The sequence below is a fragment of the Chlorocebus sabaeus genome, chromosome 23 (genome assembly GCF_047675955.1).
Source record: "Chlorocebus sabaeus isolate Y175 chromosome 23, mChlSab1.0.hap1, whole genome shotgun sequence".
NCBI lineage: Eukaryota > Metazoa > Chordata > Mammalia > Primates > Cercopithecidae > Chlorocebus > Chlorocebus sabaeus.
The window spans coordinates 59,871,876-60,016,054 of NC_132926.1; the positions used below are offsets into that span (position 1 = coordinate 59,871,876).

The 144,179-nt window shown below is 35.7% G+C and overlaps 2 protein-coding genes across 2 annotated transcripts in view; one reads left to right on the forward strand and one right to left on the reverse strand.

Moving 5' to 3' along the window:
* The window catches only part of LOX (lysyl oxidase), a 15,170-nt gene extending 12,479 nt beyond the window's left edge, over positions 1-2,691 (forward strand). Inside the window, exon 7 of the mRNA XM_073010743.1 lies at positions 1-2,691. This exon is cut by the window's left edge and continues 882 nt beyond it. The gene's annotated coding sequence lies outside the window, so the exon portion shown is untranslated.
* A 32,938-nt stretch (positions 2,692-35,629) lies between these two features.
* SRFBP1 (serum response factor binding protein 1) lies at positions 35,630-97,422 on the reverse strand. Its single transcript, XM_008014233.3, has 8 exons — positions 97,297-97,422; positions 84,444-84,532; positions 83,347-83,419; positions 63,846-63,917; positions 43,493-43,574; positions 42,039-42,750; positions 40,505-40,542; positions 35,630-36,625 (listed from the first exon to the last, which is right to left on the reverse strand). Exons 1-8 carry the CDS (start codon positions 97,330-97,332, stop codon positions 36,441-36,443), a joined length of 1,287 nt encoding a protein of 428 aa, XP_008012424.3. The 5' UTR covers positions 97,333-97,422; the 3' UTR covers positions 35,630-36,440.
* Positions 97,423-144,179: the final 46,757 nt, after the last annotated feature.

Sequence of the window (144,179 nt, forward strand, 5' to 3'; positions counted from 1 at the left end):
GCATTTAAACATATTAAAATATTTGCCAAAGATACAATTTTCTTGCTGACATAAAATCATACAAACAATTCCCCCCCAAACCACAACTGTCTCTCAAATAACTTAAAAAAATTGAAAAACATTTTAGGATTTTTCAACTTTTCTAGATTTTAAAAAGATGTTCAGCTATTAAAGAGAGGAATGCTAAAAATGTTATATTATCTAGAACACAGGAACATCATCCTGTGTTCTATTCAGGCTTATTCAGGAATCAGTCACACATGTGTGTGTGTCTGAGCTATAGTCTAAATTAGTAAAGCTCATAGTATTACATACTTGAGGGGTTGGTGAACAAAGGAAAAATATACTTTCTGCAAAACCGAGGATCATGCTGCGTAATGAGACAGGAGTGATTGCATTTTAAACTGTGAAACCATGTGCCATAATAGAATTTTGAGATTTTCGCTTTTTCCTAAATTCAAGAAAATGAAATTACACTGTTAAGTTAGTGGTGCTTAAGCAGAATTTTTCCTACATTAACCAGTATTAAAATCTCAAGTAAGACTTTCCAGTGCCAGAACACATTAGGTGGAATTTTAAAAGTGCATCGGCATCCTGTATTACATATCATGGAATTGTAAAGTCAACATCAATTACTAGTAATCATTCTGCACTCACTGGGTGCATAGCATGGTTAGAGGGGCTAGAGATGGACAGTCATCAGCTGGCGGATATAGCGGTACATATGATCCTTATCCACCAGGGCACACGCTTACCAGTAGACAATACAGACAGAGCTTTTGTTGAGCTAGTAACTGAGCTATGGAATAGCTTCTTTGATGTACCTCTTTGCCTTAAATTGCTTTTTAGTTCCAAGATTGTAGAATGATCCTTTCAAACTGTAATCTTTTCTAATAGAGATATTTTAATATACTTGCTTTCTTAAAAAAAAAAAAAAAAAACTACTGTCAGTATTAATACTGAGCCAGACTGGCATCTACAGATTTCAGATCTATCATTTTATTGATCCTTAAGCTTGTATTAAAAACTAGGCAATATCATCATGGATATATAGGAGAAGACATATTCACAATCATTCATTGGGCCTTTTATCTGTCTATCCATTCATCATCATTTGAAGGCCTAATATATGCCAGGTACTCACATGCTATGCATTGAGACATAAAAAAGACTGTCTATAACCTCAATAAGTATTAAATTCCCATTATTACCCAGAAGGTTCATCTTATTTTATTTTTAGGAAATAAAATTACATGTCTATAAAATTTCAATTTTAAGCACTATTGTTTTTCATGACCATAATTTATTTTTTAAAATAAATTAAAGGTTAACTATATGCATGTGTGTATTTCTAATAATTAAAAATGTGTTCAATCCCTGAAATGTCTGCCTTTGAAATATAACACCTACTATTTGGTTAATTTTGACAATATTTTTTTTCAATTAGGAAGCTAAAAATACTACTTTATTCCTTATGTGAACTTTCATTCCCCTCCTGGCACCTCTAAACACACCCAAGTAACTCACAAGTACTGATTTAACACTCAGTATTTTTTGAACTTCTTTGAATTATTTTGAATTTTGAATCTCTTCTCTGAATAACTGCCAAAACTCAAAGATAATGATTCGTTGATGAAGGTTATCAATTAATAAAATAAAGAACACAGTCCAGTCTTACCAAACTCTAAATACATTTAAAAAAATAGGAACTGGCAATGATAAAAAGAATGCTGAGTACTGACAGGAGATTGGCTTTTACACTTAAAAAAAAAACCAAAAAAACAGAAAACGGACTAAATAGGAACATAATTTCGGAGTTTATGAGTCAGTTTACAATATGCCATATTAGTAATCTCATAATGATTCAGACCACAGTCTGGGTTAAAGATGTATTGACCTCTGAGGCTAGCACTCAGTCTTCCAACAGTAGCATAACATATATGACTATACAACTTGCCTATTTCCAGAAAATCTGTATATTTTTATAGAATAACTTTATTTACAATTTCTATCATCCAATTACTCACTAGGCATTATCTGTAGTAACTTTTTTCGGAATATTCAGATGCTAGAAGAAATGCAATTCACTAAAATTTTCCTGGCACTGAGAGTTAATCTTTAGCAGATTGCATGAAAATACTGAATTCCTGGTAAGGAGATACTTTGTTTATAAAATAATGTGTTTTGATACCAGTCAGTGTATTAACTGCTAACTAAAAAGTACCCTTTTTTCTATATATATTTTTTCTTTTGAACTCATATTCACAATCAATATATTGAATCAGTGAGTTAAGTCTCATTCCTAGCTACCAAAATTCCTGGGCCACTTTTAAACACTAAACATGTCATTTATCCTCTAACCTGAGATGGTGCTGAATTATTTAAATCTGAATGTAAGATGCATTAAATCTTAGCTGATGGTATATAAACATTTAATTAATATAAAACTGCTTGCTATAAACTAAGTAACATGTCATTTGGTGTTATGTTTTTAATGAAGTTTTAGCTTCCCCCAAAGTTTTCAGGAATGTTATTTGTAAGACATTTGTAACTTTTTTGAAGAACTCTTATTTTAAATGCTCAGACATTGGCTTTATATTCTTCTTTGCATTCTCATATTCTTTTATTATACATCTATACTATGATTGCAAGATTTTATAAAAATGCCTTGAATAAATGATTTCAAGTATCTATAGTAGTCATTTGTTGTTATATAAATAAATCATCTGAAGTTCATTTTAGGTTAAAATGTTATAAGCCATGGATATGGTTGGTAGTTTTTCTTAATTGCGTTTTGTATTCACAAGTTGTTTAATAAGATCACATGACTGGAAATTTGTCTATGATGGATAAAAATTTAGCTGATGTTTTGAGTAGTCACTGTGGTCATACATAAACTTTTATCACCATTACCAGCTACTTATAAGGACACACAGCAGGCATTGCAAGAACAATCACACTGCTTTAATTAGGGTTTACAAGAAATATATCTGACTATAGATGTAAACACACACATATGTACATATTTGTTTAGGGAATACATCTAACTCTAGCTATAAACTATTTACGTAAAGAGATACGTTGCTGTCATAGTAATTCTTATTTAAACCTGCACCAGATTAGCCAGAAATCTCGCAACCTGAGAGGGCAAACAGGCCCAAACTTTGGGCGAGTGTTTTTGGGGAACAACTCACAAAATTAACCCACAAAAGCAATTCATCCTTAAGGAGTCTTGCAGGTAAAACAGATGTAGACTTGTGGCTGGCAATTTGCAGATTCGAGTTGCAGAATAACAGTGATACTTAAAACCACAAATTTCCTGTTTCTATCTCCTGCTCAAGGCAAAGCATCATCATTGCAAAGATGATTTCCTTTGTCTCATCAGTGCACAGTGTTTCAAGCAGTGTTGGTTAATTAGCTCAGTAACCAAAGATAGCAGTGTGTAGATCTTTCCTTTTTGTCTGAAAACTTGTCTGTCTTTATGTGACTCATTTGTTAATATTTCTACTCCTTACCACAGATGTTACTAGAGGATTAACACACAGGTTGAATAAATCACTAATCATAGCAATTTGTAGCTTAAAATCAGAGGCCTTTCCCCATACTTCTTTTTAATTTGAAGAGTAAATAATATTTACATAGAATTAGGAGAATATTGATTTCCTAAAACATGTACTAAAGAGTTCCAGTTTCACAAGATACTCAAAAAGGATCCAATATTAAGTAAGTATAGGAAATGTTATCTTTCCCATATTTTGGGAGATTCACAATACTTTTTAGCATATATAAGTATCTGAGAAATCCTGCGGCAAAGAAACCACTTCGTTATCTAGTATTTCTTAAATGTGTTTTGTCACAAGTCTTTTTTTAAAGTAGCTCTCACTATCCTAGTATACAATTTTTGTTGGAAAACTCTGGGATACACCAACTTAAGTAATTTTAAATTTGTAGAAATGAGATCATCTGCAAAGTATTTAAAATAAATGTGGCAGCATCTGAGCTATAGGACACAAGGATACTGGATATCCAAAACTCACTAATTTACTGCCTGCCTCACTTTCTAAAAACTACAGAACATGGTTAAATAAGACCTTTTCAGTAGAAAGAATTATTTAACTCTCTAAATCATGTTCTATTTTAGAAAAAAATAGAGGTTTTTCCTATTTGTTAGATAACTTGAATGCTTTTAGGTAGCGCTTATTAAAATCTCTTCCCTCACAAATCTTAGTTGTTTATAACACTAGAGTGAAACAATCATTTTCTTCATGGTTCATTCAGTTTGTATACTTAAAAGTATATTATGCGTAACTGCATAACTTAATTTTCAATTAAAGTTTTGTACTTCCCATTGTGGGCAGAGAAAAATGGGATTGGAAATAAATGGCTTGGAAGGATATATTCATATATTTATAATTTGCTACCAATAACTTGTTTGTTTCTTAATTATGGGAAGTAGCCACAAACTTTGGAGAGAGAAAAAAAATAGAGCTATACAACCAAAAAGAGAACCATTAAAACAATTACCAAGAATATGCCTGTGTCACTGTTAGAAACAATATCGCCAGTTCTCAATTTATATACCAAATCAAACCAGAGCTCCTGACACAATTGTATAAGTAGGGGCTAAAGACAAATTTAATGATAGAGCCTGATAAGAGATCATTCGTTTTTAAAAAATGAATCAAATAATATTGGGTCTTCATTATATATGTCTTTAGTGACTTAATGCATGAATCTTGAGTCTGACAATTTGGAGCCAATATTACCAGCTAGTCATTTGCAAACTGATGAGCTAAACCCTTGCCATACAGCTAATATTGGAGTCAAGAATTTTCAATTATTATTTTTGACATTATTTTTTAGAATGATGGTAGTAGAAAAAAACCTTTTAAACTGATTTATAGTTGGGTTAGTGCTGGGGCTAAGATTCTTGAATAAAAAACAACCTGGTAGCTGCGATCACTTCAGGTTTGTGTTAGGATTCTAGTTTCTGCTGACAGGCGTATATCTTAAGCTTGCCTGGTCAAAAGAGGAATTTTGGGTTCATGTAACCAAAGGACAACGGTGGAGTTTGCTGTAGGAGCAGATGGAACCAGGAAATCAAACACCAGCAAGATCACATTCTTGCTGCCCGTTCTCTGTTTCTTTGTGAATCAACTTTATTTTCTTGGTTTCATTGAGATTTCATGAAGATGCAACCCTGGTTGCCTGCAGACCGGGGTACATGTGTACACAGCTTATTGACCAGAAAAAAGTGGCGTGAACCTGTGCTCCAATTTGAAAAGCTCAGGGGAAGGAATTTCATAGGCTCAGTTTGTGTCATTTACCAATCCTTGATCCAGTTGTTGTAGATACTATAGCTGATATAAATCGAGTCAATTGCTCTTATTTTATTAATCACTGAAGTCAAAAAGGTGAGGCCAAGTAAGAGGATGCTTCAATCCAAATCACATGACTGCATTTTGGCATATGTGTGGGTATGATGGGAAGGTGGAGGAAAGGAAAATGATGCCCCAGATGGGGGTGAGTTATTATGGATATTGCCAATGAGAAAATTACCAGGACCATCAAGTCATCATGTTTATGTCCAGAAAAAAGATTAATAAAATCAACATCTACATCATCCAACTCAAACTCTTTTCTTCCAGGCTGCTCACCTACCTGATTTCTGTTGAGAATCCCCTTACTCATAGTATCTAAGGCCTGACTTTCTCTCCAGAAAGAACTAATGCCACCATTTTCTCCACTTCCATGTTACTTGCCTCCCCATTGGCAGGTCTAACTAGCCTGCTCATTCCCACCTCATCTTCTGTGTTTCATGAAGTCTTAGTAGGGCATTTTAGGAGGAAAACCCATTCTTACAAGTGAGAGAAGATCCAAGTTCCTTCTTATTCAACAAGTCACACTGGAGTTCCAAAAAGGAGGGTCAAGGCAAACAGAAAAAGAATAAGAGCAAGAAAGAACTATTTTTTCAAACTTTTGCTTCTACAACTGCTACTCTTTCCCACTGACCACCTTCACCATCCCTGTATCCTGTTCTTTGTCTTTGACCATTAGTGCGAGTCTCCCTCTGGAAGGAGCACATTAGTGTACATTGCACTCTTTACTTCTGTTGGTTATAGTGTACTCTTAACACATCTACAGACACTATAGAATGAGTACAGTCCAATGGCCGGGTAGAGGGGAAGGGAAAACTTCAGAGAATAGTGCAGCAAAATACCCATGTTCTTCAAGAACTGCAGGGGTCGTGGGAAGCTTGAATGAGAGTAACAAGTAGTCAGCTATATCCATCCCTCTCCCAATATTATCTCTTACTACTCTCACCATTCCTTTTAATTAGGGGTATAGAAAAATTTACATGTAGTTTTTTGCTGGGGTAAAGTGGGAGATGTGTGCAGGAGTGACAACTCATCCCAGACGTTCCTAAACCTGAGTCTGAGAATATCTGTGACTGCATTAAATTTGCATTGCAGATCAGAGATGTAAGGGGATGAGGTCAGAGGGATGGGATAAAAAACACATACATGGTACAGTTTCCTCACTAATTTAGGCAACCTGCTCTCTGGGAAATAACAGACCTCCAACCTCAAGAAAATAACTTTCTCCAAGGTCTAGACTGACCAGAGATGCCTTTTAGTCCACAGGGAGTTACCCTGTTATTCTTTCAGAGTTTGAGAAGGCTTGTCAGGAGTGAGTCTCACAAAGCCTTGTTGCCCCATCCCCTACCATTTTCTCTGGGGGAATACTTCTGAGTAAAAGAGACTTGGAAAAAAACTACATATTCTTCTTTTCTCTGTCCTCATGCATAGGGTTTCACAATTTAACTACAGGGGACCCTCTGGCATCCTTTCTATGTCAATGACCTGGCAACACGAGGCCAGTGGGAGTGCTTTAACCTCAATGTTGGTCTCATTTGAATTTTCCAGAAAAATCTAAGAATTGGATTTTGCCCATCAGTATGTTTTAGATCTTCATCCTGGTTTCACTGAAATAATTTTAGTTGGTTAGCATAAATAAATAATGCTCATTTCACTGAAGTACCATGCTACCAGTGTTTCACAAACACCATCAGTTCACAGAATCACAAATTTACCACTGTTTTGGGGCTTACCTAAAAAATATTAAATCAAATGCCCCTATAAACATGAAAGGCCTAGTTTTTACAATGTAGTCCCATATAAAATAACAATGGACAATATCTTTAGAAGCTAGTTAAGGGGAAGTGTGTTAGCTTTTGTGAGAGAGCCCAGATATATAACGATAGATATTAAATAATTAATGAATTGTTACTAGGTTCTAGACATAGGCCTTTATACACATACACACACACACACACACACACACACACACAGGCACTATCTCATTGTCTTCTCACAGCTATGAAGCAGGATCTATCATTTTCTTCATTCTACAGATGACTGGGAGGCTTCAAGAAGCTAAGCCATTGCCCAAGTTATGACAATTACAAAGAAAACCCAAGGAAATCAATCAAATATCTTAGAATATATATATATCCAAAAAACTAATTAGGTAAAAGACACAAAAATTGTCTTAAGCCAGTAATAGCCAATTAAAAAATGTACTTTTCAAAATATTTTGTTTATAACTATAAATAATCTTGACATGGTGCTCGTGAAGAAAACCCCAAATATTTGTTGAACAAATAGGGAAGTGTACTATGTCATTCTATAGGAAGACTGAACGTTGCAAATAAATCATGATTTAAATAATATTCCCCTATAATGCTATCAAGGAAGTGAGAGAATAACACTTTGATAAACTGCTTGAGGTTAAATGGACATCATTTGTTATGTAAATAATTTGACAATATATATCATGAACCTTAAAGAATTCCTCTTGGGCAATAACTACACTTCGAGGAACTTCTCTTAAGAATATAATCAAAGCCAGCAGACATGGTGGCTCATACCTGTAATCTTAGCACTTTGGGAGGCTGAGGAGGGAGAATTGCTTGAGTTGAGAGTTCGAGACCAGCCTGGGCAATTTTGTAAAGACTCTGTCTCTACAAAAAATTTAAAAACTAGCCAGGAGTAGTGGTGCATGCCTATAGTCCCAGTTGCTCAGGAGGCTGAGGTAGGAGGATTGCTTGAATCCAGGAGCTGGAGGCTGCAGTGAACTGTGATTGTACCACTGCACTCCAGCCTGGGTGACAAAGCAAGATCTTGTCTCAAAAAAAATTTTTTTATAGATATATAAAATTTTATAATATAATCAAATACACAGATAATCTTTATCTCTACACAGATAAAGATTTATGAAGCATAATCAAAACAGTTTAATCATTAGAAGTAACCCATGTAAATAACTGTTTACTTACAATCCTACCAAAAGAATTATGGTGCAGCCTCTATAGACTCTGTTTTAAATTTGGGGTAGGAGAAAATGCTTTGCTGTAATATAAAAATAGTAGTATTGGTTTATATTTTTCTATATGTGTGTTTTGAATGCATTATATAAAAAAAGAGACTCACAGACAATGCAACGAAAGTTTAGTAGTGGTTAAGTTTGAAACCTTGGATAATGAAAGATTTTATTATTTTCTTCCTTTTTTTTTTGCATATTATGAATTTTCTCTGGATAGCATGAATTATTTTCTAATGGAAATTATCAAACATATAAACATTATAATAATCTGTTGAAACTTCATGTACACATCACTCAGCATCAGCAGTTATTATCAGTATTATCAGTTATTATTCCTTTATCCACTACTTCTAAAGCCTCATGCTCATTCTGTTATTTTAAAGCAAATCCAAGATGTCATGTAATTTCATCTATATTCCTCAGTCAGTATTTCTAAAAGAATAGGAATCTTTCTAACAGAATCACTATATCCTTATCTCACCCAAAAAAAGTTATAGTTCCTTGATATCATCGAATTTCTGGTTAGTATTTAAATTTCACTAATTGTCTCAAAATTGTTTTCTTTTTTAGAAAAGTTGGTTTGCTTGAATCAGGCTCAAACAAGTTCTACACACTGAATTTGGTTTTTATGTATATTAAGTCTCTTTAAAACATATAAACGGATGTTTTCCTTTTATGATTTTTTCCTTGTCTTGCTAATAATGTGTGGGGAAAAAATAGGCATTATGTCTTATAGAATTCTCCACATTCTGGATTTGGCTGTTATATCCTGTGATGTCATTTAACACATTCTTCTATTCCCTGTGTTTACTAGTTTAAAAAGTCATGTTTAGAGGCTTAACCAGATGTAGGTTAGGTTTGATTTTAGGAAGCAATGAGACTTGGTGGTATGGTGTTGTGCCCTCATAATTATATCACATGAGGAAGCCCATGATGTCTCTGGCTATCTTTTTGTGATGTTAAGAATGATCAGTGGGTTCAATGTTGTCAGTCTGATCCATCTACTAAAAAATTCCCCATCAGAGTTTCACTTAATCATTTTAGCAGCCATTAGTGAACATCGCTAGATTCATTATCAAAATCAGTATTTTTTTTTTTTAAGAACTGAGAACAGGCCAGGAGTGGTGGCACATACCAGCAATCTCAACACTTTGGGAGACTGAGGAGGGAGGATCACTTGAGGACAGGAGTTTGAGACCAGCCTGGGCAAAATAGTGAGATCCTCATTTCTACACACACACACAAACACACACACACATACACACACACAAAGAACTGAGAGCAATTCAAATGACATATGTGTTTTTTTTTCATTTGAGCTGGACTATTTGTTTCTTTCATTAATGAGCTTCATTAAATAATAATCTGAAAACTTGATAATAAACCTTTCCTTTTCTTCTGATAGTAATTTGAGATAGTTTTGGAATCTCATGAAAGATATTCAAGGTGCTGTGCTCTTTCATGAGAAAAGCCAAAACATTGTTTTTGGAGCTGTTTTTGTCATGTGCATGTGTATTTTTCTCCCATTATGGTCAAGTGTAATTTTAACCTTATACAAATGATCTGTTGACTTGAAATATCATGGGAAAACTTTGACCTAGAACATTTTCAAAGAGGTTAGTTACTGGAAAGACAAGAAAGTTAAGGACATTTGGCAAGGTGGTTATATTACATGCTTTACATAACATTCTTCTTCCTCAGATTTTTCAATTTTAAATTTGGTTTCTCAATTTCCTGTAACTAAATTTCAAGCACCCTAACTGACATTAAAGGCCTTCCTTTATCTGGTCCCAATTGCCCTCGTCACTGGTTTCATATCCCATTGTTTTTCATGTATTCTTTCCTCTGGCCATTTTAGACAACTGACTATTTCCCTTAGACCTCTTATTTCCCCAGGAGTAAAGTACATGCCCTGTGGATACAGAGGGACTTTACCTTTCTGTCTGTGAAGGTGCTTGATTACTTTTTGTAGATTCACATAGATGCATCTTCTCTTATTCAACTTGTAAGGGACAGCTACAAGTCTAACAAGACAAAGTGTTTCTTGGCTAACAACTTGTCTTCTTACTTTTTAAACAAAATTGGCACCTTAATTTCCTTTTGGGAAGACACATCCCACACATGGAATTGTTAATCATGATGTTCCACACCAAGCAATAAATAGCTCCAGGTTCAAAGCTAGATAAATTGAATTAGTGCTTTCTCCCTAAAATTTTAATTCTATGTAAATGACTAAAAGATTGATAATGGTTAGGAATGTTTATTGGCAGCCAGATGAGTTTCTCAAGAATTAGTGGCTGATATTTACTGAGTGCTTGCCAAATTGCTCTAACCGTAAAATCCTACTTGCAAATGTAGCAGGGCTACGTTTTAGTATTTATTTGATTGATTTCTAGTTGTTTCCCATCCTCTTTTCTTCCTTATTTATATTCAGCTGGTCATTGTTCTACCCTAAGTTCATAACCACTCAAGAACAAAGATTCAAAGAAGATCAGCCCTAAATTGCCAGACAAGTTCTTATGACATACTTGTAGGGCTATTTTTTCTGCCTCTAAAACTAAAACTGGGACAAAGAGAGAGAGAAGATAGAATGGGCAGTCAAATGAGAGAGGAAGAATGGACAGAAAGAAAACGGACAAGAACTTTCAGAGGTTCGGGGAACAGAGTGAAAAGTTCTCTAATTTTTTCACCTATGAGAAACCTGTTATTCAACAATCTTGGGCAGTTTGAGTCCTGAAGAAAGTCGTTAGGGAATTCAGATACCTTAAATAAAAATGAAGGCATATACAAAACAAAACTCTTACTCCTTGGCCAATCAGGAAACAAGTAAGATTAGTGGAAAGTTCCCCTACAAATAAAGAGAGGTAGCTTCAATGTTAATTTTATTTCTTCCTTTCACTGGTTTCAACTTTCACAACACCATTAAATGAAAATGGTAATAGCAACCATCCTCCTTGTGTTTTTAATTTCCAACATGTCGCCATTAAATACAATATTCGCTATTTGTCTAAGACACAATATTCATGTTGAGAAATCATCCTTCTTTCCCTAGATTTGTAATGCTTTTCTTAGAAATAAACTGATTTTACTAAATATGTCTTGGTTTTTTATTGGGATGAAAAAATATCTTTTATTGGTTTTACTGGAATGATATATTTAATCAAATTTACTTTCTAAAATTTAACTAACACAATAATGCTGGACAACTTTTAAAATTGTATAGAATTTGGTTTGCTGTATTATTCATTTGTCATGTTCACATCTACATTTATAAATGATTGGGCTCCTCCCACCCCCACAATCTTTGTTAGGTTTTAGTATTGGGATTTTCCTAGCTTCAGAAAAGTGTGGCTGCAATACAGTCTGAATGTGTTTCTCTCCTCAAGCTTATACGCTGAAATCCTAACTCCCAAGCGGATGATATTAAGAGATCATTGGGAGGTGATTAGATGACAAGGGAGGAGTGCTCATCAGTGGGATAAGTGCTTTTAAAAATGAGGTCCAAGGGAGACTGTTTGCCCCTTTCACCGTGTGAGGACTCAGCAAGAAGGCATCATGAGTGAGGAACGGGCCCTTACCAGACACTAAATCTGCCAGAAACTTAATCTTGTACTTCCCAGCCTCCAGAACTGTGAAGAAGAAAGGTATGTCATTTACAAGCCACTCAATCTATGGTATTTTGTTACAGCAGCCTGAACAGGCTAAGACAATAACAGTTGTCAACAGCAAAGTTTACTCAAGTTCATATCCTAGCTTCATCACTTACTGGCTGTGTGATCTTCAATAAGCCACCTGACCCACAATGATGGGGGTGCTCTTACAGAATGTAAATGTCATAAGCCTTCATAAGGTAGAAATGACATAACTAAGAAATTTGAGGGGAAAAAAATGAAAAGGTGTGTTCCATTTCTTCATATTTTTATAGCTGGGGTCAAAATATGCAATTTAAAGCAAATAAATACATCCATTTTATAGTTTATAAAATAAAAATCTAAGAAAGATAATGCTGCCAACTAATAGTAGTGGAGGAAAGGAAGCTGAGAGAGAAATATATTAATTTAATCATTACTCAGAAAAGGCAGTAAAAGGTATCATCTACAGCAGGTGTCAATAAATAGGAACCATGGTCCAAATCTGGCATACCGCCTGATTTTGTAGATAAAGTTCATTGAAACACAGTTACAGTGTGTTTCAAGCCAAGATGGCAAACTAGAAACAGCTCATGTATGAAACACTCATGGACAGGAAAGGAAGGGCTAGTGAACATGGACCCTGCAGGCTGATGATCTGAGAAACCACACTGGGGACCCAGGAAGGCAGCAGGGGAACACAAACAGCAGAGAGGAGCGAAGCTGGGCACCAGACTGTCTGGACTTAGCTCAGAGTCAGGAGTACCTCTCCAACATGGAAAAGGTGAGAGAATGAGAGCCCCTAGGAGAATTTATGTTCTCCACAGGAACTGTGCAAGATAGAACAGGAGAATCCCCCTGGACCTCCCAGACACCCCTAACACACTTCTAGACTGACGCAGGGAGCCACTCAGATGTTTTGTGGGGGCAACAATCAAGTCCAAAGGGACCTCTACAAGCTTGGGCCCTGGAGCAGACCAGTATCAGTGCAACAGTCCCACCCAAAGGCTGCAGTTGTGCCTGAGAGCAGGAAGATTGCTCCATTTCACACTGCTGGATGGGGCTTGCTGGCAGCTTCTGGCCCAGCAGTTCTGATTCAGCCTGAACTTGGCTGGCCACTCCACCTATCCTGCCACTGGTAGTGAAGTGGGCAATGCTTGCTAGAGCTTCCAGCCTAGTGGCCACTGTTTTTCTGTGAACTCAGCTGGAGGGTACAGCTTCCCGATGTACCAGAAAACACTTGGGTGGCAGGGCATGTGACTCCACCTACTCCTGTCACCGATAGCCAGGAAGACAATGCTTGCTAGAGTTTCTGGCCCAGGGGTCCTGCTTCTTGTGTGAACTCATCTGGAGGGTATAGTATCCTGTTGTCCTGGAAACATTTGGACAGCAGGGTGCATGACACTCCACCCGTCCCCACCACTGGTAGTCAGGTGGGCAACACCTGCTAGAGCTTCCAGGCCAGCGGCCACACTTCTGTGTGAATTCAGCTGGTGGGTGCAACCTCCTGTTGTCCCAGGAAGTGCCCACATGGCAGGGCAGGCCAGCCCACCCAGCCCTACCACTGATAGCCAGGTAGGCAATACCTGCTAGAGCTTCTGGCCCAGTGGCCCCACTTATGCATGAAATCAGCTGGAGGGCACAGCTTCCTGTTGTCCTAGGAGACACCCCAATGGCAGGGCACAGGAACCCACTGACTCCCAGCACTGGAAGCCAGGCAGGCAACACCTGCTAAAGCTTCTGTCTCAGAAGTCCTACTTCTGCGTGAGTTTGCCAAGGGGTGAAGCCTCTTCTTACCCTGGAAACATCCAGAGGGCAAGGCAGACAACTCCATCCACCCCCGCCTCCTATAGCCAAACAGGACACACCTGCTAAAGCTTCCAACCCAATGGTCTGGCTTCCACCAGAACTCTGTGACCAGGTGCAACCCTGTGTTTTCCGAGGAAGCACATGGACAACAGATGAGGGCTGACTGGGCAAGGACATGGCTTGTCTGCCAATAGTGGCCCCTGCCTGAGGCAGCCCCATGGACAAGGACACCCAGCAAAAGAAACATGTGTATGGAGACAGTAATTACAGGGAGCTCCTCCAAGACCCAGGAGCTGACTAGAATCAAAGCGAGTCAGCCAAACCCACCTTATACTATAATCAAATCCCCAAGGGAATTGAAGAAAAAGGAAAAGCAAAAAATCCATCTAAAGGACAGTAACTTCAAAGACTAAAGAAATGAGCCCACACAAATGAGAAATAACCAGCACAAGACCTCTGGTCAGTCAAAAAGTCTCTTTCCTCCAAATGAGTGCACTATTTGCCCAGCAAGTTTCTTAACTGACACGAAATTACTGAAATGGCAGAAATTGAATTCAGAATATGGATAGTAATGAAGATCATCAAGATTGAGGAGAACATCGAAACTCAATCCAAGGAAGCTAAGAATCACAGTAAAATGATACAGGAGTGTCTGACAGATGAAATTCCACTGTAAAAAGAACTAAACTGACCTGATAGAGCTGAAAAACACACTATAAGAATTGCATAATGCAAACATAGTGTTAACAGCAGAATAGACCAAGCTAAGGGAGGAATCTCAGGGCTCGAAGACTGGCATTCTGAAATAATTCAGTCAGACAAAAATAAAGAAAAAAGAATAAAAAAGTAAAAAGCAAAACCTCCAAGAACTATAGGATTTTGTAAAGACACATTATTGACAACTCATTGGCATCCCTGAAAGAGATGGGGAGAATGCAAGCAACCTGAAAAACATATTTCAGAATATCATGCACGAAAACTTCCCCCACCTCACTAGAGAGGTAAACATTCAAATCCAGGAAATGCAGAGAACTTCTGTGAGAGATTACACAAGACCATCTCCAAGACACCATTATAATCTGATTCTACAAGGTCCAAATGAAAGAAAAAATGTTAAAGCCAACTAGAGAGAAGAGGCAGGTCATCTATAAAGGGAACCCCATCAAGCTAACAGTGGACCTTTCAGCAGAAACCCTACAAGTCAGAAGAGATTGGTAGTCTAATTCAGCATTCTTAAAGAAAAAAATTTCCCACCAAGAATTTCATATGTGGCCAAACTAGGTTTCACGAGTGGAGGAGAAATAAGATCCTTTTCAGACAACCAAATGCTGAGGGAATTCATTATCACCAGACCTGCCTTACAAGAGCTTATAAAAGGAGTGCGCCACATGGAAAGGACTGTTACCAGCTACTACAAAATCACACTTAAGTATACAGACCAGTGACACTAAAAAACAACCACACAAAAAGTCTGCATAATAACCAGCTAACAACATGATGACAGGATCAAATCCACACATATCAATATTCACCTTGAATGTAAATGTGCTAAATGCCCCAATTAAAAGGCACGGAGTGGCAAGCTAGATAATGAAGCAAGACCCAAGAAGGGTTTTCAAGAAACCAGTCTCACATGCAATGATGTCCATAGGCTCAAAACAAATGGACGGAAAAAAAATCTACCAAGTAAATGGAAAACAGAAAAAAGCAGGAGTTGCAATCCTAATTTCAGACAAAACAGACTTTAAATCAACAATGCTTAAAAAAAAAAAAAAAAAAAAGATAAAGAAGGTCATTGCATAATGATAAAGAGTTCAATTCAACAAGAAGACCTAACTATCCTAAATATACAGGGAGCCAAAACAGGACCACCTAGACTCATAAAGCAAGTTCTTAGAGACCTCTACAAAGACTTAGATTCCCACATAATAGCAGTGGGAGAGTTCAACACTCCACTGACAGTATTAGACAGATTATCGAGGCAGAAAAATAACAAAGATATTCCGGGCCTGAACTTAACACTTGACCAAACGGACCTAACAGAACAGAATATACATTCTTCTCATTGCCAAATGGCACATTCTTCTCATTCTGAAATCAACCATACAATCAAACATAAAACACAATACTCAGCAAATGTTTTTTAAAAAAACTAGAATCATAGTAAACGCACTCTTAGAATAACAGTGCAATAAAAATAGGAATCAATACTAAGAAAACCACTCAAAATCAAACAATTACCTGGAAATTAAATAACCTGCTCCTGAATAATGTTTGGGGAAACAATGAAATTAAGGCAGCAATCAAGAAATTCTTAGAAGCTGATTTGAACAAAGATACAACATACTAGAATCTCTAGGACACAGCTAAGACAGCATTAACAGGGAAGTTTATAGTTCTAAATGCCCACATCAAAAAGTAAGAAAGATCTCAAATTAACAACCTAACACTACAACTTGAAGAACTAGAGAAACAAGAGTATGTCAATTCCAAAGCTAACATAAGACAAGAAATAACCAAAATCAGAGGTGAGCTGAAGGAAATTGAGACATTAAAAAAATCATACAAAAAGATCAATGAATCCAGGTTTCGGTTCTTTGACAAAATTAATAAAAGAAATAGACCACTGGTTAGACTAATAAAGAAAAAAGAGAAGATTCAAATAAACACAATTAGAAACAACAAAGAGGACTTTACCACTGACCCCACAGAAATACAAACAAACAAAACCAACCAAACAAATAAAACCCAACAGAGACTACTATAAGCACCTCCATACACCCAAACTAGAAAACTTAGAAGGAATGGATAAATTCCTGGACACATACAACCTCCTGAAATTGTATCAGGAGAAGCTGAATCCCTGAATAGACTCATAATAATTTCTGAAATTAAATCAGTAATAAAAATCAACCAACCAAATAAATCCCAGGACCAGATGGATCCACAACCAAATTCTACCAGATGTATAAAGAAGAGCTGGTGCATTCCTGCTGAAACTGTTCCAAAAAATTGAGCGTGAGGAACTCCTCTCCAGCTCATTATATGAGGCCAAGATCATCCTGATATCAAAATATGGCAGAGAAACAACAAAGAAAGAAAACTTCAGGCCAATATCCTTGATGAACATAGATGGAAAAATCCTCAAGAAAATACTAGCAAACTGAATCCAGCAGCACAGCAAAAAGCTAATCCAGCACAGTGAAGTGGGTTTCATCCCTGGGATGCAAGATTGGTTCAACATATGCAAATCAATAAATGTGATTAATCACATAAGCAGAACTACAAATAATAACCACGTGAATATCTAAATAGATGCAGAAAAGACTTTCAACTAAATTCAACATTCCTTCATGTTAAAAACCCTCAATAAACTAGGCATCGAAGGAACATATTTTTAAATAATAAGAGCCATCTATGACAAACCCACAGCCAACATCATACTAAATGAGCAAAAGCTGGAAGCATTCCCCTTGAAAGCAGGCAAAGACAAGGATGTCCTCTTTCACCACTCCTATTCAACATAGTATTGGAAGCTGTAGCCAGTGCAATCAGGCAAGAATAAGAAATAAAAGTCCTCCAAATAGGAAGAGAGAAAGTTAAAATATTTCTATTTGCAGATGACATGATTCTATATCTAGAAAACCCTGTCATCTCTGCCCTAAAGCCCCTCAATATGATAAGGAAAGTTTCAATATACAAAATCAATGTATAAAAATCAGTAGCATTCCTATACACCAGTGACATACAAGCCAAGAGCCAAATCAGAAACACAATCCAAATCACAATTACCACAAAAAGAATAAAATACCAGGAATATAGTTAACTATTGAGGTGAAAGATCTCTACAATGAGAATTATAAAACATTGCTCAATGAAATCAGAGATGACACAAATGGAAAAACATTCCATGCTCATGGATAGGAAGAATCAATATTGTTAAAATGGCCATACAGCCTGAAGCAATTTACAGATTCAATGCTATTCTTACGAAACTACCAACGACATTTTTTGCAGGATTAGAAAAATCTATTTTAAAATTCATACGAAACCAAAAAAGAGCCCAAATAGCCAAGGTAATCTTAAAAAGAACAAAGCTGGAGGCATCACACTACCTGACTTCAAACTATACTACAGATCTACAGTAACCAAAACAGCATGGTACTGGTGCAAAAACAGACACAAAGACCAGAAAAGAATAGAGTTGAGAAATAGTGTCACACATGTACAACCACCTGGTCTTTGACAAAGTTGAAAGAAACAAGCAATCCGGATAGGACTCTCTGTTCAATAAATGGTGCTGGGATAACAGGCTAGCCATATGCAGAAGATTGAAATTGGACCCCTACCTTACACCAGATACAATAATCAGCTCAAGATGGATTAAAGACCTAAATGTAAAAACTAAAACTATAAAAACCCTGAAAGACAACCCAGGAAATACCACTCTGAACATAGGACTTGGCAAAGGTTTCATGACGAAGACACTGAAAGCAATTACAAGAAAAACAAAAATTAACAAGTGGGACCTATTTAAATTAAAGAGCTTTTGCACAGCAAAAGAAACTATCAACAGAATAAAGAGAAAACCTATGGAATGGGAGAAAATATTTACAAACTATGCATCCAACAAAGATCTAATATCCAGAATCCATAAGGAACTTAAACAAAGTTACAAGGAAAAAAAAAAAAAAAACCTCCATTAGAAAATGGGTAAGAGATGTGAATACTTTTCAAAAGAAGAAATAAATGCAGCCAACAAGTGTATGAAAAAATGCTCAACATCACTAATCATTTGAGAAATGTCAATCAAAACCACAATGTGATACCATCTCACACCAGTGAAAATGGCTATTATTAAAAACTAAAAAAAAAATAATAGATGCTGGCAAGGTTGTGGAGAAAAGGGAACACTTATACACTGCTGGTTGAAGTGTAAATTAGTTCAGCCATTGTGGAAAGTAGCTGTGACAATTCCTCAAAGAACTTGAAAGAGAATCATTATTCAACTCAGCAATCTCATTATTGGGTATATATCCCAAGGAATATTAATTGTTCTACCTTAAAGACTCATGCACATGTATGTTCGCTGCAGCCTTATTCACAATAGCAAAGACATAGAATCAATCTAAATGATCATCAATGTTAGACTGGATAAAGAAAATGTGGTACATATGCCCCATAGAATACTGTGATGCCATTAAAAAGAAAATGAGATCATGTCCTTTGCAGCAATGTGGATAGAGCTGGAGGCCATTATCCTAAGCAAACTAACACAGGAACAGAAAATCAAATACTGCACATTCTCACCTGCAAGTGGGAGCTAAACAATGAGAACACGTGGATACTAGGAGAGGAACAGCAGACACTGGGTCTTACTTAAGGGTAGAGGGTAGGTGGAGGGAGAAGATCAGAAAAACGACCTGTAAGGTACCATGCTCATTACCAGGGAGACAAAACTATCTGTACACCAACCTCCTGTGATAAGGAGATTACCTGTATAACAAACCTGCACATCCACCACTAAAACTTAAAAGTTAAAGAAAAAAATTAATGAATAATTTGTTTCTATATTATCCATAGCTGCTTTTGTGCTACAATACCAGAGTTGAGTAGCTGCCACAGAGACCTTATGGCCTGTAAAGTCTAGAATATTTACAACCTCATCTGTTAGAAAAAAAGTTTGCTGACCCTTGTTCTAAAGCCATAGAGTATTACTAGTATACAAAATTACAACTGTAAAGAGAGCCTCTGTAAAGAAATACAGTTGTTTCATATTGTAAAAGAATCAGTGACACACAAGAAAGTTGCTTATAAAATGACAATGTGACCAAGAGCTGACTTAACAGAAACAAAAGAAAGTCAGAAAACAGTGACAGACTGGGCCTGGTGGCTCACGCCTGTAATCCTAGCACTTTGGGAGGCTGAGGTGGGCGGATCACTTGAGGTCAGGAGTTTGAGACTAGTCTGGCCAACAGAGTGAAACCCCGTCTTTACTAAAAATACAAAACTTAGCCGGGTGTGGCAGTGCATGCTTGCGATCCCAAGCTACTCAGGAGGCTGAGGCAGGAGAATCGCTTGAACCCAGGAAGCAGAGGTTGCAGTGAGCCAAAATCGTGCCACTGCACTCTAGCTTGGGCTATAAAGGGAGACTCCACCTTGAAAAAAGAAAAGAAAAAAGAAAAGAAAACAGTAAGATATTTTCATAGTAATGGAAGAAAATAATTATTATTACCCTATTAGACTATTATTTAAGAATGAGACTATACAACGCTGAAAAATATGTACTTAAGAAAATAGAAAAATAATATTAGAAAGAAGGATAGAGACAAAGAAAAATTGATGAACACAGAAACTGGTAAACATGGGTAAATCTACATGAACATTGACTGTTTTAAGCAATAATATCTAGTAATTAAAATATTTGACACAAACGCATGCAAGATGAAAGAGCGGCAAAAGACTTCTGAGGCCTATATATTATTTAGTAGGCCTGTAGAGTAACTGAGATTCACTTAGATTTTAAGAAAATACATACTTTTAACTTTAAATGTTAATACCAAAAGAAATTCTAAAGTAACAGAGAAGCAAAATTGAGAAAACAGTTGAAATGAAATTTTGAAAAGGTAGAAAAGAGAAAAACAGTATCCTAAAAATCACGATGCATTGGAACCTATGGGATATGGCTAAAAGAGCACACAAAGAAAAACTGTATACCTTCCTTAGGAAAATTGTTAACTAACTAATCTAGAAAAGAAGTATAAAACACAAATATGCAAAATAAGAAAAAGGGCAAAGTAGTTCAAACTAGCAGAAGTTATTTTAAAAGTCAAGAGGTGGTTCATGCCTGTAATCCTAGCACTTCGGGAAGCCAAGGCAGGAGGACCACTTGAGGTCAGGAGTTTAAGACTAGCCTAGGCAACATAGCAAGACATTGTCTCTAGAAAGCCAGGTGTAGTGGCATGTATCTGTAGTCACAGCTACTTAGGAGGCTGAGGTAGGAGGATCGCTTGAGCCATGGAGCTCAAGGCTGCAGTGAGCCATGATCGTGCTATAGCACTTACCTCTGTGACACAGTGAGCCCCTGTCTCAAAAAATAAAAAATAAATTTAAAAAATCAAGAGGTTACATTGTTTAGCTCTGCAAATAACATATAAAACAGGGACAAAATTGTTACTTTTAAAGAAAAATTTAAATTGAGTTCAGATTAAAATAGAAACAGATAACTTAATATAGAAAAAATAGAGTTGTCAAAATGCACCAGGCATAAATGCTCTTTCAGAGTTATTCCAGGAAATGTTTAAAGAACAACAAAAAATCATATCTTCATTTTCATAAATGTTTAAAAGGTAGCTGATAAAGCTCAATGCCTATTCTTGAACTGAAAAAAAAAAATACATTTCAGTAAGAGGAATAGATCTTAACACCATATCTATCTAAATGTAAAAGTGAATTTCATGCTAAAAGCAAACACTAGAGTTATTCTCATTAAAGCCAGAAATAAACAAGGTGGGCCATTATCATTGCTATTGTTGTATGTTTTACTGGAGGTACTAGCAATTCTAATTAGGCAAGAGAAAGAGTTGTGAAAATTAGAAAGGGATAAGTAAAACTATTAATGTATTTAGATGATACAATTCTGAACCTGGAAAAATACAAGAGAAACAACAGAGAAACTACTAAAAATAGTGAGAGTTTTGTAAGGTGGTTGAGAAAATTATCAGTATATAGCAGTTCATAATCTTCACACATACCACCAACAGTCAATTAGAATGTAAAAGATCAGATCACATTTATAACATGAATAAAATAAAATATTCTGTTTGGAAAAAAATTAAAGCTAAAAGGCAAATGACAAAATGAAAATTCTTTGCAAGTCATGGTAGGCAAAGGGCTAATTCCTTTAACATATGACACGCTCCCACAAACCAATAATGAAAAAGATCAAGAGCCCAAAATAGATATGGTTTAAAAAACCCACATATCACAGAAATAAAAATACAAATGCCTATACTGATTGCTTTCACTGTAAATCAATGACGGTAAAGTTCAAATGGGCCCCATATACTGCCCAGTAATCATACTGTTTCTTATTTCAATTGCTCTACCATACTTTCCTTAGGGGATTGATTCATTACTTTATCTATAATCAAATAGCCATCACTCTCCCTCCCATTCTCATTCTCCACTGCTACTACTCAAGCCCAAGCCACCCTATCTCCCATTTAGATTATTCTAATAGCCTCCTAACTGGTGACTATAGCTATTCAACCATGTGAGTCACTGATAAACTGAAAAACTTATACATATTTTAGAAAAGCAAATATTTAACTGAGCACTTACTATGTATCAACCACTGTTCAAAACTGGGACATGGCGAAAAAGAAAATAAGTCCCTAAACCCACAAATCTTATATTCTAGATGGGGGAGGCTGAAAACTATATAAACATATATGTCAGGTGATGATTGCCATAGAAGAAAAAGCAAAGAGGGGGAAATAACCTGTTGATACTTTCTAAGTGAAGTCAGAGAAGTTCTAACAAGATGACCTTTGAACAGAGATCTGAAAAATTGAGGGAGGGAGGCTTGCAGGTATTAAAGTGCAGAACATAAATTCAAGCACTCAAGAACATTGACTTTAGGTATATTAATTGTGCAATTTTAGTGCTTGTAAATCTTTAAAAATTTTATAGGGCCTGACAACCTCTCCTTTATCACAGCTGGTATACCTATGATATCAACTAATCCACATCTATTTCGAATATGAGCTAAATTGCTTGCTTGTTGGTGTATGTGAAGGCTGTGAACTTCTGTCCAGATAGAGAGCAAAGCTAAGCATTGAGTATTCATTCCATGGTCAGTTGAAAAATAAACACAAATACCCTCCTCCCTTTATTGACCCTCTAAGCTTTGGCTGTCTTTACTGAAAAACACCCTTTTAATTTTATCCTGAAAACAACATGGAGAATGACTTTCTTTCAAAACAAGTTTTCCCTTGAAGAGAAACACATGTTCAAAGTACAAACAACATTCCAGTATTCAGCTTAAGGCTACTTAATTTTTGAAGGATGATATCATACTTAGGCTACTGAACATGTTCCTGTACATAAAATTTGTTCTACAATTCTATAGTATAGGCCCAATTCACAGAGGCAAATCCATGATTTTATGCAACTAATTAGAGAATAACAAAGAGAGATGTTTGAAATACAAATACTTCCCAGGTTACAAATAATTTCTAAAAGTAATAAAAGTAATGACCCAACATAATTTAAAAAATAAAATTTCACAAATTGATTAAAAAATTATTTGTAAAGAAAAGGTATAAGAATAGCTAAGAAAATTTGGAAGGAAAGATTTATGGATAAACCAAGCTACTGGTTATCTGGTAAATATAAAGTTATAATAGTTTAAAATGTAATACTGGATCAGATAAAGAGATAAGTAAAAAGAGTGTCCAGGAACATTCACATGATTATATGGTGACATTTCAAATAAGGATAACCCAATTACTCAAATATAGCATTAGAACATGATTCATTTTGGACAAAATAGAATAGTGAGATCCCAACCATATATCATATACATGTTAGGATAATCATAACTACAGTAACAGATAAACTCCCTAAATCTCAGTCACTTCAATACTCATTCATTTTCTGCTCCATGCAATTATTCAGAGAACCTGGCAAATAGAAACTTCACCATCTTGAAAATTCAAACTTGAAAATTGCCCAGTATGTCAACGCTTAGCTGGGAAGTAATGGAAGAAGTGTGAAAGATTACCTGGAAAGTTTTGTCAAAATCATGTAATCATTTTACTTATGTTCCACTGGCCAGAATTTGCCTAACTTTATGGAGGCCGGGAAATGTTATTTGCCCTGGTGCCTAAGGAAAGAAGAAATAGATTCAGTGAACACTTAGCCAGTTTTTAACCTACTATGTCCTTCTGGTTACCGAATATCCTACCACACCTAGAATACACTCCCTCCTTCCTCAATAGAGGCAATTCAAAGTTCCATCCAGTTATTGTAACTAGCTCAAAGTCCAAGATCTCTGAATGAAGCCATGGTTCTTTCCATCAATTCTGGATACATCTTCTTAAACACCAGTTATAGAAATTTCTCCCCTGTCACCAGGCCCAACATATTAGGGTGAACAAGGACAAATTTATAATAGAAGCTGCCATTCCCATTAGGGAATATGAGAGATGCAGAGGACACACAGTTCTGTTATAGTTATGATATCTCACTAGCAAACATTTTGAAGTCCTCTGATCCAGGAGTGAGGGCATTTCCTTGATTTTAATTTTGCTATCTGGAAGAAAGTACTTGTTCATTGTTTTTCAAAGCACTAGAGCCATCCTCTTGGAGATTTTCTTTTTTTTTCATGATTACCATATGCCACATTTGAAATAAATGATGGAGAGTGTACCCTCCTTGGGGGTTTTTATGGTTTTTGCATCCCACCTCTTCCCTGAACAAGTTTGGGAGTCCCAGAGTATGTTTAATGGTAGAACATTCAAAGGCTGATGGAGTCCAGTCTCACAATTACTTTGGGAACAAAATTAGGCAAATGACTCTAGTGTTTGAGAGGAGGGTGTTTATTCTATTACATACATTGGTAGTATGTCTTAAAGTTCTTTCCTAAATAAAGTTTTCAAGCCTGCCTTGCATTTTCTTTCCTTTGTCCTTATGCCTTAAAGGCTATCATGTTTGTAAGGAAATTGCATACCCCTTACTCAGGTCTGCGCTGGAGCCAGGAGTCTCAGCGGATGTTTGTACGCAATCTCTTATCACTTGGGACTGGAAGCAGTGATTTTCCGTCCTTTGCTTTTCATTTTTGTTTTGCTTGCAAACCAGCAAATGATTCCCACAACCCAACACTCACTAATAACCTTCCATTTTCCAGTCTTTTTTCCTAGAGCTACAGGGTTAGGAACCATGTGGCCCACCTTCCAAAAAAATTGCAGATGACCATTTTAATAACTGTTTTATCACTGCATGACATGAATCTCCAGTTTTTTGGCCCCGGGTTGTCATTTGCCTCCTGACCCTGTGCCAGACCCTGTAATTTGGACTTTTGGGCTTCTTCCCTATCCCCCACCCCCATAGGAATATCATTTTTCTAGCACCAATTTCTGTATCAGAATAGTGCTACTTGTACTGTAACAAAAAATTCCAAACTCTCATTGGTTTAACAAAACGGATGTTTATTTGATGATCACTTAAGTCCAAATGGCTTAAGTGGAGGAGGTTCTTAGTTATTTAGGTTGATGGTTGTGATAACTATCCCTTCATCTTAAAAAGGCAGGCCTCCATCTGAGACATAAAAAATGAGTGGGAAATATGAGATTGTATGGGCCACACCTGGAGATGGCTCACATAGTCTTCACTCATGTTCCACTTAAGGATTAAGCAATTCCTAAGTCACATGACCCAAACCTAACTTCAAGAGGGTTTGGAAAATGTAGATTAGCTGTATACTAATTGGTTTTATCAAGCAGTTTGCAAATCTCTGCCAGAACACATGGGGGTAAATCCAGATGGATTAAGAGCTACATTCAGGCCAAGCACTGTGGCTCATGCCTATAATCCCAGTACCTTGAGAAATCAAAAGTGGAAGGATCACTTGAGGTCAGGTGTTTGAGATCAGCCTGGGCAGCGTGGTGAGGCTCCATCTCTACCAAAAAAAAAAAAAAAAAAAAAGAATACAAAATAAAAACTGGATAGCCAGGTGTGTTAGCACGTGGCTGTAATCCTGGCTACTTAGGAGGATTCCTTGTGCCCAGGAGTCCAAGGCTGTGGTGAGCTATGATTACACCACTGCCCTTCAACGGAGCGACAAAGTGAGACTCTAAAAATAAAGAGAAGAGCTACATTTAAACATATACCTATAAAAATACTAGAGGAAAACACAGAATAAGTTGAAGATGGCAAGAATTCTATGGGGAATGGGAGTTTACCCTATCTGCAAGCTACTAAGTTAGCCTGCAACAATTTTAGGGATGCTGGCAGAAGACATGTGATTTCCTGGATTAGAGACAAATAATTTTATTAGTCATGGCAAAAACAATAGGCAGAGTGTGAGCATGATGCTTGTGTCAGTTTCCTCGTTGGGTTGGGGGTCCCTAAGACCCCCCCTGAGGCTCAATGATTCACTAGAAAGACTCACAGGAGGCTGGGCGCAGTGGTTCACACCTGTAATCCCAGCATTTTGGGAGGCCGAGGCGGGCAGATCACCTGAGGTCGGGAGTTTGAGATCAGCCTGACCAACACGGAGAAACCCCATTTCTACTAAAAATACAAAATTTGCCGGGTACGGTGGTGCATGCCTGTAATCCCAGCTACTCAGGAGGCTGAGGCAGGAGAATCGCCTGAACCTGGGAGGGAGGCAGAGGTTGCGGTGAGCTGAGATCACGCCATAGCCACTCCAGCCTAGGTAACACTAGTGAAACTCCATCTCTTAAAAAAAAAAAAAAAGAAGACTCATAGGAGTCAGAAAATGCTGCTATACTCATAGTCATAGTTGATCACAGATTAAACGGTATAAATTATAATCAGCAAACGGAAAAGGTACATGGGGCAAAATCTAGGACAAAACAGGGGCAAGCTTCCAGGTGTCCTCTCCTGGCTGGGTCATATGGACACACTCCTAGAAATGATGTGTGAAAACATGTACTAATGTGTCAACCAGGGAAGCTCACATGAGCCTTGGTCCTGAAGGTTTTCATAGAGGGTCAATCACATAGGCGTAAATCACTTACAGGACTGAACTCAGGTTCTCCGTCTCTACCCTCCCAGAGAAAGAAATGTTCACCATAAATCGCATTGTTAACATAAACTCTTTGATCAAATCGGTACCACGTTTGCAAAAGTCTCAGAGGTCATCTCCCAGGAGCTGTCCAAGAGCCAGTCACCAAAACAGGCATTCCTCAGGATGTACTTATTTCTCGCAGCACAATGTGTGACAACTTGTGCAAAGTGTTGCCAACTAGGATGCTCACCTGATCCTTGCTGTCTATGGTTTTTAAAGGGGGTGGTGGTGGTCAGTCACATAGATATAAATCACCTGAATGATTGACCTCAGTTACTCAGACTCCAGTCTCCCAGAGCACAGATCAGTACTCACCATCCATCACTTAGATAAACTAGATGATCAAACTGGTATTAGAAGGTCCAAGGCCTTATGCATACAAAAATGCTCGTATCAGGAAGAATTGTTAGTTCAAAGCTCATCTCCCAGGAGCTGACCAAGAAACAGTCTGGAAGACAAGCATACCTTGGGAATGTGCAGAGTTTGAGCAACCCTGGCCAGCTGAATTAACCCCTTCCTGTATACTTGTATTCTCCCAAGTCCTATGGAGGAAACACAAAGGAACACTGTTTGATACCTATAGATTCACTGTAGGAGAGGAGTATTGAACTTGACTGATTTTTGTCCTGTAGGAGATGTTACTCATTCCTCAAGCTTGCTCAGTGCAAATAAAATCCTGAAAAATTACCCAGGTAAAAGGTGAACAGGGCTTTGCCCTCTTGGTATACTTAGCGAGCACCTTCAGGGACGCTCAAGGCTTATGGCACATTGCATTGTCCAACAAGGGTAGGATCTCTTAAATAAGATAAAACACAGATGGCAAACTGAAGTGATTGATAAATTTGGTTACATAAAAACACTTATACAGCACAAAAGATACCATAAAAATGAAACTGGGGCATGGAATATAGTAAGCCAGAATGATCATTATTTCCACTCTAAAAAATTCTAACAGAAAAAAATTACAAAATCATAACTTTTCTTGAATCCAACAAAGAGATAAGGTGGTCAGAAAACCAAGCAGCCAGAGATCTAGGGAAGTACAAGCACCTCCTAGGAGCAAGATTTAAGAGCACTGGCTCACTTGTGACAGAGCACAGAAGGAAAATGGGGTTGCCATAAAGGTAAGAAGTATTTGATTAAAGTTTCTGATGAATTGCTTTAGCTGAACATGGGCTAACTTGAGACTATGAAGCTCTGAGAGCTGCTGACATAAGGGGAATTTGCATCTAATCTTAGGCTCATGGATATGAGCCTACACTGGACACTCAGGAGAAAGATGGGAGTCAGGGCAGATAAAACTGTTGAGGATGTAGGCCTGAAAGAGGAGGGGCTGCTGCTGTAGGAAAGATACAAATCTCCACTAGGACCCTTTTTCCCTACTGGAAACAAACAAACAAACAAAACTTAAGCCACTGTAAGGAAGGAAGGACATCAAACACTGTCACTCAAGACACAGGTGAAGACTCACTGTGACTTGTGAAAGGGTAAAAGAAACAACAACAACAACGACAACAACAACAAAAACCCTGTATCCCTGGAAAGGGGCAGAAAGCTATCCTGCGCCCAGACTAATAGATAGATCTCCTAATCGGGAAAGGGGCAAGAGACACTCCTGGAAAAGATTTATCAAAGATACATTGAAGAGTTTTGCTGTCACAAGGAAGAGTGGCAGGATCACTGAGAGTTACAATCCCAAGATTTAGCCATGGTTCATTAAGTATCAAAACGACAGAAAAACTTAAACATCAAGAGCTCAAAAAATTATTTCCATGAGTCTTTTTTTTTTTTTTTTAAGAAATCTGCTAGAAAATAAGCTTTATTTAAACAAAAAAATGACTAGAGGAACTTCAGCAATTTAGCATTAAAATATACTTAATTGCAAATCTAAGAAAAAAATTAAGGTGAGAACGGGGTAGAATAATAATAGGTTATATGATAATGCTATTTGTTACATGCTGTATGTTCTGATGAATAAAAAATGAGGCCGGGCGCGGTGGTTCAGGCCTGTAATCCCAGCACTTTGGGAGGCCGAGGCGGGCGGATCACGAGGTCAGGAGATAGAGACCATCCTGGCTAACACGGTGAAACCCCGTCTCTACTAAAAACGCAAAAAATTAGCCGGGCGTGGCGGCGGGCGCCTGTAGTCCCAGCTACTCGGGAGGCTGAGGCAGGAGAATGGCGTGAACCCGGGAGGCGGAGCTTGCAGTGAGCCGAGATCGCGCCACTGCAGTCCATCCTGGGCAACAGAGCGAGGATCCGTCTCAAAAAAAAAAAAAAAAAAAAAAAAAAAAAAAGGTGCAACTATAAATGGAAAGAGAATGTAGATGAAAAGAGGAAAGTAGGAGAAACTCAATAACTGGTATTTCAGCAATAAGTGAAAGTTAAAGAATGTTATTAAAGATGAACAATATAGATTCCAAATAAAAAATGGAGGGGGGAGGGGGCGCCGCTAAGGGCATTAAAAAAAGTATAAGCAAAAGTATAACAGAAACATAAACCTTCCTAAATACCAAATTTAAGATTTTGTTTTTAAAGGAGAGCACAGTAAACATATTATAATGAGAAACACACTAAATGTAATAAATGTAACAATTACAGCATAAAATAATCTGGCAGGGTTGATAGCAAACATATTCATTTTAACACATGTGAAAGGGCTTACTTCAATTATTAAATGGAAAAGATCTTCATTTTGGTTCATAAAGAACCAACTATACGCTCTATTCAAGAGAAACACCTAAAACAACTATTTAGAAAGGCTAAAAATAGGCTGGGCGCGGTGGTTCACACCTGTAATCCCAGCACCATGGGAGACTGAGGCGGGTGGATGACCTGAGGTCAGGAGTTCGAGACCAGCCTGGCCCACATGGTGAAATCCCGTCTCTAATAAAAATATAAAAATTAGCTGGGCATGGTGGCGTGTGCCTGTAATCCCAGCTACCCAGGAGGCTGAGGTAGGAGAATTGCTGGAACCCGGGAGACAGAGGCTGCAGTGAGCCAAGATCGTGCCACTGCACTCCAGCCTGGGCAATGAAGCAAGACTCAGTTTCAAAAAAAAAAAAAAAAAAAAAAGACTAAAAGAATATCTAAGGTCTTCCAGGCAAATGGAAACAAAAAAGCAGAAAAAGCAGAAGCACTGGCCGGGCGTGGGGGCTCACACCTGTAATCCCAGCGCTTTGGGAGGCTGAGGCGGGTGGATTACCTGAGATTTTGAGACCAGCCTGGCCAACATGGTGAAACACCATCTCTACTGAAACAATAAAAAAAACAGGCATGGTGACAGGCGCCTGTAATTCCAGCTAATGGGGAGGCTGAGGCAGGGAGAACTGCTTGAACCTGAGAGGTAGAGGTTACAGTGAGCCAAGATGGCACCACTGCACTCCAGTGAGACTTTAATCTCAAAAAAAAAAAAAAAAAAAAAAAAAAGCAGGAGCACAATACTGATACAATACTGATACTGGATGAAGCAGCAAGCAAAGCAAGCAAACCATTGTAAGGAAAGATTTTTGAACTATTTTTCTCAATCCATTTGTAAAAATGGAATAAAAGGATATAAAAAGAGAAATTCATGCATCTGATTACATGGCAGAAATAAATGGCAGAAAAAAAATAACATGATAGAAAAACAACATAAAATAAAGATAATTGACAAATTGGTAAAAATATTTGCAATACATAAAACAGGTAAAGGGCTACTATCCCTAATATATAATAAATAAATCTTAAAAATTAGGGGGAAAAAGAAAAAAAAAACCCTCACCAGTGGAAAAATGGGCAACAAAATATAAAAAATTCAAAAAATTGATACAAAAGTGGTCCTCAAACATTAAAAAGTATTCAACTATCCTGCTAAAGAGTGAGTAATACATAGCCAAATTACACAGAGGTAACATTTCTTACCCATCTTACCGTCACAAAGAGGTCATGGGAAAATAGGCCTCTGTCATACACTGACTGCAGTGGGCATACACATTGGTACAACCTTCATGGAGGGGGCCTTAGCAATTTTCAACAAAACCACATGTGCGTTTACATTCTGACACAACATTCCCACTTCCGGAAATTTACCCTGAAGATAGACCTGCAACAACATGAAATACATAGTTTTTTCATATATTTCCTTTGCAACATTATTTGTAATTGCAAAATATGAAAATAATCCATATACCCATAGATAGAAGAGTGGTTTAGTAAGTCCTTATACATTTACCCAGTGGAGTACTATAAGACAATTTTTTAAATGAGGAAGATCTCTATGAACAAATCTGCAATGATTGCCAGGATATATTTTAAATGAAAAAGGCAAAGTTCACGTAATCATCTAGAGACTGCTAATTTTTGCATAAGAAATAACATGAAGTAAGAAAATAGACATATATTTGTTCATCTGTGCAAACAGGAACACAGGAAGCATTTACCAGGGATTAATGAGACTTACTGTCTTCAGGGGATGGGCGGGAATGGGGTGGAAAGAACAAACAATGGGAAAGGGGAGAGTTTCCACTCCTCTGATTATAGTATTTTGTGTAGCTCTGACTTCAGGAACAGTGTTGCCGTTTCACATAAAGCAAACAACAACAACAAAAAACAAAACTAGCAAGGATGGAGGAAAAAATCAGTAAAATAAAATACTGTCAGAACCATATAAACTTCACTACATTTCAAATGAAGTACTACATATACTGAAGTGAGGAGGGAAACCAGTACTCACCCAGGGAACTTTATATTATTTTTTAAATTGAGATATAATTAACACAATATTCACCCTTTTAAAGTGCAGTTCAGTGGGTCTTGTATATTCACAAGGTTGTATAATCAGCGCTATCCAATTCCAGAATACATTCATCTTTCTAAAAATAAATGTCAGACTCATTAGCATGCACTCACTATTCTTCCCTCTCCCAGCTCCTAGCAATCACTAATCTATTTTCAGTCTCTATGGATTTACTTATTTTGGACATTGCATATAAGTGGAACCATACTGTGTGTTTGGCTTCTTTGTTAGCGTGATATTCTTAAGGCTCATCCGTTCACGTTGTAGTCTGTATCAATACTTCATTCCTTTTTACGCCCGAATCACAGTCCATTGTATATATAAACCACACTGTTTACTCATCATCAGATGATGGATGTTTGGGTTTCTTTTTTTAGCTATTATGCCACTATGAACATTCACATTCAAGTTTTTATGTGAACATGTTTTCAATTCTCTTGGGCATGTATGGCTATGGGTGAAAATTCTGGGTGACATGAGACTTTCATCATGCCTATGTTGGTACATCTGATAGTGTCCCACAGGTCTCTGAGAATCTGTTCATTCCTTTTTGGCTTTTCTTCATAATTTCTATCTCATTATTGATATTCTCTATTTGGCAAGATGTTGTTCTCAGACTTCCTTTTAGCTCTTTAGGCAGTTCACCTTGGCTCTTTGAACACATTTAAAATAGTGTCTTCAATGTCTTTTTTGAGTAAGTCTGAAGTCTGGGCTTCCTCAGGGAATTTCTATTGCTTTTTATCCCCTCATCAGTGCATGGACCGTTCTTGCTTGTTTTTGTGCATGTCTCATAATTTTTTGTTGAAAATTGGACATTTTAAATAACATAATATTACAACTCTATAAATCAGATTCCCTTCCCTCACCAGGTTTTGCTGCTGTTGTTGTATTTTGCTGTTTAGGGACCTTTCTGAACTATATATGTGTAAAGTCTATATTCTTTGTTGTGTATGAAATATCTGATTCACATGCTTAGTAGTGTGTTAATAATTGGACAGATTTCCTTCAATGCCTGAAATCAATACTTCTCTTTGTATTGGGGACTCTGTGTGTTGGGGCACACCTTTAATACTTAGCCACAGTTAACAGCTTCTCCTCAGTCTTCACCTACTTATGCAGTGCCTCAAGGTCAGCCACTGGTGGGAGTTTAGGGCCTTCTCAGCTTTTTTCTGAATACGTACACAGTTTTATGCATGTACATAATCTCCTTGATTTCAAAAAATAAGTCATAACTTATCAAAGTCCCTATCTTTTAGTTGTTTAACCTTTCTAACTATTTGTGTGTAAGGTCTATATTCTTTGTTGTGTATGGTCATTGAAATCTCTGATTCATTAAGCTTAGTAGTGTGGTTATTTTGGTTAAAAAGAGTAATAGAAAAAAAAAAAAAAATTCCCTGAGGAAGCCCAGACTTCAGACTTACTCAAAAAAAGACATTAAAGATGCTATTTTAACTTACTTTTTGGTTAAGTTACTGTTTACCCCAACTGTTACTCAATGCCTAAGGTAGTCTTGATGTTAAAAAAAAATAAAATGCCTCTAATTGTTTTTGAAAAACAATCTCTGGGAAAAAAGCTTATCTCATTGGGCAAGCTCTAACTCAGATGAAACAAATATGGCATTGCAAGTTAAGTCTTCCAGTGAACCATCGATCAGGTCAAATAATGACAGTTCTCAGGGAATGTGTCTGAAGAAACTCCAACCCTGTTCTGCACTCCCTCCAGTGGCTGCCAGGCTGCTGGTTTGCACTATGATCATGGGCTGTTGGTTTTCACAGCTACCATGAATCTCGGAAGCAGAGATTAGAATAGGGCAAAGCTTCACAGTGATCTCTGTTCTCATCAAGATTTGGATTCAAGGTTCAAGATGTAGATATTTTTTCTTTAGTTACTTCTTGGATTGCTGCAAGCCTTTGGTTAATTCTAGAGTTCTGAAAAGGTTGATTCTGATAGTTTGGACAGTTTTCTTATTGCTTTCACAGAGAGAAAAAAATTTGGATGTTCTTATTCCGCCATTTTAGCTGTTATTACCCCATGTAACTTTTAAAGAACTCTAAACAAATATTGAACTCTTTGGCTAGTAGGCTTCTGTTTTGCAGAGCTATGACTTAGCAATTCTGAAACTAACTTGTGTATGTATTTTAGGGTTGAACTTTCAAATATGTAAATATATCCTCGATAATGGTAATCAATTTTCTCACGATTATACAAAGAACTTAAATGTTAAAAGGACACAGGAGACAGCTTGTGGAGGCTCCCATTGGCCAAATTAAGTAGAATTTGAGCATTCAAATTAAGGAGGACTTCAATTTTTGAACGTTATAGAATAACAGGGACTGGATTTGCCCTTCTATATTAAACAACTAGGAAACTGCACAAAGTACACCAAACAGTTTTCAGACAATGGAGAAGAGGTGGCAAAGGATAACCATACTTGACAGAAGAAAAACAAATGAGTTTGAGTGCTACAAGTATACCAGCTTACTGCCTGAAGTTTCCAAACTACAGTGCAGAGAGAACCCCAAAAGAGCTAAGTGGCCTTACTGAAATTAGAGACAGACTTCAGAGTTCAGAAAAGTCAGTGTGGTTAGAATTTGTGAGGCAAAAATACTAGAGGAAGGAAATACACAGAAAGAGAAAAAGTGCTCCAAAGATCTGTAGAAGTGTTCTTTCAAGTCTTTAGTAGAAGATCAACCTGCGTGAGGTGTACAAAGAATATACTAAGGCCAGGAAAAAAACTAAACACTAGAAAGGAGTAAGTGGAACTGAGCCTTACACAAGCCCAGGTATAGTTTGTGTTCTGACCAGCCATTGCAGAAAGATTTCCTGATAGGCACAGTATCAGGTAGAGTTCCTAAAATGGTAATGTCTCATAGTGGAGTCAGATGAACCCTAAACTAGGGTTTGTCAACCTTAGCACTGTTAACATTTGGGGCTCTAAAATTCTTTGCGTGTGTGTGTATGTATTATGGACAACTTAGCAGTATCCCAGGCCTATATCTGCTAGATGTAGCCCCCTCCCACTCCCCACCCTTGACTATTCAAAATATCTCCAGATGATGTAGATAAATATTCCCTGGGGGGAAAATCACTCCAAGTTGAGAACCAATACCCTAGACTAATGGCTCTTGTAGATCCATTCTAACAAAGCACAAACCTCGAAATGACCAATCTGATTCTAAGTAACTTCACTGCATCCCAGAACAAAGTCCAACAGAACTTATAACAAAATCTAATAGCTAACAGCTAACAAAACTCTTCCCTCTTAACTTTTTACTTGGACTCTAACTAACTCCTTCCAGTTGAGGTAAAAATTCTTGGACAGACTTAATGTGGAGGATAGTGACCCCAACTTCACAGTCTGGCAAACTCTGGGTAGGTACAGAGACATTTTCCTTTTACTTTTTTGTCAGTCTGAAATTATGTCAAAATAAAATTTAAAAGAAAGAAGTACAAAAACAATGTTTGCATTTGACACAGCAAAAATAATTTTCTCTGCATAATCTCTTGAATTCCATTATTCTATTTATCTAAGTTTTTTTTTTTTTGTGAGACAGTCTTACTCTGTCACCCAGGCTGGAGTGCAGTGGTGTGATCTCAGCTCACTGCAACGTTCACCTCTCCCAGGTTCAAGCAATTCTCATGCCTCAGCCTTCTGAGTAGTTGGAATTACAGGCGCTGGCCACCACGCCTGAATAATTTTTTTGTATTTTTAGTAGAGACAGTGTTTCACCATGTTGGCCAGGCTGGTCTTCAACTCCTTGCCGCTAGCGATCTACCTGCCTCAGCCCCCCAAAGTGCTGGGATTATAGGCATAAGTCACTACGCTCAGCTTAGTTATCTAAATTCTTAAGTTCTTGAAATAAGTAGAAACTCTTGAGAGTTTGTGAATACAGGTTAACCAGATGGCCTTCCCTGCCATTAAAGGAACTAATGTACAGGAAACATGGATTAGCATTATTCAGTTTACCAAGAACTTCAAAATTTTTCCCAGCATAGCAAAAGTGAAACATTTGAAAGGATTTAAAAAATTCTGTTTTCCTTTTAAATAGCAGTACTGTAATGTATAAAGCAGTCCTTTCCTCAGTGAGTCATCTTACACCTTCTTTGCTTAGCTATCAGTGGAAATGCTCTTTTAATCCAATCACCTTCAGAATAAAAATTAGAATCTATGATACCTCAAAAATTTTAAAATCAGAATATATAGTCAAAACTAGATAATATACATTCTTGATTTAATGGAAATATTTATATGCAGTGAAACATAAAACCAATTATTGGTTGTATTGCTACATTTAAACAATTTTCTTAAGTAACTAAAATATAATTAAGAATCCCAAAATTGCCCTAGACAACTATTTTAGAATCAAAAAGTACATGATCATAAGTACGTAAAACAATAATAAAATCAGTATATATTTATCTGTACATCCATAAGTTACTATTTTAGTTTGCTAACAAGAATGATTTTTAACAAGGGTGATCTGGTTTAAATAGCTATGAATTCCTATGTTTCAATTATTATTTTAAATATACATTGACTTTTTAAGGAAACAACAGAGCTGAACCAGTGAAGCACATTACATGATAAACACTAAAGAGAAAATATGAGATTACTAAAATCCCCAAATTACTTCATAAGGGAAACAGTCTGAGGGATATTAAAAATCAATTTAAGTATATATTGGATTTGTGAAAGGCTTATGTAAACATAACTTGAATTTACTTAAAAAAAAAAAAAAAGAAATACAGAAACAAATATTCTATAATTCCCCCCAAGAGATTTATTCAAATACGAGTTTAAGTAATAGCTGCAGGGCCCGGGTGAGAAAGCAGGGCATGGTAGTGCATGCACCTGCAGTACCAGCCCTTTGGGAGGTAGATCACTTGAGCCCAGGAGTTCGAGGCTGCAGTGAGCTGTGATTGCACTACTGCACTCTAGCCTGGGCAACAGAGTGAGACCCTGTCTTAAAAAAAAAAATTTTTTTTTTTTTTAGATGGAAAAGTTCACAGAAAGAGGCACTAATCAATCATCAAATGTAATTTTTTTCCCTTGAAACACAGCAATATTAGATTGCTGTTCTTTTCGCCTTCTGCTTGCTTCCCATGAAGGATGAAGAGCCAGCTGCAATTGCTGTTTTGTATTTTCAAGTCTTCTTGGTAGCTTCTTATTAAACTGATTCTTGATCTGAGGCTCATTCTGTGGAAAATCTAGGAGGAGAAAGCAAAAATAATAATAACTAACTATATACCTAAAGAGCATATAGGAGAAGTAAATTTCATCTTTTTCAAACCAATATTAAAAAAAGAAATTTTGTTTTCTTAATGGAATATTTCACAATTTAAAACTGAAGTCCAACAGGGAATAGTTTGAAGTTGAAAATTTACATACGAGTAGTCAATTTTGACACACGTTTTCTAACCCTTATAAGTAGATGTTTATTGAGTGCCTCTTAATTTATGCTGTGCTGTCTTATTTATAATAACATTAAGAAAGGAATCACCCTGTTGCACTAGCATAGAAGGCAAAAAAGAAGGGCATCTTGTATTTTCAAAGGAACATCATTAGCTTATGATATCTGTGTACATGAAGCAGATGTAGCCAGAAAATTCACATCTTAGCTAAGACACTCCACTGGGACTGACAATACTGATAGTGTTTACCTATTTTTAAAGGGCTCTAAATTGATTCCACTTCCGTCTGTTATTGAACCAAAAATGGTTATTACAAGGTAAATTACTAAGTCTACTGAAGAATATAAGACAAAGTTCTTTTTTAGTTGTAACGTTAGTCTCCAGGTATGAAGGTGGCAACTTGTATTCTAGTCCATATAGTATCTTATCACTTTATATGATTTTGAATCAAGTCTTATTTGGGGAAGATATACTAGCATGAAAAGACAAGAATCAATGCACATTTTAGGTGCTTATAGAACTTAGAAGACAAAATCAGAAAGAAAAGAGAGACAAGAAACTTAATATAGACTTACTAATCAGTCCTATGACTATGTAATTTCTCCACTGCAAGTTAGAAATCATTGTCAGAAGCTTTTTTTTTTTTTTTTTTTTAAGATGGAGTCTTGCTCTGTTGCCCAGGCTGGAGTGCAGTGGTGTGATCTTGGCTCACTGCAACCTCCGCTTCCCAGGTTCAAGCAATTCTCCTGCCTCAGCCTCCTGAGTAGCTGGGATTACAGGCGTGTGCCACTATGCCTGGCTAATTTTTGTATTTTTAGTAGAGACATATTGGTCAGGCTGATCTCAAACTCCTGACCTCAGACGATCCACCCGCCTGAGCCTCCTGAAGTGCTGGGATTACAGGCATGAGCCACCGCGCCTGGCCTGTCAGAAGTCTTTTAAAGACTTCTTTAAGAAAACAAATGTAATAATGTTATATAAACCAGTGCACAGTTTGGGATAATATTTACAAAACATTATCTAGACAGAAATCAAAACAACCTTATCTTATACAAATCACATGTGCTCTAGAAATCTGTTATAATATTCAAAGAGTGGCTGTAGTGATGAAAAGTTTAAAAAGAACCTATTTCATAAAAACTGAGATTTGAATAAGGCAGTATTTCTAAATGAATGTATTATTTTATATATTATATACAGTTGTATATGTAAATAAACTGGTAAATATTTTAAGCATACAAGCTAAGCACAAAAAAACCCTTTATTTGGATATTCTCATTGTGAAAACGTAGGTATGTCTTATATTTACAGTTATCCTATGTTTGTGAATATATGGTACAAATGAGGCATAATGACATATTTCTGCCAAATCCTGTATTATCTTCCTTTAGGCATACAATCAGAATATTTTCCATTCCTGCTGCAGTTAGGTGAGGTCATATGGCTAATTGAGTGATGGCCAATAAAATGTGAGTAAAAGGCCTGGACCATAACAACCTCACATTCTATCTATCTCTATCGCTGATGAATGAAGAGAACTCCTAGGATCCACAGGCGGCAAGAGGCACAAGATAGAATAAAACTCCAAGTAGCAGACAGACTGACGGATGACAAACCACTGAGATTTAGTAGTTACTTGTTATAGCAAGTAGTCTACTACGAATAATACTAAAATTGGTACTCTGAAGTACCATTACAATAACATAAAAATTTGGCATTGGCTTAGCAGTTCAGTGGTGGGTAGCAAGGAAACAGATAACTGACAAGGAGAAGTAAGTAACCTATGTGCCAAAGAAATAGATAAACTGTTGTCTGTGATAACTTGGCAAGCAGGCCACAAGCCTATGGAGTTTGCTGTACAAAGGTAACCAGTCGGAAAGAATAAAAAGATCAGTGTGTTACTGGCTGTCCTTGACAATGCACTACACAAAAGAGAATAGAGAGAACAGAAAGAATCTAGATATTTGGGAACTTAAGGTTTAGAAAAGCTTTTGACTCCCAAACTGTAACCTGCAAGTCTAAGAAAAGTTTTAAGTAATAAAAGGCCCACAGCAACTCAGCCCTAGAGCAGAGGTAAGACTAAATGTATGGCTTTCCCATCCAAACCTGATAATTCTCAATGCAGTAGATGCTGAATGAGAGTGGGAAGTGGGAAAAACAAAACAAAACACAAACAAACAAACATAAATAAGACAAGTTTGAGAACTAGCTCTAACAAAGATTTTTCAGTATAGTAACTAGCCCACAGATGGACTGAAGGAAACACAGGTCAGAAATCCACCGAGTTTTTGAGGAAGTGTATAGTGAAAGAAATCACAAGCCTGGGATGGAAAAAACCTCTGTGGAACTTTGTACAATCTTCATCACTTTATATTTGTACCAGTGACTCGGGGCAAACTCCAAAGAGATGTTAAATACCCACCTCAGATGTGGCCATGAAACAAAGACCCTTCCTAGACAGGGACCATGAAAAACAATGGATAAGGAAGTTCCTCTCAGAGCCTTCATAATCTTTGCTCAGCAGAATTTCAGGTAGTAGACCTGTTGTGTGGCTTCCATTTTTCCCTTAAGCAATTAAGAGTTTTTATTTTCATTACTTGGTCCCTGTTCTGCTACTCGATACATGGTATATCATGGTATGAATTTCTTTTTAGTACAAAGGTCACCAAACTTTGAGGAATCTCATCCATGACATTTGATGGAAAGTACTGCATGACCAGTGATCCTGAACTTTGAGCTAGATGCAGTGACTGGATGTGACTTTGGGTTGGCTTCCTTGGGAAGGAGGTAAATGTGCTCTGTGTAGGAGGACAAATGAAATGGGCATCTGGTGATAGAAAGTATGGTCACTGGCAGAAAAAGTTATGTGTTCACAAAATTCCACTTCCTCTTTTCTCCTAGATATATAGTAAGACTGCATTTTTTAGCTCCTTTGTGGCTAGATGGGATCATGTGACTGAATTCTGGCTAATGATATGTGAGCGAAACTGGTTTCTGCTACTTTCAGGCCTGGCTCACAAAAATCTGCAAAATTCTCCATGTACTTCATTCCCTTCTATTGGAAAATGGAGAATATTTGGAACCTGGAGGAGGAAAACGCCAAAAGATGGAAGAAGCCTGATCCTTGAATGACTATGTGGAACACAGCCTCTCTGCTAATTCATCACAGTGGACTGTGATGTGAATGAGAAATGAATTTTTGCTATGTTAAGTTAGTGAAAGTCTAGGATTGTGTGAGAAGTCACTCTCCCCAAACACATTAAACTTAGATTTGTTATGAATTAATCTGAAAATATTCTGATTATACTCTTGCCTAAGAAAGTAATATACTTGTTATTCAATATTTAATGGCATGGCATTAGTGTTTAGGATCACTAATAATTAAGATATAACTTACATAATTTACTTAAAAATGTGTTGATTTAATTTGAGATAAGTTAAATAGACATAATATTTCCTGATAAATTTTATCTATATTTTTCCCTCTGGCAGGACATAGAAAAAAAGAAAACCAACAACAAAAAATTATATTGATAATTATAAGATGCTCTGTTAATATTTCTGTGGATACAAAATTCATTCAGACTATACTAAGCAACAACAATTTTTCATTCTTTTACTTTGATAAAACATAGCTTAACTGCATATGAAGGTTAGGCAAGTGTGAATACATACCTAGTGATCTTGTTTTTGGAGCCTGTTCTTTGTAATTTCTAAAAGAAGAAAAACACCATATGACTTTTTGAAGATAAATCCTCTGATCTTAAGAAAATAACATAACAAAATTGATGATAAAACTAATTCAAAGGGCTACTATACTCCTTAGTCACACCAGCAAACAATATTTATGAAAGTCCTAGGTTGTGTATCAAACAAAGGTTTGTTAGAATCCAATGTTACTACAGACACATGAGGACCTACTTCCCTCACCACCTTTAAAGAGAATTTTGTTTGTAATGGAAAATGTCTTGTCTTGGTTACCTTGCCTTTACTCTTGGGGATTATCTACATAAAGAATTTCTAAAGTCTTCTCACAGAAAGAATGACTCTCATACATCAAAAATTAAGATTTACATTTTGGCGGGACACAGTGGCTCACAAGGTCAGGAGTTCAACACTAGCCTGGCCAATATGGTGAAACTCATCTCGACTTAAAAAAAAAAAAAAATTAGCCAGGTGTGGCACCATGCTCCTATAATCCCAGCTACTCGGGAGGCTGTGGCAGGAGAATCACTTGAACCTGGGAGGTAGAGGTTACAGTTAGCCAAGATTGCTCCACTGCACTCCAGCCTGGGTGACAGAGTGAGACTCCGTCTCAAAAAAAAAGAAAAATAAAGAAAAAAGATTTATATTTTGTGGTAAAGGGATAGTGGTACGCCATTTTCAAATGAGGAAAAATATGTGGCTTTTTGAGGCAAGTTGGGAAAACAGAAGTAAATATTTTAATTATTTCAACACTCCACGTGTTTGTCTTTGCCATACATACTGCGACATTTTTGAAAAATTTTTATATAACATTTTTCTATTTCATTAAAAACTATCCCTGACTTGTAAATATATGCAAAAACAGTTTATAGCTGTTACTGAAGAAATCAGCTAAATATAACCTTTACTCTAAAATGTGAAGATATCCTTTATGAAATTGGAATTACAAATAAAGTTAAACTTACTGATTTATATCAGAACAACTATGAAAAGTGGTGAGCAACAGAGATGGAGATAGCAACATCACCACATAAAAAGCAGTCTGGAGAAACTCAGTTTAAGGGCAAGCAGCCTTACATACTGAAACGGTACTACACAGTAAAACGACTGATGTTTACAATAATGGTCCTAGGTCATCAAGAAAAAACACCATATTCTTTTCAGAAAGTTCTGTTTAAAAAGACACGTGAAACATTTTCAAAAGTTTTTCATCAAAAACGATTTCAAAGTTTCAAAGCTTTGATAAATGAAGGAATAAAATTTAAATCAGCTGGCATATTATTTGGCTATAACATCTCATTTTCTGATGAAACTGGACAAATGTGGCATTGCCATATGTGTATCTGTACCTAATATCCCACTATAACCTTGGAGAGGGCCATGTCTAAAAACAGGATGGGTTGTACAAACTAGAATTATAGTCTCTTCATGTATGGACATGTAGATATTTCTAGTTTTTTAAAAAAGAACTAATGATTATTTCAGAACAGAAAAAGAATCTTACCTTCTAGCGCTTTTAGATCCAGATAAAGAGTGGAAAAACACTGATTCTAACTTTCTGGTTTCTGTACTTGGCTTGGTTTTGTCATTTCTTGTATCCCCATGAGTGCCACCTATATCTTCTTTAAGAAACACTTTTTCAAGTGGTTTTTGTTCCTTAACTGAAGAATGACAACTACTTTCCTTCTTTCTTGTCTGTCTGACTTTCCCAATGAAGAAGTCGTCACCACTATCACTATCTTCAGACATGGAAGACTGTTTGTAAAACCTTTCTTCCGTGCTATCATCAAAATACTCCTTCTCCTCTTCACATACTTCTCTGCCATCACTGTCACTAGAGAGTGAGCTATCAGATCCTTTGTTTTTTTTAGTTTGATTTAGTGTTTTCAGCTTTGGGTCAGCAGGTGTCTTGTGGGACTCAAGGGAAACTACAGAATCCTTTTCTGAAGGCTTTGATGGAGAATTTGGAATAGTCACTGCTTTAGGTCCATGTTCCATCTTGGCTACTTTTTCCTTTGAATTGTGTGTTGGTTTCTTCGCCAGTATTTTGGTTTCTTTGACTTTTTGCTCACTGATAATAGTTCCTTCATGCTGTAAATTACTTCCATTATCATTTGAATACAAAGTATTCTCAGAATGATTGTCCTCTGAAGCATTCTTTGATGACTCAACTTCAGCAACATTTTGTCTTGCTTCTTTAAAGGCTTGGACAGCAGCTGCAAGAGAAACAGTGCATGACTCATTTTAGCACTGAAACATATAAAACATGACTGTTTTAGAACAATATTTTAAAAAATTATTTGAAAAGATTTAAGAGGGCAGTTGGAATTGATATTAAATACATATAATGGGTCTGAATTCACAAAGAAATCTTTTGACTTCTTAAAAACCAAACATATGATATGCTCAGATGTATTCATTTTAAATTGTGAAAATGAAAAGAAAATCTTTTCTTCATGTCTTGAAGTTATGAAGAACAGTAAAAACATCACATTATACAAATAAAAGGAAATGGCAACTTTAATTTATATAATAATAATGCACTGAGTATTATAAATTGTGCTTTCAGACATAAAAATCAGTATCATGTGATATTTCATTTTATAAATATATTTTATAATAAACATATAAAAAATTATGTTCCTAAGTTGGAAAACCAAAAGTAATGTTATGTAAATATTTTTAAAAAACTATTCAACTTTATCTTGTATATTTTATATATAGAAAGATATATATTACATATTATATGTTCATATATTAGAATTTATTAAACAATACAGATTTGGTTTTTCTTCAGAGATCACACTTTCTGTATTTTCAGACACCTTCCACATTGGTAAATATTTGAAAGAAACTTACATTTATAATAGAACCTCAAGAGTTAAAATAAGTGAATCACCATTATCCAAAGTCTACAAAGGCATTAAGTACATGGCTTAAAAGTCATTTAATTCATACCTTTTAGCACATCTGTCTTTTTCTTCAGAAGAGGATGTACTGCTAGTCTGGCAATTGCTCTTTCAGTTGCAGTAGAATCTGGCTGCAAATTTAAAAATATAATAAATGTATGGAAATAAAATAAAAATGACACCATTGAAAGTGAATAAAATGAAATCTATCATAGTCTTTAAAATTAGAGTTGGAGAATAGAACTAGTTAATATTCTCCTTAGATAAGTTATCTGTATAATTGAGCCATGCTAAAGACAAAGATCATCCTGATAAAAATATTACTGCCTTTGAATAATTAAAATTATCACTTAATCATTAATAAATATTCTTTGGATACTTAATGTTCCTAGAATTGTGATAAGCACCATGTGTAACATTAAAAAAAACCATAGTTTTTTATTATCAAAGAGCTTAAATGATCTAATTAAGAAGACTAAATTAATATCAAAGAATCAAATAACATATTAGTGCTAAACTGGGTGAGACTACTGTAATACTTGAAGTCCCATTTAACAGAGACCCAGAAATTATCTAATGTTCTATGTTTCTATTTCAAATGTCTACTATCACTGACATGTTCTCAGGGCCTAGAACAATAACCGGATCATAGAAACACGTTATAAATATTTGATGATGACTGAATGGGGACATTATATACAATATTCAATATATTTATAAATTTGGAAAAATCACAATGCCGGCTAATGACTTGAGATGCCATATGAAGGCTGACAACATCTAAATTTCGACCTCCAGCTCCAACTGAGCTCTAAGCTGATACATCAAACCACCTAACTTGACATCTATTTGACATCGTCAAAACAGAATTCTGTTTTTTCCTCACTAATCTGCTTCTCCTGTAGCTTTTCCATCTGATTGTATGTAATTTCCATTCTTCTGGTTTCTCAGGCCTAAAACTGTAAGGATTCTTTCCCAGTATTTCTCTTTCCCTCAAAACTCACAAGACACTCTGTGGTTCCAAAAGTAAAATATATCCAAAACCAGTCGCTTCTCATCATTTCTATTCTTACTACCTTTGACTAAATCACCAACACCTCTCACCTGGACCAACATAATTAAACTTATACCTGGGCACTCTCCTTTGCAATTTGCTCTCTAAACAGTCAGTTTTCCACATAGCAGCCACGGTGGTTTTTAAAAATGTAATCAAAACATGCTATTTCCATATCTGTTCTTCTTTAAGCTTTATTGCCTTCTGATGCTTAGGCCATACCATTGCAATCTCTTCTCTACCTGGAATACTCTACTCCCAAATATATACACGGGTGATCATCTCACTGTATTCAGGTCTCTGCTTAAATGTCATCTCAACTAGCACAACACTTCCCATCACTATTTACTTCACATCACTTCCCACTGCATTGCAGTGTAGATGTTTTCATATCTATGAGGCAGAGGACTTTGTTTGCCTCATTGCTAAAGATTCAATGCCTAGAATAGTGAGTGGTAGGCACGCAGTACACATTTAATAAAGCTAGTGAATAAATTTCACTAGTGTGTGAAAGTAAAACAACCAGTTTCAAATCTCTTTATCCTAAATTTACCCTTCATTGTGAATAGTCAAATATAAGGCGTTTCCAACCCAGAATTATAAATGTACGAATACTAAAATAAAAACAAGATGATGGCAGTATGCAAGCTATTCTGTTTGGAGGATTTATCTGAGTAATGTCACTCAAAGAATATTTAAATTACACCTGGTGCAAATCCTGTGCCAGGACCACCTGTTATTTAATTATCTTGTGTACGAGGTTGAATAGTGTCCCCTCAAAATTCACATCCACCAGGAAACTCAGAATGTGAACTTATTTGGAAACAAAGTCTTTGCAGATTAAATTATGATGGAATCACAGTGGCTCAGAGTGGTCCTAAGCCCAATATGTCTGGTTTCCTTATAAGGAGACGAATATTTAGATATAGGGGCACAGAGAGACACAGTAAAGACTACATGAACACTAAGGCAAAGATTGGTGTTATCCTGGCATCAGCTACCAGTAGCTGAAAGAAGCAGGAAGAATTTCCCCTCTGGAGCTTTCAGGGAAAGTGTGGCCTCACTGACACCTTAATTTCAAGGTTTCACCCTCATCAACTGTGATAAAATACATTTACCTTTTTTTGTTGTTGTTGAGATGGAGTCTCACTCTGTTGCCCAGGCTGGAGTTGTAGTAGCATGATCTCGGTTCACTGCAACCTCCGCCTCCCAGGTTCAAGCTATTCTCCTGTCTCAGCCTCCCAAGTAGCTGGGATTATAGGCACCCACCAACACGCTCAGCTAATTTTTGTATTTTTAGTAGAGATGGGGTTTCACTATGTTGGCCAGGCTGGTGTTGGACTCCTGACCTTGTGATCCGCCCACCTCAGCCTCCCAAAGTGCTGGGATTACAGGCGTGAGCCACCGCATCTGGCCAATTTCTGTAGTTTTAAACCACTCAATTTGTGATACTTTTTTATGGCAGCCTTAGGAAACCGATACACCTCTATTCCGACTATTAGACACAGCTTCTGTTCAACCTTTTCCAAGAAATGTCGTCTACTTATGGACCATTCATTTAAGTACAGCACAAAGTGAACCCGTTTCTTCAACCTGCTGCTGAGTTTCCTGATACAGGAAAGACAGACAGAAGAGAATTTAGGAAGGAAGCCTATTGCTAGTATCCTGAGTCACTTAGTGACAAGTTGGGCTGCTGAAGGCATAGGTCAAACATGCTTGCTTGAGCATTAAAAGCTAGAATATAGAAACCCCAATGGAAAACATGATTTTCAGGCTAAGAAGACTGAAAACAATATATGAAAATAGTCACATCAGTATATTGGGACCTAGAAGATTTCAGATAATAAAACAAGTCACCAAATAATAAACTAAAAAGAAAAGATGTACAGATCACAATGGTTTCAGACTTTAATTCTGGAACTCAAACTATAGAGCAGCTAATGCTTCTAAAATTATGAAGGAAAAGAATTTCCAACCTAGGGAAGAAGAAAAATACTTCCACACACGCAAAGTTTTTTCAAAAAAATTTATATCCCTTGTACACTTCTGCCCAAGAAGCTACTGGCTCCCCTAAAATAAGGAAGGATACAAGTAATAAGAATGGCATAGGAGACAAGAAGATCAGGCAAAAGGAATTTTCCAGTATGATGGTGACAAGAGACTTAGGTTAGGGATACTTGGTGTGTTGAATATCTGGAGAGGACATGTCAATAGCAGATGGAGAGACTGGTGTTACACTAGAGATAAGACAGAAAACTAACAAAATAAACCTATCACAAATGGTAGAAAACAGAAATATTACGCAGAAAAAGAAAAGTAATAATAACTCAGTACATGACTCACAGTAACAATAACATAATCACTAAATGTTCATCTAATCTGATTCAAGTATATAAGGAGGATGGAGGGGATAAGGAGGGATATCAGGAGATAAGTATATGAGGAGGATGGAGGGAATATATGACTTAGAGTCTGAAGGAGAAAAGAGATCTAAATCCTTACCTACCACAACATAAAGTTAACAGCTAGTGCTTAAAATGAAAAAGCTAATACAGTACATAAACATGTTGCTGTAGGGGTAAACTCTGTATGAACTAACTGCAATTGAAGCAGGAAAGGAATAACAGAGTACTGCCATTTTTATAAAAAAATTCTTGTAGAAGTATTAGATTTTCAAAGCCAGGAATTGGCAAACTGGCCCATGGGGGCTGTTACAGCCTGTGGCTGGAACTTCTTTTATTTAATAAAGTTTTATGGGAACAAAGTCAATCACATTCATTTGTATACTGTCTATGTCTCCACTCATGACACAATGGCAAAGCAAAGTAGTTGTGACAGAAGCTGTGTGTCTTACAAAGGCATTCATTTCAGGTTCTTTACAGAAAAAGTGTGACGCCTGCTCCAAATTACATGCAAATACAATCCTTGGTGGGGCAGAACTAAAAAATCAGGAAGAAAGAAAAAATTGTGTAGTATACTGCTGTTTCTAAATCCCTGCTTTGACAACTTGCTAAAATCTTTGCTGAACTGGGTATTTCTTTCCAGAGTTAGTTATACCTTCCCATCTTAATTATAACAAGTTTTAGAAGAGCAGTGGTAACACTTGCATATCTAGTGTTGACTCTGGGGGTAAATGCTATTTTGCTAAGAATCATTTTATCATTAATTTTATTTAGCAAAGCTGTTTCTCTGCCCTGGAAGATATCCCAGACTAACTCTGATTTAGTAATCTGATTTCAGTGAATTTCATTTTTTTCTGAAAGACTCTAGAAAAAGATTTACAATTCTATAATTATGTACAAATCTCATCAATGAAGATTTTTTTTAGATTTTTTTTTCTAATGTCTTCTTCTATAACTGTGTTTTTATGTTGCAATCTTTGTGGAGCACTTATTTGTGAAGAATATCAAGTTAATAAAAAATGAGACTGATTCGAAAAAGGCCACAGTGTTGCATAATCCCAGGAGAGTCACTCACATTGTAGTTGTCAGATTGCAGCTCTGCAGCCATATATAACAGCAGTGAGCCAAAGGAGAACATAAAAGTCTGGGTCTACAGGGTATGTAGGGATAGAAAATGAGTAGTTAAGTAGAATTATGTATACTACAGCTTTAGGTTCTGTAATTATATGCAATTTGTGTTTTTGAAGAATAACAGTTAATGCTATCAGCTGATAAAATGTCATAAATATATAAATATTGCTATAAAACTCTAGGATATGTTTTTTGTTTTAATTGACAATAATTTTATATACTTATGGGGTACAAAGTGATATCGACACATGTATACATTGTAGAATGATCACATCAGAGTAATTAGCATATCTATCACTTTAAACATTTATCATTTCTTTGTGATGAGGACATTTAAAATCCTCTCTTTTGGCTATTTTGAAATATATTCTTAAGTGTAGTCACCTTGCTGTGCTACAGAGCACCAGAACTTGGTTCTTCTTTCTAACTGTAACCTTCTATCTGTTAACTAATTCTCTCTTTTCCAGTTTGTACTACTCCTGCCCCCAGCCTCTGGTAACGACCATTCTACTCTCTATTTCCATGAGTTTGACATTTTTAGATTCCACATAGAAGTGAGCTCTACCAAATTTCACTTCCATTAGCAATTAAAGTATGTTTTTCTATGTGGTTTTCCCATGCAGAATGTTAGCAGACTTTCTGTTTTCTGTAATCTAAAAACTCTGTAATGTAAACTAAAAACAGTAAGTCATTATAACGTTATTTTTTATTCATTATGTTAGTAGACCAGTAGTATGTACTTTTCTACAAACATCTGTTCATAAATCTTGCTTTGTTCTTTTTGTGCTGGTTTGTTCATCATAAGTAATCTTCACAGATTTAGAAAATTAGCTGTGTCCTTTCACACGTATTTGCAATGTTAGTATTTTTTAAAATCTTTTTTATGGACAATTTTCTGGGTGAGAAATTTAAAATTTTCATGAGTCAAACTTTCATGACTTCTGAGTTTTAGATTGTGAAAATAACCTCTACACCAAATATATTTTTCTATTAATAAGTACTTTGTTGATAAGGGTAGTTATTTTTAAGGAAAATATAAAACATATTCTGATGCTTTATGCTTCGGCTAATATTTGATGAGAATGTGGCTTATTCATGAAAAGGATGACATGTGGGCATTTGATTTCCTATAATCGCACCATACCAGAGAATACACTTTTTGCTTCTGGGAAAGTTCTGAATAACCATAAATACAAAATCCAGTTTATACTATGTGGAAATATCCATGTCCTCAACAATGGCTAAGAGAAACATCCCTTCGCAGGTAGAAATACCATTCTGTTTAAGAACAATGGGTTGAAAATAAATGGTTTCTCAAGTTCTTGTTTATTTTATTGAGAATTTTTTAACGAAAATGTCTGTGAAGTATGTGCTGTACCTACTCTGTACCATAATCTTATGGTGTATATACATTTCAAAATGTACTCAGTGCTTCTAATTTTTATAAATGAAATTTTAATAAAGTTGCCTATCCAATACTACGGCCAAACATCTTAGAGAATGAACTACTTGTTATATTGAAATATGTAAAATGTTAGAGTTAATAATACTTAACAAAACATATTTAAAAATTATAATACAGACATAGTGAGTGCATGACACAGTGAAGTTTTGAGGCAAAAAAAATCTAAACACTGGGAAGATGAACTTTGTCATTTTTATCAGATGCCATAACAACTTTGAAGAGGGACTAAAATGCAACATTAGGACGTTTGATTTGGAAGAGCTCTTTATTACAGAAATGAGAAGCAACAAGAGTCAGAGGTGGTAAGCAACCTAAGGTCACAAAGCTAGGGAGAAGGCAACACTAGTTGAAATGCAGAAACTCCTAGAAACCTCTAACTTTTGCTAAACAAGAATCTTTGCAGAGTGTGAGTTCACAACTTATAATGAGGATATTACCAATCACTTCCTAGAAGTGTATCTGAATTGTCAGTCTCAAAGAAAAAGGCACAAGTTATGCTCAAGTACTAATTAGAATACTGTTATTATAACACTATAAGAAATCATAATAATTAGAATTGAGGCTTTCATTGAATTAAAAATTATTTAATCAAGGCATTCCTAAACATCAGAGTGTATTGTAGGAGAGATATATATCTCCTTAGTATATATCTGGTCCTTCAATATTCCTTATATTTAGCTGCCAGCTATTTTTAACTAATTTGTATTTCGTCTTGATGACATGTAATTTGCAAATCTCAGTTGCTTGCAATTATGGGAGTAGAAAAAATATTCTAATGTGCAAAAATGTGAAAAAACTGTGCAAATGAAAATCTTAATAACATACACATTAGTTATATGTTTTATAAATACTAAACTTAGTTTTCCATTCTTAAAAGACTAACAAAATTACACATGTACTTAAAAATGTTGGTTTTAAAGAAAGTCTTTGATATACCAATTTAGTAAATTATGGCAATTATTTAAGTATTTTTATTCTTCCTAAGAGAAAGTCAAATTTAATATTTTTAGCTTTTCATTTAAAATCTTTAATTTTATTCTTAAGAATTTTATTCTTAGAAAATCCCACATTTAACTTTTAAAATTCAAATTTCAACAAGATCTAAGGGAGAAATGGACCAAAGATTTTATCCATCAATGAGACTAACCTTCTAGGCTTGATTTCAAGATTATCTACCCAATTAGGAACAAGTTAGAACTCAAAATCTGTTTTTGGAATTCAGTCTAGTATTCTCAACAAATTTTCTTTTTCAACTCTGAGATAACTTTCACATTTCATGACCCAACTCCAGATGATTTTTACACTACAAATTGCGTAAAGCTCCCTTCATGTGTTTTTTGAAAAGAAATGAAATATAAGCATTAAAACAAAAAGTTGACGAAGCAGATGGGCTCGGGTTTATTACTTTGGCAGGGTTTTGGGTCTCTGTTGCACTGAGATAATATATGCATCTTGCTTATTGACTGGGATAATATTTGCATCTTGCTTATTGCACTGGGTTAAGTGCAGAAACTCACAAGAATGAGTAGAACAGACTCTTTCCCTCCTCATTTCTCTCTTGCCCATCTTCCTTCCTCACTTAACTTCTTCCCTCTTTGTATTTACTGAACTCTTACTATTATGTGAAGACACTGTCTTACACATGAGGACACAGAGATTGTCTTTTGAAGCTCACAATGTTGCTCTAATTTAAAAGGCTAAGACAAATGCACAAATAACTAATACAACCAGAATGTGATAGCCTTCATAGATGAGATAGAAAATGGAGATTTATAGAGGGAATAGAAATACACTGATATATCTTAAATAAATTTGAAGCTTAAAAGGCTACTAAGTAATCTCAATGAAAAAACAGTTTTTACACCTGCATGAAAAAGTCTTCCCAATATCGGGAGGTATGAAGGAAACCACAGCTTTCCTTATTTAAAGCTGACATAATGTTTGCCATGGAAAATTCTCCGGAAACTGTGGTTTTCAAAAACATACCACCAGTTTCTTCCATTTCAAATAAATTAAATAAAAAAGGGAAAACACCTTTCCTTTTAATGGAAATTTTTTATTTGGGTATATGGGTATTTATTGTAAACAGAAAAGCATTTGGATGTATCTCAGAATGTAAACAACCCCAAAATGAAAAAGATCTCTTCTTTGAAATACTACCTAAAATAAACTGACCATAAATAAACTGGTGGAGGTAGAATGCTAGTAGCAGTACTTTGAATATCAGATGGACTTAATTTTAATTATAGATTTTTATCTGATGATGTAAACCCACATATTAATATTTGTATTTATCAAAAACATTTAGAAAAATAATAGCAAACAGTCCATTTGGCTGGATCACGAGTAATGTGGCTACTAAACATGGATATTTAGGTGGTGATGAAAAAAATACTCTCCAATATTCTGTCTACTGTATGTTCCTGTGTTTGAAGACATTTAATAAAAACACTGAACACTGGTCATATATAAATAGATTTTTTGTGAAAATTAAATAAAGTTTTATGGGAATTTAATCTGATACACACACACAAACACAAAATGTTATATGTGAACATTACTGTGAGGGAAGGAACATAAGCGTAAGTGATAAAGCCAGTCATTTAATCATTCAAGCTAATCATATATTAATCAACTGGAGGAAGTAATAGCTTTGTAGTAGGGGTATCTGCAGCTATTATTTCTTTTCTGCATGAAAAGGGAGAGGACATAATCACTGTTCTACTTCCCCTAAGCCACCGGTCTGCTTTTTAAGTGATAGTGATGTTTACTTTCAGTTAAAACTTACATTAAATACCAATTACACCCTTCCTTGGTTCCTATTTCCAGGAGTGGACCAATTTCTACAGGTATTTGGTCCCAAAGCACCATACGTATATGTCCTATAGTCAACTAAAGAAGAACGAACACATAAAAATAGGGCAAAACAACAAGAACAAAAAGGAAAACTATGCAGAATTCCATGTAATTATAACAAATTCTAGGTAAGCAGAGGCCAAAAATGAACCTCTCTCTAATTTGCCCTTTTAACACTGGAAAGCCATAGGGAGTTAATAATATGACAGAAGGAAATGAATGCTTGAGAAAATTAAAAGTGTAGAAATTAATTTAAAAAATAAAACGAATTTTCAGTAGTGATGTGACACAACTGAATCAAACAGTGCTTATACTTATCACTATTTTATGGGTCTTTGAATCTTACAGTTTGGTACTGGTGGCAGAGTTACTGGGAAGGGAAGGTTAAAGGGAGGATGGAGTTGAGTGCCAGAAAAGAAGCATAGAACAACTGAACAGACCAGGATGGGATGTTCCACTATGGCACTAGTTTCTAAAAGAAAAATGGAAAAGATTGAGGACATATAGAAAGCAAAAATTCCAAAGACAAACCTGGCCCAGAATATTTTCCCTTGAGAGATTATGGGAATTATCCTTGCCATTATCACAGAACATGAACCACTTTCCTCAACTCGACTTGCTCGCAAGAATAGTAGATAGGCAAGAAATAGGTAAGGTAATCCTTTCAGGACCATGCTCATCTACATACTACAAAAAGATGTGCATACACAGGACAGTCATTTTAACCATTTCTGGCCACCTTACTCAGAAAACTTACCAAGAACTATGCATGAATCTATCCTTCCACCCATCTGAAGAATGGAATACTTCCTGTGAGTTTTAAAATATCACAACCTCATCTGTTTATTTTCCACCTCCCAGTTTCAAAAAGAACTTAAAAGATCATAGATATAAAATATAGTAAGAAAATGCCAAATAAAAGTAGGCAGAAAACATAAAAAGGGGGGAAAGAGAAAATATTATTATAATGGAAGAGACTAATTAAAATAAGGAAATTGTATCCATCAAAAGACACTACTAACAAAGTAAAAGGAAGCCAAATAATAAATGCAGCTATTTCCGACCCGACAAACAGTTCACTCAAAATATCTAAAGAACTCGTATAAATTAAGAAAACCAATTAAATATTAAAAAAAAGATAAAACCAGGCACTATACAAAAGTGGATATGCATATGACCAAACAAAATGATGACATGTCAATGGAAAAATGCAAATTAAATTTAGGTATTATACATGCACAAGGATGTCTAAAATGAAAAAGACTAGCAATACAATCTTAACTAGAACTCTCACATACTGAAGGTGGGAGTATACATTAGTACATTTACTTTGGAAAACCAGTGTATCTCCTAAATTGAACATACGTGTGATACTGTTATAGAATAAGAAATATATATTTGGTGTTTATCTTGGTTCCTGGCCAGAGCTCCCAAAACTCATGTCATTTCATAAGCAATAAGAAAATAAAGGTGAAAGGAGCGTATTTTGTTATAATATTTTATTTTTGGTCCTAGTTTCTGAAATATGCCATGTTCCATAACCAAGTAACTCCACTTTCCGGTATATGCTCCAAAAGAAATATGTAACAATGTTCATAGGGATGGATGTCAGCAAGATGGCAGAATAGGACTTTCTAGGGCTCATACCTGCACAGAAACATCAATTTGAATGACTATCTACACAAAAAAATACCTTTATAAGAGCTAATGAAAACAGATGAGAGATTACAGCACCTAGGTATAGCACAGAAATAAGAAAAAAAGAAAAACAACAACAACAACAAAAACACATTGGGAAGAGTAGGAAGAACAGTTTTACACTACTCAAATCACCCCTTCCCCAACCCCAGGCAGAAATACTTTGGTGAGAAATACTTTCCATGTGGTGATGGGAGGGAGAGGTGAGCACTATACTTTGCCTGGGAACCCAAAACACAACCCGCTCCAGTAAAACCAGCACCAGGAAGGCCGTCACGGGCCCAGACTCCACGCTGGTAACCAACGACTGAGACTCCAGGCTCACCTCAGTGCTAGGTTGAATGCCGCAGTCCCAGGCTCCAGGCCTACACAGCAAATTGTGTCTCTCGGTTGTCCCAAGACAGGCCAATATCAGCGGCCCCAGGTTCAGAACTGCCCTCAGCAGAGGATGATCCCCACAGTCCCAGGCTTTGGGCCAGCCCTAGGTTTCAGGGCAACCCAGTATCAGGTCAGCACTTATGGTCTCAGCATTTAGGTCAGCCTCTGTCAGACCTGTCAGATCCCAGGCTCCAGACTGGTACATTCAGACAAAGCCTACACGCCTGCCTTGGCACCAGGCAGGATCCTACAAACCCCAGGGTCCAGGTCTGCCTCAGTCGCTTCAGGATATATACTGACCTCAGTACTGAGGTGGTTTTTATAACTCCAGGCTTCAAGCCCATCCAAGCACCAGGCCAGGCCCTGTGACTGAGGATACAGACCTACACAGCACTAAGTCTGCCCCTGTGGCCCCAGGTTACAGACCTGCCCCATGACCAGGTTGGCACCCTTGGACACAAACACCAAGCAGGCACGTGCAGACAGAGGCTCCAGACCCGCCCAGTGCCAGGCTGAATCCCAAGGCCCCACTCTCCAGGTTGGCCTCTGATGCCCCATTCTCCAGCAGACCCAGGGTCCAGGTCTGTCCCAGAAGACTCCCACTGGACCAGCCAACACAGACCCAGGGTGCAGGACCACTCCTGTCTACACAGGTCCCAGGCCTGCCCCTGAGGCTGTAGGATACATGCCAGCTTTTGTCGACCTAGACTCTAAACCAGCACTTGCACATCAGCTTCTAAGGCTGGCACCAAAAGACAGAGGATCCAGGCTGGTCCCCATGGCCCCAGGATCCAGACCAGTCCCAGTAGTTCCAGGCACCATGCCAGCACCAGCAACATTAAGTTTAGACTAGCACTGTGGACCTATGCTCCATGCTGGCCTTGATACCCAGCCAGCCCCCATGGTTCCAGGCTCTAGAGGATCCAGAGTCCAGGCCTACTCCGGTAGACCCAGGGTCCAGGTCCACCTCAGCATTCACAGTTCCAGGCTGAATGCCAAGGACTGAGGCCCCAAGACCACCCGTGTAGACTGTGTCGCCAGCCCAGCCCTTATTGATCCAGTCTTCAGGCCCTATCACATGAACCCAGATGCCAGGCCAGCCCATATGGTGACCTGGTCACCAGGTCGGCTTGCCCAAGGATGCCAGCAGCAAACCTGCCCTCAAATCACACCAGACACCCTGCCCAAAATCTCTGGATGTGCTGACTGGAGAAGGGTTCTCCCAGACAAAGCGAGTATGCAAACACTAGAATAAGTCCCTACTTCTGTAAATATGCAAAAATCAACATAAGGCAACAAGAGACAGAAAAAACCTAAGAGATACAACACTACAAAAATAACAGGATAATATACTAGTAGCTGACCCCAAATAAATGAAGATCTATAACAGAATGACAAAGAATTCAAATAATTATTTTCAGAAAGCTTACAGAACTTCAAAATATATACAGAAACAAATTAATAATATAAAGAAAACAATAAAATACCAAAATCAGAAAATTCACAGAATGACTAAAATTACTATTTGAAAAATTTAAATTCTGGAGGTGAAAAATACACTGAAATAAAAATTTAATGGAGAACATCAACAGCAGAACTGATCAAACAGAAGAATCTGTGAACCTGAAGATAGGTTATGTGAAAATATATAGTCAGAGGAAAAATTAGAAAAAAAGAATGAAAATGAATGAATTAAATTTATGAGGTTTATGGAACAGCATCAAAAGAATAAATGTTTGAATTACAGGAGTTTGTGAAGGGGAAGAGAAAAACAAAGGGGTAGAATGCTTGCATAAAGAAATAATATCAGAAAAAATTTCAAATGTGAGGAAAGACATAAATATCCAGGTACAGGAAGGTCAAAGGTCTCCAATCAGATTCAATCCAAAGAAGACTACACTCAGGCACATAATCAAACTGTCAAAAATCAAGGACAAAGAAAGCATCTTGAAAGTAGCAAGAGAAAAGAAGCAAATAACACGTAAGAGAGTTCGAATAAGACTAGCAGCAAATTTCTCAGTAAAGGCCTACCTGATGAGCCAGGAGAGAGTGGAATTTATTCAAAGTGTTGATGGAAAAACAAACAAACAAACAAACAAACACAACTGCCAAAGAAGAATACTGTACTTGGCAAAGTTGTCTTTCAGAAAAGAAGAGAAATAAAAACTTTCCCAGACGAAAGCTGAGAGAGCTCATTACCACCAGACCTGTCTTACAAGAAGAAATGATAAAGGGAGTTTTTTGAGTTGAAAGAAAAGAACACTACTTTTAACACTAAAATATATGATAAAACTCACTGCTAAAATAAGTACATAGTCAAATTTAGAATCTACTAATATTCTAAATGGGGGTGTGCAAATCACTTGTATCTTTAATATAAAGATGAGAGGACAAAACTATTAAAATATTGTTAGCTACAACAGTTTGTTAAAGAATACACATGTAAATTATAACACCAAAATGCAGGAGAAGGAGGAATAAAAGTATAGAGTTTTAAAATATGATCAAAGTAGCCACTAGTGAAAATCATTTAATGAGAAACACAGCAAGAGAGAAAGAAAGGAACAAAGGAGCTACAAAACAGCCAGAAAACAATTAGCAAAATGGCAGTAGTAAATCCATATGCAGAAATAATTACTTTGAATGTCAACAGATTAAATTCTCCAATCATAACACATAGTGGCTGAATGAATTTAAAAAACAAAAACCAAACAAACAAAAAATAAGACCCAATTATATGCTGCCTATAAGAGACTTATTTTATCTGTAAGGACACATAGACTAAAAGTGAAGAAACGAAGCAAGGATATTCCATGCAAAGAGTAGGAGTAATTATACTTAGTTAAAAAAGACAAAATCAAAAACTGTATGATGAGACAAGGGTCATTATATAAACAAAGGGGTCAATTCATCAGACAGATATAACAGTTGAAAATATATAAGCACCCCGTATCAGGACCCAAATATATAAAGAAAATATTAACAGAGCTGAAGGGAGAGACAGATTATAACACAATAATAACAGAGGATTTCAATACTCCACTTTCAGCAATGGACAGGTCATCGAGGCAGAAAATCAATAAGGAAACATCAGGCTAATTGTATACCTTAGACTGTATAGACCTAATAGACATCTACAGAACATTTCATCCAACAGCAACAGAAAACTTCTTCTCAAGAACACAAGGAACATTCTCCCAAACAGATGATATGCTGGGCCACAAAATTAGGCCCAACACATTTAAGAAAACAGAAAACATATCAGGTATCTTTTCTGACCACAATGATATAAAACTAAAAATCAGTAACAGAAGGAATTTTTGAAAAATTCACTCGTACATGAAAATTAAACAACATGTTCCTGTACAACTAATGAGTCAAAGAAGAAACTGAAGGGAAAATTAAAAAATATCTTGAGACAAATGAAAATGCAAACACAACATACCAAAACTTATGGGACACAGCAAAAACAGTTCTAAGAGAGAAGTTCATAATAATAAATGCCTACATCAAAAAAGATCTCAAATAAATAAAGTCACACCTCAAAGAATTAGAAAAATAAGAACAAACTAAACCCAAAGTGAGCAGAAGAAAATAAATAATAAAGATTAGAGTAGAAACAGATGAAAGAGACATGAGAAAAACAAGAGAGATCAACAAAACGAAGAGTTGGTTTTTTGAAGATATAAAACTACAAACCTACATAGCTAGACTAAAAAAATGAGAAGACTCAAATAAATAAAATGAGAAATGAAAGAGGAAATATTACAACTGATAACCACAGAAACACCAATGATACCAACCAAAAGAACAGAATAGGGACACCAGAAATAAATCCATGCATTTACGGCCAACTGATTTTCGTCAAGCTTCCAAGAACACACAATAAGGAAAAGACAGTCTCTTCAATAAACAGTATTGGGACAACTGGATATCCACATGAAAAAAAAAAAAAAATTAGACCACTATGTCACACCATACACAAACCTTAACTCAAAATGGATTAAAGGCTAAAACGTAAGGCTGGAAATTATAAAACTGCTAGGTGAAAACATAAAATATACACAAACTATATATCTGGTAAGAGTCTAATATCCACAATACTAAAGGAACCCAAGAAACTCACTAGCAAATTAGCCGGGCGTGGTGGCGCATGACTGTAGTCCCAGCTACACTTGCTACACCAGCACTAGAACACCAGCCTCTAGGCTGGCACCTCCCACCTTGGGAGGCTGAGGTGGGAGGATCGCTTGAATTCGAGAGGTGGAGGTGGCAGTGAGCTGAGATCCTGCCACTGCACTCCAGTGTGGGTGACACAGCGAGACCCTGTCTCAAATAAAACATAAAAATAAAAATAAACAAACAAAAAGAAACTCACTAGCAAGTAAATAACCCAATTAAAAATGGGCAAAGGACCTAAACAAACATTTCCCAAAAGGACACATTCAAATGGCCAATGGATACATAAAAAATGTTCAATATCACTAATCATTAAGGAAATGCAAATTAAAACCATAATGAGATATCACCTCTAACCCATAAGAATGGCTATTACAAAAAAGCCTGAAGATAACAAGTGATGGAGAGGATGTGGAGAAAAGGGAACCCTTGTACATTGTTGGATGGCAATGTAAATTAATACCACCACTATGAGGAACAGTATGGAGGTTCTAAAACAAAATAAAAAATAGAACTACCATAAGATTCAGTAATCCCATTACTGGGTATGAGTATATATCCAAAGGAAAGGAAATCAGTACGCTAAAGACATATATGGCAAAAAAACAATTATTATATATTTTGACATCTCAACAAAATTAAAAACAAATATATTGTGCCATATTTTTATTTAATTAGCACTATTCTGTTCAACATGTCATTATTTTGCCTCAGTAAGACCTGAGCACAAATTTAAAACCATTTTAGGGCTAACATTTTTCTTCTCTCTCTCTCTCTCTTTTTTTTTTCTGAGACACAGTCTCACTCTTTCACCCATGCTGGAGTACAGTGGCATGACCACAGCTCACTACAGCCTCGACCTCCCAGGCTCATGTGATTCTCCCAATGTAGCCTCCTGAGTAGTTAAGACTACAGCTGTGTGTCACCACGCCCAGCTTATTTTTTTGGATTTTTTTTTTTTGTAGAGATGGGGTTTCACCAAGTTGCCCAGGCTAGTCCTGAACTCCTGGGCTTAAGTGATCCACCTGTTTTGGCCTCCTTTGGGAGCAAAGCACTGGGACTACAGGCTGAGCCGCCATGCTAAGCCTTTCTTCTCTTTATGAATGAATTACATGGAATAAAAATACTTACTGCAAAATTGCACTCATAACTTTTGTGTTGCTTTTCTGACAAGGACAGCTTTTCTTGCCATAAAATGCCTTAAAATTTAAAATGACTAATATCAATTAATTGTAGAGAAATGATGCTACATAAATGTAGCATCAGTGCTTTTTTTCTTAAGGCTGGGAAAAAACCTTAACATCATCCAGTTCAAATAACTTTTTAATCTTTGGATTTTCCCTGAAAAATATTCTCAACACTTTGAGACTCTAATATGCAACAATTTCTCACATCTCTATGAGTACTATTAATAATTACTGCCACAAACTATTAATGATGCCAGTGGATTGATGATTCTTCCTTAGGTATGATGAAGAGGAAGAAAAGTAAAAACTACGCAGTATCTGTTTCAAATATCCTTTCACAATACATAATGCTAAATCTAAATCTAATCAGGACCTCAAATAAAAGTCTTTGGTAAGAATTTAGTTTCTGAAGTTGTACTGTATTTAAAAATTCAAAGAGTAAGCCCATTACATGGATTCCACAGCAATCCTGAAGAAAAGTAAACATAGCAAAATCCAGTATTTGTCAAAATTAATGATGAAACATCAGATTATACAAAAGAATGAATTAGAATGAAATCCAGATCAAAAGCTTGTTATGTTAATGAAACCTTCAGAAGACACAGATTTACATTCTTGATCAGTTAACTTGCTGATTGTACTGATCTGGACAAACTAATCTCCATGAGCTCTAGTTTCTACTTTACACAATGGGGTTGTAATTCTCTCCCAATCAAAACTCCTCCACTAGAGTTGCGAATATTAAAAATTAAATGTGATTGTATCTAACATACTTTAGTGAAAACTATAGCACTGAATATATGTTGTATTTAATAAATAATTCAAATTTAAAGACAAATCACTATGTAATATAAGAATGAGTATTTTCAAATCTTTTTCTTACACACATCTTATAGTTAGTTACAAGTAAAAACTCTCTTTTAGAAATAAACTCTGTGGTTAAGATTATCTCTTATCTTTTCTTATAGTGTCCTTAGCAATGTTTTTAAGATACCAAAGGATGACTTGGCTTCTTAACTGCCAGCCCCAATCCCTACAGCAGCTGTTTTCATGTATTTAATATACAACACTTAGTGTGGGGTAAAATTTTTAACAAAAGGTTCTGAGAGAAAGAAAAGTTTTGAGATCATGGCCCTAAATCATCTAGCATGCTGATTTGCACATAAACATCTACTGAATGAGTATTTAGATACCAACCTGTTATAGCAAAATTTCCAACAGTTTGAGAGACCTTAACATTACACAAACTTTTATTCATTTTACTCAAGTAGTTATGATTGGAAACTTTTATATAATTATCATAGTATATTATAAAGTATGCTCTGATCTATTACATTTGAATTATCCCATCACTTTTTGAGAATAGTGATTCTCAAAAGCAAAACTTTATGGAGGTTTAGAAATAAGAGAAAAACCTAAGAGCTTGGAGGAGGGACCTTTAATGGTGATCTCACTGAAGTATTTTATTGATGAAAAACATGACATCCAGAGTCAGTGTATGTCAATTTTTTCTATTCAAGTCCCCTGAAGGTAGAAAGAATGATAATGTATCCTCTGGGAACATACAGCTCAAGGTTACACTCTAGACAACCCAAAATTTGGTAGTCTTATAATTTATCATAAAAATTAATGCAAAATTTAGATTTCTGGTTTCTTTCCTTCCAAAATTCAGATGTTGAGACTTGTGAATTTCTGGTTCCTATCTGGAGAGTTAGAGAACCAGAAAGAGCCAAAAGGATGGACAAATAGCAAATTCACACTGAACTAGTTAGAGTGAACATCTTATACTCAGTTTGGAGTGAGATGAGGTGGGTCATTATATACAGAGGATCAAAGATAAGAATTATGGCAGACTTTTACAAAAGTAAAGAAGCTAGATGACAAAGTGAGAAAGACAAGAACTATCAACACAGAATTCTACACTTAGTAAAAATATTTTTTAAAATAAAGAACAAACAGAAACTTCCTTGCCAAAAAATTGTAGAAACTACTGCCAGCAGACCTACTCTTCAAGATATTTTAAGAGTCTTCAGGAAAAACAAATACACCAGCAGAAAACTTGGATTTAAACAAGGAAATAAAGAGCAATCAAAACTGAATAAATGAAAGTAAAAAAATGATTTATTCTCATGTTTAATTATTTCTAAACTGAATGGTTCAAATGTTCAAAGCAAAAATAGGAAAATCTATTATATGCTTACAGCATATGTAAAATGTTTAACAACAACGGCACAATAGAAGGCATAAAGTAATTGGCATTTACTGTTCTTAGATCATTATACTGCATATAAAGCAGCATAAAATTATGTGAAAGCAGATTTTGGTTAATTAAAGGTGTATATTATAAACTGTAGAGTGAACACTAAAAAACAATAATAAAACATGTACATGTAATAAATAGGTCAGCAGAAGAGATAAGATGCTCAATTAACTCACAGGAGACCAAAAAAAGAAGAAAAACAAAGCAAAAGATATGAAGCAAATAGAAAACAACTGCTAACTGGTAGATTTTAATCCAACCACATCAATAATCACACTGAAGAGAAATGGCCTAAACATACCACTTAAAAGAGAGATTATCAGACTGGATAAAAAGCATGATCCAAACATATGCTATTGATATTTTTAAAAATCACCTTAAGTACACAGACATATGCAGTTTAAAAGTAAAATAATGGAGAAAGATACTGAATGTAAACAATAACCAAAAGAAAGCTAAAGCAGTGATATAAACTTTGGACAAGATGGACTTTAGCACAATAAACATTATCGGGGTTAAGGAGGGCCATTACATAATGATAAAGGATCAGTGCCTCAAGAGCATAAATCCTAAAAGTTTACATACCTAACATACACGTTTTAAAATGCTTAAGGCAAAAAGTGACAAGATTGAAAGATCAAATAGGCAAACTGACATTCATAGTTGGAGGTTCCAACATACCTCTTAACAAAGTAGGCAGAAAGAAACAGCAAAAATATGGATAATCTGAATACCATCAGCCAATTTGACTTAACATTTACAGATACCCCAACAGAATATATGCTGTCTTCAAGTGCACATGAAATATTTACCAAGATATGCTATACTCTGGACTATAACAAAAGTACAACATTCAAAGGAATAGAAATCACAAAATGTATGTTCATGGATCATAAAAGAATTAAATAAACAAAAAATAGCAAAAAGATACCGGAAAACCCATTTGGAAATTAGGCAACACATTTTGAATTAAACCATGGGTCAAAGAGGGTTCAAGGGAAATTTAAAACATTTTAAACTAAGCCAAAAAAACATAGCATATCAAAATTTATGAGATGCAGCTAAAGTATTGCTTACAGATAAATGAACAGTATTTAATGCTTTTATTAGAAAAGGTCTAAAACCAGTAATTTAAGCTTCCACATTAAGAAACCAGGAAAAAAAACCCCATAAATCAAGAAAATGGAAAGAATGTAGAGTGGAACAAAAATCAATGAAAGTAAAAACAAACACAATACAGAAAAATCAATTAATACAAAATCTGTTCTCAAGTGGAACAACGTGGGCACCAATTATAAAAGCGGGAGTGGATAATCCAAAGAGCGGAAGATGTAGAAAAATGTAATGATGATATCACCTAAGGGTGGTGTGTTCTTAATCACCTCTAATTCTTTTTAGGTTCCAGTTTCCTCATTTGTAAAAAGAGAGTGAAAAAACATCTTTCAAAGGGCAAATGTACAGATTAAATGAGATATTCATAAAAAATACTTGGAAAAATAATAAAGAATGTTAGTTCTAAGTAGTATGATCAACAGACTAATTTTTATATAATGCATGAAATGTCATATTAAGTTCAACATACCTTTAAGGACCTCGAAGGTATGATATTACAGCAAAACAAAATTTATAAATAAGCATAAAAATTTTTTTTTGGTGGCAGTAATGGAGTTCATTTAGGAAAAGTAATTACAAACTAATAGCATGGCTTCTTGGTAAGTTTTCTCTTCAAGAACAAAATAAGAAATATAAATGAGAAACTTCATAAGACAAATATAATCCACTGCAGATATACCTTTTTGCAGATTTTTTCAAAGTTGATATCATCACCAAGAGCAGATTTAGTTACTATATCAGGTTTCAATTCCTGCGAAAAAATAAAACAAATTTTAGTTACGTGTCTATCTTTAAATTATCACTATTATTAAGTTCCTTTCCATGTCTTAAGAAACTTAATATTAAATAACATCTTAATTCTGAGAAAGGAATTAACTCCCACCACAGTAAGATATTATCGTGCTACTAAAACAGCCACAGCAAAATGACTTTAAGAGCAAATCCTTGTGAGAACAACATACAAGACAAGTAAGAAGCAGTATTTTCAAGGAACTCCATACAAACAACTCTAACCTTAGGATTTTATACCCAGTCAAGCAGCGCTCCAAATATCTAATGTATAGAAAAACAGTTTTGAACTGCAAGAATTCAGGAAATATTATATAATGTGCCTCTCCTGAGGAATCTTCTAGAAGCCAGCAAAAGATAACTTTGATAAAATAATTGATGTTGAGTATTGTATCTATTTGTAGAGCTATGACTACAATAAGTGTGGGGGTATAGGAGAAAGAACAGTAGGTAGGCTTTATATGTTTTGATTAAGCAAGAAAAACTACAACTAGAAAAAGTAGAGGAGATGGGGAAAGAGTAAGATTACTGACTACCGTCTAGGTCAGGTAAACAGGAGTTGAAGGATACTGTTCAAAATGAACAGAGTGGAAAATAAAAGATACATAAGAAAATGGAAAAGTATAGGCAATATGAGATATAAATACAACGTCATCCATGGAAAGAAAATACAGACTTTTCTAAATACCAAAATAATTTTTTAAAAATCTTTGACAAAGAAGACACATTAAGTAGAGAAATAAACAGTAAATACAACATAGAATATTCAGTAATTAGAATATAAAATATGACAGAGTTGAAAGGAAACATCAGGAATATAACGGAATGTGAATTAGTGTAATGTACCTATTAGAAGAAAAATATTTTCAAACTGAATCACAAAGCAAAACCTAACTCTATACTGTATATAATAAAGACAAAGAACACAGTTATTTAAAAAGGCTCAAAGATATAGCCGGCAAACAGGAAAAATTAGAAAGCAGGTGCTGAGACTGTGTTTCAGACAAAGCTGAGGCAAAGAAAACAAAATTAAGACAAAAAAGATAACATTTATGACTATGCATCAAATAAAACACAACTATTACATAAAGCAGAAACCTCACGAAATAAAGGAAATAGAAATACTATTTATTAGCTCAAGACTCTGACACACAACTTCCAGTCAAGAAAGAACAAAATAGGGAAAGAAAATTACAAGATCTTAAAAACAATTGTATCTTCTTCTCAAGTACACATAGAATATTGATAAAAATTATCATTAAGTCAAAGAAAGTATAGCAACAGTAAGCTCCATCAAGTAAAATACTATAAGCAACATTCTCTGATCAAAATGAAAAAGTAGAAATGAAAGAAAATCAACTAATTAACAAAGGAAAAATTTTAAAAGTCCTTTCCATCTGGAATTAAAACAATAAATAAATAAAACCACCTCAACTAAACAAGTCTTGAGAAAGGGGAAATATAAACAGATACGTCAGAATTTGTAACAAAAAGAAAATACTACGTACCAAAATTTATGAAAAGCATTTAAAGTGGTTATTAGCCTTAAAACAACTGCATTGGTAAATAAAAATAATGAAAGTAAGTGAATGAAATTACTCAAGTAAAAGTAACCGAAATTACCTCTGTCAATTCCTCATTTAACAAGTGAAAAGTAAGACTCAAATCATGTGATTTGTCCAAGGTCCTATAACTAGGTGGTAGAAAGACTGATCTTAACTAGTATCTTTATTAGATCATCATCTTTCTGGCCTACTGCCTCTATGATAAATTTAAAAAATCTCTACCATGTTTAAAAGCATTCACGAAAAACTAACAAAAAACGAGTTTATATTTCATGGTTTGTGGTGATGTCATATGATCCTTTAACCAAGACCATCAGAATCTTCTAGGTATGAGAAACACCGGTTTTAAAATGAAGCATGATTTATATGAGCTAAGTGTTATTATAACCCTTTCAGCAGAAGGGAATATATACATATGTTTTTTAATAAATGTGAGGCTCTGAGCAACCCAAGCAAGTAATTTTGGCAGCTTTTGTGGTCTTTCAGAAATATTTCAGGGAGAATGATTTGAAGGTTCAAAATAAACAAAATATATTTAAAAGACATACAGAAAGTGAAGTTGATATGAATTTACTCAGGTTGGGTATATTTAAAGAAATACGTTTGCCACTAAGGCTGTTAATTTGTTGGAGTAATTATTAGCAATACCCAATGTCAAGATTTGAAAGCTAACAAGTTGGCCAAACAGATACTGTATGACAGATGTTGGCAGAAGACACAAGGCTCCTGGGTCAGAGACAAATGGCAGTTTATTACTCATAGCAATAGCAGGAGCCAGAGTATCAATTTTTAAAAAGCTCATTCACTGTTTTACTTTTTTTCCCCCAGAAACCCAAAGCCCCAGATACATGGTAGATATTAAACTTAAGACATTAAAAAATCCATGTAATAAAAACTACAGGGAGTAGTTTAGGAATACAATACCCCTAAAATGGGCTAATAAGTGGAAAACGTATTATTTGATTGAGAAAGGGAAAACCATTTGTAGCTCTAGTAGCATGATACGCAAACACAAAGCATGATTATAATAACCTCTACTTTTAGAACCTAAGTAGTGATTAATTACACACTGTGTGCTAGGCTGAATAGCTCCTGGAAGACGTCCATGTATGTCCTAATCCCCAGAGCCTATGAATACATTATTTCACATGGCAGAAAGGACTTTCCTGATGTAATTAAGAATTTTTAAGATGGGGTTATTATCCTGGATTATCCAGGTAAGCCAAATGTAATCACAATCTTCCTTACAAGAGGGTAGCAGAAAGGTCAAAGAGAAGGAGATGCAGAGAAAACAAACAAACAAACAAAAACGTAAGTGTGGGAAATGGGGGAGGTGGAGGGGGGAGAAGGGAGAGAGGGAAGAGAAGATGCTATGCTGCTCGCCTTGAAGATGGAGAAAGACATCATGAGTCAAGGAATGCAGGTGGCCTATAGAAGCTGAAAAGGCAGGAAAATTTCTCCCCTAGAGACTAGAGAGAATATAGCCCCACTGAAAGCCTACAGAAATAATACAGTCCTGTTACCGTTAGGACTTCTAACCTTCAGCACTGTAAGACAATACATTTGTGTTGTTTTATGCCACTAAATTTGTCGTAATTTGATACAGAGGCACTAGGAAATTAAGGTATTTTCTATCTCCTACCAATCTTTGTATTATAAAATAATTCATTATACCGTATTATTTGGACAAACACTATATGCCATAAATAGTAATTAAATATTTACCTTAAAACTAAGCAAAATATAGATGTATTTGGATGGCTTAAACTTTTTGTCTTATACCATTTATACTTCAGTATTTTGGATCAACTCGTTTATTACCCTAGTTTTATTTTATTTTATTTTATTTTATTTTATTTTATTTTATTATTTTTTTTTTTTGAGACGGAGTCTCGCTCTGTCGCCCAGGCTGGAGTGCAGTGGCCGGATCTCTGCTCACTGCAAGCTCCGCCTCCCGGGTTCACGCCATTCTCCTGCCTCAGCCTCCCGAGTAGCTGGGACTACAGGCGCCCGCCACCTCGCCCGGCTAGTTTTTTGTATTTTTTTAGTAGAGACGGGGTTTCACCGGGTTAGCCAGGATGGTCTCGATCTCCTGACCTCGTGATCCGCCCGTCTCGGCCTCCCAAAGTGCTGGGATTACAGGCTTGAGCCACCGCGCCCGGCCTTATTACCCTAGTTTTAAATACAGCTCTTTGTGTCATAAAAGGGAATACTATCTCCTAAAACATGGTTCACATAAAATGTAAAAATTGTGTTTAGCAAATATGGATGGATAGGAAAGCTGTGCTATAACTGGAATTGTCAGGTACTCTTTTAAGTAAACAATGAGAAACTAAGACTTTTTTTAGACACACAAAAACTGCAATAAATGATATATTATGAAGTTATTCTTATTCAGAAGAAATCAGGTACTGACTTTCAGAGTAAGGCTCCTTTTGATGTACTATTACAATTGTACAGATAGCACCTTAAATATTAGTGTTCCTATTAAAAGATTAGAGAAAACTTCACACACAGTTTTTCTGAATCCTCCTAAGAGTCTGCTGTGAAGTCTGCTTGGGAAGTTCATACTAAATTGTGAGGACTAGCAAATTATTTACCTAACTGCTCTGAAACCTAGATTTACATATATTTTAACTCAGAATATCCATTTTTTAAGGGAGAATTTTAAAAAACTTTTTTTTTTATCACTGTAGGACTGAATTTAACAGTGTCAATAATACATTATATTTTGGTCACAAAATACTTACGTTTTAAGAACATATAAATTACTTATCAAATTGATTATGGAAGCCAGTCACAGCAAAACTCAGTAGAATCTAGAAGATCAGTAATTAAAACTGGAGGAAACATGAAGAATTGAGTTTTCAAGATCTGAAGTAATTAATCATTTACAAAGAATGCCTGGGAAGATAGACAACATCCCTGGATTTGAGGCTGGGGTCCCTTACCTGACAATACATCAACTCTCTTCATTATAAATTGTTTTCTACACGTGCACTGGAAAGCAAGTAAGCCCTAATTTGGCAAAAAAGTAGCAAACTCTGAAAGACAAATGGTATGTAGAGGCTTAGGCACTAAAGAATCACTACAGCTTTCTGGCTAACTATTCAGAAGTGTACATATATTCTAACCAGCTTGCTGGGAACAATTCTGCTTCAAGTGAGAACATGGTCGGGCAATAAGACATGTAGTCAAAAAAAAAAAAAAATGCATGAGGACATACATAAAACAAACAACTTATGCTTATAATAACCTTTGTTCTCCATATTCTTGACATAAAAATGGAACGAAGGGTCTAGAGTGTAAGTTCTTCAAGGGTAAGAATGGTGTCTTATTCGCTTTGACTGTCAGACTCAAGCACAATGACACATGTTGAACAGAACTGGACCAGTGTAGAAACATTTTAAATGTCTATTTCCTTTTTTCCCCAACTTTTATTTTAGATATAAGGTACATGTACAGATTTGTTACATGGGAATATTGTGTGATGCTGAGGTTTGGAGTGCAGATCCCGTTCGTGCTGGTAGTGAGGACAGTACCCCATTGGTAGTTTTTAAACCCCGCTTTCTCCCCACTGTGTAGTCCACAGTGTCTATTGTTCCCATATTTAAGCCAATGGGTACTCAATGATTAGCTCCCACTTATAACTGAGAACATGCAGTATTTGCTTTTCTCTTCCTCTGTTAATTTGCTTAAGAATACAGCCTGCAGCTCCATTCATGTTGCTGCAAAGGACACAATTTCCCTTTTTTTTTTTTTTTTTTTTTATGGCTGCACAGTATTCCATAGTATATATGGACCATTTTCTTTATTCAATCTACCACTGATGGGCACCTGCACTGATTCCATGTCTTTGCTATTGTAAGTAGTGCAGCTGTGAACATAGATGTCCATGTGTCTTTGGTAGAATGACTTACTTTTTTTGGGTATACACCCAGTAGTGGTATTCCTGGGTTGAATGGCAGCTCCGTTTTAAGTCTATTTTTTAGTGAGAAAAAAAAAAATCAGTTAAGTCTCTTATTAGCAAAAAAGTCAAATCCAAGATTTGCCAAAAAATTTTGAGTTGCCAATCTAGGCTTTTTCTTTAGAGAAACAAAGTTGAAAGAGAGCAACTACTAGGGAAAAAAAAAATCAGCCAAGAGGACTACTAGAGTGTTGCAAAGAAGAGTACTTAATGCTCATTTCTACATTACTCTGTTTTACTTATAATGGGAGAAGGTAAAGCACTACTTAAAGACTCACTGAAATATACAGATTTATAATTGTGAATGGTTGAGAAACTACATTAGGTAACAAGCCAGGCAGATGCCAGATACAACCTTGTTCTTTCATGCCAAATGGAAAACTAAGATCCATTTCCAGACCCAGTAATAGACATTTTAGACAGAAGTTATATACCTATTCCAAGGACATTTTATATGTACTCAGCGTTTAAAGATCACCTAGTCCCTCACGCACCACACTTAATCCTGGTTAATAGCACTTAAAATTGTGAAAGAAACTAGTTTGTGCTTATATGATACTGTTACACCATGTTCTTCCTAGTGCATATTGTTAATGCTAAGTAAGATGATTAACCAGACAGCATCAGTTAGCTTTCCTTCATCTAAAACTAATTCCAGGCAGGGCGCGGTGGCTCACACCTGTAACCCCAGCACTTTGGGAGGCCGAGGTGGGCGGATCATGAGGTCAGGAGATCGAGACCATCCTGGACAACATGGTGAAACCCTGTCTTTACCAAAAAAAAATACAAAAATTAGCTGGGTGTGGCAGCGGGTGACTGTAATCCCAGCTACTCAGGAGACTGAGGCAGGAGAATCACTTGAACCCGGGAGGCGGAGGTTGCAGTGAGCCGAGATCATGCCACTGAAACCCAGCCTGGCGACACAGCTATACTCCGTCTCAAACAAACAAACAAGCAAACAAACAAATTCCAATGTCTTTTTTTTTTTTCAGATATAGTTCTCTTGAATTTAGATTTTTCTCTAAATTGAATATAACTGCAAATACTCTTCTGCTTTTTGGCTATATTCTGTTGTCAGTGATGATCAATTAAAAATTGTTTTAATTCCTTCCTAATTATGTTAAACTAATATTATTCATGTTTTCAACATTAAAGACATCATCCCCTAATAACCAGATCCATCAGAATTATTCCAGTTCTCTTATTCCACACAGTGCTAGATGCCACTTTTTGCTTTTACATAAAATATCAAACTAAGAAAAAATTAGGTAATCCCAATTTTGGTTATTTGGCTACAACCTTGTCTTTCTTCTTTCCAGGGACTTTGTTTGAACAATCTAATACAGTGACTCATAACCATATAAGCAGTGTAGTGTTGCCTCTGGTTAAGCATGGAAAGTAAACATTTGTAACCAAACTATTCTGTATTGTGTGTGGGAAGGAAGATTGGGTAAATACAAAAAGCAACTTGGAGGCAATAGCCATGTTGACATTTTTAATTTCAAGAGAATCTTATCAGAGTCAGGCTTTTAACTTAATAAAATACAAAACACATTTGTATTTTCCAAAGTGTGATCAAAATTGGAATAGTATATTTAGGTTATAAGGGATTAATCCCCAATACAAAAAATTAGAAGGTGCCAAGAAAAGTCTGGGTTCTAGATTTTTGGTCCATTTGAAAATGAGTCATTTCTCTGAAATAAAGAATCTGAAATAACTTATGAGAGAGTGAGAGACATCAAAATCTTCATACTTTTCTATAGTTGAGAATTTCATTATGATTACCTTTCAGTGACAACAGAAACTTTATTTCCTAAATACTGTTCTGCTTTTTACATACAGTTCTAGATGAAACTTCAATAAAGTTATACTCTATCATCATATTGCCAATAGATTTTTTTTCCAAATAAAATATCACTATCTTCTTCTTACACCTATTCCTTTGTTCTCTATGGAAACAAATTGCATCTCAATCTTCTGCCGCTAGGATTAGACAGTTCAGTGTCATGAGATATTGGGAGTCCCTTTACTATGCTTCTGTTATGCTCCTATCACCGTTTCTGCTTTCTCTTTGGTACTGTCAGTTGTATCTGTTCCCTCCATTGTATTACCATTATCCCACTCCTAGGTTCAAGACTTCTTTATGGATTGTGTGGATTATAATAGCCTAATTGTTCTTCCAGACTCCAGGATGAGTAACTCCAAGGGCCATTACATCACCATCCGGAATACAGAATGAAGTCAAACTTTCAGTTTGGTATTTAAATCCTTTCAGTACTTGGTCTCAATGTATCTTTCTGATCTAACTGCTCTAATTTTATAACACACTTCCATGTTTAACATTCAATTCTACATAGAATCACCTGAATAAATTTTCTACCTCAATATCTTTGTAATATTTTTGCTTTTTAAAATTTTGTCTTTAGAATGCCTTCTAACTGGCTACCTAACTTTCTCACTCCCTTTCCTTCCAATCAAAAACTATCCATGTTTTGGGTTTTGGTTTTTAAATACCACTAACAATGAAGCAGGACTTCTTAGAGAAATGGCTTATTACAGATATGAGGCAGAAAAAGTATAAATCCTGTGATAATTTCTTATGCCGGAAAAGGACAAAAGGAGTTCAAATTAAGGTCTCAAACAAGTTATGTAGGCTGGCTTAAAGGGGCTACTACTGGCTAAATTTGGGTGTCAAAAAGCATACTGACAGCAATGAATCACAACCACATTGATCATATATTTGTTGTTCAGACTACAGCCCATTTGAGAATAAAATAAGGCACCATTAATAAACATGCTGGGCCACATGGTGAATGAACACCAAGACAATCCCAGGGAAATCTGTTTATATGATCACCCTAATTATAACACTTGTCAACACTTGCCATGTCCAAATGCTCTTTATTTTCTCTCCAACTCACTTCATTGGCTTTTGTCCCAGTTACATCAATCCCATTATTTTAAGCCCGTGATGATCTCCACGCCACTAAATCTAATGAATAAGTCTCAGTACTCCTCTTACTCAACGTATCAGCAGCACTGTCCCCTTCTTGGCCTATCAATTTTTGTTAATTCTTCCTTTTTTCTTGATACTCTATCTTCATTTGACTTACGTCAGACCCATATTCTTGGTTAATTTTTCTTTGTCTCCTTTGCTAGTTCTTTCTCTTCTCTCTAACTTAAGAAAGGACCAGGACTCTGTCCTTGGTACTCTTCCTTTTACTATTATCTAATAATACCTCAGTGATTTCATCCAGTTTCATTACTTTAAATATCATATATATGTGAACATCTCCCCAAAATCTCCATCTGTAGCCAAGATAATTTCTCTGAACTCCATACTTACATAACCAAGTATCTACTTCAGGATTACTTCCTAATCCTTCCCACTCTGCTCTATTTCTTCCACAGTATTTAATCTACTAACATGCTACACAATTAACTTATTTATTGTGTTGTCTACCCTAATCCCCCAACTCCCCACAAAAATAAATTACAAAAGATCAGAAACCTTTGTCTACTCTTCTCAGGTATACCTGAGTGTCTAGAAAAGCATACCGCATTTGGTAAAAGCTCAATAAGTGCTTGTTGAAAGAATGGATACTGAAGTTATTTTTACTTGTTAGGTATTATAAATTGTTACACTAAATATCTCAGTTATCACAGTATTAGATATAACATAAACCAGACAGGTCAGTAAACACTGCCACTGTGCAGGAACCATGGCAGAGTGTATTTAATAACTATGTCCTTCATTCAGGTTTATTATTTTCTATTACCTAGATTAAAAAAATACAGCAGTTAATCTTTACTCTTGATCATGTTGAGATGAGTTTAAATCACTATCTTCCCTTACACAGACTTCATGAATAGAAACTAATAATCTAAAAGCTTTGTATTTCTTGGTTCTACAGATACTTCCTTTACAATGTAAAAAAGAAAAACAAAACCCAATACCAAAACAAAATAATGAAGCAATACAAATTTAAGTTTTTCACCCCACAATTTCTAAAGTTTCACTCAAGTTTTAAGACTCAGCTTCCTGTTACAGAAAGACTTCCTTGAATCTTCAAGCAGTGCTAAGTGTCCCTCCTCAAATACGTCTATCAGCATCTTTCAACACATCACAGTGAAGCTCTCTCCATTTTTCTAATTAGACTTTAAGCTTCTCAAACGCAGGCACCATATTAATTTCTATATTTTTGTAAACTAGCCAAACATTTCGCACACAAAGTATAGACATAATATATTTTTGTTGAGCCAAAGTAAAATGTTTTGGTCATGAGGATGGTTCTGAGATGAGATTATAAGTAAGTATTTGAACTTTTCTGGCAAAGTACCAGACTAAAAAATACCAAGTAAAACTTTTGTCTTTTGAATCCTACAGTGCTAACTGAAATAAAGAGAGCCACTTTAGCTTCTGGTCTAAAGTCACAATGCAATCTGTACAATGATAACGGATTGTGTGGTATAGCTGGTCTGGAAAATATCTCTGTTCTGGATCCCTCTGTCATTATGAAAAGTTTTAGTGTAACTTTTCATAATCGTGTTGAAGGCAATGGTCACCTTAAATAACATTTCATTTATGCCATTTATATGGATTAAGACTATAGAAATTCAAATTCTTAAAAATTAAAGTGTACCATGGCTAGGAATGTTGATGTTGTATATTTTATTTACTCACCACAGCAAATAAGTGAAACAAAAATTATATACTGCTATAACCTCTTACACATCTTTTTATAGATGTGCCCATTTATATTTGAAACATATCACAGAAACTTCACAGAAAGTCTTCTATGTGCAGAACACTGTGTAAAAAGGCAATCCAAACAGAGTTTCATGTTTGAAATAACATGCCAATAACCTGTCATAGTAACAAAAAGAAAGATGTGTTAATAATAGATTTCTAAAAACTGATTACCTAAGCACTGTGTGTATGAGGATGAAGTAAGCAGGGTAATTTTAAGTAAGTGGGGTAATTTCTGTTTAGCGCAGTTGGTGGGAACAATAAAAATATAATCAAATTACTAGAGGAGCTTTCTCCAATCACACAAAACCCCCATCCATTATGACATATGCCCTAAGGCATGATGAAGCCTTATGCATACATCCTCCATCTTTCCCAATAAAATCACTACTTTAGAGGTTGGTGAAAGCTGTGAAAATGATAGTCTGATTTTGCAGAAGTATGTGTGATGTGGTGGAAAATCCTGCCTTATTATCAGGCAAAACTGTAGAAACTTAAAAAACAAGAATGCGTAATGTATAGGGAATATAATGTTGACTATAGTATGTACATAGAAATGAGGTTAATACAGTTGTGCATGATGACAGGGGTCAACTGATGAAAATGCTTTTAATCATGAAAAATTAGATCCCATCTGGCAGACAATAGGAAGCTAATTTAGGGTCTTGAACAGGAGAACAATATAATAAAACAAAGTAAGTTTACTACTAAGAAATTTTACTAGTGTCAGGTTTTTGCTGGCAGCCAGTTAAAGAATTACTAAATGTCTACAAATAGTACTGTCTCACTTTAATTCCAAGTTGAATTTCATGTCAAAAGTTGAATCTTCATATTCTAAAAACTAAGCTTAATGCATTTTTCACCTATAAATTATTTTCATCAATATATAAAAATAATTGTTTCAGTCAACAAAAGCTTAAAAAACTTGTATAATTCAATTGTAGAATGATCTGCATCTTATCAGAAAATATTAATTAAACATAAACATTAGCAAATAATGCAGTCAAATGAAGCTCCCAAAACTTCTGTTTTACCATACAGTCCTATCTCTCACAGTAAAATACTTTTTAGAAAATCAGGCAAAACAGCTTGTTTAATGTAAGTGATTAAACATGATCACATTTTTTATACCAAATAAAAACATCAAAATTGTTCTTGGCATATAAAATGACTCACTTCTATCAGGTTCAAAGAGGCAGACAGAGAAAATGACACCCAGCAATTACATCAGGCTGAAGATTCTATATAGAACACTTCTGTAATCTAAGAAATAAGTTGAACAACCTTTTTCATTCTGGACATTCCCTTCTAACAAAATGGATGGCCTTGTGAAGAAAAGCTTACTGTTTGCATATAATTTGTCTCCATTTAACCCCAAATTGACGTGATATCCAGTTAAAAAAACAAAAAGAACATCCCATTTTGTAAGACCAGTTACTTACTGATCCTATTGCTGCTTTTCTCTAGGGCCCTTTGTCTCCTATTATGTGTTTCCAACAAAATATGTTGTAATATTTAACTCTTTTCTCAAGCACCATATTATTTCAGACTGGAATCATGATAGTAGTATTGGTTGTCCAAAATTTTTGAATTAAGAATTTTAAAATGCTTTGGATACTTTCACAGTTATTAGGAAATGTCTGGCTAAGGTTTAGGTTCAAATTTCCAGAATTACAAAACAAAAAATCAAATCAAAACAAAACAAAAATAAATGGGAAACTTTTTTTAAAAAGCCATATTATACTGCTTTCTTCCTTCATACTGCTGAATCTTGTTTATACACTCAGTAGCCTCTGACGTAGGCTTATCTAGGTGAAGAATTCCAGAATCAGTTCCTTATTTAAAACTTAGGTGTATACTATGACTCAGTAAATAGTAATAGCATTGTCATCTCTTTTGCCAACAAAGGCCTGCAACTTGTTGTTTGTGTTCAAACAGAAGCAAGCAAGTTCAAAAACAGACGATATATACTACTGACATATGTTCTTATTTAGAAGACAAGAATATTTTAAGGCAATCACAGACTTTACATAAACATGGTCTACAATGAAAATCATGACCCCTATATATTAAAAATGCAACAGTAAGAATTTCAGGAATATGACCTATACAAAATAGTAACTTAAAGCTGTAGAAACCACATGTCAGCAAGCAAACTGGGATTTCAGTATGATGATCTGTTACTGAATGCTGTTTCATGAGTGTGAGGAGAGCATTATATACTGATCTTCTAAAATAGTGCTATGATTTCCTGTTTATAATTTCAAAGGTCACAGTTAAGTACAGAAGGCTAACAAACCAGGACATCTTTCTTGCTCTCCTTTTAGAAACAAAAGTTCTACCTTTTAAAAAATTAAATTGGAAGTTATATGGTCTTAGGGTATTGGTTAAGGTGACCGTATAAAATGAAGAACCTTTTTCCTCCTGTTTCTGATACTTAACAAGCAAAAAGAAAAGCTTCTGATTACAGATTCTTCTTAACAACAGTTCCATAGTATTCCATTTATCTTTAGAGACTCAGAACAACCTCAACATTGTAAACGTGCCAACATGTAAAAAAAAAAAAAATTTGCAGTAGAAATCACTCCGTCAGCTAGTCAGGCAGCATTCACTATATATCACACATTACTAGGTGTTAGGAACAATTAATTGAGTAAAATAACCCATTTTCTTAAGAAGTTCTCTCTAAGCAGCAGGAATGGCATGAAAGCAGACTGTTATACCATATGATAGCACAAATACACGAAGTAAAAGGGCCTGTATAGAGTAGGTAAGTAATTCTTCTGGGGTTAGAGTTCCAGAAGTGCCAGGGAAAGTTTCCTAGAGCTAATAACATAAGAATTTGGTGTTGAAGGAAGAGGAAGTGTTTGTTCAGGTGGCAGAGATGTGCTATGTTTAAAAACTCTGATGTAGGCAATGGGGCATGAAACTGCTAAGTTTGGGATTCAGTTTAGCTGGTAAAAAAAAAAAGGTACAGGGTAAGTGGAAGATAGAGAAGCAACAGAGGGGTAGCTAGAGTACAGACCACAAAGGGTCTTGTATATCATGCAGGGAAGAAGTTCAATTAGATACGCATTTTAGAAAGATCACTGGTTAGAGTGCAGAACATGATCTGAAGGTGAGACCAGAGGCAGGAAGTCTATTATGATTTGAACGTGTTTTTAAATGTGCTCATTTCAAAACACCTAATTCATCATTCCCTTCTTGAAAGAGTTTCTTCAATACTCTTGGTTCTTTTTCTCCTTCACTGGCTGCATTTTTTCAGTCTCTTTTACTTATTCTTCTTCATCTTCCTAAAATCAAAATTGTAGTGTGTCTTGAGGCCCTCAGAATAAGATAACATGATTAATCATCCCCATACCCCCAATCCTGAAAACAACCATAACACCTGGACATGCTACCCAAAAGCCCTAACTGCCTATCTGAAGATATTAGAAAGTAAATGGAAACAGACAGACTCTAATGGAGGGTCCACCAAGCTTACTTGGAGGAAAGAAGATGGAAAGCTGTACAGCACACGTAGTTACCATTTCTTCAAGGTTTAGCCTAAGGCCAACTGCAATCAGCAGGATTTAGAAACAGTGGCAGAGCTACTCCTGAAAAAATGAATCCAGGATACTTTATCTGCTGAGAGAGCAGGGTAAGCCCAGAAGGGAGAGAGAGAAAAAAATCTCTAAATATCTTAAGCGTTCAGATAAGTAGTAGATTTAAAGCATCTTGCTGAAAGACAAAAGATCTAAACTGAGACTGGAACTGCTGTCTAAGAAACATAGTTTAAAGTTAAAATCTAGCCAAGAAAATTCATTAAAACAGCCACTTATTCGAGAAAAATAACGAAATCCAGAATCTCTGCAACTTCATAATGGCCAGGGTACAGTCCAAAATTACCCAGCATATGAACAGGAAAGGAAAAAGAACATTTTTCTTCTCCATAAACAAAAATAGCTATTATCATTATCCTTGATGGTGTTAAAAAAAATTCCTCTCAAAGAATGAAAATATTCTCAGAGAAATACATTAATGCAGCAGAGAAATAGAAACAATAAAAATATTTTAACAGATGTTGCCATAGAACATTAATCCCTGGGTGAAAGACTACAGGATATTCACACAGTCTCACAGTATCATTTCACAGATTACTTAGTAACAGCAAACCGAAAAGATACCTTTACGATGGAGAAATCTGGCATATGGCACTTAAATCAAGTGCCAGAAAACTCAGCACTGATAGTAAAGGTACAAACATGCATGTGATACAATGCACTATTATCATATTGCAGTATTACAATTTTCTATAGGTTTGAAGTATTTTCCAAAAAGTTGGAAGTTAAAGTATAAATACAGTATTATACATCATGAAACACAAAAGAAAAGCTAAAAGGAAGATTATTACATATCAGGGAGGGGAGAATTAAAGTAGCTATCTTGGGATCTATTCATTTCCTTTAACAGGAGGAAACTCTAGGAAAGGGAAGTGATGCAGTTTAGTCTTCGTGTTAACGTGATAGTAAGCAGTCCCTCTGGTAGACAGGATAATGAGTTTTTGTTAGGAGGGTCCTTATCTGAAGAATGATCTTAGTAGGCTGTCCCTTGTTAAGGATGCTTAAAATAAACAAACCCAGAATTTACGGGTTTATGAAACCTGGCACACTGGAGAATATCATGTAAGCTATATAACCTGAGGATATTACATGGAGAAGTTTCAAAATGTAAATGCTCTCTGATATGAGGTAATAACCAGACTTCCTCATTTGGAGACTCTGCGCTGGAAAGTACACGTCTGATGTGGAAAGGAAGGGCCTGTGGAATTACATAGAGTCCCAGATCTCTCTCCTTGCTTCACCTGTCCCCTTTGACTATTTGCATCTTTACAATTATTAGTAAAGCTGATTCTAGGTAAGAGCTCTAACACATTGAGTCTGATTTGATAACATAGTAGCTCACAAATAAAATTGTCAGAAATAATTATAGTGTAAGATTAATGATACTTTTAATATGATTACTTTGATAGAATAAACGAACAAAATGTCAAGTTGACATAGCTAATTAGCACAGTACAGTGTACTTACAGGCTTCAATAAGGTATCTTTTACCCTATGAAGGAACTTGTTTAGGCATTCATAGGAAAAAAATTTACCAAAACCACAGTATGTGAAACTATAGAAAAAAACTCAATAACTTTTTAAAAAGCATATATAACCAGAAATATCACAAAATTCTAAAGAGTATATGAATACATATAACGATAAACCTCCAATCTAAGGGGTATATGCAGCCTAGAATACTTCTGAACATGTCCTCTGAAATGGGATTCTCCCTAGAGTTGTGGTGAGGTTCAAATGATATGATAATTATATTATTTTGATGATATATCATTTTACTTAACTTTTATGCCTTTACAGATTATAACCTATACTATTTTTTTCGATTTGTGATCTCCTAATGACAACCACTTAGGATCAAGCTGTGCAGAAGCCTGAGACAAAGTGATCCTAACTAGTGATTACAAGCTCAAAGGTTGGTTTTAATAACAGATTTCAGAATATAAAACTAGGGGAAGAATAAAACAAAAGGAGAGAGTTTTAAACTAGAGGAGAAGTAAGAGGTAGCAGGCAGAACAAGGTCTCAAAGAAGAACACATAAATTCTCATCTTAAGAATATTCAGGATAGGAAGAAGTAACAGCCTTAGAGAGGAAGAGGTTAAAAAAGAATACAAATAGGCCAGGAGTGGTTGCTCACGCCTGTAATCCCAGCACTTTGGGAGGCCGAAGCAGGCGGATCACCCGAAGTCAGGCGTTTGAGACAAGCCTGGTTAACACGGCAAAACCTCGTCTCTACTAAAAATACAAGTTAGCCAGGCGTGGTGGCAGGCACCTGTAGTCCCAGCTACTCAGGAGGCTGTAGCAGGAGAATCATTTGAACCCAGAAGGCGGAGGTTGCAGTGAGCAGAGATGGGGACACCGCACTCCAGCCTGGGCAACAGAGAGAGACTCCGTCTCAAATTAAAAAAAAAAAAAAGAAATACAGATACAGGCTACTGCGTATATTTACCTGTGAGGAATTAAAGGATCTGAAGATATGTTGCACATCTTTGGGTCTTTTTTTTCCTAGATGGCAAGTTTCATGTTTATTAAATTATCTCCTCCAATATCTAGAAAGTGTCTAGCTATATCAAAGGATGTTCTCATCTTACTGAAGCAGTATACTACAGTGGATAACATAATTAGCTTTATAATCAGTTATAAGTTGCTTAACGTCTCTAAGCTTGAGTTTCCTATTCTGCAAGACAGGGATAAAAATGGTATCTACCTAGTGAGACAGTAAATATAAAACACATCATATACTGCCTGGCGCATAGTAAATGCTCAGTAAAAGCTAGTTGTTACTTTCATTATCGAGTAAGAGATTTGTTGCACATTTTGAGTAATTTCAGTATATGTTTGAATTTTACCATCTCCTTTTCCAGCTAAGTAACTTACTGATCTTTAAATGTTGATAGCTAATTTAACTGACTTTCAAAGAAAAAGAAACTGTTTTAGAAGCCAATATATCTACTAATATCAAAGTTAAAAGTATAGACACTATTAGAAAAGGCAGCAAAGACTTGGGTTTCATACACCATAGTCTCTAAAATTAGAACCTATGATTTTAAAGGATAAAGATCAAGTCATTTTTTTTCTTGGTTGGGCAGAAAAAGCAAACTCTCATTTCTAAAAATACTCAGGATTTCTTCATAAAGAAGTCGTCCTGCAACAAAATACCCTATTATTATAGAAAGCAGGCACAGGACAGCATGTCATCAATAAGACTACAAAAATGAAGCAGTGTCTGAGCCAAGGAAAACATTTCTCCGGAAAAATACATAAGCAGAGGTCTTTTCTCCAAATTTAATTAAGACTGAGAGTTTGTTTTGTCACCATTTATTTGATACTCTCAAGTAGGTAATAACCACTTCCTAAGAAAATTACAAATGATCTATTAATTAAGAAAAATGCTGTATGTATTTGCTTTGTTTAGAAAAGACAAAAAAATTCGTAAAAGAACCATAAATAAGGAATAAAATTTGACATCTAAGAACAGCAAATATATAGTCTTTCTAGTATTCACTTTATATTTAAATTTATTCCAGTTTTTAAAAAGCATTACAAAAGAAGTTGAAGTCACAGTAGCCAACCCAGTATGCCCTAATTCCTGCTACAAATTCAAGACATATACATACTATGAATTTTATGAGTTCAAGGAATACATAGGCTATGAATTTGGCTTTCTATGATGCAACCATTCCATTGCATAATCACAGTGAAAAATAGAACACAAACCAAACCAAACCAAACCAAACCACGGTAGTGATGTGGTAATCTTGTAAACTACAAACTTTATCACTGAATCAGATTTCCCTTTGCTGATGAGATTCAAAACAAAAAAAAAGAAAACAGGCTTTACATTTAGATCAAAAAGGACAACTTTTCTTTCTAATTAACTTTACCATATGTATCACTGAAATTTACAACAGGGAAGTATTCTAAAGATTGAGTATCTTTTGTTCTCAAACTCTTCGTACACTGCATACAAGTTATTATACATAATAAACCATGGAAAGAATGTAGTGTGTGCATATATATATTTTACACATATATATAAATATTTAAATTCCAGTTTATTTCAGTTTTTAAACAGCATTACAAAAGAAGTTAAAGTCAGAGTAGCCAACTATACATTGTGTGTGTATGTGTATATATATACATGCATACACACACACACACACACACACACTACATTCTTTCCATGGTAAAATAAAATCAGCAATTATATAGTAGCTCAAAGCCTCTGAATAATTTAAGACTACAAAAATGACTATTCAGAAGAAATTACAGGGAAAAATTTAGGTAGGCAATGTAATTTAGTAAGAACCTTGGTTAAGAGAAAGTGAAAGAGATAAATTGTAACTTCCTATTTTATTGCTATTCTCAAGGCAAAATCTCTAAAGATTTTATTTCTCATAGGACTATCATTAAAAAAAGGTATATGAAAAAGACTAAATAATCTGCAAACCACAGAGACACAAATCATCACTGACAGTCAAATACAGAATACTTTTTCTTCTTGAATGACTGGATACAAAGGGGATTATAACTTTGAGAAAGAAAAGTTTTATCAGATAGATTCCATGAATTTTACAAGAGTGTGCAGTGAGGGGAGGGAAGAACACAAGAAACAAATATACTTCATATCAAAGAGTCGTTTCCTAGATGTTTTTATTCAGATTAACTGGGATAACTTTGTCCTATTAAACACTTTAGTATCCCTTTAAAAGGAAGAAAGGGTGAGAAGCTTTGATAACCTAACTCAATTAAAATATTGTTAGAGAGTTTTCTTTCTCTTTTACCTAATTCAAAACTTGAAAGTTATACCAAAATATAATAGGCAAACATGCATGCAAAATGACCCTGCAATTAAGAAAATTGCTGGGACCAAATGTTGTTTTTAAGTTCTACAGTAAAACAGTCTCCCAGACATTTAATGTCATGTCATTTGGTAAATGAAAGTTTCCTCAAAGTAAGAGCAGCGAGAAGACCTAAAAATTATGCTAGTGAAGAGTCTGACTGAAAAAAAACAAAAATATGGGATCATGTTGGCCTAACGCTAATTTTACTTGAAGTTACTACAGAACTGAATAAAATGCTGATACCAATACATAAAATTTATTGAGTTGGCAACAAGGAAAGCATGATGTCAGCCACCAGTATCACCATCCACATTCCCAAATAGCGTGAAGACTTTAATTCTCGAACTGACTTCATGTTAAAGTTACAGTAAAAATTAAAAACCTGAGGCATGAGGCATTATTAAACATAGATGAATTTAGTTTGGCACAATTTTGACTCAAATTAGCCTAGCACTTTAACAAATTCAGTCAAAAACATAGAAAAATGCAAGCTTAAACATTACAATTTTCTAAATGTACTACATTTTCACCAAATAGACTGATACAAGATACCTTAGGCAACTCTCAAGCATATTCAAGTAAGCAATACCACACACAAACAAAATGCAGGATAACAGGATACTCAGAAACATACGCACATTCACACCCACTGAAGTCCTTACCTTCATGGCATGGATCTCTTCAAGCAATCGTTGCACCCGTCTTTGGTTTTTTAACAGTGCATCTTCAGTACCCCTGCAAAAAATACATTACAATATGTAGCCAGGCAAAGCATTAATTTTTAGACTCATACTGTAATGGATAATCACTTCATTTCTTTTTAGAAAAGTGTAATAAATCTCTAAATAACAAACACGGCACTATCCTACACTGCCCATTTTCCCCACTCCCAAAGGAAACCTCAATTTACTAAACAAACCCATATGTCAGTAACTGGCAAAAATAAGTACTGTCTTGGCATTGTATTAATGACTATCATTGCTGACAGTTTGCCTTCTCTAGTTCCTTAACAACACTTTTTTAATCAATCAATAGTATATTTAAAGTAATATAAATTTTGTAAGTTACAATTAGAATTTGGCTACAATTTTATCTAATGAAAATTTGCTCTCTGGAATTTAAGAAAAAAATAAAGAAGGGCTATATTCTGACATATTTATGAAAGCGCAGGAAATTAATCAGGAACAAAACATATTTGAATGCTAAGTATTCATGCTTACATTATAAGAAGAACTATAAATAAAATACTTTTTCACTAACACTAGTGATATTGAAAATACAAAATATTGTATTTTTCCAAAAAATTACATGGAACACAATGTTCTAATAAACACTTTCACAAGGTACTGAAGATTTCAAATTGCTTAGCAATTCAAGAAAAAATGTGATATAAAATCTTCAAAACTGATTGTTAAGGTATTACTAGATTTGTTAAGCTGTATCAGTATCTTAAAATAACTTCTAATAACATAAAACAGATAAGCCCAAGGGAATTTTATTCTGAAGAGACCAAAAGAGAATTTTGCAAAAGCAGCAGAAAAATTCATCCTGTATCTTGAGCAATGATGTCCAAACCATAGAAGGGCATGCTGACACAGCACATTCTATCTCACATCATCTCCACATACGAAACAAAAATGCTGTATGAGTAAGATATTTGATTACTTCTCTATATCCCACCCTAAACATTTTAAAGCATCAAATAAAAACAACTTTTGACATTTTATTAGTCACAAGTTCATGACTTTAAATGACTAACTTTTTTGACTTCAGTCTGCCAACACTCCTGACAAGTTTTCGGATAACCAAAACTCGAATTCTCTTCACTTCTTTTCTCATCTTCACAACCTTTGAAGAATAAAGTCATAATTAGAAGAAACACACTTACTTCAGGAACAAACACACTTTATTTTGAGTCTTAATATTGTAGACTTAGTCTACCGCTTTACCTTTTTTGTCTAACTATACTCATAGCTTGATGTAATCAAACCTCTTCCATAAATAGTGAAGGAATAAATCAGCAGTCTAAGAATGTGTCTAAGGGCTTAAGAAAAACAAGTTATAATTTTTAAAAAAGTCATGGTATTACCCGAGATAAGTATTTTAATGTTATACTTATATCTTGCTGGGCTTGGAACACAATAAACAGTGAGTTCCCTGAAATCAGAACCTGTCATATTCATCTTTGTATTCTCACCATTTAAAACAAAGCCTCACTCATAATGGTAGGAATTTAATTTGTTGAATGACTATTTTAATTAGCAATTTATTTTATTTATTTATAAAACAAACCTTTCATTATTTTTAGTAATAAATTATTTCAAGTATAATTTTAAAAGCAGCTCCACAAACACAAGGGCATTGTGTGCAAGCATATGTGCATGTCAACATAAATGCTCCCCCCCACCACACATATACAAATACACACTTTAAATCATCCTACTAGAGAACAATGTCTAAGACCAAAAAACAGAGCTATAGGCCAAGAAATGGAAATTCTAGTTATTAAAAAAAATACACATCATAATAGCTTTCAGTGCAATGGCATGTAATCACGGAGTTTATGTTTTGTCTATCACAGTTAGGAGGCATACATCTTAAAAATTACTCCTGGAATGTCCTTCTTCCCCTTCTTCACTTTAGGGACTACATAAAATTCAGTTCCGATATAGTCCTTCCAGTGAAACCTTCAATGACTTCCTCAGTTAGAGATAACCACTCCATCCCTGCGGCCCCCACTATACAGATTCTGTCATTAAAGCATCTACCTCACTGCATTGTTACTAATGGCTCACGTGGCTGTCTTTTTCTATAGACAGCAAGTCTGTGTCCTTTGTAGGGACATGGATGCAGCTGGAAACCATCATTCTTAGCAAACTATCACAAGAACAGAAAACCAAACACCGCATGTTCTCACTCGTAGGTGGGAACTGAACAATGAGATCACTTGGACTCGGGAAGGGGAACATCACACACCGGGGCCTATCATGGTGAGGGGGGAGGGGGGAGGGATTGCATTGGGAGTTATACCTGATGTAAATGACGAGTTGATGGGTGCAGCACACCAACATGGCACAAGTATACATATGTAGCAAACCTGCACGTTGTGCACATGTACCCTACAACTTGAAGTTTAATAATAATAAATAAATTAAAAAAAAAAAAAAAAAAAAAAAAGAATGATGCTATTCAGATCCTCATCAAACCCCTAGTTAAACGAAATTAAGGTGTAAACCCCTTCTAGGAGTATCCTCTCTGGCTAACCAACTGTAGAAAACAAGAATGTGGAATCCCCTTCCCACTCACTGTAAAATGAGCCCGGTCAGTTTATGAAGCCTACCAGTCAACTTAGAGCATTAGGTCTTAGCAGCAGTAGGCTGGCCTCTTGCAGGTTACAGAGCCAGATATTGAGTCTACTCCCTGAAAACATGCTTTGTAGTGAGGCTACATCACCATGAAAATGGCAGAAAAGTCCCTAATCATGTAGACGAGTCACACTGAGTAAAACATTCTGAGATACCACAGTTGTTTGTACTGTTTATGTTCCTTTGATAATCAGAAAACATCACTTTGTCAAGCACAGATTGGTACCATATTAAAACATGCAGAAATTGGAAAAAAAAAAAAAAAAAAAAAGAAAATAGGAGTCTTGTAATATTTATATAGTGTTTTCTTTGTCCTGCAAGAGTGCCTGGCACACAAAATTCCTCAAATTCTTCTTGCCAAAATAACATTATCAACATCATCCTGTGTCTTTTAAGGCTCTTCCATTTAATTAATAATATCTTCTCTTACCCTTCACATCATTCACTCCCTTATTCACTGAAGATATTAGCAACCAACTTACAACTTCTTTATACCCTAAGTTCTGCCATCATTCTGTGTAACTTACATGTCCAGTTGAATAGTCCATTTGATAATTATATCTTCACTTCTTTACTTATTTTCTAAAGACCTAATCTATTCTATCTCAGCCATCCACTTCCATGGCTACACTGTCAACCTTGTCTTCATTCATAATATTCAATTTCTAAAACCATTAATTCAAATATTCCACACTGTGATCACAACCTCTATCAGTTTGCTTGCTCAACTCCGCCCACCACAACCATCTTTGACTTCATTAGGACCACCAATCCTTTACATGTTCCTCTTTTTACGCAGTTTAGATACATGATAGACACTTGCCAATTTCTTAAACTCCTATCCCTCTGGTTAAGAAATCATAGTCTTGAATGAAAAAAACACTCTGAGTTCTTCATTGTTGTATGCCAATAGCAAATACTTGTAACATTCTGTCTACTATAAATTCATCATAATTAACCTCAAGTGGACCCCCATTCTTTCTAGCCATCCTATATTTTTCTGTTCAATTCACTCTACAATGCCTGTTTTAAACTTTTGCCTACTGTCCTGAATCCTCTAGTCTCCATCCTCCCTTCTTTCTTTCAATCGCATGGAGAAAATAATTATCAGTTGGGGACCATCATTTTTCTACTACCATGAATGCAAATGTACTTCCATGACCCATCTTCCTTTACGAATAAAGTTACAATACAAGATATACCACTACACATATCTGAAGTTAATCTTTTAACTGTCTTTTAGAGCCCATTCTCTTCTGCCTTCCTAGAACCTCTACAATGGATTATCCCTTTACCATAGCACTGTCATTCTCTTCCTTTTAACACATTTGTTTCTCACTGATTTTTAAACATGCTTGAGTCATTTTCATTAGAGACTAAATAAACATCCTCATTACATAGTTCACTAGGACCACCCCCTCTTTAGTTATGTGGAGAATTAAGCTTTTAGAAAGAGACATCCAAACTCAGTATCTCTATTTCTGCATGCCACACAAATCCAGTTTGATTTTCATCCTCATGAAGTCTACTAAAAGATGTCACTAAGGACATCAATGATTTCCAAAAAAGCCCCTGAAATCCAATGGAAATTCAACATTTTTGACCACTTTCTCTTTCTTCAAACATTCTTCCCTTGGTTTTCCAAGACAGTTTTCTTCTTTCCTTTCTACTCACTCTATTTTGATCTTCTTTGAAAATTCATCCACCTCTACCCACTCATAAAATGTTAAGAGTTGAAGGGGCAGTCCCAAGCTAGTGTTTCTTTTCACAATACATTGTTTAGCTCTGGGAGATCTTATGTGTGCATATTTGTCACCTAAACAAAGAGGAGTCAAAAATTTTACCTTCAGCTGAGATCACTCCTTTTAGCTTCAAGCCTAAATGTGCAACTTTCTGCTTGACATTTCTTTCTGAGTGTGCTCAAAATCACCTCAAATTCACACTTAAACTCATGTTCTTCACCTCCAATAAGACCCTTCCCTTCCTTTGTTGGGGAGGGGAGTTTCATTTTTCAGGGAATGGAACAATTATTTTAGTTATAAACCTAAGGGTCATTAGAGGTAGCTCTCTTAATCCTTCACAATGAATCTCCAAGTCCTATTAATCTTGAATCCTAACTATCTTTCAAATTGTACCACTTTTTCCCCTACCTTGACCTTTTCACAATCGTGGCTGAGATACTGTTAACTGGTTTCTCCGCACCTATTCTTGCCTCTCTCCAATCAGTTATCCACAATGCCATCAGAATAAAATTTTTTAAAGTATATATCCAATGTCACACCTTTACGTAACTCTTTTTAACGGTCTCCAATTGTTCTCAGAAGAACCACATTGGCCTTTCAGTCCCCTGTCCTCACCATGCTCACTTCTACTACAAAGCCTTTACACCTACCATTTCCACTGGTCAGAATGTTCTTTCTTCCCATGTCAGCTTGTTAACATCTATTCATCTTGATTTTGGACCAACTGTCATTGCTATGAAGAGTCTCTTCTGGCCTCCCTGAGAGGGTCACAAGTACCTTTACTTGGTAACTTAATACTTTACCTTTAATCTGATTATTTTTAATGTGTCTTTCCCCAGTAGGTTATAAATTCTGTGAAGGTCAAGTATCTGGTTTTATCCAACACTGCATCTTAACACCTAACATAGTGCATGGCACACAGTATATGTCCAATAAATATTGGTTAAATAAATGAACAGAAATGTAACAATACACAGTCTATTCGCTGTTTCAAATGCATATTTTAAAAATGCACAGTAATCAGGCTTCTTTCCCCCTAGATAAGTTAACCTCTTAGGAATTTGTTTCAAAATTAGACCCATTTAGAAAAAAAACATACTTTGCATAAATGAAAAGGCACACAGACAAGGTTTAAGGAAAAAAAAAAAAAGAACTGTCACGTTGCATAAACAGAATTATATGGTGCCATGATACATTTTTAAAAGTTATCCATAAAATAAACTAATAGCAAGTGGTGAACTATACATTAAAATATATTAACAAATGTTTCTAACTGCTTAACTTTGCAGGTACATGAGATGATAATATACCATTTGCTAACCACTGTTAACCAAACTTAACTAATAAACTGCAGAGGGCAGAGTTGGTCCTTGGTTGCAGTCCAATCATAAGAAAGCTTGTCTCCAATTTTAAAATTCCAATTTAAGAAATACTATGTTTGTATTAATGGATAAGGGAACTCTAAAACCAAAAAGAATACCTCATATATTTAAGACTTAGGTTTCCCCAAACACTTAGATTTTTGCAAAACTGATGACAAATATAGCCTTTAAGTTAGGATTTAAAAGGCTGCCAATTCATTTGTCACCCAGGAGTTATAAAGTTGGTTGACAGACAACTCAGAAGGCAATGAACAGACCTAATACACCAATACTGCCAGAAGTCCAAGAGCACTGCTTAATGGCAGTACACTCTGGCAAAATTCTAACCAAAAGCAAGAACTATCATTGTTAGAATTGTAAAAACAGTATGATTATTGTTTAGGAGGGAAAGAACAGAGCAATAGTGTGAGCACAGAGAAAACAGAGGCTTAGAAATGTAAATAAAATATGCTGACACAGAAGAAAGCAAATGAAAGAGAAGTAGAAGGGGTCTGAAGACAGAAATTGAAGTGAAGCTCTGAAGCCATCACCAACAAGACTGACGAAGCCAAGCTGAGGGGCTTCCAAACAGCAAGAGAACACATTTAAGACAATCTATAAGATCTAAAGAAAAAGAGTTAAGACTTACATACACAGTGAATATATATGTACTGACAGTGAAGTACCACCTATAAATTAGGCATACAGAGGCCTTTAAAGGTAACCTGGCAAAATCTAAACATAGGGCATCTCTTGCATAGACAATATAAAAATACTATAAATACAATGGAAGTCTAATATAGCTATTTGGGAAAAGACCATGTGAGATGACTCAGAAGAGTCAACATAAACACAGGAAAGGAAACCACAGAGAGGCAAAAGTTGGCAGTGTCCAACTCAAGGAAATTCCAAAGAAAGGGTTCCCCAGCTCAGAGACTTGAGAAATCTAATCTGTTCTGGAATAACTCAATTATGGGAACAGATGCATCATAGCTCAACATGAATCATGCAACTAAAACCCCTTTCTGCATTTCTACATACCAAGCAGCTGATGGTCAGTGTATACAGGAAAAGAATGTGTTTTACAATGTGAGCATTACTATGTATATTAGATTTTTAAAAATAAGCTACCTTTCTCATTCACACAATCTCTTATACACTTATGTTTAATATGAATTTGCTTTTTAGAGAATGAGCTCTATTTCTGTGGTGACAATGATAGGAAGTTTCTGATATACAAAGCAGACAGCAGACTTTGGTCCAAAGACAAAATTAAATGCTACTTGAATTGACTTTTGGCTGGCTATGTGTTAGCTGGCCAACTGTTAGCCTCTGATAATTCACCAACTTTACCATGTTTTTGAGTTAGCCTGTAATAAAAATCTACAGTTATTAGAAAATAGTTATTCCAAGAGCTAGTATTCTACCAGGGGAACTTGCAGTGTTCAGAAAAATCTAACTATATCTGTGTTTCTAAGAACACGTTAAAACTTCTGTTATTCATTAATTACTTATCAGGTTAGTAAATACAAAAGTACTATGACAACACATTCTGTGTATGAGGTTGTGAGGAAACAGACAAATACACTGCTGGTAGAAATGTAAACTGGTTTACTCCTTTGGAGGAAACCTTGCTGTACTTTAACAAAAGTCCTACTTCTAGGAATCTATTCTGAAGACACCTTCTCAACAACAGGAAAAGGCTACACACAAGATTATTCATTGCAGCACTTTAACAAAATGTAGCATGAGAGAGAAGATAATGTATATAAATAAAGCATATAGCAATGTAGTATTCTAAATCAATGCAAAAGATCTGTAGGTATTACATGGATAAAACTTGAAAAGTAACATTTGGTGAATAAAATACAGAAGTCACCCCTTACCAACAATTTTGTTGTCAGCAGTTTCAATTACCTGCGGTTAGCTAAAATTCCAAATATAAATAACTCATAAATTTTAAATTGTGTACCACTCTGAGCAGCATCATGAAATCTCTCACTGTACTACTCCATTCCACACCGGATGTAAATCATACATCCAGTGTATTCCTGCTGTATCTGTTACCTGCCCATTACAGTACAGAAAATAATAATAATAATGAAGACAGTTTGGTACTATCTGAGGTTTTAAGCATACACTGGGGGTCTTTGAACATAACCCCCATGGATAAGGGGAGACTACTATAATTTATAATTTGTAGAACAAAATGCAGTTTAAAAGTACACAACACAATATTATACACTGGGTATAGATACTTATGTTACAAAAATTGTGAAAAATATAAAGAGAAAAACACACACCAAGAGGAATAATTACAGCTGAGGTAGAAAAGAAGATTGGTGGAATTAAACATTAAGATATAGCAAAACATTGACATTTCCTAAACAGAGGAAGCAGATTATAAGATTCATTACATTATTTTCCATACGTTTGAAGTAATTCATAGTTAACAAAACTATTGGGTTTCTTGTCTTTTTTCGAGACAAGGTCTGGCTCTATTGCCCAGGCTGGAGAACAGTTGTGTGATCTCGGCTCATCGCAACCTCCGCCCCATCCCGAGCTCAAGCCATCTTCCCACATCAGCCTCCCAAGTAGCTGGGACGACAAGTATGTACTACGATGTTTGGTTAATTTTTCTGCATTTTTTGTAGAGACGAGGTTTCACCATGTCGCCCAGGCTGGTCTCAAACTCGTGAGCTCAAGTGATCTGCCAGCCTCAGCCTCCCAAAGTGCTGGGATTACAGAGTGAGGCACGGCACCTGGCCAAAATTATTGTTTTATAAAAAGGATCCTAATTATGTCATATAGATGATAACTTATTGTTGATTTTACTTTTTATTTCTGATGAGCAACAATTTTTAAAAATATCTAGAGTGCTTAGTGATTATCTACAATCTAACTATTATTGGACGCATGCTGCCACCTAGCAAAACTTCCCAGAATAGTTTAATAACTAAACACAAATTGGTTCTTTTCTTACAGATAGGCCCTAATTTAATATTTCAGAAAAAAATTGTTAAAAAATACTCTGCACCTAATCATGACATTGGACTTTTATAACTTCATAAGCACATACAAACATGGTTCCTGACATTCGTATGTTTTACAATATGTGGAGGAAACTCATTTTGTTCTTTGGCACTTTAGTTTCTACCTTTACTGTCTTACAAGAAATGAAAAGCAATTTTCTAATGGGCTTACTGGTAATTTGCTATCAATGAATAAAACAGGCCAGGTGCAGTGGCTCATGCCTGTAATCCCAGCACTTTGCGAGGTCAAGGTCAGAAGATTGAGGCCATCTTGGCTAACACGGTGAAATCCCGTCTCTACTAAAAACACACACACACAAAAAATATATTAGCCAGGAGTGATGGCAGGCACTTGTAGTCCCATCTATTCGGGAGGCTGAGGCAGGAGAATGGTGTGAACCTGGGAGGCGGAACTTGCAGTGAGCTGAGATTGCGCCACTGCACTCCACCCAGGGGGACAGAGGGAGACTCCAACTCAAAAAAAAAAAAAAAAACAAAACAAAAAAAAGAATAAAATAATATCAGTTGTATACATAGGATTTGGCCTTCCTATAAAATTAAAACACTCCATCAGATTGCTACACCTCCTAATTCTGATTTTTACATATCACTGCTGCCTAAATTTTAGAAAACAGATGACTTGAGAAAATCTAGCACTAGTTTTGCAAATTATCTACTCACTATATTCTATGGCACTCGTTTTCAATTGTGCATTTCTCCTCTAGTTCTAATGGAAAGGGAGAAAAAAGTCAGCATTTAGGAGATTTTCCCTCTCATTTGAACATTAGTTGACAGTTATGCTATCCATGCTTTCATCTGCCCAATATATATTTACTTCTTATATTTACCTGTAGACAAGGTACTGTGCTGGAGATTAGGGAAGCTGCTATAAAAAGCAATTAAAAATTCTCTCTTCTAAGTACCAAGAATATGCAACAAATAATCATCAAGATAGAGTAAAAAGTGATGGTTTATTTTTTAGAAGACTAAAGATAAATTTTTACTTTACTTTGCAAGAATAACAACAAACTTTATTCTTAATCTCTTTACAACATAGTATTGGAAGTTCTGGCCAGGGCAATCAGGCAACAGAAAGAAATAAAGGGTATTCACATAGGAAGAAAGTAAGTCAAATTGTCCCTGTTTGCAGATGACATGATTGTATATTTAGAAAACCCCATCATCTCAGCCCAAATTCTCCTTACGCTTATAAGCAACTTCAGCAAAGTCTCAGGATACAAAATCAATGTGCAAAAATCACAAGCATTCCCATACACCAATAACAAATGGGGAGCCATTATCATGAGTGAACTCCCATTCATAATTGCTACAAAGAGAAAAAAATACCTAGATACAACTTAAAGGGATGCGAAGGACCTCTTCAAGAACTACAAACCACTGCTCAGGGAAATAAGAGAGGACACACACAAATGGAAAAACATTCTATGCTCATAGGAAGAATCAATATTGTGAAAACGGCCATACTGCCCAAAGTAATTATAGATTCAATGCTATTCCCATCAAGCTACCATTGACTTTCTTCACAGAATTGGAAAAAACTAATTTAAATTTCATATGGAATCAAAAAAGAGCCTGCATAGCCAAGGCAATCCTAAGCAAAAGGGACAAAGCTGGAGGCATCACGCTACCTGACATCAAACTATAATACAAAGCTACAGTAATCAAAACAGCGTGGTACTGGTACCAAAACAGATATATACACCAATAGAACAGAACAGAGGCCTCAGAAACAACACCACACATCTACAAACATCTGATCTTTGACAAACCTGACAAAAACAAGCAATGGGGAAAGGATTCCCTATTTAATAAATGGTGCTGGGAAAACTGGCTAGCCATATGCAGAAAACTGAAACTGGACCCCTTCCTTACACCTTCTACAAAAATTAACTCAAAATGGATTAAAGATTTAAATGTCAGACCTAAAACCATAAAAACCCTAGAAGAAAACCTAGGCAATACTATTCAGGACACGGGCATGGACAAAGACTTCATGACTAAAACACCAAAAGCAATGGCAACAAAAGCCAAAAATGACAAATGGGATCTAATTAAACTAAAGAGCTTCTGTACAGCAAAAGAAACTACCATCAGAGTGAACAGGCAACCTACAGAATGGGAGAAAATTCTTGCAATCTACTCCTTTGACAAAGGGCTAATATCCAGAATCTACCAAGAACTTAAACAAATTTACAAGAAAAAAACAACCCCATCAAAAAATGGACAAAGGATATGAACAGACATTTCTAAAAAGAAGTCATTTACGCAGCCAACGAATATATGAAAAAATGCTCATCATCACTGGTCATTAGAGAAATGCAAATCCAAACCACAATGAGATACCATCTCATGCCAGTTAGAATGGCAATCATTGAAAAGTCAGGAAACAACAGATGCTGGAGAGGATGTGAAGAAACAGGAACACTTTTACACTGTTGGTGGAAGTGTAAATTAGTTCAACCATAGTGGAAGGCAGTGTGGTGATTCCTCAAGGATCTAGCAATAGAAATACCATTTGACCCAGCATCCCATTACTGGCTATACACCCAAAGGATTATAAATCATTCTGCTATAAAGGCACGTGTGCACATATGTTTTTTGTGGCACTGTTTACAATAGCAAAGACTTTGAACCAACCCAAATGGCTATCAATGATAGACTGGATAATGAAAATGTGGCACATACACACCATGGAATACAATGCAGCCATAAAAAAGTATGAGTTCATGTCCTTTGTAGGGACATGGATGAAGCTGGAAACCATCATTCTCTGCAAAGCAACACAAGAAAAGAAAACCAAACACCGCATGTTCTCACTTATAAGTTGGAGTTGAACAATGAGAACACATGGACACAGGGAAGGGAACATCACACAACAGGGCCTGTGGCAGTGGGCGGGGGGGAAGGGGGAGGGATAGCATTAGGATAAATACCTAATGTAGATGACAGGTTGATGGGTGCAGTAAACCACCATGGCGCATGTATACCTATGTAACAAACCTGCACGTTCTGCACATGTACCCCAGAACCTAAAGTATATATATATATAAAAGATTAAAGTTTGAGAAGAGTCCATGTAAGTAGCTGGGAAGCTAGTACAGCAGCTCTACTAGGATTCTAGTGGTGACGGAAAAGAAGTGAAAAGATTGAAAGCAAATTCAAATTATATTTCAGATACATTTCCTCCTTAAGAAGTTGTTAATTCACTTCTGCCTATTTTCTGAGATGGTTTCTTTTAATTTCTATGAGGTATTTCCTACTAAAGGCATTAGTCCTTTGTCATATTTATTGCATATTTTTTTTTCTAGTTGGTTGTCCTTTTTCTTTTCTTTGGTATGTTATTCAATTTTTTAATGTAGATAAATCTGTAACTATCTTTCCTTTTGTGGTTTTTTCCCCCACTAATTTTAAATTATAATATCCTCCATCATCTCCACTTTTTTCTGACCTTTTTATCCCCTTCACATTAGAACACACTAGACTTCAGTGATGGATGTGTACAGTTCCTGCTTTCATAAATTCATTTAATTACCTAGTAAACACGTGTTACACGTGACAGACACATAAACACAGGAAGACAGAAACAGTTACATAAGTGTTTCCAGAGGAGAAAGCAATCTGGCTGCACAAAGAATAGACACCTAACCCAGACCGAGGTGAGTTAATGAAGGTTTCCTAAAGGTCAAATTTTAACTGTTTTGAAGAAGAACAGAAGTTAGTTAAGTGGAAAAACAGTCTTAAATGGCTTATCCCCTGTCATTTCCATCATCAAAGTCATTACAAAATTTGATATGAAGCTCCCTGGGGTTGAAATCCTAAGGACATTACTCCGATCTTTCATACATCACAGGTAACCTAATGGAAAATAGCCCACCAAATGCTTTCTGGCAGAAAGCATAAGCTTAATGTATGTTTATGAGTAAATAGTAACTGCTTGCAGCGTCCCTCTTCAGCATATCTTGCACTCCACTGTCAACTGAAATCCAGACTCGTTAATCTGGCAGTAGGGAATATATTTCAGTTTTATTTCCTTCTTCATCTCACAAGTTCCCGTCAGTGAAGAGTTACCTATCCCTATATTACCCACGGTTTATTCTGCTACTAACCCTTTCCTGCTTATACCAGTTCCTCTGCCTGGAATGACTTCTTCCCCTTTCCTGAATCACTGACTAAGTGATTCCTGGGGAAGATCCTTAAAGACCAAGTACAAATATTACCCACTTCGTTTTCCTGCCTTGTTACTAGAAAATATGAAGTATCTCTTACATTACTATGTGTACTCCAAACAGTGACCTGCTCATACACGGAATAAAGAATTTCCTTTCTGTATGTCACTGTGAGTTCCTTACTCGATCCTTACGTTTCCAGCTTACTTTAAGACTTCGGATGACATTACTTTGTTGACTAGAAGCAGAAACCAGAGGCGGGTAAGTGGTAGGAATAGTATTTTGTTGACCTTAGCACATTATGGAAGAGACGGTGGTGAGAACAAATGTCTGATGAGAATGGACTGAAGAAGCAGAAAAAAGAATTGGGGATAGCAAGTATGAACAGTTCTTTATTGAACTTCCGCTGTAAATGGAAGCAAAGGAATAAGACACTAACTGGAAGAGGAAACGAAGTACTGAGCATACAGTCTCATTCAAGATCAGCAATTTCTTAGAAGCTACAGCTCTTAATTTCTCTCTTTCATTTTCGACAGGCAATAAGGAGCAGGTAATGTGTACTGAAAGTTTAAGGGTCAGGCACTTGCAAATACTTCACATATCTCAGTTAATCTCACAACAACCCTGGGACGAACTATCTTGAGTTCCGCTTTACAGACGAAAATATTGAATATCCAGGCTAAAGGGTCTTCCCAAAGTCCCACACACATAAATTCGTGGGGCCTGACACATCTCTCACTTTAGTCACCTAGAGACCGAAAAGGGAAATTACGGGTTGCCAAACTCCAAGTTGTGGGAAACTCCCCTGCGCCCACCACGAAAGTTCCTCCAGCCGCACCCTCTTTGCCCGCCTCCGACCACGCGTCTCAAAAGACCTAGTTTTGAGGACCCTCAAAGTCAGCCCCATAGGTTCCTCGGCGCTCACCTCGTTGTTGAGGTTCAGAGTTCCCGGCTGAGCCATGGTAGATTAAGGAATATGATCCGCCGCTGCCTGCACGTGAACTGAGTCTCTCAGACTGCGGCTGCGTCGCCACGCCCCTCAACGGAAGCCTCTTCTGTCCACAATTCATCCGCCGTCTGCTCTAGCTGCCGCCTGGGAAAAGGAAACGTTGACGCTTGGAGGGGAAAACCGGAACTGTTATAGAGCAACTTCCGGCGCAAAGGGCGACGCAACGGAATTGCGCGTTCCTATGGAAACCAGAGGGGGCTGGTAGTGGTGGAACGTACAGGTTTTCAAGATGTGGGGGGGTGTGTGTGTATGTGTGTGTGTGTATCCCCTTAGTACACTGTATGTGTGTGTCCCCTTAGTACACTGCGCCCGCATTGTACTGGCCTTGGTTTTTCTCTCGTAATGGCGAGGGGGGCGCTGAACGGCTGTGAAAGAGCTCTTGGGAAATGGTCAAGCACTTGAATGAACGATTTTTTGCTTCCATTTTTTTAAATCTAGTGTTTGTGAAGATTTTTCGCTTTTCTAACAAACACGCCTTTTTAAATCCTCACAGCTTTTTGTTCCAACCTCACATTATAGCTGAGGTGCGAACATTTTTTCCTGCACACTATAGAAGGGTTTAAATTTAAGGAATGAACATTTGAAGCAAAACCAGGATACACATTTGGTACTGCCTGTGGGAATGGCTGTTTAGAAATATTAGCCTGCGGGCATAGGAGACGTAAGGGAATGTGTTTGAATTAGGTAATGTATAATTGTCAACACTTTCTAGTATTGACCATTAAAATGTGTCAAACGCTGGTCCAAGAGCTTTACATAAATTAGCTCAAAATCTCCACAGAAATCCAACAAGATAGATATTATTATTCTATTATAATTATTATTATTTTGTTAGAGACCTGGTCTGTCTGTCATCCAGGCTGGTGTGCAGTGGCACATTTATAGCTCACTGCAGCCTCAAACTCCTGGACGCAAGCCATCCTCTCACCTCAGCCTTCCAAATAGCTAGTACTACAGGAGTGAGCCACCCAACTCTGCTCTGAACTATTATTTTACAGATGTGAAAGTGACTTCAGGGGCACCCAGTGCCTTGCCCAGAGTCACTTGCCTGGTACTGTCCACTGCTATAGGACTTCAAGTCCAGCTACATAATATGTGGGGTGCAGTGCAAAATGAAAATCCAGGCCCCTTCATTCAAAATACAGGAAAAACGTTTCTTCCAGCAGGGGACAGTGGCTCATGCCTGTAATCGCAGCACTTTGGGAGGCCGAGGCGGGCGGATCACCTGAGGTCGGGAATTGGAGACCAGCCTGACTAACATGGAGAAACTGAGAGGTGAAGCTAGCTGAGCTTCTAGGTCGGTTGAGGACTTGGAGAACTTTTATGTCTAGCTAAAGGATTGTAAATGCACCAATCAGTGCTCTGGGTCTAGCCAAAGGTTTGTGAACACACCAGTCAGCACTCTGTCTAGCTAAAGGTTTGTAAACACACCAATCAGTGCTCTGTGTCTAGCTAATTGGGTGGGGACTTGGAGAACTTTTGTGTCTAGCTAAAGGATTGTAAACACACCAATCAGCACTCTGTGTCTAGCTAAAGGTTTGTAAACACACCAATCAGCCCTCTGTGTCTAGCTAATTGGGTGGGGACTTGGAGAACTTTTGTGTCTAGCTAAAGGATTGTAAATGCACCAGTCAGCACTCTGTGTCTAGCTAACGGATTGTAAACACCAATCAGCACTCTGTAAAATGGACCAGTCAGCAGGATGTGGGTGGGGCCAAATAAGGGAATAAAAGCAGGCCACCGGAGCCATCAGTGGGGTAACCTGTTCTGGTGAAGCTTTGTTGTTTTGCTCTTCACAATAAATCTTGCTGCTGGTCACTCTTTGGGTCCGCACTGCTTTTATGAGCTGTTAACACTCACAGGGAAGGTCTGCAGCTTCACTGGTGAAAGCCAGCGAGACCACGAACCCACCGGGAGGAATGAACAACTCTGGATGTTTCATCTTTAAGAGCTGTAACACTCACTGCAAAGGTCTGTGGCTTCACTCCTGAAGTCAGCAAGACCACCAACCCACCAGAAGGAAGAAACTCCGGACACATCTGAACATCTGAAGAAACAAACTCCGGACACACCATCTTTAAGAACTGTAACACTCACTGCGAGTGTCTGCGGCTTCATTCTTGAAGTTGGTGAGACCAAGAACCCACCGGAAGGAACCAATTCCAGAAACAAAACCCTGTCTCTACTAAAAATGCAAAATTAACTGAGCATGGTGACGCATGCTTGTGATCCCAGCTACCTGGGAGGCTGAGGTAGGATAATCACTTGAACTCGGGAGGCAGAGGTCCCAGTGAGCCAAGACCATTCCAGACTGGGCAACAAGAGTGAAACTTCGTCTCAAAACAAAACAAATAAAATAACCAGTTTCTTCTATAGTGTCTCTTGACTCTTCATGGTGTATTTAAATTTATTATTTAATGAGATGCTCCCTAAAGCACAGAGACATTAGGTTGTCAGGGCAGACCCTTAAAGGTGCCTGAGACCCCTGCCCCAAGACTCAGGTAGGAGTGTATGCACTGGAACAAAGTGGCAGCAGTTGCTGCGTGGAGACAAGGGAGCAGGAAATCAGAGAGTCCACCTGGGGAGGCTGTGGGAGACAGGACCACACATGACCTGAGACAACAAGGCCTTGGCACATTTTCCATTATCCCGCTGGACTTCACTTACAAAACTCAAATTCCAAAATGAAATTACTAATAGTTTCAAGATGTTCCCAAAGCACAGTTAACCAAGGCCCACTTCTAAGCCTTTGCCCAAGAAACCAGCCTTGTCCAGAACCCATGCTGTTAACTCATAAAACTGAACTCCACTTAGAATAGCTCTGACTTGGTAAACGAAATAGGTATTCTTTTAGTATGGTGCATTATTTGGACACAAATGGATTTAACAGCTGACTTCTTGTTTGATCAGTGTTACATGAAGGTAGTTTTGCCATTACTAAATCGTACACTGAATTGTAATTGTTTCCTTTGTCTACTTTCTGTCATTAAAGCTGAACTCCTGCAGCGTAGGAGCTTTTTCATTTCCAGGTGGGTAGTGTACTTTGCATATAAATACATAGGAAGGAATGTCAAATAATCAAGAAAAATAGAGAGCTTTATGGAAAATCTGTCTTTAAATTTGGGAGAAAGGAGTTACGATCCCATAATGCTTCAGAAAATGTATTATTAATACAAAATTTTCCTGTAACTCTAAAAAGCTTTGCAACCTTTTCTCTTGACCACTTCTTTTGATCCCTAAAATCTCAGTTCTTAAACCACCAGTCTCCTCAGGATCAGCACTTGCTTAGTTGTTTTCCTCCTTAGCCCATGCTGTCTCCATTAGCTATGAGGCTTCCTCTGCTACATCTGCTTTCTCAAGTGCTACTTCTCAAGACCAGGTCAAATTCCATCCATCTCTTTTAATAATTATTTCCACAGCCCCAGAGATAAGTTTAATTTTGCTCACCAGTGGGTCATATTTATAGTATTTATGACAGTCTACCAGTGGGGCATACTATACTATTTATGACAGTCTACTTTAATTTGAAATAATTTGTGTACTGGTTATTCTTTTATATTAAAAGCTCTCAACAAGCTTAGATACTCTTGTTTTTAAAGAGACTAGTATTGTTCCATTTTCACAATATTAATGTGAAATCATTTGTTCCAGGTATATCACCTCCAACTCAATCTTCCTACCTCTTTTTTGAGACTTCCTACAGTCTCAAAAATTATTTCGTTTGATAACAAAGGTAGTTCTACTAACTGGCTTTCATTAAGCAATGCCCAGTTTCTCCAGTAATAATAATGTGTTTGTTAATTAGGTTGAAAGTTTCTCTAGAAAGCAAACTGTCTCACTGTTTTATTCATGGAGGGCTGACCTGGATCAATTCAATGCTGTCAGATGTATGAAATGACAAAGCTATTATAATTAAAAGTAACTAGTTTGAGACCTTTTTTTCTTTTTATTACAGTGTTCCAATTAGTGGAACTAAGGGTCCATAAACACATTCCATAGAGACTCAAGTTCCTCAAGAGTTTCTTAGATCCCACTGTGTTAGTCAGTTTGCGGTGCCAAAATAAAATACCACAATCTGGATAGCTTACGCAACACAGATTTATTTAGGATGCTTGAAGTCCAAGATCAAGGTACCATCAGGATTAGTTTCTGGTACAAGCTCTCTTCTTTGCTTGCAAATAGCCACCTTTTTGTGGCCACAACCCCATGTGACCTTTCTGCTGTGCACATGTGGAGAGAGAGCTCTCTGGTGTTTTCCTCTTCTTATAGTGGCACCAGTCCTATTGGAGTCCTAGCATTATGGCCATATTTAAACTTATTACATCCCTAAAGATTTTATCTCTGAATAGCATCATACTCAGGGTTAGGTCTTCAACATATGAATTTGAAGGGCGGGGGAAACAATTCAGTTCACAACACCCACTTTCCTTGAGAATTCTTCCATGACTACATCAAAGTAATCTCTTTCTTATCTAACAAGCTGGATTACTACCATTATTCTCATTTTGCACTTTTCTTAAGTTTTAGTCATACTATTATAGTTTACAACTAAACATGGATGTTTAGCAAACAGAATAAAATTGAAAAGCTTACTCACACATATATGAACACATGATTTTTGAGAGTTTCAAAGGCAATTCTGTGAGGAAAAGTTAGTTTTCTTTTTCTTCTTCTTCTTCTTCTTCTTCTTCTTCTTCTTCTTCTTCTTCTTCTTCTTCTTCTTCTTCTGCTTTAAGTTCTAGGGTACATGTGCATAACGTGCAGGTTTGTTACATATGTATACTTGTGCCATGTTGGTGTGCTGCACCCATCAACTCGTCAGCACCCATCAACTCGTCATTTACATCAGGTGTAACTCCCAATGCCATTCCTTCTCCCTCCCCCCTCCCCATGATAGGCCCCGGTGTGTGATGTCCCCCTTCCCGAGTCCAAGTGATCTCATTGTTCAGTTCCCACCTATGAGTGAGAACATGCAGTGTTTGGTTTTCTGTTCTTGTGATAGTTTGCTAAGAATGATGGTTTCCAGCTGCATCCATGTCCCTACAAAGGACACAAACTCATCCTTTTTTATGGCTGCATAGTATTTCATGGTGTATATGTGCCACATTTTCCTAATCCAGTCTGTAACTGATGGACATTTGGGTTGATTCCAAGTCTTTGCTATTGTGAATAGTGCTGCAATAAACATACGTGTGCATGTGTCTTTATAGCAGCATGATTTATAATCCTTTGGGTATATACTCAGTAATGGGATGGCTGGGTCATATGGTACATCTAGTTCTAGATCCTTGAGGAATCGCCATACTGTTTTCCATAATGGTTGAATTAGTTTACAGTCCCACCAACAGTGTAAAAGTGTTCCTATTTCTCCACATCCTCTCCAGCACCTGTTGTTTCCTGACTTTTTAATGATCGCCATTCTAACTGGTGTGAGATGGTATCTCATTGTGGTTTTGATTTGCATTTCTCTGATGGCCAGTGATGATGAGCATTTTTTCATGTGTCTGTTGGCTGTATGAATGTCTTCTTTTGAGAAATGTCTGTTCATATCCTTTGCCCACTTTTTGATGGCGTTGTTTGTTTTTTTCTTGTAAATTTGTTTGAGTTCTTTGTAGGTTCTGGATATTAGCCCTTTGTCAGATGAGTAGATTGCAAAAATTTTCTCCCTTTCTGTAGGTTGCCTGTTCACTCTGATGGTAGTTTCTTTTGCTGTGCAGAAGCTCTTTAGTTTAATGAGATCCCATTTGTCAATTTTGGCTTTTGCTGCCGTTGCTTTTGGTGTTTTAGACATGAAGTCTTTGCCCATGCCTATGTCCTGAATGGTACTACCTAGGTTTTCCTTTAGGATTTTTATGGTATTAAGTCTAACATTTAAGTCTCTAATCCATCTTGAATTAATTTTTGTATAAGGAGTAAGGAAAGGATCCAGTTTCAGCTTTCTACTTATGGCTAGCCAATTTTCCCAGCACCATTTATTAAATAGGGAATCCTTTCCCCATTTCTTGTTTTTGTCAGGTTTGTCAAAGATCAGATGGCTGTAGATGTGTGGTATTATTTCTGAGGACTCTGTTCTATTCCATTGGTCTATATCTCTGTTTTGGTACCAGTACCATGCTGTTTTGGTTACTGTAGCCTTGTAGTATAGTTTGAAGTCAGGTAGCGTGATGCCTCCAGCTTTGTTCTTTTGACTTAGGATTGTCTTGGAGATGCAGGCTCTTTTTTGGTTCCATATGAACTTTAAAGCAGTTTTTCCGATTCTGTGAAGAAACTCGTTGGTAGCTTGATGGGGATGGCATTGAATCTATAAATAACCTTGGGCAGTATGGCCATTTTCATGATATTGATTCTTCCTATCCATGAGCATGGTATGTTCTTCCATTTGTTTGTGTCCTCTTTTATTTCACTGAGCAGTGGTTTGTAGTTCTCCTTGAAGAGGTCCTTTACATCCCTTGTAAGTTGGATTCCTAGGTATTTTATTCTCTTTGAAGCAATTGTGAATGGAAGTTCATTCATGATTTGGCTCTCTGTTTGTCTGTTACTGGTGTATACGAATGCTTGTGATTTTTGCACATTGATTTTGTATCCTGAGACTTTGCTGAAGTTGCTTATCAGCTTAAGGAGATTTTGGGCTGAGACAATGGGATTTTCTAAATATACAATCATGTCATCTGCAAAGAGGGACAATTTGACTTTTTCTTTTCCTAACTGAATCCCCTTGATTTCTTTCTCTTGCCTGATTGCCCTAGCCAGAACTTCCAACACTATGTTGAATAGGAGTGGTGAGAGAGGGCATCCCTGTCTTGTGCCAGTTTTCAAAGGGAATTTTTCCAGTTTTTGCCCATTCAGTATGATATTGGCTGTGGGTTCGTCATAAATAGCTCTTATTATTTTGAGGTACGTTCCATCAATACCGAATTTATTGAGCGTTTTTAGCATGAAGGGCTGTTGTAACCATGAAGAAATCCAAAACCTGAATAAACCAATAACAAGTGATAAGATAGAAGCCTTAATAAAAAGTTTTCCTGCAAAGAAAAGCCTCGGGCTTGATGGCTTCACTGCTGAATTTTACTGTGCACTTAAAGAAGAACTAAAAACAGCCCTACTCAAACTATCCTGAAAAACAAAGAAGAGAATACTTCCAAAATCATTCTATGAAGCCAGTATTACCCTAATACCAAAGCTAAAGACAAATCTAGAAAAGCAAACTACAGAATATCTCTATGAACATTGATGCAAAAATTCTCAACAAAATACTAGCAAACTGAATTCAACAACACATTAGAAAATCATTCATCATGACAAAGTGAGATTTATCCCAGGGATGCAAGGATGGTTCATCATATGCAAATCAATTGATATGACACATCATATCAACAGAATAAATGACAAAAATATGATAATTTTAACCGATGCTGAGAAAACATTTGATAAGTTTAGCATTCCTTCACAATAAAAACTTAACGGAGTATACAAAGAACATATCTGAACATAATAAAAGCCACGTGACAGAAACAGCCAATATCATAATGATTGGTGAAAACCTGAAAGATTTTCTGCTAAGATCTAGAACAAGACAAGGATGCTCACTTTAACCACTGTTATTAAACATAGTACTGAAAGTCTTAGCCAGAGCAATCAGACAAGAGAAGGAAATAAAGAGCATCTAAATTGGAAAGAAAGTAAAATTATCCTAGTTTTGCAGATTATATGATCTTATAGTTGGAAAAACAACATCTCCACCAAAAAGTTATTACAGCTGATAAATCGATTAAAGTTGCAGGATACAAAATCAGCATACAAAAATCAGTAGCATTTCTGTGTTCAGTGAACCATGTGAAAAATCAAGAAAGTAATCCCATGTATAATAGGTACAAATAAAATTAAATACCTAGGCATAAACTTAAAGAAGTGAAAGATCTCAGATCTCTACAATGAAAACTACAATGCAAGAAAACTATGATGCAATAACTTGAAGAGGACGCACACAAAAATGGAAAGATATTCCATGTTTATGAATTGGAAGTATCAATATTTTTTAAATGTCCGTACTACCCAAAGCAACCTACAGATCCAATGCAATCCTACCAAAATATCAATGACATTTTTCACAGATATAGACAAAATATCCTAAAATTTATACGGAACCACAAAAGACCCAGAATAGCCATAGCTAGCCTAAGCAAAAAGACTAAAACTGGAGGAATCATATTATCTGGCTTCAAATTATTCTACAGAGTGATAGAAACCAAAATAACATGGTACTGGCACAGAAACAGACACACAGACCAATGGAAGAGAGTAGAGAACCTGGAAGTAAATCCACACATTTACAGTGAACTCAATTTTTACAAAGGTGCCAAGCACATGCATTGGGAAAAGGACATTTTCTTGAATAAGTGCTGCTAGGAAACTGGATATTCACATGCAGAAGAATGAAACTAGACCCCCATCTCTCACCATATATAAAAATCAAATAAAAATGGATTACAGACTTAAATATAAGACCTGAATCTATTAAGCTATTAAAAGAAAACTTTGGGGAAGCTCTCCAGGACATTGGTCTGAACGAAGATTTATTGAGTAATAGTCTACAAGCACAGTCAACCAAAGCAAAAGTGGACAAATGGGATCACATCAAGTTAAAATGCTTCCACACAACAAAGGAAATAATCAACACAGTGAAGAGAAAACTCACAGAATGGGAGAAAATATTTGGGAACTATTCATCTGACAAAGCGTTAATAACCAGACTATATAAGGGGTACCGACAACTTATTAGAACAAAATCTAATAATCTGATTTAAAAATGAACAAAATATCTAACAGATATTTCTCAAAGACATAAAAATGGCAAACAGGTATAAGAAGATGCTCAATATCTTGATCGTCAGAGAAAAGCAAATGAAAACTACAATGAGATGTCTTCTCATTCCAGTTACAATGACTTTTATCCAGAAGACAGACAATAACAAATGCTAGTGAGAATGTGAAGAAAAGGAAACCCCTGTTACACTATTGGTGGGAATGTAAATTAGTACATCCACTATGGAGAACAATGTGGAGATTCCTCAAAAAACTAACAATAGAACTACTATATGTTACAGCAATTCCACTGCTAGGTATATACCCAAAATGAAGGAAATCAGACTATCAGAGAGATGCCTGCACTTCCATATTTATTGCAGCAGTATTCACAATAGCCAAGATTTGGAATCAACCTAATGTTCATCAACAGATAAATGGATAAAGAAATTGTGATGCATACATGCAATGAAATACATTCAGTCATAAAAATGAGATCCTGTTATTTGCAGTAATATGGAAGGAACTGTAGGACATGATGTTAAGTGAAATAAGCCAGGCATAGAAAAAACAAACTTCACATGTCCTCACTTATTTGTGGGAGCAAAAAATTAAAACAATTGAACTCAGCAAGATAGAGAATAGAATGATGGTTACCAGAGGCTGAGAAGTGTAGTGGATGGGGGAAGTGGGGTGGTTAATGGGTACAAAAATATAGGTATATAGAATGAATATGATCTAGTATATGACTACAGTCAAGAATAATTTATTGTGCATTTAAAAATAACTAAAAGAGTATAATTGGAACATTCATAAAACAGAGAAATAATAAATGCTGGAGGTGATGAATACCCCATTTACCCTGATGTGATTATTACACATTGTATACCTGCATCAAGATATCTCATGTACCCCATAAATATATACACCTACTATGTATCCATAAAAATTAACAATACAAAAAATTAAGAAAAAAATATTTTCAATTGAAAAAAATATTGTGACCTTGGGTTAGGTAAAAATTTCCAGGATATTAGACAAAAAGCAGAATCCATATGAAAATACATTTAAAAATTGGACTGAATCAACAACAGAATTTCTACTCTTCAAAAGACACTGGGAGGATAGTCAAAAGAGAAACCACACATGGAGAGAAAAGTTTTGAAAATTACATATTTTATAAAGGACTTTAACCTTGACTATGTAAAGAGCTCTCCAAAAACAAAAGTTAAGAAAACAGGCAGAAGATTTGAACAGATATTTCACTCTTAAAATATATGTTATTAGGAGTTATTAAAAGGCCATTATTAAGAAAGTAGATGTAACTCTATATTTTTCTCTTTTATTTAAATGAATAGAAAAAAGAGAAGTTATTATTTAGAACCTTATCTTTTTTATACCATGTTGTTTACAATCTTTGGTATTTGAACTATTGTTAGTAATTCACCTCACAACAGATTGCAACACAACTGAGTGTTTCATCCACAATCCAGTACCACTGCTCTCAAATTTTATTTTGACTTTGCACTTTCAATCCTCTATCCCCTGGGTGGCAGTGTTGTTCTCCAAATTGCACATTGTAATCCAAATTGCAGATGTTGAGGAAAGCAATCTAAATATGGTATGCATAGCATTTTCTGAATTAGAAAGAAAATAGATGGATATACCAGGTCTTATATTTATTTAATGCTTAGGATTAACACCTTAAGATTTCAAATTTTGATTTTAAGTCACTAAACAATAAAGTGTCTAAGTGAAACACTAATGGATTCATTTAAGATTCTGTTTTTAAAAAATATATAACAAACTAAAGAGTGTAACCAGCTACTGTATAAGAGGCAGATAATTGACAAGTCACTAAGTTAATAGCTTTACTAAATCAACCTTCTAATATATTTCTGGCATGCATTGCATTTTAATTTTTATGGAGCATTTTGATTAGATTTGTTACTTTATGTCTCTAGGAAATCTAAGAGAGTTTTATTCTAGAAATTTTATATCTTAAAAATTTTCAGTAGGTAGTTAATGTCATGAAGTCAAGTTTTATAAAATTCAAAGTGATAGAGCTAATACTTACTTAGCAATTTAACATTTGGGCTAAGAACTTTGGCTCTGGAATCAGACTATCTGATATTAAATTCTAATTCTACCTCTTAATAACTATATGATCTTGGGGAAACTATGTAAGCTCTCTGTGCCAAGGCTTCTTTGTTTGTGAAAATAGGAGTGAAAATCTATCTCACAGGATTGTTGTGATATTTAAATGAAAGCACAGTATAGAGTTCTTGATGAATATTTACCTCTAAATAACTTACTGTTACTTTTATTATTTCATTTGATCTTAACAGTAACTTTGTGAGATAGGCATGGTACATGTGAGGGATTCATATTTTATGAATAAAAATATACCTAAGGTCATAGAGGTAACAAGGAGACAGTCCAAGTCTTTTGACATAAAATCACTGGTAGCGGTTTTATAACAGCTCTATGATATGAATGTATAAATTACATTAATAGTTGGTAGCCACCATGTCATTAATTCCCATTCATCTAATTACTTATTAATATCAATAATTAATGAGGTAATACAATTTATAAACTATACTTTCCTTCACATATACAATTTACTTCTTTTAATTATTTGCCAGTTAGCCCAAGATAGGCTCAAGATTATTGTAACAAAGCCTGTAATAATTTAAAGTTCAGAAAACCTTATTAAAACCCAGTTCAGATTCTTTTCAACATAGTGATTGGCTTTGATTCATTTTAATAAACATTTTTGAGTATCTGTTTTACAAAGCATTGTACTAGGTTCAGTAGGAGATACAAAAATGATAAATACATCGTCCATGTCCACCGTAGACTTAGAGTAGTAACTCAATTGATTCTAATACCAAGATAGACTACATTAAGTACTGTAGTAAGAATGTGAGGCACTATTGGAGTATAATAGGGCAGTGAGTAAGCAGTTTGACGAGAATGCTTCCTACAAGAGGTGGAATTTGAGTTTCATTTTCAAGGAAGGAAGGCACTTTAATAGGAAGCTGAAGAATAGGAAGAAAAAGTTTCCACTGGAGGAAATCAGTTAGATAAAAGTAAGATAGTAGAAGATACACTATTTCACAAATAGAATAAAGCTTCCAAATGATCTTTCATAAACCCCTAAAGTCTCCAAAAACATTGTTATGCCTAGAAATGAAAACCTTTTTAATTTCTTAAATATATTTTCTACACACATCCCTCCTAAAAAATGATAGTTTTCTTAAGTTATTAAACATTTGAAAAACTGAAGTAAGGTGTTTTAAGGCAAAACACAAAATACATGAATCTTAGTAGACTGATAGAAGTAGGTTTCAGAATACCTGGAAATTTATGGATCTGTAAATTATTGAATAATCTCTAAAGGAAATTTTGCTGCATTATACTTAAACATAAAGATAGAAGTTTGAACGAGAGTAAAGTGAATGATATTGTGAAAGTTGTTTATTCAAAATGGAGACATCCATGTCATACCCAACTAAAATGGAATTGGGAAGGCATGAGGAAGGACACCCAAGTCCCTGTTCCAGGAAGTATTTTTGCAATTCAACAGAAAAAAACATCACTTGAAGATTACATCTTATGTAGTAACTGCTGCCACTTACTACTCAGAGCTCAGAAGATCCTGTGCTCATTCAGCTCAACACTGCCAGTGCCAATGAACTTTCTTTCAAAACAATGTACATAAGTTTTCTCTTTTTCTCAATAAAATTCCAGCCTTTCTTTTCGTTTTTCAGACACATCTAAGAGCTACTCTGGATTGTGTGCGTTGAATTGCAATTTTAATCCTGTATATTATTCCCAAATAACTTGTTTATTTGGAAATTCAACTATAAATAGTTTTACTTAAGGTTTACAATATAAGCCTGTTCAGAGAAAACATTTTTAATCTGTCCATCAAGGAATAAAGGATTTGTAGCAAATTTGTTGGGCCACTTCTCCATAAAGACCAAGAGAGAGGCAAGATACATAGCCTGGAGAGGTAAAATTAGCAGGTCACCTAGCCTCTGCTTGAAGAAATCAAATGCTGTTTCTCTAGTAAGAAGAAGAGTAAGAGAGAGAAGCTCTGTTATTTTGCCCAATTCATAGTCAAGCATGATATCTCTGCTTCATTATTTTACAGAGATTCCTCAGTGTGCTCACTGAACTTTGGTAACTACTTGTTACCACTCTACTGAAAGTCTACTTGTTAATGTCACCAGTGACCTCTTAGGCACTAAGCTGGGTTTCAGAGCACTTTAGTATGAGATCATCATCCCAGTCCTTTGCCATTGATTGACAAAACTTGACTGTGTTGGCTGAGTCAGTTACTGCTTCCTCTCTTGCCTCTCAACATGTATCACTGTCTAAGCTATAAGCCTCATCAGGTAGTGGTTGCTTCACATCAGACTTTTTCATACCTGACCTAGCCACATGGACACTATTAATTCGACAAAAAATTATCCAGCCCAAATGTCAATAGTGCTAAGGTTGAAAACCCCTGATTTATGTTTATGTCTATAACAACCAACTGTATAGTGCAATGAAGTACTAAGGGCTGGGCTGTGGGACAGGATAATATCTGCAGAAGTCTGGGCTTAAAAACAAAGACAATAATGTTATTAGGGAATGCTGTGACACACCAATATGTAGGAATGTCTCTACTTTTTGCATTTGATTAATACTTTATTAAATATACTTGACAATATAATCTGTAGGGAGCCTTTAAAATGATGTTTTCATAGTTTTTTTCTTTTTTACAGTCATGGAAAGCAGATGGTTCTCTAAAACTTACAGGTAATTAAAGGCTTCTTAAACTCACAGCATACAAATATTTCAACATTTAAATAGAAGCTCATTTTCTTCAAAAGTAATTTCCTTGTACGTTTTTATAAAAATATAAAAAGGACATTAATAGTTTTAAAAACCTACACTTAAACTAAATCAAGATTTTTCTACAAATAATACCTGGTCCCAAAAAGTTTAAAAGGTATCAGAGAGTAATATGATATTAAACCAAATAATCTCATCACAATGGAGCATTTTACTTGTAAGCAATATTGGGCAATATTTCCTATTTAACCTTTCATGCTGGGTTTTAACTGTATATATGCTACAAAACATACCGGATTAATCCAAGTCATTCTATTTATGCAGTAGATTGTTACGTATGACCAGTTACCATATAATGTCATACTGTAATTGCATAAATGGCAATATTTATGACAAACCTTAGAAAATCTTTTTAACAAAAAGCAGACCTCACTGCTCCATTTTTTTAATAAAAATTACCTCTTCTCCTCCTATTTATTTTTTGCCTTGAATGGTACCTTTTATAGCATGTTAATACACAAAGACATTTACATTACTTTTATCTAAGTTAACCTTTTACATAGTTGCTTGCTTCTTGGATACACAGAATTTATCAAAAGACACTGATGGTAGATTCTTAAGCAATTATGAATTTTTTGGTCCCTTTTTAGGTTCCTCCAGAATGATTTTCCTCAGAAAAGTGTATCTCTAAGAACTTAATGAACCAAAAGAAAATGAATGACACAACATAGCAACTGTATTTCCAGTAGTACCTTATATCCCAAGAAACACTTCAAGATGACATTGTCTAATATTAGGCCTATTGCCATGCAATGACCTTCAGCCAAAGACCACCAGAAGCACAGCTGTAGTTAAATGAGTTAGATTTATTACTTGTTTCAATGAGGGAGAATGCACACTATAGGGAAACACAGGGTCTCAGTAAGAAGGTGTTTGAAAGCATTTATAGAATTATGGGTTTGCTTGAGTAATTTTGGAGAGGATCTGATGAAGCAGGAGTTAGATCTAAATTGGGTGCTTTCAGAAAGCAGAAGGAAAATCCATGAATATCTCAATAAGTCTTATGTATAGAGGAGGGCTGACTACAGTGAAGATAAAGTTGAAATTGGATTATAAAAATAGTCACTCATTTTATTCGGGGAAAGGAATATTTGGTATTTTGTGGTTGAACAATGACCATTTTTTTAGTTTCACTTAGTCATGGTCTCAGAGTAACCTCATTTGATTTTGATATTCTGTGAGACTGTTTATGTTCAAGAGCAGAACACTATGGCCTAGTTTTGAGCATCAAACCAACTTGTAACAACACTGAAGCCTGGCTGTGAGTTGTAGATCAGTTCTCCAATATCAGGAGTGGCTGTTTTTCTTCCTCAGCTTTATTTACAAAACTTATTCTTTGTTCTGTCTTATTTACTGATGTAATCTTAGTCATTTAAACCAGAAACATTGGATGAATTTTAATATCTCATTTATCTTATCCCTGACACCTTAAAGGATTGTCACCAGTTTCTGTCATAAGTATCCATGAAATGTCTTTTAAATTCATTCCTCATTCTCTATCTCACTACCTTTGTTCAGTCTCTCATTATCTCTTACCTAAACTGTTAAAATTGCCAGCAAACTGATCTGCTTGTTTCTTGTTTTACACCCTACAATGCCATTCTCTCACTAATATCAAAACCTTTCTTCCCAAAACATAAGAGGATCATTTTGTTTTTTCTTTTATAAGCTTCAATGACTCTCTTTATCCATACATTTTATTGTACAAGGTCTAAAGTCCTATCCTGCCTTTCAAAGCCGTTAACAATTTGATGCATCTTAAAATTACCATCTCACTTCAAATCAGTCTACCATTTCCCATATATGGTCAGTGTCCAATAATTCATTCAATACATATATGTTGAAGGTCTTTATCATGTGCTTTTATTGGGCATGTTATTTTCTGTAATTTTCAAAATTATGTGACCACTACTGTGCTTGTTAAATGTCTGTCTCCCCACTAAACTCTAAGCCTAGTATTAGTTGGAACCATGTCTGATTTTGCTCACCATCTTATTCCCAGCATCTAGCTGAATATCTATGCTATTAACAGGGACATGTATTTTGTGCATGCTGACATTGAGAACTTGGTTAAATTGAGAATATTATTAATAAAAAATAGCAAAGTCAGATTTTCTTAATATTCAAAACTACTATTAATAGTCACTAAGATGAATAAAAAGCTACATCAGTATGTACACAAAAGCAGGCTGAGCAATGGATTAAATGAATCCTCATAAAAATGCCAAATTTAGATAATTTTAAAGGGACTCTGAGTTAAACTGGTTTTTTGACTCAATGTTACAAAGATCTGAAAAAAATTCTACATTGACGTGCTGATACCTTTCCAAGACTGAGGAGGCTAAAATTTGATGAATAACTAGATGCTGCCAAGAAAATTTTTAGAGATTTAAGAGCCACGGACTATGAATCAGAATGCTTCTGTGTCTAGTGCCAATATGAAAATTTATTACTGCTGTGGCCCTGGGAGAGTCACATCATCTTGAACTTCAGGATCATCACCTGTAAAACTAGAGTGGTAGATAGATCTCTACATCGACTACCTTAATTCCACAAGACAAAAGGGACAGCAGCACTCCCTGCCCCAAAGGTTTCATAAATTTACTTCTGATTTTTTTTTTTTTTTTGACAAATTGAAGATATGCTTTCTCTGTCCAATTTCCAATGTGAGGAAATGGCAAATTACTACTTACCATCATTATCTTCTAATTAATCAAAAAGAAATATTAGTCAAGGGTAATTCAAGATATTTCCTACTTTGCATTTCTGCTTATTCTGTTTGAGACCAAATCTAGTACAATGAAACACCAATATGTCCTTGAGGATTCAGCACACATTGAATTTTCTCCTGGGCCACTAAACTCTATTGTCGCCTTCTATATTTTATTTCTAGTTGGTTTCATTTTTTTAATCCATTGAAATATTGATTGCAGGACTCTCAAGTTCTCTATTTTATTATATATTATTCTAGATGATAATTCTGTAACTATGATTGATAGTTTTTTCTACTACCTGTTCTCCTTATGTGGTATATTAAGAGAATTACTGATTTTTTAAAAAAAACTGGGACAACTAAAAATATATTCTCCTGTCCAGAGTATAGACTACAGGTTAGCCTCCTGTACAGAAAGGTAATAGTAACCATCTTTTTAAAAAGTTTCTGCTGATTTGCCTACCAACTTGTCACTTTTCTTTCCAGACCATTAACTATCTACTCAAAAGCACTCAATGCAATTTGGTGAGATAATATTATGAAACATCACATTTACATAAAAATAAAAAGAATGTCTGCCTCCTTTTCACATCCCATGTAGCACTTACACCTGGACGCTGAGAGTGTCTTCCCTTCCCTAGCCAAAAGGCCAAAAATCAAAGAACACAGATAAAGGCTACAGAAAGTATTAAACACACACCCACCCACACACATGCACACACACGGAAAGAAAAAAAAAAAAGGCCACTGGTCAAAGCAGAATTCAGAAGTCCTAGAATACACATGGAAATGTTAATCTTCTTGCTTCGACAAACTGTATAAATAGAGTGCAGGACCAGATAAAAGAAGGAATTTAGAGTACCATGAGGCAAGGGCAAATGCGCTAAAGGAACTAAGAGACTTTGCCAAAGCGAGTGATGTGATTTGGCTCTGTGTCCCCACCAAAATCTCATCTTGTAAATCCGGTAATTCCCATGTGTTGTGGGAGGGACACAGTGGGAGATGTTTGAATCATGGGGGTGGGTCTTTCCCATGCTAATCTCACGACAATGACTGGGTCTCATGAAATCTCATGGTTTTAAAAATGGGAGTTTCTTTGCACAAGCTCTCTCTCTTTGCCTGCTGCCATCCATGTAAGACATGACTTGATCCTCCTTGCCTTCTGCCATGATTGTGATGCCTCCCCCATGTGGAACTGTAAGTCCATTAAACCTCTGTTTCTTCCCAGTCTTAAGTATGTCTTTATCAGCAGCGTGAAAATGGACTAGTGCATTCAGCAAACTTTTTCTTGATTCCATTTACCATATTTTAACTCTCAAACATCTGATCACTCTCAGCCATCCTACTTTCTTTTCCTTTCTAGCATTTTATTATGAAAAAAATTTTCAAACATATCGAAAAGTTGAGAGTAAATACGTGTAACCCACCACCTGGATTCTATCATTAACATTTTACTATATTTGCTTTACAACATTATCTATTTATCTCTCTATGTATCTATCTGTGTATCTATCTATCTATCTATCTATCTATCTATCTATCTATCTATCTATCATCTACCTATCTCTCCACCATTAATCCATCTTACTTTAGGTACATTTTAAAGGTACATTTTAGGACATCTCAGATGTCCATAAACTTCCCCTTTAATACTTCAGAATGAATGTCATTAACTGAAGTTTTTATAAATAATAATATAATTACTGTTATTGTAATATTATTACAATAATACAATATTACAATAATGGTAATTCTCTCTGATACATGATTATTTGTATATTTTAAATATGATTATTATATTAAAACAATTATTGTATATAATACTTGTGTAATTATAGAATATGCATGTGCAATATGTTATCCTCTCTGAAATACATGTTTCTGAATACGTACATATGCATATGATTACTTGCATGCCTACCTTACCATTGGACTATGATCCCCTTGAGGGCATGTGCAATGATCTACATATATCTGCATTCCCAGTGAGTAGCCTACTACCATTTAGCAGGTGGTAAATAAATGCTAATTGAATGAATGAGGTTATCTTCTCACAGTAGCACTAATCTAGTCAGTTTAGGTAATAGGATCATTCCCACTGGATCATTCAGATCCGAAATTAGGCTACTTACACAAGTCAGGCAGGGAACAGTGACAGGATGTCAGGACACAGACTGAGTTTATAGCCAATGCAAGCTTTTTCTGAAATGCTTTTCTTACATTTAACTATATCTTAAAAAAGTGAGAAAATCAAAATTTACTACATGAGCAAAAGGCATAATGCTTAATTGCTTTCTCCACTAGGGCATGTCTGTTACTATAATCACATTTATTCTCTATCATGGTTAACTAAAGCCTAATATTTTTATTATTAATTGAGTATGCCAAAAAAAATCACAGTTATAGTCTCTTAATACAGACTTACTTTCAGAGTATGTTGTACCTTTGAGCTTAGTTAAGTAAAAGTGAAGTGTCACATCAAATCTAACTGGACACAACTCAGGTTGGCTTTTAGGCATCTGTGTTGATTTTCCACGGTTGCCTATAGTATAAGTTTTACTGATGTTATCATGTTAATAAGAAAATTAGGACTGCGTAATATACCATTCTTCCAACAATGTATGAGATAATTTATACACCCTGCTAAGAGAATCAGTCTGCATACTTACTGAACAGATGCAAGGAAGAGAAATGTGTGAGAAGCTCTGATGGGATGACACCATCCACGATATTAAACAAGAAGCATGTGTTGTGAATGTGAACCTTATATAATAGAATAACACCTTTTAAAACACAAATGTGATCATAAAACCATCTGCTTCCTAATCATCTTGCAAAGTACATCTGGCATTGCTATATTGGTTCTCTAAATTGTTCCTAGATGAATTTTAAAAACATAAAATAAATACAGATAGTCTATGGGCTGAAAGACTAAATGTCCAGATGGCCTCTTTTAGTACCTTTGCTAATTTCATCATTGTATTTCTTAATTAAGCTCTCTGAGTAAGCATGTAACTGTTAGCATTAAAAACACATATTGATTAAATGAGTGTTTGAAGGACTCAGGTAAGCGGTGGTCTTAAATTTAATTTTGTAAGTTGAATATAATTTTATTTCTAGTTAATCACTCCTTTATATTAAATTTAAAGAAAATGCAACATCCCTAGAGTCCTTACTTCAATCCTGATATCATATAATATGATATTTTGTTTGAAAAAACTGGAAAGTTTAAATTGGCAAATTAATGTACAGTAGTCAGTGGATTCTAAATTTAAACGTATTAAGAAAGGCACACAAAAACTTAGTCTATACTCAGAAGACAGTCTTAATTTTTACTATCACAGACATCAGATAATTTGTTATATTTTTAATAAGACTAATATTTGAGTTGGAAATTATTTTCTGATTCAGCACAATTTTTCTCTAAAGTGAGGAAAAGTTCATCTTTGGACTAGTTGGAGAAAACCTACAAAGAATTTATGCATAACAGAATATTATTTTAATTATTATGTGGACTACGTTTTTCACTATAACCCTTCTGTGAGAGTTTGAGCTGTTTTGTTAGTTGGGATTTACATTTGCATGTATGTCTTCTCTCTTGTTGGCCTTGTTATAGAAATAATCCTTTCACTTTTGCTGTACTGGAGAGAGAGGAAAAAGTGCTTCCATTGGAACATTTTAACAACACTTAAAATCAACATTTAAAAAATATTGATTGGGTTATTGAAAATATGAGCAGAAGGCCACTGCTCTAGTGGGTGTGTAATACTCTAGTATTCTATATTCTAATAATTTTTAGAGAAATTTTGTGAAATACATAAATATGTAAAATGTTTTTACCTTTTATTTAAGTAATTTTATTTCTAAAACTATAGGTATACTTTGCAAATATATACAGACATATATATATAGTCATATACGTTCCAAGTTATTTATTGTACCCTAATCTTGTTTGCAAATTGTGAAAAATGGAAAATAAAATAATTATTGCACCATAAAGAAAAGTTGAAAAAAGGTCCCATTTATGCTTATCTTTTTGTTGGAAGGAACCTGAAACTATCAAATGGTTATAACTGCCTAAAACCAAACAAAACAAAGAAAAACAAACACAGAAAATCTCAAAACACTGTTAACAATGGGTCTACATGCTTTCAAAAATTTGACATTTTTTTATTTTTGGCTTGCTTGTGTATTTTACAACCAACACTCTTGTAAATTGACAAATAATGAAATGAATCATTTCAGTGGTTGCATGGATACTTGAAATGATTTTAATTTATTCATCTCCCTTACTCCTACATGCAACAATTGTTAACTTTTGAATATCCTACTACTTTTGAAATCTTCCCTACATTTCACTCTTTGCAAATCCAGTCCTTCTCATAATATATCTGTTACTTAATCTTTCACTGCCAAAATAACATTTTACAAAATAGCATTTTGATTTTTCTGGTATTTATTATTACCCTGATATTCATTGTACATATTTCTGAAAATTTATTTTTGTTCCAGAATAATTTATTTCCTGTATAGAATCAATGTTCATAGTTTTGGTGGTCTTATTTTTAGTTATTTCTGCAATGTAGTTATTTCAGTCACATCCTTAGGCATTTTCCCCCCTTATCATGGAAGTCCCTGCTAAGAAAACTGTAGAATTTATTTGTCATGCAAACTGGAATGTACAAGTACCATAATTATGTGAATATAGAACTACAAATGCTAGCAGGCCCTTCTAGCAGGAGTTCAGTAAGTAGAAATAATATTATTTACATAAAGTCTAAATAAGTACCTTCTAGCTGCAGAGCAATAGAAAGGTTTAGTAGAAAAAACAGAGTCATAGTATATGAACAATGTGCTATTGATGTTGAAGAAAATTTCCCTGTGCTGGTTTTGCTCTCTAAGGCTAAATGTTCATGTTGAGACTCCCACTTAATAGTTAAAAGTTTGTGCTTTTATTATGTGCTTGCCCCCCAATATTAGAACCTTGGTTTACTTAAAAAAAAAAAAAAACTCAAATGCCCATCAGTGATAGACTGGATAAAGAAAATGTGGTACATTCCATAGTATACCATGGAATACTATGAAGCCATAAAAAGGAGTGAGAATATGCTCTTTGCCAGGATATGGATGAAGTTGGAAGCCATCATCCTCAGCAAACTAACACAGGAAGAGAAAAGCAAACACTGCATGCTTGCTTAAGTGGAATTTGAACAATGAGAACACATGGACACAGGGAGGAGAACAACAAACACCAGGGCCTGTTGGGGGGTGGGGGGACGAGGGGAGGGAACTTAAAAGTACAGATCAATAGGTGCAGCAAACCACCATGGCACACGTATACCTATGTAACAAGCCTGCACATTCTACACATGTATTCCACAACTTAAAGTAAAATAAAAAAAAAATTCAACTTTTATTTTAGATTAAGGATATATGTGCAGGTTTGTTACATGGGAATGTTTTGTGATGCTGAAATTTGGAATACAGATGATCCCGGTACACTGGTAGTGAGCATAGTACTCAATTAGCTAATAAGTAGTTTTTCAGCCCATTTCCCCTTTTTATCTCTCCCCTGTAGTCCCAGTTTCTATCATCCCCATCTTTATGTCCATGTGTACTCAATACTTAGCTCCCACTTATCAGTGAGAGCATGTGGTATTTGGTTTTCTATTCCTGTATTAATTTGCTTAGGATAATGGCTTCCAGCTGCATCTTGGTTTACTTTTGATACAGCCTATTTAATTTATACGCAGCACAAGTTGGATCCTTATGCATACCAGTATTCTTGACCTCACACCCAAACTCACATTCCAGTTTCAAATAGTTCATTCAAAGGAATTTACTTTTTCATTGTGTTCAAGCCACTTACTCTTTTAGAAATTCTGACAGGAGATATTGTTACTACTCTCAAAGAACTAAAAAATTCAAATTCTTTAATAGTGATATTAGGAGGCTTAGTTAAGAAGGTGAAAGGTGAGTTGGGTAAGAAGGATAGATAAGACTTTTGACAATTGGAAGACATCTAAAATATAGAGCACAATTAAGGGCAAAAAAGTGACACTTCAAAAGAAAAGAAGCAGAAAAAGAAATTAAGGTTAATTGAGTACTTTTTTTTAAACTGAACATTATACTAGGAACTACTCAAATATGTTTTGTTTATCCACCACAGCATTAAGTTAGCTCAGCCTATATGGTTCCCAAGTGCATACTCTTTTCTCATAATTCTGAATACAAGTTTCTGGTTGGGACTTGGAGGTTGTAGAGTAAGCCTTTGTAAAGGTCCTAAGAGCAAAGAAGTGGGAGAAAAAATGAACATCTTTGTTACAATGAATTTCTGACAATTTTATCATCAGCTAAAGAACTTAAATTTTAGTCTAGAGACTCTGTAGTCACATCAGTAACATCATCTATTGTTGCCAAAGTAATAAGCAACTGGGATCCATAAGGAAAGGTAATAGAGCAGAGGAAGGGAGAATAAAAGGATCTCATTAAGGTATTAAAATGCCTAGTAGTAATATTTCCTTGACATTTCATGTGTATCCTTAGGAACTAATCAAATATGTCCTGTGAAGCTGTGTGGATCAAGGACATCTCTCCACTTTTTCAGAAAATGAAGGACAGTGATGAATTACATGGAAGATAATTTGACAGTCTTTTTCTGCTAAAGGTTAGTTGTGAAATATTAACTATATGCTTTATTTATTCATTATGTATATCTTTTTTTTTTTTTTTTACTTTCAAAAACAAGAGACTTTAACTTGATATAGACTCCGGGGTAGAGAGTGAAAAAGAATAAATTATTTCAGAATCAGCAAGTTGTATAGTTACACCACAGTCATAACAACCTCAAATTGTTAATATTTCTATCTCCCAGGAAGGACAAAAAGGGGGAAAAGTTAAGGATTAAGAACAATGTTAATAGTAATTAAAAAAAAATGTATTCTAGTATTCACAATAATAAAACAGCAAAATTTGTTTTCTAAGTGCTGTATGTCTCCAAGCACTTGATATGCTTTATTTTACCCTCAAAATGACCCTTTAAGGGTGGTACCATTATTAAGAAAAAAAGTTTCCTGATAGTTTCAACAACCGAAACACAGTGAACAAATTAATTCACCAGAGCATGTCACACAGTGAGGAAATGTTGAAGCCACTATTTGAACAGGGATAATCTGGGTCAAGCCATATCCTTAACCACCAAATTCTATTATGTCAAAATAATTCCAAGACAAATACATATGGAATGTAAAAGATGGCTTAATTCTGGTTTTCTATGGTACCTAGAGAATAGAAGATGATGATAATGATGGGATATTCATTATACTACACTTAGAACAACTGACATCTGTAATACATTGGTGTTACTTTGGATCCATGCTTCTACTTGTAACTTAAAAAAATTAAAAAAAATGACAATTTAGTTTATCAGAGTTGCTGCTTATATTGTGTGATATGTTCAGTGACAATTTTTAGTGTCTCTTATTTAAGTGCTTGATGCTTCCTTGATTTGGACAAAAAGGAAGAATATGTATTTATATCCTCAAATAGAAGTCGGCTTTCAAAATCTGTTGTATTGAGAGAGATATCAAGCCAGATAAATAATGTCAAGATTCATCCACAGTTTTTCATTGTATAACATGAATAGTGTTCAGGGTGAAGTATTTAGGCACATAATTCTTGACTGTTTTCTTCTTCTTTTCCCTCTCACTAGTCAGCGCTCCTTTCTCATAAATTCGACGACATTACTTTCTTCAAATGTTTTGATCTGTTTCCACCTGAGTTGTTTTACTTTCCATGTATTGAATAAAAGTTATCTAGGGAAAGAAATCAGAGTTAAAGCTATCAGTTGGTTTCCAGAATTCTCTTGCAAGTGAGTATGAGTTTTCTATTTACTACTTCAGCAAATATCTATTTGCTATAGTTTTACTTTTCTCCTCATAAAATTAATCACAAAATTTAATGGTCCACCTACCTGTTGCAGAACAATAAGAAAATATATTTTATTGGGCGTGGTGGCTCATGACTGTAATCCTAGCACTTTGGGAAGTGGTGAGAGAGAATTGCTTGGGTCCAGGAAATTGAGACCAGCCTGGGAAATATAGTGAGACGTGGTAGCTACAAAAAATTTTAAAAATTGGCTGGGCATGGTGGTGCACATTTGTAGTCCCAGCTACTCAGGAGGCTGAGGAAGAAGGCTTGAGAAGAAGAAGGCTTGAGTCCAGGAATTTGAGATTGCAATAAGCTGTGATTCCGTCATTGCACTCCAGGCCTGGCATCAGAAACAAAACAAAGAAAGAAAGAAAATATTTTAAATCCACTTATTACATAGAGAGCTTAAAACTAAACGCCTACTGTATTCTTATTTGATTTTTTTGATCATGGGGAAAGTATTTTTAATCACATTCATAATTTTATACCTTTAGTTCTATTTATCACTGCTTATAGAATTGTTTCTATTAAGTCATTTGCTTGTCAAACTAATCAATTGTGATCAGTTAAGGCTAATTAGTAAGTCAATATATTATGTCATACTGTAAATAGCCTTTTTATTGTCAAGAAGAAAAATTGAGGTTAAGAAGACGTTTTCGTGCTTTGTGAGTGAAAGAGATAGAGATCGAACAAGTACCAGTATCTCTGGAATAGTTCAATGATAGGAAAAATACAATAGTTTCTTGACCGTTATTCTAAGGCTAGGGAAAAAGTGAGGGATGTTATCACAATAAAAGTATATGAATACATAGTAACTTCCACATGCCAGATACTGTGCCAACACAGGAAAAGAGAATATTGTGCTAAATCATGCCTTTGTGAATATCAGCTGGAAATTTTAAAACTCTTCTAAGAGCGAGTTCAATACTTTTTTTTAAGAAATGGAAAAGCCATACTCTGCAGTATCTATTTTCCCAAATTTGTAATTCTATTTAGATGAATGTAGTCAAGAATTCATCTAAATATATATCTTATAATTTATGCTTATAATACAACACATTTTGTTAATATTTAACATACTATATACATTTATGTTTATATTTATATGAATATATACATTTTGATAATCTTTCATAGTTTATAAAACAGTAAAAGTTTCAGTCAAGTTTGTCTCCTATTATTTGATATTCCTAAAAAGTTGGTATATAATAGACTCACATTTCATAATGAAGAACAGTAAATTGGGAATGTCATAACATTTGTTTTTGCAAATGTTGGCTCATTTTTTTTTTTTGGTCAAGAACTCTTTAAACTTCTAAACCCCCTCGAGTTTCTATCTATCCCTTACTTGGCTTCATATTTTAGGTTTGCATGTTTTCTCAAAGTTCAATTAAATAATAGGCTCAGTGAAAGACAAGCAGGAAGTGTTTTTTGAGGATAGCAGAATTTGATAGCAAAACTGGATATGGTTGTACAAAATTATAGGCCAATTTCACTTATGAACATAGATGCAATAGTCTTCAATAATATATTAGCTAATTGAATCAAATAGTGTATTTAAAAATTAGCATCTGGTTTTCAAGTAAAACTTATTTGAATAATGTAAAAAAGTAAAGAATGTAAATAATTTCAGATAAAACAAGAGTCTAATTACTCTGGGAGATCCATTAATTTAAAAATGCTAGATTAAACATAAAAATAAGTTTTAAAAATACATCACTGGCCTGATACAAAAGAAAGTAATCTAAAGATGCTAAAAATAAGGGAAAAAATGATGAGCAAAGATGTTGAAAAATATATAGGTACACCTAAATTAGCAATGACCTTATGAAATCATAAAATAATATCTGACTTACGGGGTTTAAATAAAAGATGAAACTAAAATACTGGAAAAAATAACATCAATTGGCAAAGAATGAACAGAGTTAAATCATTAAAGATCCATCTGTTGCTTGAAGGAAAGGTAAAGATCATTAAATTTATATATTAGTGTGCCTGTTAAGATATCTAAGGCGAACACAAAAAAAGTTTAGAGAGTATATTTTATTAATTTGTAGGAGTGGAATAAAAGAAAGGATATAACCTCTTGATCAATCTGTAAGTAGTCAGAAACATAGAAAAATAAATTGAAATAGGAAGACAGTACAATATGAATGGCAACACTACACTAAAATACATTGTTAATTACAATAAATGTGAAAGGATGAAAGTAACATACAAGGTTTGTCAAGTAGGATTAAGAATACAATTTTATATTTTTTTCTAAGAGGGATCTACATTTTTCTCTCTATTTATACACACACACAGACATAGATAATATATGCATGTATATGTATATATGACAAAAATCATTAGAAAATAATAAAAAGTTATATAGTCCAGGAAGATGCAACAGTCCTAACCTGGTGTACACTAAATAACTTAGTCTAATAATACATAAAGCCGTTATTTGTAAACTCACAAGGACTATCTACGATCATATTATAATATTTTAAAACAACTCAGTAAATGCTTAACTACGTGTATAATAAAACCAATAAAACTGCAGATAATTTGAACAGCATACTTACTAAACTTGTTCAAACTGACATGCATAATATTAAATTGAAGAATTAGAGAATGTACTATTTTCAAGCCTATGCAGAAAATTTATTAAAATAGCTCATGTTTCATATAGGGTATAAAATAAACCTCATTAAATTTCTGAGCATTAATAGCCCCCAGTCTATAATGTAATACAGTGTGTTTTTAGTAGTATTTATCATTAAAAGTTTGTAGGTTGCTATTAATGTCATATTTAGGAGAGTGTCTACAGTCTTAAATACCCACATTGGGGTAAAAGATTTAACATTCAAAGCTAAGTATCTTAAAAAGTAAAAAAAGACTCATGTAATAAAGCCAAAATAAGCAGAAGGAAGAAAATGTTAAAGAGAAATGCAGAAACTAATGTAACAGGAAGCAAACAAGAAATACAGATGATAAATACAGCCAAAAGTTAGGTCTTTGAACAACTGAAAATATAAACAGTACTGGTAAAGACACAAGTGAAAGAGAATAGCTATTTAAAAAAGGGCCAAAACTCAGATTATGTAGAGTTAGAGGGAGAGAGCCAGGTTACTGAATATTAAATGCAATTGGCAATGTATTAACTAGTTATTGTTGATATATGTTTTTGCTGAGACAACAAATATATTAATAGTTTTCAAAGTAGTGCATCATTTAGGCTACTTAGCATTGAATTTCATTTCTACATTTATGAATGTGTAATTCTGTTTTAAACATTCTTTCAAACTGTAAAATAGTGTCATATTTATGGGTAGGAGAAAGTAAGATTTTGATTAATAATTTCTTTATTGCACTTACTCAAATTTGACAAGTATGATTACATGAGCACTCTTGTATTTGGCTGGAATCATTGTTAACTGCTATTATAAATGTATAATATATATTATATACATATAACTGAAAAATTTTTTTTTTTGAGACAGAGTCTCACTCTGTCGTTCATGCTGGAGTGCAGTTGTATGATCATGACTCTCTGCAGCCTCGACTTCCCAGGCTCAGGTGAGCCTCTTGCCTTAGCCTCCTGAGTAGCTGGGACCACAGGTGCATGCCACCATGCCCAGCTAAATGCTGTATTTGCTATTATATTTTTGAAAAGGAACTTAGTACTATTTCTAAGGAAATTTTTGAAAACTCATATGACACAGTCTCAATAAATATGTTCCCTAGAAATCCAGGGTTTTTGAACAACAGACTTGTTTTAATAAGCATTTATGTAAAGAGCATTAAGTATCAGCATTGAAAGTAACCTAAATATTTAATAAATGCAATTGTTGAAATATCTTTGATACAGGCTACACACGTATAATACTAGCAATGATTCTGCAAAATTTTCACAATACAATTTTAAATGAACAAAAGATTGCAAGCTTCTCAGGCCACATGTACTCCAAATTTTATCTAAAAAATATGTAAATGTGCCTAAATAAGAAAAAAAAACCTGGAAGGAAATATACAAAATTATTAAGACATTTTCTCTGAGTGTTGAGATTATTAGTGACTATTTTCTTTTTAAAAATTGGCTATATGTTGTACATTTTCTATCATGGGCATTTGTGTTATCAGCAAAAGTAATAAACATTTATATAAACTATCTGTGCAATTAATCATAAAAAGACTAAAAAACTATAATCAATTCCATAGATGAATAAAAACACAATAAAATAAAAAAAAAATAGATGATAGGAAGCTCTCGGAAAGCTGGGATTATAAAGGGAAATTCTTTTATTTTTAATTTTTTAAGTTTTAAGTTCAAGGGAACATGTGTAGATTTGTTACATAGGTAAATTTGTGTCACGGGGGTTTGTTGTATAGATTATTTCATCACTCATGTATTAAGCCTAGTACCCATCAGTTATTTTTCCTGATCCTTCCACCCTCCACCCTCCACCCTCCACCCTCCAATAGGCAGAAAGGGAAATTCTTTAATCTAGGAGAAAATATACACTAAAACCTTATAGCAAGCATAATAATAAATTGAGAGATTTTAGATGGATCCTGCAAAACAACAGGAAGAAATTTTAAAAATCCACAAGATTTGAGAGGAAGGGACAATTTATTTTCAAATTATATATCATTTGATTATTTACATTGAAAAATCAAAATAATCAAAGTACTTCTCATGAAAAAATAAGATTAAAAAAAAAAGTTCCAGCTGTAAAAACGCTGTGTGGAGAGCAGCAACATTCTTTATATCAACAAGAACCAATTAGAAAGTTCTACATAGAAAGAACAGAAATTATAACAAACTGTCTCTAAGACCACAGTGCAATCAAACTAGAACTCAGGATTAAGAAACTCACTCAAAACTACTCAACTACGTGGGAAAGTGAACAACCTGCTCCTGGATGACTACTGGGTACATAACGAAATGAAGGCAGAAATAAAGATGTTCTTTGAAACCAATGAGAACGAAGACACAACATACCAGAATCTCTGGGACACGTTTAATGCAGTGTGTGGAGGGAAATTTATAGCACTAAATGCCCACAAGAGAAAGCAGAAAAGATCTAAAATTGACACCTAACATTAGAAGAACTAGAGAAGCAAGAGCAAACACATTCAAAAGCTAGCAGAAAGCAAGAAATAACTAAGATCAGAGCAGAACTGAAGGAGATAAGAGACACAAAAAACCCTTCAAAAAATCAATGAATCCAGGAGTTGGTTTTTTGAAAAGGTCAACAAAATTGATAGACCACTAGCAAGACTAATAAAGAAGAAAAGAGAGAAGAATCAAAGAGATGCAATAAAAAATGATAAAGGGGATATCACCACCGACCCCACAGAAATACAAACTACCATCAGAGAATACTATAAACACCTCTATGCAGATAAACTAGAAAATCTAAAAGAAATAGATAAATTCCTGGACACATACTCTCTCAAGACTAAACCAGGAAGAAGTTGAATCCCTGAGTGGGAGTAATGTTAAATTTAAAAAAATCAGTTGATATACGTGCATATTGCAAAACATAGTCATTTTGCTATTGGATATCTACTCCTGGGACACATTCCCATGGTGTGCAGGGAGGCTGATATGCAGATGTTTGTTGCTGCTAGGTGTATTGGATAAGCAAATGTGCCATATGTATGCTTTGGGATACTATGTACAGGAGAGAAGGAATAGACTTAGATTGTATAGCAACATGAATATCAAGATACATAATTTGAATGCAAAGAGTACAATAGAGAAAATTTGTTGAACACCATTGTTTTAAATTGTAAGTTATAGTCACATATAATACTATTATATATCATAGATAAATCTATATGCAACTTGGAAGTTTGGTTGAAGGAAGTAAATGAATGGTGCTGGAAATAATTGATAAATATATAACAGATACAGAAACTAAGGAGACTCATAAGGACCAGTGATTATCATGATAGTCATGAACACTATACTATAAATAACTGAATATAGTCAGAACTAAACTGGAAAAGAAAAAGGAGGAAAAGGCAAACTAAAAGCAACATGTGAGAAGGAGAAATAAATACTTACAAATACAAAATCAGAGTGGTGAGAGCATATGGACACATAGAGGGGAACAACAGATATCAGGGAAAATAACTAATGTGTGCTAGGCTTCTATCTGGGTGATGAAATAATCGGTACAACAAACCCCTATGACGCAAGTTTACCTGTGTAACAAATCTGTACAAGTACCCCTGAACTGAAAAGTTAAAAAAAAAAAATCAGAGTGGTAAGAATGGGTACTCAATGTAAATCCTTTCATAAATTTGAAGGCAGACAGATCTTTGTTTTTTCTCTTTTTAGACAGGGTCTTACTCTGTCACCAAGGCTGGAGTGCAGTGGCATGATCACGCCTCTCTGTAGCCTCAACCTCCCTGGGCTCAGGTGATCCTCCCCCTCATCCTCACAAGTAACTGAAACTTGGAACTACAGGTGTGTGCCACCGCCGCTGGCTAATTATGTGTGTGTGTGTGTGCATGTGTGTGTTTGTGTCTGTGTGTTTGTAGAGATGGGGTTTCACCATGTTGTCCAGGCTGGTCTGGAATTCCTGAGCTCAAGCAATCCACCTGCCTTGGCCTCCCAAAGTGCTGGAATTACAGTTGTGAGCCACAAAACGTCCGGCCCAGAGAGAAATTTTTTCTTAATTCCTGCACCCTAAACAAATACTTTCTCTTCCTCTGGGTAGACAGTGGAGAGGAAGGTCAGTCAACATGATGGATTTCTGATTCTGATTATTATTTTGTGCAGATGCTGTGTATCTCTAACAATAATTCTTAATGACTTTGCCAGTCCCTTTACTGTGTTGAAACTGTATATATTTTAGTCTCACTGGACATATATTTGATTTCTTACAAGCCGACTAGAGTGCCTCAGGCTCAGCTGTCTAATTTGCCTCTGAGCTACTGTCTGTCATAATTTTTATGACAAAGCTTTTTATAGTATAATTTGATATTTTTGTGTTATTCCATGAAGTGATTGTCAGTCAGCACTCATTATTACCAGGTGCTGGTTAATTCTGTAATTCTTTTATCAGTTTCACTACATAGGTCTTCCTTCCTATGTTTTTCCCACTAAGCTTTTTTTTTTGGAGGTCTTCTTCAATTCTTTATTATTATTATTATAGTTTAAGTTCTAGGGTACATGTGCACAATGCGCAGGTTTCTTATATATGTATACTTGTGCCATGTTGGTGTGCTGCACCCATCAACTCGTCAGCACCCAGCAACTCATCATTTACGTCAGGTATAACTCCCAATGCAATCCCTCCCCATAATAGGCAGAGAGCCAAATCATGAATGAACTCCCCTCCCCATAATAGGCCCCGGTGTGTGATGTTCCCCTTCCCTAGTCCAAGTGATCTCATTGTTCAGTTCCCACCTATGAGTGAGAACATGCAGTGTTTGGTTTTCTGTTCTTGTGATAGTTTGCTGAGAATGATGGTTTCCAGCTGCATCCATGTCCCTACAAAGGACACAAACTCATCCATTTTTGTGACTGCATAGTATTCCATGGTGTATATGTGCCACATTTTCTTAATCCAGTCTGTCACTGATGGACATTTGGGTTGATTCCAAGTCTTTGCTATTGTGAATAGTGCCGCAATAAACATATGTGTGCATGTGTCTTTACAGCAGCATGATTTATAATCCTTTGGGTATATACCCAGTAATGTGATGGCTGGATCATATGGTACTTCTAGTTCTAGATCCTTGAGGCATCGCCATACAGTTTTCCATAATGGTTGAACTAGTTTACAATCCCACCAACAGTGTAAAAGTGTTCCTGTTTCTCCACATCCTCTCCAGCACCTGTTGTTTCCTGACATTTTAATGATTGCCATTCTAACTGGTGTGAGATGGTATCTCATTGTGGTTTTGATTTGCATTTCTCTGATGGTCAGTGATGACGAGCATTTTTTCATGTGTCTGTTGGCTGTATGAATGTCTTCTTTTGAGGAATGACTGTTTATATCCTTTGCCCACTTTTTGATGGGGTTGTTTGCTTTTTTCTTGTAAATTTGTCTGAGTTCTTTGTAGGTTCTGGATATTAGCCCTTTGTCAGATGAGTAGATTGCAAAAATTTTCTCCCATTCTGTAGGTTGCCTGTTCACCCTGATGGTAGCGTCTTTTGCTGTACAGAAGCTCTTTAGTTTAATTAGATCCCATTTGTCAATTTTGGCTTTTGTTGCCTCTGCTTTTGGTGTTTTAGACATGAAGTCCTTGCCCATGCCTATGTCCTGAATGGTATTACCTAGGTTTTCTTCTAGGGTTTTTATGGTATTAGTTATAACATTTAAGTCTCTAATCCATCTTGAATTAATTTTCGTATAAGGAGTAAGGAAAGGATCCAGTTTCAGCTTTCTACTTATGGCTAGCCAATTTTCCCAACACCATTTATTAAATAGGGAATCCTTTCCCCATTTCTTGTTTTTGTCAGGTTTGTCAAAGATCAGATGGCTGTAGATGTGTGGTATTATTTCTGAGGACTCTGTTCTGTTCCATTGGTCTATATCTCTGTTTTGGTGCCAGTACCATGTTTTGGTTACTGTAGCCTTGTAGTATAGTTTGAAGTCAGGTAGCGTGATGCCTCCAGCTTTGTTCTTTTGACTTAGGATTGTCTTGGCGATGCAGGCGCTTTTTTGGTTCCATATGAACTTTAAAGTAGTTTTTTCCAATTCTGTGAAGAAACTCATTGGTAGCTTGATGGGGATGGCATTGAATCATAAAGAATCTATGAATTACTTTGGGCAGTATGGCCATTTTCACAATATTGATTCTTCCTATCCATGAGCATGGTGTGTTCTTCCATTTGTTTGTGTCCTCTTTTATTTCACTGAGCAGTGGTTTGTAGTTCTCCTTGAAGAGGTCCTTTACATCCCTTGTAAGTTGGATTCCTAGGTATTTTATTCTCTTTGAAGCAATTGTGAATGGAAGTTAATTCATGATTTGGCTCTCTGTTTGTCTGTTACTGGTGTATACGAATGCTTGTGATTTTTGCACATTGATTTTGTATCCTGAGACTTTGCTGAAGTTGCTTATCAGCTTAAGGAGATTTTGGGCTGAGATGATGGTGTTTTCTAAATATACAATCATGTCATCTGCAAAGAGGGACAATTTGACTTTTTCTTTTCCTAACTGAATACGCTTTATTTCTTTCTCTTACCTGATTGCCCTAGCCAGAACTTCCAACACTATGTTGAATAGGAGTGGTGAGAGAGGGCATCCCTGTCTTATGCCAGTTTTCAAAGGGAGTGCTTCCAGTTTTTGCCCATTCAGTATGATATTGGCTGGGGGTTTATCATACATAGCTTTTATTATTTTGAGAAACGTTCCATCAATACCGAATTTATTGAGAGTTTTTAGCATGAAGGGCTGTTGAATTTTGTCCAAGGTCTTTTCTGCATCTATTGAGATAATCATGTGGTTTTTATCTTTGGTTCTGTTGATATGCTGGATTACATTTATTGATTTGCGTATGTTGAACCAGCCTTGCATCCCATGGATGAAGCCCACTTGATCATGGTGGATAAGCTTTTTGATGTGCTGCTGGATTCAGTTTGCCAGTATTTTATTGAGGATTTTTGCATCGATGTTCATCAGGGATATTGGTCTAAAATTCTCTTTTTTGTTGTTGTGTCTCTGCCAGGCTTTGGTATCAGGATGATGTTGACCTCATAAAATGAGTTAGGGAAGATTCCCTCTTTATCTATTGATTCGAATAGTTTCAGAAGGAAAGGTACCAACTCCTCCTTGTACCTCTGGTAGAATTCGGCTGTGAATCTGTCCAGTCCTGGACTTTTTTTGGTTGGTAAGCTATTAATTATTGTCTCAATTTCAGAGCCTGCTATTGGTCTATTCAGGGATTCAACTTCTTCCTGGTTTAGTCTTGGGAGAGTGTAAATGTCTAGGAAATTATCCATTTCTTCTAGATTTTCTAGTTTATTTGCATAGAGGTGTTTATAGTATTCTCTGATGGTAGTTTGTATTTCTGTGGGGTCAGTGGTGATATCCCCTTTATCATTTTTATTGTGTCTATCTATTTGATTCCTCTCTCTTTTCTTCTTTATTAGTCTTGCTAGCGGTCTATCAATTTTGTTGATCTTTTCAAAAAACCAACTCCTGGATTCATTGGTTTTTTGGAGGGTTTTTTCTGTCTCTATCTCCTTCAGTTCTGCTCTGATCTTAGTTATTTCTTGCCTTCTGCTAGCCTTTGAATGTGTTTGCTCTTGCTTCTCTAGTTCTTTTAATTGTGATGTTGGAGTGTCAATTTTAGATCTTTCCAGCTTTCTCTTGTGGGCATTTAGTGCTATAAATTTCCCTCTACAGACTGCTTTAAATGTGTCCCAGAGATCTGGTATGTTGTATCTTTGTTCTCATTGGTTTCAAAGAACATCTTTATTTCTGCCTTCATTTCATTATGTACCCAGTAGTCATTCAGGAGCAGGTTGTTCAATTTCCATGTAGTTGAGCAGTCTTGATTGAGTTTCTTAGTCCTGAGTTCTAGTTTGATTGCACTGTGGTCTGAGAGACAGTTTGTTATAATTTCTGTTTTTGTACATTTGCTGAGGAGTGCTTTACTTCCAATTATGTGGTCAATTTTGGAATAAGTGTGATGTGGTGCTGAGAAGAATGTATATTCTGTTGACTTGGGGTGGAGCATTCTGTAGATGTCTATTAGGTCCACTTGGTGCAGAGTTGAGTTCAATTTCTGGATATCTTTATTAACTTTCTGTCTTGTTGATCTGTCCAATGTTGACAATGGGGTGTTGAAGTCTCCTATTATTATTGTATGGGAGTCTAAGTCTCTTTGTAAGTCTCTAAGGACTTGCTTTATGAATCTCGGTGCTCCCATATGGGGTGCATATATATTTAGGATAGTTAGCTCTTCCTGATGAATTGATCCCTTTACCATTATGTAATGGCCTTCTTTGTCTCTTTTGATCTTTGATGGTTTAAAGTCTGTTTTATCAGAGACTAGGATTGCAACCCCTGCTTTTTTTTGTTCTCCATTTGCTTGGTAGATCTTCCTCCATCCCTTTATTTTGAACCTATGTGTGTCTCTGCATGTGAGATGGGTCTCCTGAATACAGCAAACTGATGAGTGTTGACTCTTTATCCAATTTGCTGGTCTGTGTCTTTTAATTGGACCATTTAGTCCATTTATGTTTAAGGTTAATATTGTTAAGTGTGAACTTGATCCTGTCATTATGATATTAGCTGGTTATTTTGCTCGTTAGTTGATGCAGTTTCTTCCTAGCATCTATGCTCTTTACGTTTTGGCATATTTTTGCAATGGCTGGTACTGGTTTTTCCTTTCCATGTTTAATGCTTCCTTCAGGGTCTCTTGTAGGGCAGGCCTGGTGTTGACAAAATCTCTAAGCATTTGCTTGTCTGTAAAGGATTTTATTTCTCCTTCACTTATGAAACTTAGTTTGGCTGGATATGAAATTCTGGGTTGAAAATTCTTTTCTTTAAGAATGTTGAATATTGGCTCCCACTCTCTTCTGGCTTGTAGAGTTTCTGCCGAGAGATCTGCTGTTAGTCTGATGGGCTTCCCTTTGTGGGTAACTTGACCTTTCTCTCTGGCTGCCCTTAACATTTTTTCCTTCATTTCAACTTTGGCGAATCTGACAATTATGTGTCTTGGAGTTGCTCTTCTTGAGGAGTATCTTTGTGGCGTTCTCTGTATTTCCTGAATTTGAATGTTGGCCTGCCTTACTAGGTTGGGGAAGTTCTCCTGGATGATATCCTGCAGAGTGTTTTCCAACTCGGTTCCATTTTCCCCCTCACTTTCAGGCACCCCAATCAGATGTAGATTTGGTCTTTTCACATTATCCCACACTTCTTGAAGGCTTTGTTCATTTCTTTTTACTCTTTTTTCTTTAGACTTCTCTTATCGCTTCATTTCATTTATTTGATCTTCAGTCGCTGATACTCTTTCTTCCAGTTGATCGAGTCGGTTACTGAAGCTTGTGTATTTGTCACATATTTCTCGTGTATGGTTTTTACCTCTGTCAGTTCGTTTATGGCCTTCTCTGCGTTGATTATTCTAGTTAACCATTCTTCCATTCTTTTTTCAAGATTTTTAGTTTCTTTGCGCTGGGTACGTAATTCCTCCTTTAGCTCTGAGAAATTTGATGGACTAAAGCCTTCTTCTCTCAACTCATCAAAGTCATTCTCCGTCCAGTTTTGATCCATTGCTGATGATAAGCTGTGTTCCTTTGGAGGGGGAGATGCACTCTGAGTTTTTGAATTTCCACCTTTTCTCACTGCTTTTTCCCCATCTTTGTGGTTTTATATGCCTTTGGTCTTTGATGATGGTGACGTACTGATGGGGTTTTGGTGTGGGTGTCCTTCCTGTTTGTTAGTTTTCCTTCTAACAGTCAGAATCCTCAGCTGTAGGTCTGTTGGAGATTGCTTAAGGTCCACTCCAGACCCTGTTTGCCTGGGTGTCAGCAGCAGAGGCTGCAGAAGATAGAATATTGCTGAACAGCGAGTGTACCTGTCTGATTCTTGCTTTGGAAGCTTCATCTCAGGGGTGTACCCCGCCATGTGAGGTGTAGGGTATTGGTCTGCACCTAGTGGGAGATATCTCCCAGTTAGGCTACTCAGGGGTCAGGGACCCACTTGAGCAGGCAGTCTGTCCATTCTCAGATCTCAACCTCCCTGTTGAGAGATCCACTGCTCTCTTCAAAGCTGTCAGACAGGGTTGTTTGCATCTGCAGAGGTTTCTGCTGCTTTTTGTTTAGCTGTGCTCTGTCCCCAGAGGTGGAGTCTACAGAGACAGGCAGGCCTCCTTGAGCTGCTGTGGACTCCACCCAGTTCGAGCTTCCTGGATGCTTTGTTTACCTACTTCACCCTCAGCAATGGCGGGGGCCCCTCCCCCAACCTCCCTGCTGCCTTGCAGTTAGATTGCAGACTGCTATGCTAGCAATGAGGGAGGCTCCGTGTGCATGGGACCCTCCCGATCAGGTGTGGGATATAATCTCCTGGTGTGCCATTTGCTAAGACCCTTGGTAAAGTGCAGTATTGGAGTGGGAGTTACCCGATTTTCCAGGTGTTGTGTGTCTCAGTTCCCCTGGCTAGGAAAAGGGATTCCCTTCCCCCTTGTGCTTCCCAGGTAAGGCGATGCCTACCCCTGCTTCAGCTCTCGCTGGTCAGGCTGCAGCAACTGACCAGCACTGATTGTCCGGCACTCCCTAGTGAGATGAACCCTGTACCTCAGTTGAAAATGCAGAAATGTCCCATCTTCTGTGTCGCTTGCGCTGGGAGCTGGAGCCTGGAGCTGTTCCTATTCTGCCATCTTGCTCCGCCCCCACCACTAAACTTTGTTTATTGAGATATCATTTATATACAGTAAATTATACATTAAACTTTTAAACATAGAATTATCTATCTCTTATTTGCTTCTGGATTGTGACACCGCTGACTTGTTATTCAACCACTTGTGTTTAGAATACTCTATTGTAATATATTTTATATATATATATGTATTTTAACTTTTAGTTTCAGGGCGTGCATATGCAGGTTTGTCACATGGATAAATTGTGTGTTGCTGAGGTTTAGTGTTCAAATGATCTCGCTACTCAGGTAGTAAGCATAGTACCTCATAGGTAGTTTTTCAAACCCACCTCTTTCGTTCCTCTCTCTAGTAGTCTCTAGTGTCTATTTTTCACATCTTTATGTCCATGTGTCTCAATGTTTAGCTCCCATTTATATGCGAGAACATGCTGTATTTGGTTTCCTGTTCCTGCAACGTTTATGGTATTAGTGATTTGGCATTATTCCTGAATATAGTAGCTCAAAGCAAAGCCTGTGTTCAAAATAAAACAAAGACATAACTTAACGTTCATTTAAAGGTTTTTTTTTTTTTTTTTTTTTGGAGACAGAGTCTCGCTCTGTCACCCAGGCTGGAGTGCAGTGGCCGGATCTCAGCTCACTGCAAGCTCCGCCTCCCGGGTTCACGCCATTCTCCTGCCTCAGCCTCCCGAGTAGCTGGGACTATAGGCGCCCGCCACCTCGCCCGGCTATTTTTTTTGTATTTTTTAGTAGAGACGGGGTTTCACTGTGTTAGCCAGGATGGTCTCGATCTCCTGACCTCGTGATCCACCCGTCTCGGCCTCCCAAAGTGCTGGGATTACAGGCTTGAGCCACCGCGCCCGGCCTAAAGTTTTTTTTAAAGTCACAAATTCACACAATTTGAGGAAGCCAAAAATGGACAAAGCTCAAACCTTCACCTAATTGAACAGAAATCTACTGCGTTCTCCTTTACATTCAAATAAGTAAAACTTGCTTTCCCTCACATGCTTATTAAGTGTGCCATTAGGAATAGAACTTACTTACCATCAGTTTTACTTGATTTTCGTGATTCTTAATATTTCTGTCTCAAATAAATATCTTGAGAGCCTTATAAGAAGTACTTACAAATCTTTTCAAGCCACTGTTATTTATCGTCCTTACAGGGTAAAGCATAAATTTGAGTGGGAGAAAAATCTATGAATATTAAACATTATTTAAAATGCAGCATATTTTACTTCTTGGCTTGGTTTGTAAAAGTTAATGTTTATAATGTCACATTTAATAAAACATTAGCTTTGAGAATACCTGAAGATATTTTTCATTAACACAGCGAGAAACTATTCCTGTATTTTCTACTTTAGGTACAAACTATGAATTAGTTATAATACCTTAGCTTGGCCTAATTTTGTTGTTCTTTTGAGAACAGTCAAGTTTCAATTATATTACAATTAAATCACTGTTTTTAAACCTCAGTAATTCCTGTAGAATTTCATAAGTTTTGCCTCATTCATATATCACCCTTAGTATTATTTACTTAACATTACAGTTTAATATATTAGTAATATATTCTGATATATGTTCAATAAACATACTACCACTAAAATTAAAAATGTTTTATTGGTGAACAAGTACTCTGAATGTTGAGTGTTCCACATTTTAGGAATGATTGTATTATACATTATTCTGTTATGAGGGCATGAGGTACTTAATATATCTACACCTCTGTGTATATTGCCATGAAAGACTACAGTCTTGGGACCTAGCAATGGTGGGATTTCTACAATCGGATAAAAGGATTGTGGGTTGGAATCTTAGTTTTCAATGTATGGAAGTCTTAGACAAATACAGATAAGTCACTTAAATTTTTGTTTAAAAATGATGTTTTAGGTTAAAATATAAACTCAGATACTATGGTCTGAATAGGAAATTATCCCACAAAAATATATATTATTTCTATGGAAATCCAGAATAAAATATAGTCCACTAACAGTAGTGTCATATTTAGCTCTTTGTGGGCAGAAATAAGAATCAGAAAAAGGGAGATAAAGTTTCTCAAAATGGGAAGAATGGTGAGCTTGGATATTAATAACTAAAGAAAAGGCCATCAAAGGGTTCTTAGGAACATCAGATTTTCATGGCACTTCTTAACTTTCTACTTTTGTGGATATGAAAGTGGTGGGTAAATGGGATACCATACAGATAACCAAGGTTATATTTTCTCCTAAGTTGTAAAAATGTAGCTAGATAAAATTTGAAGGTCCTGAGGAGGATAAAATGCTTTTGATGTAAAGCCATCTTTAAAAATTCTGTAAGTTACACAATCCAGGGAAGCCTGTGGTACATGCTGTGTATGATTTAAGAGATTTCTAATATATTGAATATCATCAAGCTTAGAGATTACTGTGCAGAACTATGCAGTATTTGACACCTGTTAACGTTTTTGTTGAGATTTGATTATTTAGGTATAATATTCTTTCTTTTCTACTCTAAATTACGTGCCTATAATTTAGAAACTAATGTTTAGTGATTATTTGGCACATCTGTTTAAATAAAGCATTCCATTTCAGTAAAATACGCTGAATTGAAGAGAAAAACTTGCTCTAGTTTTTGGTACACAATGTTTATGAATCTGGCATTGCTAGTGGTGATACTATGAAAAGTCAGTGGAATTCAAGATCAAGGTTTAACAGCAGATTTGCTTAATAAAGCAAGCGTCTTCTATTTGCATTTCAAGAATTTCATTTTTTTCTGTTTTTAGTTAAGATAAAATTTAAAAAATTATGAACCATGTTAGTCATGAAAATAAAATTTTTGAATTGTATGGTTTTCAGTATTTCTCTACTCAAGCAGTGTAAGTTTGTGGCTAAGAATGCAGATTCAGGAATTAGACAGATCTGGGAAGCGTTCAGGTTCTGCCACTAATTAGGTCAAAAAGTCCGTTCAAAGTCTCAGTTCTCTTAACTTTAAAATGAAAATAATAATAGCATCTATTTAATTTGGTCACTGTAAGCATTAAATGAAAGATGATTTCCATAAAGTTCTTGGCATAGTGCTGGGAATACAGTAAGAAGTTCATAAATAGCAGCTATTATTTTAAATAATAATATAAAAAGAAATAGTGAGAATAAAACTATGTAATTCGAGAATATATATAATTTGTATATACGTAACTAATGAGGGATTCCTGGTTATTATTATCATTACCATGTTGATAAAACTATGAACAATGGATTTCAAGCATCCACTCATTATGTTAATCAGCTCTCTTACTGGGAAACCACGAGGACAGCTATCAGAACTGTGAATGCCAATTGGTGATGCTATAATTTCTATAACTTACCAACATCCTTTGATAATTGTTTAGAAGAGGTAAAATGAGCTTTTAATTTAAAAATTGATGTCATGACTTTCTTTAGGTGCCAACTCCATGATATTTTGAGCTGCACTGGTCAATTAAATTCTGCTATAAAATGATGACTTGCTGTTTCCTTACTTGTTCATTCTTGACTTTTTATTTTTGCATAAAATGTATGATCAGATTTGCTGCCTTCATATCTCTCTTCAAACTTATAGTCACCCCGAGCTGTTCTAAATTTTAGAGAAAAATATATTTAATTCCTAAATCTACTCATTTTTAGGATACATTTTAAGGGACAGGTATGAAACAGTGAAAATAAATAACCACAAACATACACATATACAAGATAGTATACAAGGCAAAGGAATAAATGGTAAATGAAAAATTCTTTACATAGACTGCATTTTAGAGGTTTTCCAGATGGTAGCATCTATATTATTCAGCTGCTCCAGAAAAACTGTGGTGATTGGGAGAAATAAACTTTTTGGCTATGTATTTCCTCCCTTTTTTTCCTTCTTACGCATTGTTGTTTGGAAACTTACAGTCTACCTTACTTTTAGAACATTGTTCATCATAATGTTAACTATTTTGATAAAGAAGAAAATAATTTAGATTCTCAAATTTTCAGCTTTTATTTTCTTCCATTTGTAACCATCATCAAAAATAAAATTTTATCCTTTTGACACACTCTTAGTTTTCGGATATATATGTCCCCTTTGAGATATTGGAAACTATACTTCATAGTCTAAGCCTGAATTTCAGGCTTATCTTTCTATTGTAAAATGAAATAAAGAGTGATGATAACACCAACCAACAAAACATTAGTATGAATGGTATGACTTGTTTATTTGTTATGGTACAAAATCCCACCCCCAACAAATATTTAAAGCCTTCTTGGTAAGTGGTTTCTTCTCAGGCTTCAAATAATATATATTTTTATTTTACTACACTGATAGTAAAGAATATTTTAAATATAATGTCATGAAAATATCTTTTAAAACTAAAATTAGTGATACTGCAAATATTGACATCTTGGTTACATAACATTTGATACCATTTTACCAATAAAACATTGAAAATTAATATATCAAGAAAAAAATGTGCCTAACGAAACTACTCTTAAAGTATACTTTTGTATACTGTTTGTTTATTAATCAAAACTCTATTATAATAATTGCTGTGCTGGTAATGATGCTCATTTTTTCTTTAACTTCTGCAATCATAAAAATTAACGGTGAATTCAATCAAAAGAAAACATTAATAATGAATTGACTACAAATGGCATAATTGTGCTTACATAGATAACTGCATTGTAATGAAGCTAATGTAAGGGCCACGAAAACAATAAATCTTGTGTGTAATCCTATTCTGTCAGGAAGGTATGCAGCTAAATTCCTATCCTTCTTTTACATTTTAATAAGGCCAAACTATTCCAATGAATAACGAAAAGACACAAATATTATAAGAGAATCTGTTTACTTATTCATTCATTCTTCTATTAGTTCATGTATTGAGCTCCAAATATTCACAGTCATTGTTAAGTGATAAAAATAGCATTAGGAATACACATAGTCTGTACTCTCAAAGAGTTCTTAATCCGAGATTAGAGACAGATAGATCAACAAAAGCAATAATGATGTGGTGTGATCAGAGTTATCATGTGTTTAGGATGGGAAGCACAGAGAGAAGCCACTAGAGCAGTCTGGGAGGCTTCTAGGAGGAAGTGTGGATTGAGTGAGTGTTAACTAACTAAACAAAAATTATCCAGACAGTTTACAGAAGTCAAGCACGTTTCCAACATGTACAAATGTACAAAGGCATGAAAGAGCCTGATATGTGCAAAGAAAAAAGTTCCATCTCAAAGTGGATAGATGGACAGATGGATAGGTATGACAGTGGGGTTCAGACAGGTTAAATAATTAAGGTAATAGAGCTAGTTAATGGTAGAGAAAGAACTGGAACAAACAAAACAGATTTTTTGTTTTAGGGATAATCTAATACCTCAGGACAAGGAGTCTTTGATTCAGTTTCCACTCATGAATTTCAAATTCCACAGCTCTCAAAGTTATAGCAACATCACTGAGTTCAGAAGGGCAGTATGCTTACCATGTCTTTTTTTTTTCTTCTTTTTTTTTTTTTTTTAAATTATACTTTAAGTTCTGGGTTACATGTGCAGAATGTGCAGGTTTGTTACATAGGTGTACATGTGCCGTGATGGTTCACTGCACCCATCAACCCATCATCTACCTTAAGTATTTCTCCTAATGCTATCCCTCCACTAGTCCCCCATCCCCAGCAGGCCTCACTGTGTGATGTTACCCTCCCTGTGTCCATGTGTTCTCATTGTTCACCTCCCACTTAAGAATGAGAACATATGGTGTTTGGTTTTCTGTTCCTGTGTTAGTTTGCTGAGAATTATGGTTTCTAGCTTCATCCATGTCCTTGCAAAGGACATGAACTAATCCTTTTTTTTTTTTTTTTTTTTTTGAGACAATGTCTCGCTCTGTCGCCCAGGCTGGAGTGCAGTGGCGTGATCTTGGCTCACTGCCAGCTCCATCTCCCGGGTTCACGACATTCTCCTGCCTCAGCCTCCCGAGTAGCTGGGACTACAGGTGCCCGCCACCACACCTGGCTAATTTTTTTGTATTTTAGTAGAAGTGGGGTTTCACCATGATAGCCAGGATGGTCTTGATCTCCTGACCTTGTGGTCCTCCCGCCTCAGCTTCCCAAAGTGCTTGGATTACAGGTGTGAGCCACCATGCCTGGCCAAACTCATCCTTTTTCATGGCTGCATAGTATTCCATGGTGTATTTGTGCCACATTTTCTTTATCCAGTCTATCACTGATGGGCATTTGGGTTGGTTCCAAGTTTTTGCTATTGTGAATAGTGCTGCAATAAATGTGTGCATGTATCTTTAGAGTAGAATGATTTATATTTCTTTGGGTATATACACAGCAATGGGATGGCTGGATCAAATGGTATTTCTTGTTCTAGATCCTTGAGGAATTGCCACACTGTCTTCCACAATGGTTGAAGTAATTTACACTCCCACTAAGAGTGTAAAAGCATTCCTATTGCTCCACATCCTTTCCAGCATCTGTTGTTTCCTGACTTTTTAATGATCACCATTTTAATTAGTGTGAGACAGCATCTCATTGGGGTTTTGATTTGCATTTCTGTAATGACCAGTGTTAATGAGCTTTTTTTCATATGCTTGTTGGCCGCATAAATGTCTTCTTTTGAGAAGTGTCTGTTCATATCCTTTGCCCACTTTTTGATGCAGTTGTTTGTTTCTTTCTTGTAAATTTGTTTAAGTTCCTTGTAGATTCTGGATATTAGGCCTTTGTCAGATATATAGATTGCAAAAATTTTCTCCCATTCTGTAGGTTGCCTGTTCACTCTGATTATAGTTTCTTTTGCTGTGCAAAAACTCTTTAGTTTAATTATACACCATGTGTCAATTTTGGCTTTTGTTGCCATGCTTTTGGTGTTTTAACCATGAAACCTTTGGTCATGCCTATGTCCTGAATGGTATTGCCTAGGTTTTCTTCTAGGGTTTTTATGGTTTTAGGTCTTAAATTTAAGTCTTTAATCCATCTTGAGTTAAATTTTGTATAAGGTGTAAGGAAGGGGACCAGTTTCAGTTTTCTGCATATGGATAGCCAGTTTTCCCAATGCCACTTATTAAGTAGGGAATCCTTTCCCCATTGCTTGTTTTTGTCAGGTTTGTCAAAGATCAGATGATTGTAGATGTGTGGCATTATTTCTGAGCATGGCTAGCTCGTGCTTAATGCTCTATGAAAAAACTAGCTAGGTCACCAGTGCATAGGTGAAAGTGATCTCCTCTGTATCATGTACTTCAGCAAAAATGACTGGAAATATTTTAATAAAGATGCTGACAATGACGGTACACCCGAAAGAGTTAGTATTACCAATTAACTTACCGTTCAATGCTCAGTGGTTTTCACCTTAGACCTCAACAGACCTAGTATAGACAATTGGAGGAACTCGTGCTGCTGTATGGCATCCTAGTTTAAAGGAAGAATTTTGGTAAGCAACAGAGATAGTTTGATATTAATTTCAGTAGAGCAACAATATGTGTAAACTAGAGTATGATGTAAACATTGTCTTCAAATTCAAGTCACATTGATTTATATCCTGAAAATAAACTCTAGAATGACAGATCTAATCTCAGTTTACATTAATTGACTAAACAGTGATTGAGGTGATAGCTATATATAAGGCATTTTTTGGCTTGTGGAGGTACAAAGGTAAACACCATTTTCTAACCTAAAGCAGCCTACTGTAGACTGGAGGATGTTTATGGCAGTAATACTAAAGATCATTCTCCAGTAACTGGAAAACTTACCTGTGCCTCTTTTTACAATAAACTTTATAAATTTTAAAAACTGTTTCTTTATTGACCTACTGTTGTAACCATAAACCTTGGAGGTGGAACTTATCAGTTCAAAGTATATTTACTGACTGCCTATTAGGTGTGCCAAGCCTTCTGTGAGATGCTAGAGATACCACATGAATACGAATTACTTCTTGCTTTCAAGAAACATTTGGTCAGGTGTGAGACATCAGTTTCAAAATGTATTAATAAGTGAATTCAAAACTTATAAACCAGACAGAGAAAGAAAGAAAATGTTATACACGGTATTGCTTTTATCTTCCTTATCTTTCTGTAAGCTCTTGAATACTTTTTCTCAATTTCTCAAATTCTCCTCTGAATTTTGTGTGACTTTGGGTTAGTTTTGTTTAGATTACTGCATTGGTTAAGATTCTTGGTGGTAACCAAAATAAATCAACTGATTAACTTAGGCAAAAATGAAAGAAAAGAGAAGAAAAAGTTTGTAAGAAGGATAATGCTTTACTCATTATATAAAATGAGAGGCTCAAGAAGGATTCAGGAAAGAACAGAAACCCACTGTAGCTTCAGGGATCTCGGTAGCAAAACTCACAATTATTTTCATTGGAAATAGCCCAAATCCATCTGTCTTCTTCTTTTATGTCTCTCCAAACAATATCCAAATTCCTGGTTGAGAGAATATGATTGCTCTAATGTGAATCATGTGGTTATAGCTTAGATAAGGCAAGCAGCAACAGCATGGTTTATAGTTCTGCTAAAACCACAAGGAGGAGAGTGGTTTTCCAAGAGAAGTGTGGGGTGCTGTTACTAAAAGTTGGGGTGGTGGGTGCGGTGCAGACTGAGAAGCTAAGAACAGTGTTTCTCAAAGTTGAGAAATGTATGACCTCTTTTAATTGAAAAAGAAATTATTGGGCCGGGTGCGGTGGCTCAAGCCTGTAATCCCAGCCCTTTGGGAGGCCGAGACGGGTGGATCACGAGGTCAGGAGATCGAGACCATCCTGGCTAACACAGTGAAACCCTGTCTCTACTGAAAAATACAAAAAACTAGCCGGGCGAGGTGGCGGGCGCCTGTAGTCCCAGCTACTCGGGAGGCTGAGGCAGAAGAATGGCGTGAACCCAGGAGGCGGAGCTTGCAGTGAGCTGAGATCCGGCCACTGCACTCCAGCCTGGGCAAGAGAGCCAGACTCTGTCTCAAAAAAAAAAAAAAAAAGAAAAAGAAATTATTATACCCCTCCTCAATGTAGTTTTAAATTATTTTTATTTGTCATCATCATCAATATTTTAAAGTGTTTGAGCAGTTTGTGTTTATTAATATACTACCCTCTTTTATAAGATTATTGAATGTGAAATCATAGAAAATGACTAATTTTGGTTTTAT

What these genes read in the sequence shown, in the direction of transcription:
- SRFBP1 (XM_008014233.3), bottom strand. Translation starts at nt 97,332, where the DNA reads ATGGCTCAGCCGGGAACTCTGAACCTCAACAACGAG. An exon ending in AAGAGATCCATGCCATGAAG is followed by an intron (nt 63,918 to 83,346) that starts GTAAGGACTTCA and finishes ATTTTTTCGCAG; the next exon opens with GAATTGAAACCTGATATAGT. An exon ending in GGATCTAAAAGCGCTAGAAG is followed by an intron (nt 40,543 to 42,038) that starts GTAAGATTCTTT and finishes TTCTTCTTTTAG; the next exon opens with AAATTACAAAGAACAGGCTC.